At 37.8% G+C, this 144,179-nt stretch overlaps 1 protein-coding gene across 1 annotated transcript; it reads left to right on the top strand.

The window, feature by feature from the left end:
• The first annotated feature begins 19,286 nt into the window (after positions 1 to 19,286).
• LOC122483174 (S-phase kinase-associated protein 1) lies at positions 19,287 to 20,550 on the top strand. Its single transcript, XM_043579875.1, has one exon. It carries the CDS (start codon positions 19,374 to 19,376, stop codon positions 19,863 to 19,865), a length of 492 nt encoding a protein of 163 aa, XP_043435810.1. The 5' UTR covers positions 19,287 to 19,373; the 3' UTR covers positions 19,866 to 20,550.
• Positions 20,551 to 144,179: the final 123,629 nt, after the last annotated feature.

The raw sequence follows: 144,179 nt of genomic DNA, 5'->3' as shown, positions 1-144,179 counted from the left end.
GTAATATACTTGATACTTAGGAATTCACAAACCTTTACAAACATTGTATCAGCTTGTACTAACAGGGACAAATACCAGAAGTTTTATCCTTGACTAATATTCAGGCAGGATGAGGATGAGATGACAGGAAAACTCTAGATAATGAGATGGTGGGAAAAGGGCAGCCCTTAGGACTTTGCAGTAGCTATCATGTGAAACTAAGAGGACTAGGAGTTGTGGTTCTGTCGGCCAAGAGTGGCCATCATGGTTGTAGAAGTCACTCCCTGGGTCAACCTGGGAATTTTTTTTTCTGTAATTACAATTTAGGAACAAACAAGCTTTTCCATCCCTGATTTTAGAAGCATGCCAATTAAGGTTGGCCATCTAATGACTTATTATCAGAATGGTCTATCAATTCTTGAAAGGAGTGTTCTAATTATCAACTCAAGTATGGATTTGACAGTTTCTACGTTTAATTTACTCAGTTTTTGATTCAAGTAGCTTGAAACTATGTTTCTATATTATGTTATTGGTTTCTACATAATTTGATTGTTATTTATTCTTGATAAATTAATACTTTTATCATTCTGAAATATCCTTCTCCATCTCTGGTGAAACTCTTTATCTTGAAATCTATTTTGCAATCAATATAATCACAATAATTTACTTATTTAATTATGACTGGTGTCTTATTGTATGCTTTTACATTTAAAAAAATAATGTTTTATTTATTCTTGAGAGACAGAGACAGAGACAGAGACAGAGCATGAGTGGGGGAGGGGCAGAGCAAGAGAGGGACACAAAATCCAAAGCAGGCTCCAGGCTCTGAGCTGTCAGCACAGAGCCAGATGGGAGGTTCAGACTCACAATCTTCGAGATCATGACCTGAGCCAAAGTTAGAAGCTCGATGGACTGAGCCACCAAGGCGCCCCTGCTTTTACATTTTTTTTTATGTCAGTTGATATATGTCCTTATAGTTGATATTTGATATATGTGCTTATAAAGAATAATTAATATGTTGTCATTGTTGCTGTTGTTAGCCCACTCTAACAATCTCTGTCTTTTAGTAATTAGTTAATTAATTTAGGCTATTTATTTATTTATTTTTAATATGAATTTATTGTCAAATTGGTTTCCTTACAACACCCAGTGGTCAACCCAACAGGTGCCCTCCTCAATGCCCATCACCCACCCTCCCCTCTCCAACCCCCCTCAACCCTCAGATTTTTCTCAGTTTTTAAGAGTCTCTTATGGTTTGGCTCCCTCCCTCTCTAACTTTTTTTTTTCCTTTCCCCTTCGCTATGGTCTTCTGTTAAGTTTCTCAGGATCCACATAAGAGTGAAAACATATGGTATCTGTCTTTCTCTGTATGACTTATTTCACTTAGCATAACATGCTCCAGTTCCACCCATGTTGCTATAAAAGGCCATATTTCATTCTTTGTCATTGCCACATAGTATTCCATTGTGTATATAAACCACAATTTCTTTATCCATTCATCAGTTGATGGACATTCAAGCTGTTTCCATAATTTGGCTATTTTTGAGAATTCTGCTATAAACATTGGGGTACAAGTGCCCCTATGCATCAGAACTCCTGTATCCCTTGAGAAAATTCCTAGCAGTGCTATTGCTGGTTCATAGGGTAGATCTATTTTTAATTTTTTGAGGAACTTCCATGCTGTTTTACAGAGTGGCTGCACCAGTTTGCATTCCCACCAACACTGCAAGAGGGTTCCCATTTCTCCACATCCTCTCCAGCATCTATAGTCTCCTGATTTGTTCATTTTAGCCACTCTGACTGGCATGAGGTGGTATCTGAGTGCGTTTTTTTTTTTTTTTGATTTGTATTTCCCTGAAGAGGAGCGACATTGAGCATCTTTTCATGTGCCTGTTGGCAAAACAAAAATGTACTATTGGGACCTCATGAAGATAAAAAGCTTCTGCACTGCAAAGGAAACAATCAACAAAACTAAAAGGCAACCAACAGAATGGGGAAAGATATTTGCAAATGACATATCGGACAAAGGGCTAATATCCAAAATCTATAAAGAACTCACCAAACTCCACACCCGGGAAACAATCCAGTGAAGAAATGGGCAGAAAACGTGAATAGACACTTCTCTAAAGAAGACAATCTCTGTCTTTTAAATAGAGTGGTTAAGGGGCGCATGGGTGACTCAGTAGGTTAAGCATCCAACTTCGGCTCAGGTCATGCTCTTGCAGTTTGTGAGTTTAAGCCCCAGGTTAGGCTCTGTGCTGACAGCTCAGAGCCTGTAGCCTGCTTCATATTCTGTGTCTCCCTCTCTCTCTGCCCTTCCACTGCTCATCTTTTGTCTCTCTTTTTCTCCCTCAAAAAATAAACACTAAATAAAAATTTTTTAAATAAATAAAAAAATGATAAAGTGGTTAAGTCCATTGACACTTCATATGATCACAGAAAATGTTGAGCTTAGCCCTCCCTAATGCCTCGCTATTTGTTTTATATTTGAATTGTTTCTTATTCCCTTTTTCATCATCTCTAGCTTTTGGATTCACCAATTATTTTTATTCCCTCTATTTACATTTTAACTTTAACCCTTGGCTCTTTCAGCAGCTATAGGTATTTCAATATATATCATTAACTAGTTACACTCCACTCAAATTAATGTTACAACAGTTTACACATATCATAATCATATTGCAGTAATATAATTTCATTTACTCCCTGCTGTGTTTGATTCTATTATTGTGATATATTTTATTTCCTCGTTACTAAAAATTCCACAATATGTTATTATAATTTCTTTGAATATTATATTTTAATTAATTTATAAAACTGAATTTACATTTATTTACATATTTACTCTTTCTTATGCTCATTAATTCTGTCTAAAATTTGGGGCTTCATTTGAGATAATTTCACTTAAGCCAGAAGGAAATTACTTCATTATTTCTTTTAGTGATGGTCTATTACTGATAAATTCTTTCCATTTTTGTTATATGAAAATATTTTTATTTTGCCTTTATTTGTAAAGAATCTTTTTGAGTATAGAATTCTAAGCTAACAGATATATTTTTCTTTCAGTATTTTGAAGACATTTTATTGTCATTTAGCATCTAATATTTCTAATTTGAAGTCAACCATCATTCTTATTGTTTTTCTACTTAACAGAATGTCTTTTTCCTAGCTATTGCTAATATTGTTTTCAGAATATTGGCTATGTTGAGTCTACATGTGACTTTGCTTGAAATTGGCTGAGTTTATTGTATCTCTTTATTCCTTTATTCTGCCTCTCCACTCCTTCTGAGACTCTAATTACATATAATTGGATCATCTGATGTTTCCCCTTGAGACCTTATTCTGTAATAATTATCATTTTTCCCCTCCAAGTGTATCAACTTATACAATTTATATTAGCATGGTTTAAGCATACTAATCCTTTCTTTTGTTTTTCAAGTTTGTTGTTAAACCCACTTAGTTAATTACTAATTTAGACATAGTGATTTTAAGTTCTAGAACTTTAGTGGGGAGGAAGTAGTGAGTGGTACTTGGAAGATGCAAGGCTCCTTCCAGACTCCATTGAAAACCTATTTCTGCTACCAGAAAGATCACAGATTAGCTGAACAGAAAGGAAAAATTGGAGAAAAATCAATTCAATACTGTTGTTAACCAATAGCTAGTTAAAAAAACAAAATGAAACAGAAAACTCAGAAGCTTATTTGAACCCAATGTTTCAAAATCATTCAATTCCACATCTGTGTGAAGGTGACATATAACAAGCCATGCAACACCAAGAATGCAAATGAAATTTAACTTCAGAAATGAGCATCTCAACGAGATTTGAGGTGTCCCAGAGGAGCTGAAGCCTCAGTTCCTGATTATACCCATACACACAAATGTATCATTCCTCACTGGTGACAGGAAAAGTCACCTATGACATGGTAGCTCATGATCTTTGCAATCTGACCCCCCCCGCTCTCCAGATTCTTGGCTTTCCACACCCCCATATCAGTATGGGTGGGGCTTCTAGGCAGAGAAATAAGTATAGAGATGAAAAGACAAAATCTTAAGACATATGCTTTGTCTGCTTTCTATGTTTATGATCTTTCTCACAAATTGAACCATTATCCTTCAAGGTTTGCCTTGAGGATGGTGAAGGCCAATTTGGTTGGGAGATAAGGGTTATTTGGATGCATGGCAAAAATAGAAGTGTGCTTCTAGATCCCCCTTCACAGAAGGATTTACTGCTATGCGGTGTAGGAGTGGAAAACTTATTTTCTTCTTTCCTTCTAAGTTCCTTGAATGGCCTAATAATTAAATCGACAGAGTAACAGGAGAAACAAAATTTAATTTCATACATATGGGAGCCCCATAAAAATATGAAACTCAAAAAGTGATTAAAGCAGATAGCTTTTATATCTCTTAGACAAGAAATACACTTTTGAAGAACTGATAAGCCAAAAAGGCATGGGCTTGAATTGGTGAAGAAATAAGATTTATTTAGATAGGCTTCTTGGCTCTAAAATCCTTATATCTGGTGATTGAAAGGGCGGGCCTATGCCGGCCGACTCCATCTTCTTCTGTGTCCTTCACCTAGACCATGCCTCCTCCCCTTGAGTAACCTCCCCCTCACCCGTTCAAACTTCCTGATCAAAACACGCCCAGAGACCTGCATAACAGGACTCCAACCCTTCCCCAGCCAATCAGCTGAGGCCACAGCCATTACCTCACCATCTGCCCCTAGACCCCTATAAAACCTTTGTGCTTTTGAAACTCGTTCTCTCTCCCCGGTATCTCACCGCTGCGTTGGTGCAGGTAGGGGACTGAGCTCGAGCTAGCTCGAATAAAGGCTCTTTTGCTTTTGCATCGGACTTGGCTCCCTGGTGGTATTTGGGGATCACGAATTCTGGGCATAACAGTGATAAAGATGTTTTCTGCCATTCTGGTATAGGAAGGGTATCTTTCAGATTAGAAATATATTTTCTGCTTTCAGAGGGACAAAGATGGTCCAAATACTCTTCTTGAACTATTTCTTAAACAACTTTAATTCAAAATGATCAACATACCAAAGTGGCATATTTTGGGATGGCATATTCTGTTCTTCTTTAACTGCAGTGAGTACTTTCAGCTGCAAGCAACAACAAACCCAGCTACTTGTGACTTAAAAAACAAGGGCACCTGTGCAAATTAATCAGAATTTTGAATTCAGAGTAGTTTTAAGTTTCTTCAGCAACTAAATGTTGACATAGAGGGTTGCTTGTAGTCAGCTCCTTCGGTGTCTCCTTCATTTTCAGATAGATACCTTATCTGATGGCAGGACCTTCCCAGGCATTTTGTGGCTCATGATTGAGGGGAGGGTGTAAAAGTTTGGTCATTTTAGGTTATTAATGGAATCTATGATGAACAATACCTACTCCAGAAATCTCACGTTTGTTAGGCCTTTGTTGTACATTTATTGTAGTTTAACTTCTTCCTTTTTTTTTTCTTTTCTTGCTTCATGTCCCTTTCCTTCACTGAAACTGATTTCTCATGATTATGTTGTATCCCAAAATACACTTGAGAATCTATTTCTACAGAATAAATCTCTTGTTATATCTGGATCACTCATTACCTTATTAGCAATAAAGACCCCATAGGGCAGAATACAATTTCAGGCACATTTGATTAATGTTTCATTTCCTAATCTAATCTAATTAGAAAAATATTTTTCTAATCGATTCAGAAATCCAACCCAATTACATCCACTTTGTATTCACATGAGAGAGACAAAAATATGCATTTATAATTTTGTCAGGACACTCCTGCCTCTTTTGTAAAAAAATCTGGACCATCTAGACATTCTGTAGAATATCATATTGATTTATTACGCTAATGACAAAATGCTGATTAAGTATTCTGAAGGCATGTACTTCATAAGGTGGAGGATAAGCCCTACAAAATTTCAGGAACTTCTGCTATACCTATAGGCATCAAGACGTCTCAATCATTCTGGAATATTCTCTCTAAAATAAAAGGCAATTTATTACATTGTACACACTCTACCAAGAATCATTGAGGCATGTGTGTGTCTTCTGAAAACAGCATACTCTGCACCTAACTATACTTATCTAGCCTATATACAGATGGCATAAAAAGCTGATAGCTTCAATGCAGCCAAGGGCAGAAATAGGTTTTGTTCCCAGTTCATGTTTTAGTGAAAACTGTCTAAGCCGTTTGGGTACATATAACCTGTCAGACTCTATGGTATTGGAGATATCACTGCTGAAAAAATATGCTTCATGGAGTGTATGGTAATCCCCAGTGAGAATATCACAATAAAGACGTTGGGACTCTGTAGCAAGGCCATGCCATCTGTAGTAGAGAATTACAATGCTTTTGGAAAACAACTTGCATGCTACTAGATACTGATATATGGGACTCCTAACATTGAACACAAAGTGAATATGTGTCTGGAACTGACTATCATAGGCAGTGTTGTCAGAACCATCCAATAATGGCATCAGGAGGGCCCAGCAAAAGTTCATCATAAGATGAAAGTGATGTATCTGGGACTGAGCATGATCAGAGCTAACCTGCCTCCATCAGCTTATAACTGTGTCTGTGTAGAGATATCATACAACCAGCTGAAGGAGGAGAAAGAATCTCAACCTGGGCCTATAGAAGGATCACCATAGTATGTGGGAACAAGATAAAAACAGCATCTACACTGCAGCTTCATTCAGAGGCAGTCTTGAAACAGAGAGGTGAGGGAAAATTCTCCCAAAGGTAGAGCTTCTGCTTATGAACATGCTTTTCTATCTTGTATAAAAAAAGAATAGACTGAAGTCAAAATACATATGAATTTAGGCTGCAACAAATGATCAGACCAGCCAGTCAGAAACCTGAAACAAACAAAAAACAAATATTGAAAGATTATAGATTGAGATGTCTGGGGTAGAGGCATGCTAATGAGTGTATAGCAGTGAACATGAAGTGTGAAGATCTGTTTATGATATATTAATGCCTATAAGAGAGTATATACAATGGAAAAATCACTTGACTAAAAGTAGAAAAAAGTCACTAGTCAGTTGACTTTAGCTAGTCTGTCTTTGGCTACTCTATTGCTGGCAAATAGGAACAGGAATGGAGTGGCCGTAGTATCACAGATGTAGACTATTCATGGGCCACCAGACTATTCTGATCATCATGGACCAGTAGTGATCTGCTACTATTGTTGCTAAATGTCCAAGTTGCTGGCAACAAAGACAAACACTGAGATCATAAAATGACATCATTTCAAAGAACTTGATAAGTCATTTGTTGACTACATTGAAGTGCATTTCATCATGGAAGAAACAACCATTTGTTTTCATAAAAATAGTCTAGGATTCTGAGAGTGAATTCACTTTTTCTGCCCTGAAGTCCTATTCCAATATTAATATTTGGGGGCTTAACAGAACCTTTAACAAGCCAACATAGGATCCCCACATAAAAACATAACAAAGGAAATAATATAACAAAGGAAAGTGTAAAATTAGGCCAGTGACCATGGGATCCACTGGTGATGTCACATTCAGAGCCACTCAAAAGCTGCCAGTCTGATAGAACACTATAAGAGCCTGCTGAAAGCATTGCTATTGCACATCTCAAAAGTAATATCCTACCAAGATTTGGCACCATCCTCCAAGATGTACTATACACATTGAATCAAAGACCTTTATGTAACATTATGATCCCAATCCAAAAATCAGAGGATGAAACCAGGAGTACCCTTAATGCCCACTACAGGACTTTGTATATTCCTTTCATGCAACTCTGGTCCTTGTATAGTTAGAGGTTCTGTTCCTCAAAGATTCAGTTTTTCCAGGTGACACAGGAAGAATTCCATTAGATTATAAACTATGGTGGCTTCTGGCTGGGGAGTTTGGGTACTTTGCATCCAGGGACCAGCAGGCATTAGGAAAAGTCACCATTTTGGCAAAAGCAGTTGACCCTGATCTTGAGGAAAAAGGATTATTTGCAAGTGTGACAAAAATAGAAGTGTGCTGCTAGATCTCCCTTCATAGAAGGGTTTACTGCTATTCAGTGTAGGAGTGGAAAACTTATTTTCTTCTTTTCTTCTAGGCTCTTTGGATGGCCTAATAATTAAATTGACAGATTAGCAGGAGAAACAAAATAGTTTCACATGTACAATATAGTGATTCTACAATTCCATACTTCACCAAGTGCTCATCACAAATGTACTCATTAATCCCCATCACCTATTTGAGCTATTCCTGCACCCACTTGCCCTCTGCTAACCATCAGTTTGGTCTCTTTAACTAAGAGACTGTTTCTTGATCATGTCTCTTTTTTACCCTTTGCTTCTTTTATTGCCTCTTAAATTCCACATATGAGTGAAATTATATGGTATTTGTCTTTCTCTGACTTATTTTGCTTTGCTTATCATTATACACTTAGCTCCATACATGGCACTACAAATGGCAAGATTTCATTCCTTTTTATGGCTGAATAATATTATATATATATGTGTATATATACATATGTATATATATATAATACATATGTGTGTATATATATACATATATATACATATGTACATATGTATATATATACATATGTATATATATGTATATATATAATTTCTTCTTTATCCATTCATCTACTGAGGGACACTTATGCTCTTTCCATAGACTGGCTATTGTAAATAATACTGCTATAAACATAAGGATGCATGTGTCCTTTTGATGTGTTCCTGTATTCTTTGGGTAAATACCCAGTAGTGTGAATATGGGATTATTGGGTAGTTCTATTTTTAACTTTCTGAAGACAAAATAAAGATTTCCACAGTGGCTGCACCAGGTTGCATTCATACCAATAGTCCATGAGTGTTCCTTTTTCTGAACATCTTTGCCAACACCTGCTGTTTCTTCCATTTTTTATTCTATTTTATATTCTGATAAGTGTGAGGTGATAATCTCATTGTAGTTTGGTTTGCATTTCCCTGAAGGTAAGTGATGATGAGCATTTTTTCATGTATCTGTTGGCCATCTTCCTCTTTAAAAAAATGTCTGTTCATGTCTTCTGCCCATTTTTAATGAGATGATTTTATTTTTTGGTATTTAGTTTTATAAGATCTTTATATATTTTGGATACTAACCTTTAATCAGAAATGTCATTTGTAAAAATATTCTCCAATTCCATAGATTGCCTTTTAGTTTTGTTGATTGTATCTTTTGCTGTGCAAAACTTTGTATTTTGATGAAGTCTCAATAGGTTACTTTTGCTTTTGTTTCCCTTGCCTCAGGAGACATGTCTAGCAAGAAGTTGTTACAGTTGATGTTAAATGTGCTGCTTGTGTTCTCCTCTAGGATTTTGATGATTTCAGGTCTCACATATAGATCTTTAATCCATTTTGAATTTATTTTTGTGTTTGGTGTAAGAAAGTGCTCCAGTCTCATTTTTCTCCATATCACTGTCCAATTTTCCCAAAATTATTGGTTGAAGGGTGTGTATTTTTTTCCATTGAATATTTTCTCATGCTTTATCCAAGATTAGTTGACCATATATATAGCTGTGGGTCCATTTCTCGGCTTTCTGTTCTGTTCCATTGATCTATATGTCTGTTTTCTGCCAGTACCATACTGTCTTGATGAATATACTTTATAATATAACTTTTAGTCCACAATTTTGATGCTTCCAGCTTTGGTATTCCTTTTCAAGGTTGCTTTGACTATTATTTTGTTTGTTTGTTTGTTTGTTTTGGTGTGTGTGTGTGTGTGGTTCCATTCAAGTTTTAAGATTGTTCATTCAGCTTTGTGAAAAATGCTGTTGGTATTTTGATAGGGATTGCATTAGGGGAGTCAGGGTGGCTCAGTTGGTTAAGCGTCTCACTTCGGCCCGGTCATGATCTCATGGTTTGTGAGTTCAAACCCCACATGAGGCTCTGTGCTGACAGCTCAGAGCCTGGAGCCTGCTTCAGATTTGGTGTCTCCCTCTCTCTCTGCCCCTCCCCTAGTCATGCTCTCTCTCTCTCTCAAAAAATGAATAAACATTAAAAAAAAAGATAGGGATTGCATTGTGTGCAGATTGCTTTGGGTAAGTAGACATTTTAACAATATTTGCTGTTCTAGTTCATGAGCGTGGAATATCTTTCCACTTCTTTTTGCCCTCTTCAATTTCTTTCATAAGTGTTTTATAGTTTTAAGAGTACAGGTCTTTCACTTCTTTAGTTAAGTTTATTCCTAGGAATCTTATTATTTTAGATGCAATTGTAAATGGAATTGTTGGATGGTGGAACAGCATGGAAGTTTTTTGTGTGTCTTGTGTCCATGAATTACAGCCAGACCAACACTAAACCATCCTACACACCAAGAAAACAGATTGGAGGATTAACACAACAATCTGCACAATCTGAACCACAGAATTCAGCAGCTACACAGCATGGAGAGGTGAACTTGGGGAGCAAGAAGGTGCAGGAAGGGAGGTGCTTTTGCAGGGGATGAGAGGACAGAGACTGGGGGTGGGGGGAGAATACAGGAAAAGCACCCCTCCCAAAAAGCAGCTGGAGAGAAAGTGGAAAATTGGACACAGCCACAGGGACTGAACTAAAAAAGGAGAAAGGAGAAAGGAAAAAGGAGAGGGTTTAAATTCCATTAAGACTGTAAACAAGGGGAGTGCAAAGTCTGCAACTCCACCGCTTGATACCTGGCAGTGCTCTGGTGGGAAGGGTGAATCCTCAGAAACAGAATGGGGTCAGGGAGGTTCTCAGGCCACACAGAGAAAGCCATTCCACTGCTGGAAGGACATTTGGTAGAGACTGTTGAAGCCACCTGGTCCCAGCAGACCCCAGAAAATGGCTACATTCGCTGGTGATGGAACAAGGTCATTAAGGGTGAAGCCTGGTGCCAGATGTGTGTTGTGATTTTCCATAATCCCTGAAATGTTGCTGCTACACTATCTCCCGAACTTTTTCTGGGGTGGGCTGGCACCTGGTTGTAGTCTTGAGGCACCATCAGCAGCAGGGTCCAGCAAGCATTCCTGGGTGCAGCGGACATGCAGCCATTGCTCATTTGGCCATTGCTCAGTGAGACCCTTTTGCAGAGGGGGAGAATGGGTCAAAGTCGCAGTCCTTCAGAAGGGGCTGGGGAAAACAGCCACATCTGAGACAAAACTCAGGAGAGAGGTACTGCCTAGGGCCTGGTCAGGGAGAGTGAAAAAGTGGGGAATGGACGAAAGCTGAAGACAGAAGATGGGTAAGTGATTGCTGATCCAGGAGAACAGACTGGGTAGCTGGGTGGCATCATTTTCACCACTCCCACGCATGCTTATATGCACTTACAAGCACCACAACATTCCACCCCAGTAAGCTAGCAGCGCCATCTAGTGGAGAGCAGAGACTTTACACTGAGATTCGCCCAACTAAGGCAACTTTGCTCTTCAAGAACACAAGTCTCACCACCAGCTTAGTTTATAGACTATAAAGTGTTACATAGTTTTACTTCTAGGGGAAAACAAAGTAATTTCAGTTCTACTTCAATCTATCAAAAGGTCCATCTATTCAATTTTCTTTTTTTTTAAATTTTCTATACTTCTTTTCTTTTTCTTGAATACAGAAAGAGAAAAATTCATTTTTATTTTTAATTTTCATCAAAATATTTTTCTGTAATTTTTATTACTATATTTTTTACTTTTGTGTAATTTTTTTTCAAATTCTATTTTACTTCCATCATTTTATTTTAGTCTACTTCAGTGTACCCACGTTTTCAAATTTTCAAATGATTTTCTTTTTTTTCTTTTACATTTCTTTTTTTGAATGTAGAAAGATAAACACTTCATTTTTACTTTCAATTTCTATTAAATATATTTTTCTTTAACTTTGTGTGATACTTTTTGCTTTTATGTAAACATTTTCAAATTCTATTTGCTTCCATCATTTTACTTTAGTCCACTACGGTGTATTCACTTTTTCAAATTTTCAAATGATTTCATTCTTTTTCTTTTCTTTAATCTTTTTTCTCTTTTTTGTTTCTTTTTCTTTAATACAGAAAAAGAAAAAAAATCATTTTAATTTTTAATTTTTATTAAAAATATTTTCCTTTAATTTTTTCTACTATATTCTTTACTTTTGTGTATTTTTTTCAAATTCTATTTTCTCCTGTCATATCATTTTAGTCTACTTAAGTGTATTCATTTGTTCAAATTCTCAAACGATTTCCTTTTTTTCTTCCCCCACCCTTTTTTTTCTCTAATCTGTCAAACCACTTCCAACACCCAGACCAAAACACACCTAAGATGTAGCATCATTTATTCGATTTGTGTGTGTGTGTGTTTAATTTTTTAATTTTAATTTTTTTAATTTTAATTTTTCTACCTCAATTCCCTTTCTCCCTTCAAAATGACAAAACGAAGGAATTCACCCCAAAAGAAAGAGCACGAAGAAATGACAGCCAGGGATTTAACCAACACAAATACAAGCAAGATGTCTGAACCAGAATTTAGAATCACGATAGTAAGAATACTAGCTGGAGTCAAAAATAGATTAGAATCCTTTTCTGAAGAGATAAAAGAAGTAAAAAATAGCCAGAATGAAATAAAATGCTATAACTGAGCTGCAGTCACCGATGGATGCAATGGCAGCAAGGATGGATGAGACAGAAAAAAGAATCAGCAATATAAGAGGACAAATTTATAGAGAATAATGAAGCAGAAAGAAAAGAGGGAGATAAAGGCAAAAGAATTAGAGAAATCAGTGACTCATTAGAAAGGAACAACATCAGAATCATAGGGGTCCCAGAAGAGGAAGAGAGAGAAATAGGGGTAGAAGAGTTATGTGAGCAAATCATAGCAGAAAACTTTCCTAACCTGGGAAAGACACAGACATCAAAATCCAGGAAGCACAGAGGACCCCCCATTAGATTTAACAAAAACTGACCATCAACAAGTCATATCATAGTCAAATTCACAAAATACTCAGGCAAGGAGAGAATCATGAAAACAGCAAGGGAAAAAAAGTCCCTAACCTACAAGGAAAGACAGATCAGGTTTGCAGCAGACCTATCCACAGAAACTTGGCAGGCCAGAAAGGAGTGGCAGGATATATTCAGTGTGCTGAATCAGAAAAATATGCAGCCAAGAATTCTTTATCCAGCAAGGCTCTCGTTCAAAATAGAAGGAGAGATAAAAATTTCCCAGCAAACCAAAATTAAAGGAGTTCGTGACCAGTAAAACAACCCTGCAAGAAATTTTTAAGGGGGACTCTTGAGAGGAGAAAAGAAGAAAAAAAAACATATATATATAAGCATATATATATATGCTTGTATATATATCATATATGCTTATATATATATATACAAGCATCATACAAGCATCATAATGGCAATAAATTCATATCTTTCAGTACTCACTCTAAACGTCAGTGGACTCAATGCTCCAATCAAAAGACATAACATAACAAGATAACAGAATGGATAAGAAAACAAGATCCATCTATATGCTGTTTACAAGAGACCTACTTGAGACCTACAGACACCTTCAGATTGAAAATAAGGGGATGGAAAAAAATCTATCATGCTAATGGTCAACAAAAGAAAACTAGAGTAGCCATACTTATATCAGACAATCTATACTTTAAAATAAAGACTGTATCAAGAGATGCAGAAAGGCATTATATCATAATCAAGGGGTCTATCCACAAAGAAGACCTAACAATTGTAAACATTTCGTGCCAAATGTGGCAGCACCCAAATATATAAATCAATCACAAACATAAAGAAACTCATTGATAGTAATACTGTAATAGTAGGAGACTTCAAAACCCCACAGCAATGGACAAATCATCTAATCAAAAAACCAACAAGAAAACAATGGCTTTGAATGACACACTGTACCAGATGTACTTAACAGATATATTCAGAACATTTCATCCTAAAGCAGCAGAATATACATTCTTCTCCAGTGCACATGGAACGTTCTCCAGAATAGGCCATATGCTGCAAAACAAATCAGCCCTAAGTACAAAAGGATTGAAAGCATACCGTGCATATCTTCAGACCAAAACGCTATGAAACTAGAAATCAAACACAAGAAAAAAATTGGAAAGTTAAATACTTGGAGAATGAAGAACATCTTAGTAAAGAATGAATGGGCTAACCAAGCAGTTAAAGAGGAAATTAAAAAGTATATGGAAGTCAATGAAAATGATAACACCACAACCCAAAACCTCTGGGACACAGCAAAAGCGGGAAGAAGAGGAAAGTATCTAGCAATCTAGGCCTTCCTAAAAAAGAAAGATCTCAGATACACAACCTAACCTTACACCTTAAGGACCTGGAAAGAGAACAGCAAAGAAAACCCAAAACAAGCAGAAGACAGGAAATAATAAAGATTAGAGCAGAAATTAATGCTATCAAAACCAAAAAAACAAAAACAAAAACAAAAAACAAAAAAAACCCAAAAAAACCCACAGTAGAACAGATCAATGTAACCAGAAGCTGGTTCTTTGAGAGAATTAACAAAATTGATAAATCACTAGCCAGTTTGATCAAAAAGAAAAAGGAAAGGACCCAAATTAATAAAATCAAGAATGAAAGAGATCACAACCAACACAGCAGAAATAAAAACAATAATAAGAGAATATTATAAGCAATTATACGCCAATAAAATGGGCAATCTGGAAGAGATGGACAAATTCCTAGAAACATATGCACTACCAAAACTGAAACAGGAAGAAATAGAAAATTTGAACAGACTCACAACCAGTAAGGAAATCAAATTAGTAATCAAAAATCTGTCAAAAAACAAGTGTCCAGGGCCATATGGCTTCCCAGGGGAATTCTACCAAACATTTAAGGAAGAGTTAACACCTATTCTCTTGAAGCTGTTTCAAAAAAAAAAAAAATAGAAATGGAAGGAAAACTTCCAAACTCTTGCTATAAGGCCATAATTACCTTGATTCCAAAACCAGATGGAGACTCCACTAAAAAGGAGAATTATAGACCAATTTCCCTGATGAACATGGATGCAAAAATCCTCAACAATACATTAGCCAACTGGATCCAACAAAGATTAAAAAAATTATTCACCACGACAAAGTGAGATTTATACCTGGGATGCAGGGCTGGTTCAATATCTGCAAAACAATTAATGTAATTTATCACATCAATAAAAGAAAGGACAAGAACCACATGATCCTCTCAACAGATGCAGAGAAAGCATTTGACAAAATGCATCTTTATTTGATAAAAACCCTCAGGAAACTAGGGATAGAAGGAGCACACCTCAAGATCATAAAAGCCATATATGAACGGCCCAATGCTAATATCATCCTCAATGGGGAAAAACTGAGAGCTTTCCCCCGTAAGGTCAGGAACAAGACAGGGATGTCCCCTCTTGCCATTGTTCTTCTACATGGGTTTTCACTACATAGTATCATGTCTTAGCCTCTGCAATCAGACAACACAAAGAAATAAAAGGCATTCAAATAGGCCAGGAGGAGGTCAAACGTTCACTCTTCACAGATGACATGATACTCTATTTGGAAAACCCAAAAGATTCCACCAAAAAACTGCTAGAATTCATTCATGAATTCAGCAAAGTTATAGGATATAAAATCAATGCACAGAAATCAGTTGCATTCCTATACACCAACAAGGAATCAACAGAAAGAGAAATCAAGGAATTGATCCCATTTACAGTTGCACAAAAAATCTAACCAAATAGGTGGTTAGGGAATAAATCTCACCAAAGAGGTGAAAAATCTGTACTCTGAAAACTAGACATAAACATAAACTTAGAAAGCTTATAAAAGAAATTGAAGAAGACACAAAAATATGGAAAAAGATTCGATTCTCCTGGATAGGAAGAACAAATATTGTTAAAGTGTCGATACTACACAAAACAATCTACATATTCATTGTAATCCCTATCAAAATAACACCAGAATTCTTCACAGAGCTAGAACAAATAATCCTAAAATTTGTATGGAAGCAGGAAAGACCCCGAATAGCCAAAGCAATCTTGAACAACAACAACAAAAAAAAAAACAAAAAAGAAAAAAAACAAAGCAGGAGGCATCATGATCCCAGACTTCAAGCTATACTTCAAAGCTGTAACCATCAAGACAGTATGGTACTGGCACAAGAACAGATACTCAGATCAATGGAACAGAATAGAGAACCCAGAAATGGACCCACAAACCTATGGGCAAATAATCTTTGAAAAAGCAGGAAAGAATATCCAATGGAATACAGACAGTCTCTTCAGCAACTGGTGCTGGGAAAACTGGACAGCGATATGCAGAAGAATGAACCTGGACCGCTTTCTTACACCATACACAAAGATAAACCCAAAATGGATGAAAGACCTAAATGTCAGACGAGAAGCCATCAAAATCCTTGAGGAGAAAGCAGGCAAAAACCTCTTTGATCCTGGCCACAACTTCTTACCCAACACGTCTCTGGAGGCAAGGCAAACAGAAGCAAAAATGAACTACTGGAACCTCATCAAAATAAAAGTCTTCTGCACAGCGAAGGAAACAATCAGCAAAACTAAAAGGCAACCTACAGAATGGGAGAAGATATTTGCAAACGACAGATCAGATAAGGGGCTAGTATCTAAAATCTATAAAGAACTTATCAAACTCCACATCCAAAAACAAATAATCCAGTGAAGAAATGGGCAAAAGACATGAATAGACACTTCTCCAAAGAAGACATCCAGATGGCCAACTGACACATGAAAAAATGCTCCACATCACTCATCACTAGGGAAATACAAATCAAAACCACAATGAGATACCACCTTACACCTGTCAGAATGGCTAACATTAACAACTCAGGCAACAACAGATGTTGGTGAGGATACGGAGAAAGGAGATCTCTTGCACTGCTGGTGGGAATGCAAGCTGGTGCAGCCACTCTGGAAAACAGTATGGAGGTTCCTCAAAAAGCTAAAAATAGAACTACCCTATGACCCAGCATTTGCACTATTAGTCATTTATCCAAGGGATACAGGTGTGCTGTTTCAAAGGGACACATGCACCCCCATGGTTTATAGCCAAAGTATGGGAAGAGCCCAACTGTCCATGGATAGATGAATGTATATTCATCCATATATACCATAGATGAAGTGATATATATATATATATATACAATGGAGTATTACTCAGCAATCAAAAAGAATGAAATCTTGCCATTTGCAACTACATGGATGGAACTGCAGGGTATTATGCTAAGTGAAACTAGTCAGTCAGAGAAAGAGAAAAATCATATGACTTCACTCATGTGAGGACTTTAAGAAACAAAACAGATGAACATAAGGGAGGGGAAACAACAATATGAAAACAGGGAAGGGGACAAAACAGAAGAGACTCATAAATATGGAGAATTAACTCAGGGTTACTGGAGGGCTTGTGGTAGGAGGGATGGGCTAAATGGGTAATGGGCACTAAGAATCTACTCCTGAAATCATTGTTGTACTATATGCTAATTTGGATATAAATTTTAAAAAATAAAATTAAAATATTACTAAATAAATGAAAGTGTTTTCTTGAATTCCTTTTCTGCTGCTTTATTGTTAGTGTATAGAAATAAAATAATTTTCTGTACAATGATTTGGTATCCTATGACTTTACTAAATTCAGCAGTTTTAGTAGTTTTTTGGTGGAGTGTTTTGGGTTTTCTCTACATAGTATCATGTCATGTGCAAACAGTGAAAGTTTTACTTCTTCCTTATGGATATGGATACCTTTATTGTCTTTTTTTGTGTGATTTCTGTGGCTATAACTTCAAGTAAAAGTGATTAAGAGTGGACATCCTTGTCTTGTTTCAGATCTTAGGGGAAATGCTTAGACTCTTCCCCCATTAAGAGGATGTTAGCTGTGAAATTTTCACAATGGCCTTTATTATGTTGAGATATGTTCCCTCTAACTATTTTGTTGAGAGTTTTTACCATGAATGGATGTGGTACGTTGTCAAATGCTTTTTTTAGTATCTATTGAAATGATTGTATGGCTTTTATCCTTTCTATTATTGATGTAATGTATCATCTTCATTGATTTGGGAATAAATCCAGGAGTAAATCCTATTTGATCATGGAGAATTTTTGTTAAACATATTGTTAGATTCGGTTTTCTAATATTCTCCTGAGGATTTTTGCATCTATGTTCATCAGGGATATTGACCTTCAGTTCTCTTTTTTAATGGTGTCTTTATCTCATTTTGATATCAGGGTAACGTTGGCCTCATGGAATGAATTTGGAATTTTTTCTTCCTTTTGATATTTGGAATAGTTTGAGAACAATAGGTATTAACTCTGTATTTTTTTTAACTTTTAAGTTTTTAGTTTAATTCCAGTTACTTAATGTACAGTGTTATATTAATTTTAGGTGTACAATGTATAATTCAACATTTCCATTCATCATCCTGTTTTCATCACAAGAACACTTCTTATCCCCATCACCCTTTTACCCATACCCTCATCTCCCTCCTCTCTGGGAACCATTTGTATGTCCTCTATAATTAAGAGTCTTTTTCTTGACTTGTACTAACTCTTTAAATTTTTGGTAGAATTCACCTCTGAATCTATCTGGCCTTGGGCTTTGCTTTGATGGAAGGTTTTTTTTTTTTTTTTTTTTTTTTTTTTACTGATTCAAATACTTTGCTATTTGAAATTTTCTATTTCTTTCTGTTTCAGTTTTGCAGGTTATATATTTCTAAGAATATGTCCATTTCTTCTAGGTTGTCAAATTTGTTGGTATGTAGTTTTTTCATAATATTCTCTTATAATTTTTTGGATATCTGTGGTGTTGATTGTTATTTCTCCTCTCTCATTTGTGATTTTATTTGAGGACTTTTTTTTTCTTGCCAAATCTGGCTACCTGTTTATCAGTTTTATTAATTTTTTCAAGGAACAAGTTCTAGTTTCTTTGTTCTGTTCTATTTTTATTTGTTTGTTTCTATAGTTTATTTTTGCTCTAATCTATATTATTTCCTTCCTTCTGCTGATTTTAGGTTTCATTTGTTGTTCTTTTTCTAGATCCTTTAGGTGTAAGTTTAGGTTGTTTATTTGGGATTTTCTTTAGATTATCTGTCCAATGATAAATGGAGTGAAAGTCCACTACTATTATTGTATTATCAATTAGTTCCTTGGAGCTTGTGGGTGGCTCAGTCTGCTAAGTGTCTGATTTCATTTCAGGTCATGACCTCACGGTTTGTGAGTTAAGGCCCTGTGTTCGGCTCTGTGTTGTCAGTTCAGAGCCTAGAGCTTGCTTTGGATTCTGTGTCTCCCTCTCTCTCTTCCCGTTCCCCACTAATGCTGTCTCTCTGTTTCTCAAAAAGTTAAAAACTCGCTCTGCCTTTCTCTTCTCGTAGCGGAGGCTGCCCTGCCCTGTTTTTGTCACCCTCCGGCCCGCAGTCTCCTTGAGACCGAGCACCATGCCTTCAATTAAGTTGCAGAGTTCTGATGGAGAGATATTTGAAGTTGATGTTGAAATTGCCAAACAGTCTGTGACTATCAAGACCATGTTGGAAGATTTGGGAATGGATGACGAAGGAGATGATGACCCAGTTCCTCTACCAAATGTTAATGCAGCAATATTAAAAAAGGTCATTCAATGGTGCACCCACCACAAGGATGACCCCCCTCCTCCTGAGGATGATGAGAACAAAGAAAAGCGAACAGATGATATCCCTGTTTGGGACCAAGAATTCCTGAAAGTTGACCAAGGAACACTTTTTGAACTTATTCTGGCTGCAAACTACTTAGACATTAAAGGTTTGCTTGATGTTACATGCAAGACTGTTGCCAATATGATCAAGGGGAAAACTCCTGAGGAGATTCGCAAGACCTTCAATATCAAAAATGATTTTACTGAAGAAGAGGAAGCCCAGGTACGCAAAGAGAACCAGTGGTGTGAAGAGAAGTGAAATGTTATGCCTGACACTGTAACACTGTAAGGATTGTTCCAAATACTAGTTGCACTGCTCTGTTTATAATTGTTAATATTAGACAAACCGTAGACAAACGCAGCAGCAAATCAGTTGTTTTAGCAGAATATTGTCCTTGCATGTGTAGTTTGAGTACAGATACCAAACTTATGGCTGAGTTTCTTCCAGTATGATCAAAAGTTTTTGTTTCTTCACTCTGAATAAAACTCAACTGTGGGTTCGCTATAGAAGGTGGCTTTTTGGGATTTCCCTCTCTGTAAAATGTTTTCCACCTAGTTTATTGTCAGTTAACGTTAGTTTAATAACCTTTTAAAAGTTGGCATTGTAAATAAAACAAGTTGCAAAAAGTTTTCTGAACTAGAATTAACAACGTATTATCTTTATTCATGAGTTGGAAACTGGAAAAAGGCTACTTGAGGTAAATGTTTTGAGTGGGATTATTAGCATGTCTTCCAGCTTCCTGGAATCAAAGAGTGCCACTGGTATTGATGAACCTGTATGTAGCAGGACTCCTTTAATTGGATCTAAGGACTTGTTTTTGCATTTTTAATCCTCACCTTTGACTATGTTGGCTAGAGAGTCAGTTACTCCTCAGTTTGTGGTTTTGGGGGAAATATAACTAGATGGTCTGTTAGCTTTTCAATTAAAAAGGACAAATAACCTGTGTGATATGTCATCTTTTTATAATCAGTGATCCCATGTGGGGGAAACGTCACACTACTTGCATGTAAAAATAATTTAACCTTTAACATTAAAATGTCTGGCAAAACCTAAAAAAAAAAAAAAAAAAAAGTTAAAAACTCAATTAGTTCCTTCATGTTTGTTATTAACTATTTTATGTATTTGGATGCTTCTATGTTGGATGCATAAATGTTTACAATTGTTATATCTTCTTGTTGTATTGTCCCCTCTGTTAGTATATAGTATTTTTGTCTCTTGTTACAGTATTTGCTTTAACGTCTATTTTATCTGATATAGGAGCACCTGAGCACCTTATATGTGTGGCTCTGTACATTAAGCATCCAACTCTCTTTTTTTTTTAAGAGAAAGAGGGTGCAAGTGAGTGAGAGTCAGAGAGAGAGAGAGAGAGAGAGAAGTGAGCTCACCCAGGTCTCATGTTTTTACCCAAACCAGAGCTAATGCTCACCCAAAGTGGGGCTTGTGCTCACCCAAAGTGGGGCTCGAGCTCACGCGATGTGGGACTGAAACTCACAAACTGTGAGATAATGACCTAAGCTGAAGTCAGATGCTTAACAGATGAGCCATCCAGGGGCCCAGCATCCAACCCTTGATATCAGCCAGGTCTTGGTCTCAGGGTTGTGAGTTCAAGCCCTGCATCAGGCTCCACTCTTGGTGTGAAGCCTACTTAAAAAAAAATGTCTCTTTTGTGTGATGTGAGCATTGTTATTCTAGCTTTTTTTGGACATCCATTTATTTGATAAATGTTTCACCATCCCCTCATTTTCAATCTGTGGATGATTTTAGGTTTAAAAGGAGTCTCTTATAGACAGCATAAAAATGGGTATTATTATTTTATCCATTCTCTCAGCCTATGTCTTTTGATTGGAACATTTAATCCATTTATATCTAAAGCAATTATTGATGGATAAGTATTTGTCATTTTATTATTTGTTTTGTTTTGTTTTCTGAAGGCTTTGTCTAATCCTTTCTTGTCTTTCTTTTATGGTTTGCTGAATTTCTTTAGTGATATTTGGATTTCTATCTTCATTCCTTGCATATTTATTAGTGGTTTTTGATATGTGGTTACCATTAGGTTTTATATAACCTTTTCTGCATATAGCAGTCTATACTTAATTGATTGTCATTTAAGTTTGTACCCAATCTTTACTCCTCTTTTCCCCATATCTTACATGTATGTTGTGATATTTTACATCCTTTTATTTTGTGAGTTTACTGACTGATTTTTTTTACAGAAATATTCATCATACTGCTTTTGTATTTTGTACCTTTATGCTGCCATATTTGTTTTCTCCTTTCCACTCAAAGAGCCCCCTTTAATAGTTCTTGCAGTGTTGGTTTAGTGGTCATGAAATCCTTTAGTTTTTGTTTGTCTGGGAAACTCTATGTATCCTATTCTGAATGAGATCCTTGCTGGATAGAGTATTCTTGGCTGCAGATTTTTCACATTCAGCACTTTGTATATATCATACCTGCCCCTTCAGGCTTGGAAAGCTTTTCCTTAAAAATTCTGTTATGGATTTTCTCTTATATGTTACTGTCTTCTTTTGTATTGATGCTTTTATTTTTTTTCTTGATCACCATATTTTTCCAATTTAATTATATCTTGGTGTGGATATGATTTTGATTTTGATGCAGATTCGTTGTGCCTCCTGAATCCAGATGCCAGGTTTTTTCTCCAGATTTTGGAAATTCTCAGCTATTACTTCTTCAAATAAATTTCTGCCCCAATTTCTCTCCCTTTTTCTTCAGGGAGCCCTATAACATGAATGGTATTGTGTTTAATGGAGTCAGTGAGTTCCTTAAGTCTATTCTCATTTGGCATAATTCTTTTTTCTCTCATGTGTTCAGTTTGATTACTTTCCATTACTGTGTGTACTAGGTCACTAATTCATTCCTCTGCTTATTCCAGTCTGCTGTTAATTCCACCAAGCATATTTCTCATTTTGTTTATTGAGCTTTATATCTGTTTTATTGTTCCTTATCTCTGTGTTAATGGTCTCATGTATGTCTTCCATTCTTTTATCAAATCCACTGAGTATTTTTATGATCATTGCTTTAACTTCTGTATTAGGCATGTTAGTTATATCTATTTCACTTATATATCTGGCTGTTGCCTTTTTCTGTTCTTTTATTTGGGATTAATTCCTCTGTCTTTTTATGTTGTCTGCCTCTCTGTGACTGTTTCTGTGTGTTAACATATCTTGTATGCCTTCTTCTCTTGAAAGTAGTAATTTTATGAAGAAGAGGTCATGGAATGCCCTGCATTGCAGTGTCTCCTCTTTACCAGAAACTGGGACTTTAAGAGAGTATCCTATGTGTGTTGCTCATGCTCTGCTATTGTGTCTGAGTCACTTTTTCCTTTCAGTGAAGCTGTCTGCACTGACTCTGGCTGTTGTGGGCTGTACTTCCTGTGTGATGTTACTGGGACTAAACAGAACAGAAAAGTCGAAAAAGAGAGAATTTATTCTTTTTCTCTAACTGATTGAGTTGGGACCTGGATTTTTTCCTGCTCTCTGACTGAGTTTACACCATGGGCTTTTCTGTTTCTCAGGCTTTCAGACTTAGTTTGTATTATATCATTGGCTTTGCTGGATCTCCAGGTTGCTGATGACAAACTGAGACTTCTCAGCCTTCATAATCATGTGAGGTAATTTATCATAATAAATCCCTTCCTATAGATTTTGTTTCTCTGGAGAACTCTGACTAATACAGACTATTCTTTTTTTTTCCTCAAAGTTTATGTGGAGGTATGGTACTTTGAGCTGCCTGTCCCTTCATATTTCTGACATCACTATAGACGTCTTTGTTTTATTTTTTATTTGTTTTGTTTTGTTGTTTGTGATGGTGTTTTTTGTTTGTTTGTTTGTTTGTTTGTTTGTAGGGTCAAGGTAAAAGTCATGTATGTCTGATTTTGTGGTTCAGACCTTTTGATCAGCCCCATGCTGTTCATTCAATGAGGACAGCACTTAAAGCTTTGCTGTTCCCACATTTCCTTTATCATATCATACCAACGCAAATAAGAATACAGATACATGGCACAAAATCCATAGAAGCTAGAAATGGAAATAAGATAATAGTCACAAGCCACATATGGTAAAATTCCTAGACAGATTGACAAACATCAGGTGTGTAGTGGTTTGGTTTCACGGGTTAACTTGGACCCACATAAGTTGTGCTCCTGTTCCCAAATTTCTGGAAGATATAATGGGCTGGCTATATTGCCTTGTAATGGTAAGTGACATGGGGTGTGGTCTGCAGAGTCTTTTTTAAAACTATGGCTGATACTATATCTGTTATCAAGAAGAAATAAGACTGATAGAAAAAAAAATAAGAGCAGTTTCTACTTATGGAGTTCTACTATCTCTTACATAGGTTTCTCATCTTAACATTTTGTGCTCAATAATTCCTTTTTTTGCAGAGGGTTATCTTGTGCATTATGATATTTAGCAACATCCTGATCTCTATCCACTAGTTGCCAGTGCACTCCTCCTGACTATAGTTGTGACAACCAAACTCTAGATATAACCAAATATTTCCTAAGTAGTGCACCATTGCTTCCTAGAACCATTTTCCTAGAACTTGGGTTGATGTGCTCTTCAGTGATTATATCAATACTATCTTCTCATCGTTAAGCATTCAGGTTGCAGCCTCTCAATTTATTGGATTTTGTAGGTTGCTTTATGCCATGAAATTTCAGTAGCTCATGTGGCTTTTTTTTCTTCTTGAGGCTGTGTGCACTCTAAGGTAAGAATTTGAGTGTCCACCCTTCTCATTGGTATCCCCTTAGCTTCTGTGAATGGAAAAAAAAATTAACTACTCTGTCATTACACTGCATCTCATCAGTCTTCAATTCCTCTCAGCTACCTTTTACTTCTAATTCTCCGCTTAAAAAGCAAAAAGTAAAGCAAAGCAACATTCCTATTTTAAACTAGATTATGCCTTAACCTAGTTATGCCATCATCTTTGCTCATTACATTCACTTACCTCTAGACCTTGTCAGCACCATGAGGGAGCCTCTGCAGACTGCACAATGTGGTAAGCTCTGTGTTCACCACAGTATCTGCTACAAGGAGTTTCAGCAATAATGAAAGACAGAAGACATGATCCACTGATGGTTGCATGCTCTGTGTCTAGTGTTCACAGGTAGAGTGGGTTTTGACCATTTCTTGCCCAGGGATGAGAAGAGTCATAGTCTTGCTTTGGGGGAAATTCTGCTAAGAACGGATATGATCTTCTATTCCTCTGTTAGGAAAAGCATTATCTGACATGGTTGCATTTGTTCATAGTCCTAGTTTTTACCCAGCGCCGTTGAGGCTCTTTTGCCAAATATTGTCCATCCATCTTGTCTTGTATTTTATGCATGAAAATAAATCTAGTCAATGAAATAAATCCCAATATTAAATAGATGATACTGCAATTATATTTTGTATGCATTTTATATTCTCTAAAACTCTATAAATGGGGCAGGGAAGGTTTGAAGAATGTTCCTTGGAGATATTGTGCACCTCATATGAGGCTGCCCCACTGAACCCAGTCACTGACCAAAACTTTTCCTTTAAGGGGGCCAGAATCAAGGTTTTCTTATCTCCATAGCCATGTGTCCTTCAGTTTGGGCCATGGGAGCCTAGCATGTGCTTATCTCTCTCTTCTGTCCCCTTCCCTTCTACCTGGCAAGGGAATAGGAAGGGGTATTCTTGTCAGTCTTGAACTCCTAGAGATTTCCAAACAAATAGAAATGTAATTTGAAATCTTGAGTGATATTTGAGGTGTGGTGGAAAAGAGATCACCCACTTGTTCAAGTTTGCAAAAAAAGTCTTTCTCATTACCTTCTGGGCACTCCTGGAAATAGCGTTTGGATATTGTCCCATAATAGAGGGCTGTAAGTAGTAAACATATTAGAATAGATAAGGAGTTGAGGGCAACACCATGACAGGACAGGATTGTGTGAGGATGGGGGATAATTTGAGACAGGCACATTATAGAAGTTCTCTAAAGTCATCCCTTTGCTGCGTTTTGTTTGACCAATATTTAGCATGAGTTTGGAGTTAAGACCCATGCCTAACATACAGTAGGTACCTAATATATGTACATTATATGTTTGTTGTATAATCAACCAAGAAAGAGTACCCAGACCTAGAATCAGAAGTGATAACACAGCCAGGCACCAGGTTCTCTTCTCTGAAGGGCTTCTGTTCAGGGGTGTCATTAGTCCTTCTAACTCAAGTTAGTTTGGTTGCTTTAGACAACAAAATTGGAGCAAAATTGATCCTATTATTAGTGGTACAAGCAAGCAAGTGGTCTCCTTTTGTGATTTATAAGTAGACACTTTTTAGGAATAGCCCAGCCTATATTTGCTGACATGAATCTTATCTTTGACTTCATGTCTTGTTTTCTCCCTGTGAATTCAGTGCAGTTAGAAAACCACTGCACACTATTCTTATCAGCATAGTAAAGTCAATATATTAATCCAATCAACACTATTTGTTAAGCATTTGCTGGACTCTGAAGATACAGAACTCTTCAGCCATAGCTTTGTCCTCCAGGGGTTCATCTAGAGAAGAAGAAAGACACATAAAGACAGTCACGTCTGGTAGAGGTTATAATGGAAAAGCCATGGCATGTGCATATTTGAAGAGTAATAAGGTATTTGTTCACTGATTTTTTCTTCTTCAGAAATAAGCCAGCAAAGCCATTCTCCAAGAGAAGAAATGCATATAATTTTAGACACAAACTCACACTTCTTACCCCATGCCCATATCATAGCATCAGAGTGCAAAATCAGATTTGTTTGCCTCTACCAGAAAATTGCCAACCTCAACTTAAATTGGCCCAAGTACAAATCCACTAAAACTAAAAAAAAATCATAAGGGACTGAATTCATATTAGATAAGTATGTTGCTTAGATATAGAATGGACACAACTGTAACGGAGGGAGGGGACTCCCCAACTCTGACCAGGGCACCATTGTAAAAGGCCTTTGTTGAATCTTTTTTCTCAGTGCTATTTTTATTCCAACATTGCCAACTAGGACCCAGGAAGGCTTTGGAAGGGGTCTTCAACAGATCGTTTCCTCCAAGGCTTATCTTCCCTCTCTTCCATCCCTATCTGTATTACAGATGCTCAAAAAATGCCCTGAACTAAGGTCTGCTTTATGTTGCCTTTAGGCTGCCTAACCAAGTGTTTTCAATGTTGGGATTATTAATAATTTAGAAAACAGACATGTTTTGTTGAATATATACTCCTTTAGACATATTAATTTTATTTAATTTTTAAGAAATGGGATTCCTGATACTTTTTAACTGAGAAAATGTTGTCTTTTTTTTTTATGTTTTAAGGCAGAAGAGGCAGGTCTGCTGCACCTGACAAATGTGGCAAATCCCACAGTCAGCATGGTATAGAATGCACCACAAGCTTTCTGATCAAGAGCAAGTCACACTCCTCTCTGGGTTTTATTTTGACATTCATAAAATGAAGAACTCTGTCATTTTTCACCAAAATTTGCTGGTAATATGATATATAGATCAGCCAAAGTTATCTCTCTTCACCAGACCCATAACGGGGGAAATTGGGGACTAGAGAATGACAGTTATGTTTTCAGGAAACTCAGTGTTTGTGTTATCTTGAGATGTTCCATTACACTCAGCATACCTATGCTGGGCCTCTGAAAGCCAAAGTCTATCTCATTCCTTCTGATATCTTAAGGTTAATGGGGAATTATCCAGATTGCCCTATACAATGTCCCTTTGTCTCACTCCTGGGAGAAAATTCCACATACCAGAGCTGATAATGTTACTTACCTTCTGGAAGCCACAGTTTTATTATTTTTAAAATAGTGTGAATTTGATAGTATAACTTTAGCATTTAGTAGATAGTACCTGTGAAGGGCACAGTATAGTGTCCATCTCATAGCTAGCAGTCATACATGTTAAGGCCTCATATTATTAGATAAAATTATTACACATAATGTCATACTATTACATTATTTTTTAAAGTTTATTTATCTTGATGGAGTGTGTAAAACCTTCACTCAGGATGGAAAATCAGATTCTGGATGGAAGACTTTGGACAACACGATTCAACAAATATAGTAGGAGATGTGAATATTCTTCACTCAGTAGTTAATAGAAAAAGTAGAAAGAATATCAGTAGATATAGATTTGAAAATATAATCAAAAAAGTTGTAATAATGAGCATAAATGAGAACATCCAATCAACTAATAAGAGATTAAACATTTTTTTCAAGCACACAACATTTACCAGGGTAAACTATGTGCTCATATATGAAATAAGTATAAATGTATTCAAAATGATTAAAAACATGAAATACGTTTATGACTAGCACTGGAATTAGCATAAAATTCAATGAGAAGAAATAAGAGAAACTCCCAAATATGTGACAATTAAACACAGTTCTAAACAACCCATAGGTCAAAGAAAAAATCATGAAGAATGTTAGATAATATCTTGAAATGAATTAAAATTAAATTACAATAGTTAAAGCTAAAGCAATGTTTAGAAGGAAATTTATAATTTCAAACACATCAGAAAAGAAGAAAGGTCAAAAGTTAGCAATCTAATCATCTACTTCAAGAGGCTAGGAAGAGCAGAGATAACCAAATTCGAAGTAAGTAGAATAAGGGAAATTATAGAATAGAATCAAAATCTAAGGCATTAAGAAGAGATTAAAAAAACAATAAATAATAAAGAACTGTTTAAATATCAAGAAAAATGCAATTTGACTAAAATAATACATAGAAAAGAGAGAGAACACAAACTACCTAAATCAAACATGAAAGAGTTGACATCATAAGAGATCCCTCAAAACTACAAATATTATAAAGGAATTTTATGAACAGCTTCATGTTTATAAAGTCAACAATATATGTGAAATAAGATAATTAATGAAAGGAGAAAAATAAATCACCAGAACTGACTTTAAAAAAAATGGAAAATGTTGAGGTTTCTGGGTGTCTCAGTTGGTTAAGCATATGACTCTTGGTTTGGGCTCAGGCCATGATCACACTTTTCAAGAGTTTGAGCCATTTGGCTGGCTCTGTGCTGACAGCATGGAGCCTGCTTGGAATTTTCTCTCTCCTCTCTCTGCCCCTTCCTTGCTTGTGCTCTCTCCTCTCTCAAAATAAATAAAGTTTAAAAACATAAAATGTGAGTAGATCTATACCAAATAATAAATTGAATTTATATTTCAAACTTCACATGCACACACACACATGCACACACACACACTCAAGGCACAGATGCCTTCACCTAAAATTGTGTAAGGGAAGAAAGATAATTTTTCCTCTACTCTTCTAGGCTCTGGGCTGAGATCTCCCTGTAATAAAGAACAGATTAACAGGAAAAAACATAAGCCATATCTATCTATATCTATATCATCTATATCTATATCTATATCTATATCTATATCTCTATATCTATCTATATATCTATATCTATCTATATATCTGTATCTTACATAGACAGGATAGATGCAGGAAATATGACCAACTCCCCAAAATGGCCCAACCCATCACCTTAAATACCATCTCCAGATAAAAACAAAAGATGTTGGGTAGGCAGCAGTTATGGCATATTTTTCAGGAAAAGCACAGTAAACAAGAGTATGGTTGTTATGCAGAGTTAAGTCCGTTGTCTTCTCCACTGATGAGTTTCTAGAGATTTAGTCACCCTACTCTCCCTAATACAGAGAAGGAGACACCCTTTCAAATGGGGATTATCTTTATAAATGTAAATATATTTTATAAGGGATAACTTCTACTCAGTTTTTAGAGCTTCTCTTGTGTCAGATTTTTCACAAAAATAACCAGATTAAGATAACCTTTATAACCAAAGAGGACTAGCTTCCATGGCATATTCTTCTCCCCTTCAATCCTGCCTTAAAATTTCCCCTCAAATTTTCAGAGGCCAGAAGCTAAGTTGGTAGTTTGCTCCATAACCATAAGTGCTCATTGAACCACTCTCAGCCCTGAGAATAATAGGTCGGTTAAGTTAAACAGTGTGTCTCATTTCAGAAGGCAGTTATGTAGTGAGCTTCCAAAGTTAGGTCTACATTACACAAGCAAAATGCATTTCTATGGCAACAAAAGATAAACAAAAGTTAATGATGAGAGTGGATAATAAACCCAGTCTAAGTTCTGAGAACAGCCAGATGAGATTTCTAGATGTCAGGGTCAAAACATCTTTTGCAGTTTCAATGTCTCTGATAATGTCATTGTGTGTTCACGTAAACTTTCTGAGAGGCCCACATAGCAACAGGCATGACAGTTATGTAAAACTAAAAATGGTCATGATTAAATATTTGATTAGAGTTTATTACATTACAATGTAATTTACAAGGATATTTGGTTATTTCTGTGGCACTAGAATTTATGACTAAGATCATAACTAGATAATAAAATAACTAGAATATGCAGATAACTAGAATTATGACTGATAACATTATATCAGGATGTCAGAATTTTAGAAAGTTTTTACAATTTCTGGAACACTTATAACATATACCTATACTCATACAACATAAAAAAAGGCTTAGTATTACTTCTTACTTGACAATTATTCCCCTTACTTTGACATATCAAATCAGACTAATTAGGTTTTTAATATCTCTCTTTTTATAAGGAGAGAGAACAAATGTTTTGGGATGTTCTAGAAATCCTCTGAAAGATCCTAAAGTTAATTCCAGGTGAAAAAGTCTTCACTTAATACTTGATTTGGTAAAGTGTGGAGATCACAGATCAGTATGAAATAATTATCCATCTAAAAAGTGACTAAAGATTTTAAAAGAAAATAGAAGTTACATAGTTGTAAGGAAAATTTGCCTGTTTTAATATTGAGAAGACTCAGTATTCTTAAGTAACCAAAGACCTGGTAAAAAAGACAACATGAAATTATTTTGGGAAGATACAAAATCATTGTTGTCTATGCAGATTACTTAAAGTATAAATAAAAACCTTTTACAAGTTCACAATCTCTTATTATCTGAACAGAATAATAGTTCAGGGAAAAAATGTCCTTTTAACAGATAGAAAATTTTAAATTACAGTTTTATATAAGTACACTATTGATATTAAAGCCTATTTTTAAAATTCCTTCCATTTTAGCTAGCTTGCACACACAAGGTAAAAATCTCTCTCTCTCTCTCTCTCTCTCTCCAATTTTTTATATATAGTTTGGTTGTCCTTTTTTTCTCTTCTTTTTCAGTTTGAAATGACCAGCTTTACTTTATGATAAAGGTACTTTTTTTTTTTTAATTTTTTTTTCAACGTTTTTTATTTATTTTTGGGACAGAGAGAGACAGAGCATGAACGGGGGAGGGGCAGAGAGCGGGAGACACAGAATCGGAAACAGGCTCCAGGCTCTGAGCCATCAGCCCAGAGCCTGATGCGGGGCTCGAACTCCGGGACTCCGAGATCGTGACCTGGCTGAAGTCGGACGCTTAACCGACTACGCCACCCAGGCGCCCCTGATAAAGGTACTTTTATTTATTTTAACAAAAATTCATCACCATACCTCAAACATTTTTTTTTAGCTAAAAACATGTCGCAGACTTTGAGTCTGGAGTTCTCTCTTGTCCAGCAAGAGAGTGGATGCATAATTGAATATGAAAGAGGCTAATGTCTAGGAGGAGACAAGAGCCCCAAATAAGGGTCCTTGCTCCGTATTTATTAGGATCAGAACCCTTAAAAACGTGATGGACGTGCAGAAAAGACAATGAAATAGTGATTATTAACACAAGTGTGTGAGATAAAGGGGTTTCAAAGATATGCAGTGTTAGGGGTTTGGGTCAATACAAAACAAAATCCCCTCCCTAAGCAGATGGCTGTTTACAACAGGCACCAGGTGCCATATTGGTTTATCTTAACTTGCCTAGGGGATAAGACAGATGCTACCTCAGAGTCAACAAGGCACTTTTTTAGTTTTAGTTTTTGTTTTTCGCTAATTAGCTCCTGGTAATTTGGTAATTTCACACTGCTGTGGTGGTCTATTGTCCGGTTTACCTATTCTGGACATTTTCGTCTTGTGGAAGCAGCTTTCTACTCTTCACTTTTCTTCTGTCCTGGGGAGCTTTCATCCTGTTTATTGGATGCTTTTGTCCTAAGTGTTGTTAATCCATTGGTACAAACTCAGGGAATTCTTAAACTTATTCCCCACAAAAACACATCCTATTTTCCTTGCATATAGAGTTGTTTCTCTTACTATTTCCAGTAGTTTCAATAGCATATATCAATTAGAATACCTAACCTTTAGCAATCTTAATTTCTAGTAAGAAATAACCAGCAATACACCAGTGTTATTTAGATTGGTAAACTTATGCATATATTTTATGATTTCTAGAAGCACATGCTTCTTCATAATACAATATTTCAATGTGGCATAAGATGTGTTTACTCAAAGATACAAATATCTTTAGTTCCTCTGTAATAAGAAGTCAGAAGTAGATAGACATGTTTAGCAATTTTCATTTGTTTTATTTGGAAATGATCTAGATATTCAGTGAAGTTCTATCATTTAACTTAGTAATACTCTAATGGTACAAGTTACCAAAAGGTTTTGGAAGCTTTTTTGTAAGTATAAAAAATATGAACATAATTATTGTTAGGAAAATTATCTTATAAACTTTTGTCTTTCCTACATCTATGTAATTCACTTGTTTTTGACAACTACGTTTTGATTACTCAGCATAAATTCATAAGATGTTAAAGTTAGCCATCACCCTAAATTACTATTCTTGCTGATAATTGCTTTGGGAAGGGAACCTGGCAAAAGTGAGAAGGAAATCTGGTAAGGGCAGATAAAAAAAGGAAGTGAGCCAGATGTCCAAGATTGGATACTCCCCTTGCATACTTTTGGCTTCTATAATCTTGCTTGCCTCCAGCATCCACCAACTGTCCATGTTGCACCACTGATAAGTGCCCCCCCTCTTTTTTTCTTCCTCTTGAGCCTGTACAATCCCAGTCATAAAAGGAGATAAACGCCAAGGTTCAGAGCTGAGTCTTTGGAGAGGACTCTGCTGGGCCAGCACTAGTGCAGTCTTTTCTGATTCCCCTAGTGCATGTCACTTGTCTCTTCCTGGGTGCCGAGTATTTGCTGTAACAACTTTATAACAGAGCTAACATGAACTACAACATCCAGATAGCATAAAAGTTTCATGTCTATGTTATAGACTATATACTGAAAATTCCCAAGACATGTTGACTTTAATTAAACCAACAAAAGTACCTAGCTTTTATTTTTTGAAGATTAGTCCAGATAATATTAACTTGGAAAACATTTGGGTTAGTTTCTATATTTTTGAGCCTCTAAAAATAATTTATGCACTTATTTTTAATCAGGCCAGTTATATAGAATTATTTTGCTAAATAACTTTTGCAATATTATCCAGAGGTAGAAAAATAATACACACCTATAATACATCACACACACACACACACACACAGAGGCAAATAGAGACCTGACAGCTTTGGTTCTAAAATTTTAATTATGGGTCAGGTACATACAAAACTTACTAGTTTACAACATAACAGTTGGATCCAAACTGTACTTCTGGCAGTTGAAATAAATTAAGTTTACCCACTGGTTAAAGCTTTTTACTAGTAATATTTGTAAATAAAATACTTAAAGATTTTTCATTATTCCAACCTCTAATAACTAATTTCTCACACTCCTGACGGAGTTATCTCCATGCATCTCAAGAATGGCTCCTAGATCTTACAGATGATGGAATAGAAAGTCTATATCACAAAAGACACAAAGAAAATATCCAAGTTTTCTCCAAGGAGTTTTGAGGTCTATTTCCTTATTATGAGAGGTCTAAGTTAATCACTATTTAATTTTTCCTTTTTTTGTGAAAGTTTATTTCTTTATTTTGACAGAGAGAGTGTAAGTGTGAAGGGGCAGAGAGAGAGAGAGAGAGAATCTGCATTGTCAGTTTAGAGCCCCACGTGGAGCTCAAACAAATGAACCATGAGATCACGACATGAGCCTAAGTCCTATGCCTAACTGACTAAGCCACCCAGATGCCCCGTATCCTTCTTTTTTCTTAAGTTCAAGACAGTTCTGTTGTAGCAAGATTCTTGCACAAAGAGACTGAACACTGAGGTTTTCTGTCCAGGAAACAACTTTCATCATACCAGCAGGGGATCAGGGGGTTTGTATCCGAAAAACTGAGCCCTGAGCACAGTGGAGTATAGACTTTTATTATGGAGTTTCTACTTCTTTGTGTGCCATATATGCTGACATATAGTCTGATTGGAAGCAGTCCAAATTACAAAGTTGTGTCAGAGCTATCCATAAGTGTATAGAGGGTTATTGGGTCACGTTGCCTTCCTTTTTTTTTTTTTTTTGATACGAAATTTATTGTCAAATTGGTTTCCATACAACACCCAGTGCTCATCCCAACAGGTACCCTCCTCAATACCCATCACACATCTTCCCCTCCCTCCCACTCCACATCAACCCTCAGATTATTCTCAGTTTTTAAGAGTCTCTTATGCTTTGGCTCCCTCCCTCTCTAACCTTTTTTTTTCCTTCCCTGCCCCCATGGTCTTCAGTTAAGTTTTTCAGGATCCACATAAGAGTGAAAACATATGGTATCTGTCTTTGTATGGCTTATTTCACTTAGCATTACACTCTCCAGTTCCATCCACATTGCTACAAAAGGCCATATTTCATTCTTTCTCATTGCCACGTAGTATTCTATTGTGTATAGAAACCACAATTTCTTTATCCATTCATCAGTTGATGGACATGTAATCTCTTTCAATAATTTGGCTATTGTTGAAAGTGTTACTATAAACATTGGGGAACAAGTGCCCCTATGCATCAGCAATCCTGTATCCCTTGGGTAAATTCCTAGCAGTGCTATTGATGGGTCATAGGGTAGACCTATTTTTAATTTGAGGAACATCTACACTGTTTTCTAGAGCGGTTGCACCAGTTTGCATTCCTACCAACACTGTAAAAGGGTTCCTGTTTCTCCACATCCTCTCCAGCATCTATAGCTCCTGATTTGTTCATTTTGGCCACTCTGAGAAGCGTGAGGTGTTATTTGAGTGTGGTTTTGATATGTATTTCCCTGATGAGGAGTGATGTTAAGCATTTTTCAAGTGCCTGTTGGCTATCTGGATGTCTTCTTTAGAGAAGTGTCTATTCATGTCTTCTGCCCATTTATTCACTGGATTATTTATTTTTTGGGTGTGGAGTTTGGTGAGTTCTTTATAGATTTTGGATACTAGCCCTTTGTCTGATATATCATTTGCAAATATCTTTTCCCATTCTGTTGGTTGCCTTTTAGTTTTGTTGATTGTTTCCTTTGCAGTGCAGAAACTTTTTATCTTCATGAGGTCCCAATAGTTCATTTTCGCTTTTAATTCCCTTGCCTTTGGGGATGTGTCAAGTAAGAAATTGCTGCGGCTGAGGTCAGAGAGGTCTTTTCCTGCTTTCTCCTCTAGGGTTTTGATGGTTTCCTGTCTCACAATCAGGTCCTTCATCCATTTTGAGTTTACTTTTGCGAATGGTATAAGAAAGTGATCTAGTTTCATTCTTCTGCATGTTTCTATCCCGTTCTCCCACCAACATTTGTTAAAGAGACTGTCTTTTTCCCATTGGATATTCTTTCCTGCTTTGACAAAGATTAGTTGGCCACACTTTTGTGGGTCTAATTCTGGAGTCTCTATTCTATTTCATTGGACTATGTGTCTATTTTTGTGCCAATACCATGCTGTCTTGATGATTACAGGTTTGTAGTAGAGGCTAAAGTCTGGGATTGTGATGCCTCCTGCTTTGGTCTTCTTCTTCAAGATTACTTTGCCTATTTGGGGCCTTTTGTGGTTCCATACAAATTTTAGTATTTCTTGTACTAGCTTCGAGAAGAATGCTGGTGCAATTTTGATTGGGATTGCATTGAATGTGTAGATTGCTTAGGTTAGTATTGACATTTTAACCACATTTATTCTTCCAATCCATGAGCATGGGATGTTTTTCCATTTCTTTATATCTTCTTCAATTTCTTTCACATGCTTTCTATAGTTTTCAGCATACAGATTTTTTACATCTTTGGTCAGGTTTATTCCTAGGTATTTTATGCTTCTTGGTGCAATTGTGAATGGGATCAGTTTCTTTATTTGCCATTCTGTTGCTTCATTGTTACTGTATAAGAATGCAACTGATTTCTGTACATTGATTTTGTATCCTGCGACTTTGCTGAATTCATGTATCAGTTCTAGCAGACTTTTGGTGGAATCTATCGGGTTTTCCATGTATAATATCATGCCATCTGCAAAAAGGGAGAGCTTGACTTCATCTCTGCCAATTTTGATGCCTTTGATTTCCTTTTGTTGTCTGATTGCTGATGCTAGCACTTCCAACACTATATTAACAGCGGTGAGAGTGGACATCCCTGTCGTGTTCCGGATCTCAGGAGGAAAGCTCTCAGTTTTTGCCCATTGAGGATGCTGTGAAAAAGGGAATTATATAATAATTACAGGGTCTATCTATCAGGAAGAGCTAAAAGGTATAAATGTCTCTGCGCTGAATACAGGAGTTCTCAAATATAGAAAACAATTCATCACAAACATAAGCAAACTTATTGATAACAGTGTGGTAATTGCAGGGAACTTTAACACTCCACTTACAACAATGGATAGATCATCTAGACACAGGATCAATAAAGAAACAGGGACTGAATGATACATTGGATCAGATAGACTTAACAGATATATTTAGAACTCTGCATCCCAAAGTAACAGAATATACTTTCTTCTTGAGTGCACATAGAACATTCTCCAAGATAGATCATATACTCGGTCACAAAACAACCCTTCATAAGTGTAAAAGAATTGAAATCATACTATGCACACTTTCAGACCACAATGTTATGAAGCTTGAAATCAACCACAGGAAAAAGTCTGGAAAACCTCCAAAATCATGGAATTTAAAGAACACCCTACTAAAGAATGAATGGGTCGACCAGGCAATTATAGAAGAAGTTAAAAAAATATATGGAAACAAATGAAGATGAAAATACAACAATCCAAATGCTTTGGGATGCAGCGAAGGCAGTCCTTAGAGGAAAATACATTGCAATCCAGGCCTATCTCAACAAACAGGAAAAATTCCAAATACAAAACCTAACAGCACACCTGAAGGAAATGGAAGCAGAACAGCACAAGACACCCCAAACCCAGCAGAAAAAGAGAAATAATAAAGATCAGAACAGAAATAAACAATATAGAATCTAAAAAAATAGTACAGCAGATCAATGAAACCAAGAGTTGGTTTTTTGAAAAAATAAACGAAATTGATAAACCTCTAACCAGACTTCTCAAAAAGAAAAGGGAGATAACCCAAATAGATAAAATCATGAATGAAAATAAAATTATTACAACCAATCCCTCAGAAATACAAGCAACTATCAGAGAATACTATGAAAAATTATATGCCAACAAACTGGACAACCTGGAAGAAATGGACAAATTCCTAAGCACCCACACACTTCCAAAAACTCAAACAGGAAGAAATGGAAAACTTGAACAGACCCATAACCAGCGAAGAAATTGAATCAGTTATCAAAAATCTCCCAACAAATGAGAGTCCAGGACCAGATGGCTTCCCAGTGGAATTCTACCAGACATTGAAAGCAGAGATATTACCTATCCTTCTCAAGCTGTTCCAAAAAAATAGAAAGGGAAAGAAAACTTCCAGACTCATTCTATGAAGCCAGCATTACTTTGATTCCTAAACCAGACAGAGACCCAGCAAAAAAGCCAGAACTACAGGCCAATATCCCTGATGAAAATGGATACAAAAATTCTCAAGAAGATACTAGCATAAAGAGAATTATTCACCATGATCAAGTGTGATTCATTCCTGAGCTGCAGGTCTGGTTCAACAGTCACAAATCAATGTGATACATCACATTAATAAAAGAAAACATAAGAACCATATGATCCTGTCAATTGATGCAGAAAAGCATTTGTCAAAATTCAGCATCCTTTCTTAATAAAAACCCTTGAGAAAGTGGGGATAGAAGGAACATACTTAAACATCATAGAAACCATTTATGAAAAGCCCACAGCTACCTTCCTTCCTTTGTTCTGAGGAGACCTCCACCACATTCCTTAGGAAGGGGCTCTACCACACTGTTACTAATGTCTGATCTTGTACAATATCTACAAGCGTTTAGGAGACACAGGGAAGTTTTGGAATTGGTAAAAAAAAAAAAGATACGGCAGCTTTGAATTGTTTCTAAGTGTTTCACTGCTGGTTTTACGAAGATTTGGAATACAAAGACAAAGACATTTATTTTCAATTCCCCCAAGAACTGGATTGTAGCCTGAGTGATCAAGGGACTGGCCCACCCATCCAACTACAGTAACTTTAGTTTCTCTATGTCAGGTAGAAGATTTCCATTCCAACCAAGATGGAAATCAAAAGATTCTCATCTTTTGGAGCTTTAGGTTATAATGCAGTATGCCTTTGAAAATTCTGTATAAAGAATACAAGTGCTCTATTCCCCCCCACCCCCCATTTACAATTGAACCTTGGATCAATTCACTTTAGAGGGAAAAACCTTTGCTATTGTGTGTACTATATGTTTAAGGGAGACATTAGCCCTCTGCTGATTCTTTTCCTGATCATTTGTGGGAGGGCCTGGAAGAAACCTGGTCATCTCTTTTCTCTGTGAGAGGGGTTCTCCCCAGGGGGATATCTGGCTTGTCTTATAATTACAGTATAATCATGAGTGAAAAGAATACCCACCCCTTAGCAGCCAATCAAGGTTCCTATGAGTGAGGTTGTGAATAGCCACTGATCTTTCTAAGTGCTTTCCAAATTTGTGAGGATCTTCATTAAGTGGAGGCAAAATCATCTTTATAATTTCATCTTGCTAAGGGAGTCTCTAAGGCTAGATGCCATACTCCTTTGTGATCACTTTCAATGTAATCTTTCCATAGGTACCAATAAGACAATTATTTAAAGTGAGAGCTCTCTAAAAAATTGTCAAATATAGTTTTTCCAATTCAAAGGATCCATTGTCTGGTCACTGACAAGTATAAACATATTTCTCTCAATAGATACCAATAAGCTTTTTTATGGGTTAGCCATGAATACAAGAAGCATGTAAAAGAGTGTACCAAAGATGCAGTCCTCATAAAATCTAGAAAGTTTACTCACAGAGTTACCCTAAGAAAACAAAGACCTTTGTTAACACAACCAGTGAGAATAGTGTAGTGAAATTTGTGTTTTCTGTTTCACACAAAAATGTGAGATGCCTTGTCACAGACTCAGTAACCCGTGACATCAGTCTGGAATAAGACTTCCAGCACTATTGAGACAATGAACATTGAGATGACAAAGGCCCTTTATGGACCAGGACCTCTGTGGCAAACTCCTCAGAGAGCTGGCACACTCATACAAATGGAGTGCTGCTTCTCAGATCCACAACCTATGCAGAGGGTCACCAGATGCATACTAATACTTCCATCTTCTGACTGGCAGAGACCAGAGAGAATATTCTGTCACAAAACCAAACTCTCAAGACAGAACACAATGAAAGGAAAACTTCATCTGGCCTGTGGTTCGCCACCTTACAACAAATGTTACAAAAGACAGAAGCAAAGAAAACAATGACCATCTCTGAAAGGAAAGGGATCAATAGAAAAGTACTCATAAAAAAAATCTTTACCATAATTGATACACCCAAGGAACTAGTTCACACATTTTTTTTTCCTCCTGCTAATCTAAATCCAAAAAGGAAAGAACAAGGTGAAATTTTTACCTTCCTCTCTTGACTGAGCACTACAGAGAGAGATCCCGGAGAGCTGACCTTTCTAAGAATTCTTAGTTTACACCAGCTTCTGTCAGTTTTCCAGGATCACATCTGCAATCTCCAGACCAAGTTTGGTGTCTCAGCATGTCCCATTTCAGATCACCAAACTGTAGCGTAAAAAAATAGTTTTTTTTTTCTAATCTATGCTCATAGTTGAGACACCCCAATAGTAATAATAATAATAATAGATTAACAACAACAACAACAACAAATGGAACTATAATAACCATGCATACCTTCTGTGCATGTGGAGAGACCAGAAAAACAGAAACTTCCTAAATTTCTATCAATAGCCAACCAAATTCCTGGAAATATTCTCTCTTCAATTATCCACTGAGAGCCTGGGGTCCCTAGCAAAGTGATAGTGTCTCTACAGGAGATCAGAATAAGCTAATCTTGTCTCTGAGTGGGGGAATCATTAAGCAGGCTGTTAGAAGGCTTTCTGAGAAGCCTCCAGAGCCATGTTTAGAATGGATGGATGGCAGTGAAGATTGAATATAGGAAAACAGGATGTCAACTTGAAACCATGCCTGCTATAACCAGAGTGGGGTCATCTTTCCAGAAACTAAATCATTCCCAGGTGTCATGCCACAATGCATTATACAGGGCTTCAGATCATCACTTTTGTTTTTAAATTTTTTTTCAACGTTTATTTATTTTTGGGACAGAGAGAGACAGCATGAACGGGGGAGGGGCAGAGAGAGAGGGAGACACAGAATCGGAAACAGGCTCCAGGCTCTGAGCCATCAGCCCAGAGCCCGACGTGGGGCTCGAACTCACGGGCCGCGAGATCGTGACCTGGCTGAAGTCGGACGCTTAACCGACTGCGCCACCCAGGCGCCCCCAGATCATCACTTTTTATCCCTTCTTTCTCTAGCTCCTTTTACTACTTCTCTCCTCCCCATAAAGAAGGAAGGGGTGAGTTCATTGCACAGATGGCTGGATGAATGCCTGACTGTACTCTGGTGCAGTTTTATGAAAGGTTATGGGCCTTGAAGTGTTCCTTTAATGTGATCAGGTGGAGGGGTGTTCCTGGACACCCACCTCAAAGAATGAACTGTCATCAGTAATTGTGGAACCCCATCATACAGCTTTCTCCAGTCTCATCTAACTCTACCTGTTATCCAACCAAGACCAGAAGGAAACAAGGTGTGGGATTCACTTGTACTTCCCTTTTCTTGACATTCTCACCCCATTTACCTAGCCTGAAGATCAACTAGGAATCATTTAGAGCCTGTCCACTCTCCTCGATGAGGTATCTTCTTCCACAAGTAAAATAGAAACAATTTTCCTTGAGAAGCTTTGAGCACTTTTCCAAGCCTCATTCAGCTGTGTGAGTTTAGGCTGGGCTTGTTGATTTCAGAAGAGTCTACTGGGCCTCAGCTACTGGAGTGGAGCTTTTCTTCTACACTGTGAGGAAAGCAGTCCCTTAATGAGCACCCTGTCATTACAACTGTTCACTGACATGAACTCAGATTTAAGCACTTCCCAGGAGGGAGCCATGTCTCTTGTCTTACTTGGGTGTTACCCCCTCCACTGCTAGTAGACCTCTTCCTCACCATTCACTCTACCCTGGGGAGTCAGGTGCAGGGAGGGCAGGAAGCTAATTATAATCATGGAAACTGTCTAGAAGTAACAAAGACGATACAACTATACACAACAAAGACAACACAACAAAGACAACACAAAACTATAGTGTATATGGAAGTCAGGCAAGAGACACAGGTTGACATATATATATAGCACAGCATATATATGTACATATATATACATATACATATATATGTACATAAATGTACATAAAACTACCAACTTGAATATTTACTTATATCTCCTAGAATTCTACTTCTCTGGCCCCAATTGTGAACATATGATGCAGTGGTGAAATGTAAATGGGATTCTGGGAAGGATTGTTTTTCTTCCTAAAATAGTTGATATTTTTGTTCCCATTTGCTTTTCTTACTTCTTTAAACGTGGATGAAATGTTGCAGATACATCTACGAACCTGTGAACAAAATTTATGGAAATTTGGTTTGATGACATGAAACTAATTCCAAGATGACAATCTGACAGTTGTTTAATTCCATAAGGATACTGTATATGAAAATGATATTTAAACTATGATGTGACATTAAATGTGGGGTGTGGCAGTTCATGATATTGTTAGTATGATTCCATTCTAAATCACTTTGAGGATATCACATAATATTTAGTGTGGTTGGAAGAAATAAATATAATTCTTTCCACCATATTTGAGTTGGTATCTGTGATCAAGTCAGCACTAGGACCTACATCTATTAATTTCCAATGTAATGTGGTTTTCCTGGAGAAATGAATTAGATGATAAGATTGCAGCAGGCAGATATAAAATATGAAATCATCTATGAGAGAATACACTTATAAAGAACAACATGTGTAGTTTCAGAATAAATCCAGTAAAATGAAAGTGAAGTTTTAAGAAAAGTAGGGAATGAAATTTGTCACCTGAAGACTTAAAATTCCTCCTGCATCTCCTCCATCATCCCAACACTGCCTCCCACCCTTCTATTCACCACCTCTAAAACACCACAAGGACTCCCATCTTCACTCCCCAACCACCTCCATCACCCCAACACTGACAAACACCACCTCACTTCCAAAACCCCATCACCATAGCCCCACCTCCCACATACTACCCTCTACCACTATCACCATAAACCTGCCCATCATCTCCTCTGTTCCACAAAATCATTACATCAAACTCATTTCCCACAGCCTCCCTTCAAACATCTCCATCTACTAAGACTCCCACTTCTTTCCATGCATCACTTCCATCATGCCACTACTCCCCCACCTCTTCCACTTCACCACCTTTAACAGTCCATCCTCACCTCCTTCTATGTCTATCACAACCCTGCATTCATGTCTCCCCCTCATCACACCACCATAGCTTCCACCTTCATCCCTAGCATTATCACCACACCAACTTAGACTCCCATCTCCTCCCCTTGAGTAGCACCATCCGCTAATACTTCCTCTCCCCTTCTCCCCTCCACTACTTCCATCACACTAATACACCTCTCACTGCTATACCTTCATTATTGGAAGCACCTCAACTCTCAATTTCACATCCTTCCCTCTTTCAGACCAGTCTAGTCTATCTGAACATCACCACACCACCCCATCTCCACATCCTTCCCTTCTCCACTTCCAATATTCCAAATCTAACTTCTACTGCTTCTTGTCCACTATTTCTACCACACAAAACCTGATTTTCACCTCCCTCCCTTCACAAACTCCATCATAGCAGCCTGCTTCCTACTTTCTCCCCTGTACTATTGCATCATGCCTAACCAGCTTCTCACCTCCTTTCTTCCACCATCATTATCACACCAACACTGACTCCAACCTCCTCCTCTAAAGATACCATCATACCAATCTTGCATCCCATTTCCTACCTTCTGCCATATCCATCACATCAAAACAGGCTTTCATTTCTTACCCTCAACATCTATCACACCAAATCTAGCTCCAATCATCTCACTTCCACATCCTCTATCATACCAAACTACTTGCCTTTTTCTTCCTTCCAACATCCATTACACTAGACTTATTTTAAAATAAGCTTTACACCCAATGTGGGGCTTGAAATCATGACCCTGAGATCAAGAGTTTCATTCTCTGCCAACAGAGCCAGCCAGGTGCTTCACATTCATCATACTCACCTCTCCCTACTACCATTCCCATCACACCAACACTGATTTACATCTAATCTCTTCTACATACACAAACAACCTACCTTCTATCTTATGCCCTCCACCAATTCATTATAAGAACATTGTTTCCCATTTCTTCTCTTTCTGCCCTCCTAAATACAAACATCAGCTGTCTGCTCCACTGCACCATTACTATCACTCTAAACCTGGATTAGGAGGTGTGAATCAGAGTGAGCATGATGGAGGTAGACCACAAGAAGAGATGGAGGATTGCTGATTTGATGGAAGCCATGGAATGCAGGGGGTAGGAGTAAGAATTGATGTGATAGACTGGTGGAATGATGAGCTGTGGAATGTGGGATTTGTGTAATAAAGGCCATTTAGGGGAGACAGTGGCCTTCAGTTTTGGTGTGATAAGGGTATGGAAGAAAGGGATTAGGAATCTGATTTAGAATGTTGGCAGTTTGGAGGGGAGGACATGGAAGGCAAGATGGGATGGCTGGAAGTGGTAGAGGGGTGTAGGTGGGAGCCAGTATTGGTAAGATGGAGGTAGTAGAGTTAGGAGTAATGTTTGGGGTTATGAAATTAATGAAGGGGAGGTGGTAAGAAGTGTATTTGATGAAAGCAGTGGTAGAGAGGAAGGGGGAGGCAGTATTGATGTGATGAGGTTTGTAGAGGAGAGAAGGTGGAATTCTAGGTTGTTGTGATGGTGGTCATGGAAAGGTAGAGTCATAGCATGATGATGTTGGTAGAGGTGGCCAATGGGAAAGGGCTTGGTGAGAAGGAGTTGGTGGATGGGAATGAAGTAGGAGACAGAACTGATAATGTAGAGATTGTGGAGTGGAGAAGAATATCAATGTTCAGTGTTGGTGTGATGGTGATGGTGGAGAGGAGAAACCCCATCTCCCACCTCCTCCTCTGTGCTACCCTCACCATATAAACACCATCTTCCAGCATCACAGCAAGTTTTATTGGACAGTGTTCCTCTTGATCTCAGTTTTCTCTTCTGAAAAATGGGTACTGCAATTGTTGGATGGTTAAAGAAGTTCCAAATGCTTCTGTAGAGTAAGTGTTCAATGAAATTAGTTTTTACCTGTCCCTCAACTTTATCCTTGGAACTTTGGCCTCTCCCTGGATTTTGGTATAAATAAATAAATAAATAAATGGGATGTTATGGAGTTATTCATTCTGGGTCTTTTGAACTATAGGGGTGTGATCTTGACTCCTTGGATATAAGGATCTTGACTCCTTCCTGCAGTTGTATTGGAGAGGAAGAGAGGCTCACTCAGTCTCCAACTCCTCTGACATTTGGATCAGGGACACATATCACCACTAGCAACAAACAGGGGGTGGTATACAAGGCTATAGCCACCATTATGCATTTACTTAGCTTAGGGTTCTGGAGACAGTTGACATGTGGAAGCATTTCCCACTCACTCACAGCTTGGCATTCTGTTCTCCTCTTTCAGCAGAGACATTCAAATAGTGCAAGATCATGAGTTTTCCCAAACTAATTCCATCTTACTTTAAGAAAGATAGTCCCCCTCTCACTATAGAAAGACACACTTTCTTTTGCCATTGAAGTGACAGACGTTGTTTTTTTTTTTTTTTCTAAGAAGTTGGGAAGCTGCCTAAGAAGTCAAACCACAGGAGAAAGATGAGCTTTCCTTGGCATTGTCCCATGCATATTCCAGCAGCAAACACTTGTTTGAAAATTCTCACTCACAGCTCAGGCAGATGAGTCTTCCTTTCCTGACTCTTTATAAAGAAAATAATCCTGAGCAAGAAGGAACTGGGCTTTCAGAGAACCTGGGGGCATCTTAGTCTAGTCCACTATGAGTTAAGCCATCTTACATTCTTGAGTAGGGCCCCTGCCATCTTCTGGTAAATTATCTAAGCATGGTCAGGTGTTTTGTCTCATTTAGGAAATGGCTCGAGACAACCTTCCCAAGTCCCCTCAAATGTCTTTTTGCCCTGCCACTTCTAACCTCCACACAGTTTCATGTCTCATTTCTGGCCCCAAGGGATTAAAATCAGTAAAAATACATTAAAAATTACTGTCCTATCTTCAAAAACATCACTGGTTGAACAAATATTTATTGGTCTGGATATGTTTTTAACACATCAAACAAAGCACCACTTGAGAAATCTCAAGCAAAGCAAATATCTAATGGCATAAATAAGACAACATAAATACAAGCCATGGATGAACTTTCTCTGATGGTGTATTTGTGTGGCATTCTTTTAGTTCTGAAGGCTCCACTTAGGCTTGTATCTACATGTACTCACTGATGTGTGACTGTGAAGGGTGCTTGACTTCTCTTCAAGAGTTTCATGGCCATATATCATGACATGTTTGGGAGAAGTTGTAAACAACCAACATCATGGAATCTGACTCTACTTTTATCACTATACTTAGTACTCGTCTCAGGATCTTGACACAAGGATGAAAGAGTGAGTAAGTAAGTAAACAAACACCTCACAGAGGTGAGGGCCATCAGAATAGAAGGATGAAGGTGCTCAGCAAGTAAGGAAAATAGGACTATAGTGGTCACTAAGGGAGACACTTGCCCTTTTCTTCCTATTCAGATTCTCACTGAGCTTCTTTCTGAAGCAAATAACTGAAGTGGTGGCTCAGATAGTTTTTTTGCCTCCTCTGCTTCATTGTTGTAGCCACCCATTTTCGGGGCCCATGCTCAGGGGCCCACAATGACTTAGCAGTTGAGTAATGCTTTAGACTTTATGGAAAACGTTCTCATTTTTTTTTTTTTACCTCATTGAATCCTAATAGCAGTCAGTATTATGTGCCCTTCTTCCCTGACACCTTCTACTTCATAGCCAACTCCTCTTTTATATTGGCTTCCCATTCCCTTCCATTTACTTTTGTGTTGGATAATCTCAGGGTCTATTTTCCTTCCTCTCCCTTCCCCATTCCCCTCTGTTTATTTGGGTATGAACATTGAGTACCATGGTTTAAAGACCATACCTTGGATAACTGCCACATCTGTGTCCTCAGCCCTGACTTTTCCCCATTAGCTCAAGATTCTTTTGTGCATCCGCCTCCCCTTTATATCCATGCAGATGTGTATCAGACATATAAAACTGAACATATCCAAACAGAACTGTTGGTGACCCCATGAAATCTGTCCTTCTCAGCTCTTCCTCATCTCTCTAAAAGAAATGAGTAAAAAAGAATTTGAAGTAACTGAGATTAAAATTCTAAGAGTCAGCCTTGATTCTTTATTTTCCTTCATATCCCACATTTAGTTCATTACACATTCTTTTCACACTGTCTCTAAAATCCATCATGAATCCACCCATTTCCCTCCACCTTTACTACTACCAGTTCAAGCCAATCCACCATTATCTCTGGCTTAGATGAGACTGTGGCTCCAAGCACTTTGCCCTTGCCTCCACTCCACCTATAAAATAAACATACTCAATGGTAGAATGATCTTTATAAAGTTTATGTCATATCATGACATTTCACTGCTTACAAACTTCAAAGCCATTCCTTTAGGATACAGTGTGGAATTCTTTGACTTGCTCTTGACCCATCTCCTAACTCCCTCATTCCATTGTAGTCACTCTAGCTCTCTTGATGTGTTTGCACTTACCATATTGTGCCCAATATCAGGACCTTGTACTTGTTCCTCTGCCTAGAGTCCTCTCTCCCATTATTTCAAGGCTGACCTATCCTATCACTATCGTATCACTTGTACTTTGGCTGAGATACACCCTTTTAAATAATGCCACTTAGAAGGTGCATCATATTCTCCCACTTGACTTTTATTTTTTGGCAATTTTATAACACTTGTCATTATCTCAAATTATTTTATTCATTGACTTGCTTATTGCTATAGACTCAATTGTGTCCCTTCAAAATTCATATGTTGAAGCTCATATCTTCTATATTTAGAAATAAGATTTTTGCTGGCATTTAAGTTTAAATGAGATCATAAGTGTAGGATGCTAACCTAATAGGATTAATGGACTAATCAGAAGAGTAAGAGAGACAGTGATCTCTCCCTCTCTTTCCCCTCATACATTCGTGCGCCAAGAAAAGGACTTGGTGAGGACATAGCGAGAAAGTAGCTGTCTATTAAGCCATGAAGAGGACACTTGCCAGGAACTGAATTATCCACAACCTTGATCTTGGACTTCTTAACTGCAGAACTGTGGGAAGTAAATGTCTGCTGTTTAAGCCACCCTCTCTGTAGTATTTTGTTATGGCATCCTAAGGAGACCAGTACACTTATGTATTTACTATCTATTCACCACTAAAATGTAAATGACATGGGGTCAGGAGCTCTGACTGAGAACTTAATCCTGAGTCTCAGTGCCTAGAACAGTACCTGATACAGAATCAATGCTCAACATATGCTTGGTGATTGAGAGAAATAATGCCTGAATGGGCATTGCAGGAGCTATTTTTGATCTACCCATTTTTTAAAGCTTTTATTTGAATTCCAGTTAGTTAACATACAGTATATTAGTTTCAGGTATAGAATTTAGTGATTCAACACTTACATATAAAACCTAGTACTCATCAAAAATGCCCTCCTTAACGTCCAACACCTATTTAACCAAGTCTCCCAACCACCTCCACTCTGGTAACCCTGTTTGTTCTCTAACAGTTAAGAGTCTGTTTTTTGTTTGCCTTTTTTTCTCCCTGTTTGTTTTGTTTTTTACATTTCACATATGAATGAAATTACACGGTATTTGTTTTTCCCTGATTGATTTATTTTGCTTAGCATAATACTCTCTAGCTCCATTCACGTCATTGCAAATGACAGGAATTAACTATTTTTTATTTATGTGAGTAATATTCCATTTGTGTGTGTGAGTGTGTGTGTGTATATATATATATGATCTTCTTTATCCATTCATCAGTCAATGGACACTTGGGCTCTTTCCATAATTTCACTGTTGATAATGCTGCTGTAAACACCAGGGAACATGTATCCTTTTGAATTCGTGTTTTTGTATCCTTTGGGTGATACCTAGTAGTGCAATTGCTGCTATTTCTATTTTTGACTTTTTGAGGAATGTTCATATTGTTCTTCAGAGTGGCTGCACCAGTTTGCATTCCCACCAACAATGCAAAAAAGTTCCCCTTTCTCCACATCCTCACTAACACCTGTTGTTTATTGTGTTGTTAAATTTAGCCATTTTGACAGGTTGTGAGGTGTTATTTCATTGCAGTTTTGATTTGTATTTGTCTGCTGATGAATGATATTGAGAATTTTTTCATGCATCTGTTGACCATCTTGACCTACCCACTTTAAAGACAAGGAATCTAGAGTCCACATCAGCTGGTAAGTGGCAGAGTTGGTCTCAGATCCAGAATCTCTGAGCTCTAGTTTAGCTCTCACATCAGCTACAATCACCACTTCCTCTACAAGAAATGATGCAAATGTAAATTCAAGTAATTCTTTTAAAGATATGAACCATCTTTTTGTTTGTTTGTTTGTTTTTCGTTTATCTGATCTCAGAACTCCAGGGTAGCCAGGGAGGATTATATTCAATTTAAATAATAAAGAAACCTAGGCTTTCAGCAGTTCTGATGTTACCCAGTCTCTATTCAAGTCAGGGATACCAAAGCTCAGTCTTTCATAGTCATGGCCATTCTGAGTTCTGTCCCAACTTTTTAGAAGTATGTAAGAGTCATGGAGGAGCAGGAAGGTAGGAGTTGCCTACCCCCTTAAAATATGATGAAAACATATTTTGAAATATATGATGAAAGGGTGTGCATGGGAAGGGTGAGGTGGTTGACCTGGAGGGAGGCTGGTCATGGTCTATGAGCTGCCCTTCACACAGGGGATGGAGTTTTGGGGAGTATCAGCAGTCTGGACTCCAGGGACTGTCTGTGACCTGAGCAAACCCAGTCTCTCTGGATCTTTCCCAATCTGAAAGGAGGTCTTGACACTACTTCCTGCCCCAAGCTACCAACTTGTTCTTATTCCTCCTCCACACTTCCTTGCAGGGATATCTGGATGCCTGCTCTGACGCTGAGCTAGCCCCCTGACAAGGCTCCCGCTGTGCCCATCTTCCCAGAAGTAGAGCTTACTCTGCCTTCTGGCTTGGATGGGGGACATAGGTATGCTGAAGGGAGATTGCCCATGGCTGTTGCTTTTCTTGTCTTTAATTGGAAACTAGACCTGAGAGATTTTATCAGGACTTTTGCTCCCAGACATTCTTCTTTCTATAGACCCAGTCCAGATCCTCATGATTTGAAGCCTTAAAGCCTTCTCTTCAGAACCAGCTGGTCCCTGAATCCCACCACTCCCCCAACCCCCCTCCATACCAGCCTACCCTGGCATAATCCCAGGGAAATGTCCTGCAGGATCTGGAATTGCAAAATGGAAAATGCCCTGTGGGAGGCACACAACATGACCTCCACAGTGCACTGGAACACAGGAAACACATAAGACTTGCTACCACTTCTCATTTTTGGTGAAGCAGAGCAAAGAGGCCTTTGGATATTCTCAGAGGTGTCAGATCTATAAGATGAGGCTCTGTAACTAGGCCGACAGAGGTTTGCTAGTCTTCCTTTTGAGTTGGAAAATAGAGCTCCAGAGTATGTAGCATACAATATCAGCAAAATTTACTCTCTTTTTCTATAAACACAATCATTTGAAATGGCGGAATATTCTCTGAATATTAATTATAAGGAAGCTTATATATGACTTAGATTAAGGTTAAAAAAAAAGATACAGGGTGCCTGAGTGGCTCAGTGGGTTAAGCATCTGACTCTTGACTTCATCTCAGGTCATCTCACAATTCGTGAGTTCGAGCCCCATGTCAGGCTCTGCGCTGCCAGTGTGGAGCATGATTGGGAATCTCTCTCTCCCTCCCTGTCCTTCCTCTTCTCTCTCTTTCTTTCAAAATAAATAAATTAATTAAAAAAAAAAGATGTACAATATCCTGGTTCAGTAAGTTTATTTCTCAGAGTCTTGAACCAAAACCAGCCAGTGTCTGGTGTGCATGGTAGGATAAAGTACACTTTCACCTACGATGTTATCCTCTAGGTGGATACTTTCTGAGAGCACATACGGAGCCACTGAGAGAAGTGATATGAGAGCCTAGTGTGCAGAGCCCTTAGGAGCAACTTCCAACACAGATTTCAGAAGATGCCTTTCATGGTAAGCTGGGCTGTAAGAGGTGTCCAGCTACCTCCTCAGCTCCTCCCACTCTCTCCACATCTTCTATTTTTACTTGTGAAGTAGAAAACTAGAGTTCTTTTTTTTTAATTTAATTTTTTATTTTTTTAAAATTTATATCCAAATTAGCAGATAGTGCAACAATGATTTCAGGAGTAGATTTCTTAGTGCCCCTTACCCATTTAGCCCATCCCCCCTCCCACAACCCCTCCAGTAACCCTCAGTTAATTCTCCATATTTATGAGTCTCTTCTGATTTGTTCTCCCCCCTGTTTTTTTATTATTGTTGTTTCTCTTCCCTTATGTTCAACTGTTTTGTCTCTTAAAGCCCTTATATGAGTGAAGTCATATGATTTTTGTCTTTCTCTGACTGATTTCACTTAGCATAATACCCTGCAGTTCCCTCCACGTAGTTGCAAATGGCAAGATTTCATTCTTTTTGATTTCCGAGTAATACTCCATTGTGTGTGTATATATATACATATATATGTATGTATATACACACACAAATATATATCTGCATCTTATTTATCCATTCATCTATCCATGGACATTTGGGCTCTTCCCATACTTTGGCTATTGTTGATAGTGCTGCTATAAACATGGGGGTGCATGTGTCCTTTCAAAACAGCACACCTATATCCCGTGGATAAATGCTTAGTAGTTCAATTGCTGGGTCGTAGGGTAGTTCTATTTTTAGCCTTTTGAATAGCCTCCATACTGATTTCCAGAGTGTCTGCACCAGCTTGCATTCCCACCAGCAATGCAAAAGATATCTTCTTTCTCCGCATCCTCGCCAACATCTGTTGTTGCGTGAGTTGTTAATGTTAGCCATTCTGACAGGTGTAAGGTGGTATTTCATTGTGGTTTTGATTTGTATTTCCCTGGTGATGAGTGATGAGCATTTTTTCATGTGTCGGTTGGCCATCTGGATGTCTTCTTTGGAGAAGTGTCTATTCATGTCTTTTGCCCATTTCTTCACTGGATTTTTGGATGTTGAGTTTGATAAGTTCTTTATAGACTTTGGATACTAGCCCTTTATCTGATCTGTCTTTTGAAAATATCTTCTCCCTTTCTGTCGGTTGCCTTTTAGTTTTGCTGATTGTTTCCTTTTCTGTGCAGAAGCCTTTTATTTTGATGAGGTTCCAGTAGTTCATTTTTGCTTTTGTTTACCTTGCTTCCAGAGACATGTTGAGTAAGAAGTTGTTGCGGCCAAGATCAAAGAGGTTTTTGCCTACTTTCTTCTTGAGGATTTTGATGGCTTTTTGTCTTACATTTAGGTCTTTCATCCTAAATTTTGAGTTTATTTTTGTGTATGGTGTAAGAAAGTGGTCCAGGTTAATTCTTCTGCATATTGCTGTCCAGTTTTCCCAGCACGAGTTGCTGAAGAGACTGTCTGTATTCCATTGGATATTCTTTTCTGCTTTGTCAAAGATTAGTTAACCATAGAAAACTAGATTTCTGTTTCATGAGGTTTAAAACCAAAAGAAAAAAGAGATTGTCAATGCCATGCCTTACTTCATTACATGTCCCTCACCCAGGTCAAACAGAGAAGTCATACAGTGACTCCCAGTCAGTCTTGTGAAGTTTAGAATAGAGTGTTGTCCCTCAAAATAGTCTTTTCTCTTCCATTCTTTATATAGAACTGAAATGACATTATGTAGGCTCTAATTTCTGTTTGTTGAATCAGGTAGAATTCAAAACTGTTCTGAGAATATCTATCCCTTTTCCCAGAAACCATATAGTTTGAAAAGAAAAATGGAAAACACTTGGAGACATATTTAGAGTGAGTGATAAGATGAAGGAAAGTGTGAACAATAAATTTTGTATTTCTTGCTCAAGGTTGGATGGTTGGATAATGATGCCATTTACTGAGATAACAAAGACTACATAAGAACAGGTTGATGAGAGAATGATGGCATTTGAAACATTTATTTTTGGATGCCAGTGAGCCATTGCAGTGAAGCTGTCATGTGAACCATCTGTTGCTCCAAGGAGAGATCTGGACTGGAGGTGTGGATCTGCATGTTGTTGGCACATGGATGGTCTAGATGCCCTAAAGGGGTTGGGAGAGATGTAGCTACCTGACTGTCCTCCTGGGAATGTTTTGCAGGGCTCAAGATGTCATTAGGGAAGCTGGTTGTTTTAACATCCCTTCCACTTCAACTCTTCAGAGCTCACGTGGGTAATAATGGTTGTCCTGTTTCAACCTGAATTGTGGGAGATAGGGTGGCAGGTTTGTGTAAGAAACCAATTGTGTGTAAAGCTTATGGCCCATAACTGGCTGCAACATCATTTTATTTTTTAAATCACATTTTAGGAGAGTTTAAAGGTTGGTATGTAATTGTGTCTGTATACAGTGTTCTATTTCAGATCATATGAACTTGGTAACTCAGAATAATCTATATTCATTATATAAAAATGACTGACTTAATAATTGCAAATTTAAGTAATTCTGCTTTCTTAATTATAAAAATACTTTTATATTTTAGGTTCTAAGTCGTAGTGGGAATAATACAATTATTGGATAACTGGATAGAGTTAGCTTTGGTATTTTTATCTTCAAAGTCCTTTGCTGCTTCGTCACTCACATTCTGTTATTAGCCAAAACAAACACAATCTCTCTTGTCTATTTTATCCAGGACACTCCTAGTGGCAGGCAGCTTCCATGCCTCCTTCCTCTCTTATCTCTCCCTCTCTGTATTTTTCTTTTATAAAGTCCAAATATTATTCATTTGGACTTGTCCAAAACTAGCTAGCAACTCTCCATCTCAACTGTTCCCCCAACACAGTATCCCATTTTCACATACAGTTTTATATATAATAAATGAGAAAGATTTCTAATTCTATAACCAAAGCCTACAGTGTAAATTCAAGGTTTTACATCCTATAATGTGATTATAATTATAACCTTCCTTTTGTTATCCTTGTCAGAGACTAATGTGGCTGCATTAATGGTCTAAATGGAAATATTTTCACCTCCAGTCCAATTCTTTTACATCCTCCAAAGTAAAAAAGAAACAGCTATTAAAACACAAAATATACAAATATATTAATTCAGCTCAACAAGCAGAATTGGTGAGCATTCAGCCCACCACAGAACTCACCAAATGTGACTGATAAAATTTTATAGTTTCCATTGTTCTTTCAGGAATCACCCTGTTCCATGGTCTCTTCTCTCAAGCTTAGGAGAATCTGAGAGATGCAGTTCAAGTATATACAACAAAAGAACAAATAGAAGTAGGTCTGTTTTATGAAATAAAATATTTCATCTCCTTGAGCCTCAATGTGTTCATCAATGATTACCTATGGAGTTGGCACCAGGGTCCTGGCCCTATCACTGGAAGCTCTGTTTCATAGGTCTAGAGCAAGCTTGAGCAGTTGCGTATTGAAAACCTCTACAATGATTGTAATGCCACCTAGATTGATAACCATTCTCAAACGTTAATGTGCAGATTCCAATTCAGTATTTTGAACATAGAATCTAAGATTCTACATTTCTAACAAGCTCCAGGAAATGGTGATGTTGCTGGTTAATGGACCACAATTCAAGCCTCAACGTTCTAGATTTTTGTAAACATTGGCTGCCTAATAGAACCATTCAAGTCCTCCCCTAATCAATAATATCTATGAAACTATCAGTAGAATCCCTATCCTAGGCAAGCTATAGCAGTCTGACCCACGCTGGCTCATTATTCAGATATTCTTTTTATTGAATATGATCAGTGACCCAGAGACTGTAGAAGATTAGCGTTTATTAATCTTGATTACAGTGACACCAGTGAGGCTGTTATTGGTTCCTGAGACTCAATTTTCCAGAGCCACTATGGTTCTTTCACTTGATGAGTCTTGTTTTCAACTTTTACTTTACAAGATATGCCATCTTATTCCAAATAAACTTATTTTTTGTTTGTCAGACAAATTATCTTTCTGTCACCTACAACTAAAGAACCATAACTGATATTTTCTGTATGAAATGTATAACTCTCTAAAAATATGCTCAACCTACATGTTAGTATTGTTTTCTGAAAGTGATACAGTGATAAAAGCCACCTACCTTTTCTCACATTTCTGTCCCAACCTGGAATTCAAGACTTAGAGAATATATCTGTCACCTACTCCTGCCTTATATTTTGATTTGACTTTGCATAAAGATGCTCTCTGAGGCAGGATTTTGATTAAATTATTATACAGTAAAGCTCAAAACTTCTGCCCAAACTGATTATTACTTCTTAGGATTGACCAAGGTTAAACTCTTAAGGCAAGCAGTTTTAGAGTCATCCTTCTTCCTCTTCTTCAAATTCTTTGTTCACATGCTTTTATCTCCAACCTCCTCAATATTTGCCTTATAGGGACATGTAGATAAAGTGTATCCTGAAGCCTTTCACCAAAGAACAACATTTCAGTTTTGATTCTCAGTCCTCCTATCTGTTTTTTAATATAAAAAATAGACAATATGAGTGAATAGTCCAAAATAAATGTCAATAGCAAATAACAGTTCAATAACTTACTGTCTTTGAGGCTACATATTCTATTCCAGAGATGGAAACTAACAGTGGGTTTTATGCACATGTGCTAGTATCAATTAATATCCTAGAGAAACTCAAGACTTGCTTCTCTCTTCCTTCCTCCCACCCTGCTCCAACATCTCCCTCACCAACCTGCTCCCTACACATGTATAATTGTTACTTCCCAAGGATGAGTCAGTGTGGCAACAAAGTCTGCTACAACATCTCCCATATCACATACTCTCCTTACAAGTAGAGGTTGGCACTCCAGCCATGGAATGATGGTGTTTTTTTCCTCCCTTCAAGTATGACTGGGTTTGGTGTAAAAGTGACACAATTTGACTTCCAAGTCTAGCATATAAAAGTGATAAAGCTTTATCCTGGTTCCCTTGGAATGTTTGCTCTTGGAACCCAGACACCATGATGTGAAGTAGCCCAAGAAGCCACATGAAGAGACCACATACAAATGTATTGGCCAATATTCCCATCTGGGGTCCTAGCCAACAACCAACATCAATCATTGCATATGAGTGAGGAAGACTTCAGATGATTTCAGACACCAACTGTCAGGATGTATCCAGTTTTCCAGTCTTCCAAGCTAAGGATGTAGACATTGTGGAGTAGACAAGAAGCCACTCTACTGACATAATCCATGAGTGCAAGGAAATAGGTGTTATTTTACATCAGAAAGTTTGGAACACTTTGTTAGGCAACAATAATAACTGGACAGTTAGAATCAGGGACAGACAATTACAAGTTCTGGGATAATGCTTACTTCTACTAGCCAGGGCAGTTTTCAGAGGAAGCACATGAGGGCATTGCCCTTATTCTTTCTTACTTATTCATGTGGTTGTAACAGAAAGTACTCAGAGGCCAGGCAGTTTTTCTCTCTGAATGTTCTCACTTCCTCTTATTAAAAAAAAATATATATATATATAAACAGGGGCGCCTGGGTAGCTCAGTCTGTTAAGCGTCCGACTTCGGCTCAGGTCATGATCTTATGGTTTGTGAGTTTGAGCTCTGCATCGGGCTCTGTGCTCACAGCTCAGAGCCTGGAGCCTGCTTTGGATTCTGTCTCCGTCTCTCTCTGCCCCTCCTCACTTGTGCTCTGTCTCTCTGTCTCTCAAAAATAAATAAATGTAAAAAAAATTAAAAAACATATAAACAAACAAAATTCAACTGAATGAAATTTAAAGACCTTTCTGGCTTATTCAATAATCTGTGAATCTGGCATCACCCAATACAGAGATAGAAAGTACCCCCAAGGAGCTGTGCGGTATGAAAGACTTAAAGACAGAAGGGAGCCAGGAAAAAGAAGTTGCATTAAACAAACAGAAAAAAAGCAGATTGGTTATGGCAAGGCCACTTTCCTTTAGGGGATGGATGGGACTATTGGGCAGATTACCTAATTAGTGCTGATTACGCAATTCATGATTGGCTTTACATTTCATTTCTGGAAGAGGTGAAACTATAATTCTCTGCCCCTAAGCTGCTCACATGCTCACTCTTTTGATCTCTTTCTCAAAATAAAGAAATAAACTTTAAAAAGAAATAATAGGTTGGCCCTTCATTATATTTTAACAGAGTAAGAAGGTGTTTGCACTATGTCCAACACCATTTACTGTACTTGGATTGAAAATGTAATTAAGTCAGTTTGATGAGAAAAGGTTTAGCAAAAGCAATTCCATTTAGGGCCTGTTGTCTTGTTTTAGACAATTTCTCTCTTTTGATAAGACTCTCTGCCTGAGAAATGTGACCAAAATTTCAGTCGTTAGCAGTACTTCCTAGCCACCTCTTCTGGAGTTCCTACAAGTTTTTTTTTTTCTTTTTGTTTGTGTATTTCTGAAGCACTTTTTGGTTTTGATAAGTCATGACACTGGTTTCATATTCTCTAACTTGGGGTCATTCTCTTTATTCCCTTTCTGATGTTCTATCCTTAGATCATTTGGGTGGTGATTAGCAGCCCTGAATGTGAATTTAAAACTTTTGAGAAAATACAGCACACCAGGGAAACTTCTATGATTATTATAAGTAGGATAATTCCTAATGTCTGGAGTGCAATTTGTAGCCATGGTCCCTAAGAACCAACCAATGAAAATGAAATTCAAAAAATAAATAAATAAATAAATAATGAAAAAGTTATATTCTTAAGACAACTTCTTAATCTTATTAGATTAACTTCTTTAATCTTATGTAGCTGAGTCTCAACTTCAGCAGAAGTATCAATCCAAGTGCAGTAAATGGTGTTGGATATAGTGCAAACACCTTATTGTTTTGTTAAAATATAATGAAGGGTCATCCTATGATTTGTTTTTAAAGTTTTTATCTGTATTTCGAGAGAGAGATCAAGAGAGTGAACAGCTTAGGGGCAGAGAGAGAGGGAGACAAAGAGAGAATTTCAAGCAAGTTCCACACTGTCAGTGCAGAGCCTGATGCAGGGCTCAAACTGATGAACCTGAAACAAAACCAAAAGCTGGACACTTAACCACTGAACCACCCAAGTGCCCAAAGAGATATCCAATTATTGAGAACAATTTTGGCTTAGAAGTCCAGGGATTTCAGTTGAACAACAATTGCTTTAGCAGCAGATTAGGCAATATTTGTGAGTTAAAGAGAGGTTCTTGATCATAGTCTCATTTGTATTTATTCCTAGCCAGAGGAACAGTAATTTACCAAAAGAAGTAAATTTTTAATCATGAATTCCTTCTGGTATTTTCCATTTGAGTCTGTGGTTCAGGACTAGAAAGGTGACAACCATGGAGACCAGTAAAATTTAAGGGTGAATAGACAACAAGAATTTTTTTAATGTTTATTTATTTTTGAGAGAGAGAGAGAGAGTGCAAGCAGAGGAGGGGCAGAGAGAGAGAGAGAGAGAGAGAGGATCCGAAGAAGACTCCGTACTGACAGCAGAGAGCCCAATGCGAGGCCCAAATTCTTGAACCCCGAGATTATGACCTGAGCCAAAGTCAGACGTTCAACCTACTAAACCACCCAGGTGTCCCCACTATAAGAGATGGTTTTATTACACTTGCCTCATGTTCCTTTCTTTGTACAGAGCATGAATGCTCTGGATTCCCTGGTTTGGGGTTGTTAGCCAGAGACAGTAAAATGGATTCTCTGAGTTCTTGCTGAGAAACTGAGGCATTGGAAATCAGAGAGAAGTTTGTGATGGGCAGAGCTATAGGGTCATCGGCATCATGGCAAATTCAACAGTCATTTGGAAGTTGGATTATCCCCACCTCTTTGCAATGACCTGAGATAAGAGAACAATGATATTTTCTTTCCAGATCAGAAAAAAGGTAAACAAAAGAATCAAAATTAGGAAAAGGATGGTAAAAGAGGGAAAGAAGAATGAAAGGAAACGTTCTTGGGCAGATCAAGAATTTGATTTTGGGAAGTTTGTCAAAAAATATCAAAAGCTTTTGGACACATATGGTTTCACTCATATGTGGAATTTAAGAAACAAAACAAATGAGCATGGGGGAGGAGAGGGAGAGAGGCAAACTGAGAAACAGACTCTTAGCTACAGAGAGCAAACTAGTGGTTATCAGAGGGCAAGTGGTTGGGGGATGGGTAGATGGATTAAGTAAGTGATCTGGGGAATTAAAGAGGGCACTTGTTGTTGGTGAGCATGGGACATTGTAAGTGATGAATCACTAAATTGTACACCTGAAACTAATTTTACTAATATTAATGTTAACTAACTTGAATTTAAATAAAAATTTTAAAAAATATACTTGAGAAAAAAGAATCACAGATTTTTGTGCAATAATTATTATATATTTAACCGAGTGACAATAGAAAATGTTAAAGACAGATAGAAAAGTAATTACATAGTTGTGACAAAAACTTAGATCTTTGAATAACAAGAAAAGTAGATTACTTAAGTAACCAAAGACCAGATGACAAAACAAACAAACAAACAAACAAACCATGAATACATGAAATTTTGATAAGAAATCTGTTCTCTAAGCAGATTACTTAAAAGATAAAGAAAAACCTTTCACCATATCTTATTAACAACAAATCAAAAAAACTTTGTCCTTTGATTAAATGAATGAAAATTAAGTTCAAGTCTTATGTAAGTTCACTATTTGTATCAAAACTTATTTTTAAACCCTTATAATAATAGTTCAATTTTAGCTAGCTTGATTATACAAGGTAAAATTCTTTCTGTTTTATTTTCTTTCTCTTCCCAGCTTTCTGTGCCATTTTGTTCTTTATCTCTTTCCCATTCTGACATAACCAGCTTTATTTGAAGACAAATTTACTTTATTTTCCCTTAAAAATGCATCACTCTATCTCATATCTTTCCTTAGCTAAAAATACATCCTATTTTCATGTATACAGAGGTGTTTCCCTTATTTTTAGCAGTTTTAAATATACTTATCAATTAAAATTCTTACCTCTTAAAAGGCTCAATTTCTAGTGAAAAGTAAGTATTATGCAATTATGAACTTTCTATTACATAAGCATTGTCAAATTTATGAATATATTTTAGAATTTTGGAAACATACACTGCCTAATAGTACAATTTTTCAATGTGGCAGAAATGTTTACTAAAAAATCCAAATATATTTAGTTCCTCAGTTATAAAAAGCTGAAAACAGGTAAACCTATGTTCAATAATTAATGTTTTATTATTTTACCTGGTTTGGAAATAATCTAGATAGTCAATGAGTATCCATCATTTAACTTAGCAGAACTCTAAAGTCTCAAGTTACCAATAAGATTTAGGAAACTATTTAAGTAGACATACCATAAAACATAATCGTGGCTGAAAAGTTTACTAAAAACTTTTTCTGTTTATATCTATATATACCATTTGTTTTTAACACATTATATTACTCCTGAAAATTTCACAAAACAGTAAACCAAATTAGTCATCATATCAAGTTATTTTATTGCTGACAAATCTGTAACAGAGATAACATGAACTTATTTGACTAGTAAACACAGGTAGAATCAAAGATGTATGTCTGTATTTAATACTGATTACTCTGAAGACAAACCTAGTTTAAGTAAACAAAAGAACTTAACTAGGTTTTATTGAACAAAGATTATCTTACATTATCACATGAGTTTGAAAAACATTTGGGTTAGTTTCTATATTTTTAGAGTTTTAGGTATACTTTATTTGATAAGCACTTATTTTTAAGCCAATTAAATAGAGTTCATTCACAAGTTAATTTTGGCCATACCATCTGGAGGTAGAAAGATATCACACATCTCCAACATTCATATATAGACACACAAAAACATACAGAGACACAAATAGATATAACTCTTATTTTAAAATCTTAGCCTTGAGACAGGTATGAAAATGGAAAACTCACCAGTTGATAAAATGAACAAACAAACAAAACCCAGGTGGATCTAAACTAAATTTTTTGCATATGGAATATGTTACTTTAACCTGCTCGAATGGCTTCAACTTTTAATAATATTTGTGGGAGGGACTTTTACATTTTTTCGTAGTCCTAGTTTTCAAATTGCCTTCCCTCGCTGCCTTATTTCTTCTAAGTTATCAGGTTCATAGAGACCAGGTAGGGCACTCACATTTCAAAGACACAGAACATGAATGCAAGTTCCTAAAAGAAGGACCTTTGTTTCCTGAAACCAGAATTTGTACAATATCTACAAGCCTTTTGAGATGAATAGGGGAAGTTTAAGGATTGGTTAAAAAAAAAAGGGAAAAAATATGTGCTTTGGATTGCTTCCAGAGCTGTATTTCTTTCTTGTAAAGGCTCAGTTAGTAAAATACAGCTCTTTGTTTTGAATTCCTCAAAGAACTGGGTTGTGACCTAAATTACTTCAAAAAGGTTGGCCTACCCAGCCAACTACACTATCTTTAATTTGCTGTATCATAAGATCTTTAAGATGGAAATCAAAAGATTCCTATGGTCTAGATTTAGAGCTTTGCCATTGAAATGTTTTTCTTAACTTCAAAATATATAGTTTTATTTTAGCTTGGGAAAGATGGCCAAAAAACAAAAATCTTACCAGGCTCTGAATATCAGCCTCTAATTTGGCCAACTTCTGCCCATAAAGCTACTTTAAAAAATCCTTTTAAACATCTTATTTTCTCAAGTTTTAGCCAGGACAAACAGTAAATATTCCTGATAGTATTGAACACCCCCATAGACTCAAGGCATTCCCAAAGAGGGTGCTACTCTCCCAAGATCCAGAGCAACTCCCAAAGAAAACTTATACAAAGAAAGACTTAGAAAATTCCCCTGAAAACTGAAATGGAAGGGCCCCAGCTACAAATGAGGTACAACTCACTTTTCTACCTGTCCACATTTTGGGGACCCCTAACCTGACAAGCTCTCAGGACACAAAATGAGACATACGAGAAGGCAATAGCTGTCGCTGGGAGAGAAAAGAACAATAAACAGTGGGTATGGATTTGTAAAGGAAAGGATAGTGTGAAATTTTACCTTCTTCAGTCAAATATGTACTTCAGACAGCAATCCAAGACAGCTGACACCAGTAAGAATTCTCAACCTCCACCAGCATCTGCCAGTTTTTACAGGATCCCATTTGCAGATTCACAGTGAGGTTTAAAGAGTGTAGCTCCAATATCTAAGAATTTGGCAAAATTTTCCAATAATTTTAATATTAGTTTCCCTTTGACTATTTAAGAGAATAATTGGTAGCAGTTTACAGAGAATCTCTTGAAGTTCTGAAGTACTTTAAAGGACCCACATGGGGGACTCTTTTGAGGGTATATAAGGAGAGATGTGTAATGCCACTGACTTGGTGGGGTTTTCCTTATGGTCCTGTAGTATTTAATTTTTCATTAGATTTTTGCAAAAACATATTTTTTTTAATAAAGCACCTTTGAAGCCCTAAGGGCTTTTGGATGCTTAGGCATACCAATTAAGATAGTTATCCCATTCTGTTTGATTTGGGAATTCTTGCTTTCAAGTACACTTCTTTTTTTTAATATTAAATTTATTGTCAAATTGGGTTCCATACAACACCCAGTGTTCATCCCAACAGGTGCCCTCAATACCCATCACCCACCCTCCCATCCCTCCCACCCCCAATCAACCCTCAGTTTATTCTCAGTTTTAAGAGTTTCTGATGGTTTGCCTCCATCCCTCTCTGTAACTTTTTCCCCCCTTCCCCTCTCCCATGGTCTTCAGTTAACTTTCTCAGCATCCACAAAAGAGTGAAAACATATGGTACTGTATTTCTCCGTATGACTTATTTCTTAGCATAACACTCTCCAGTTCCATCCACATTACTACAAAGGGCCATATTTCATTCTTTTTCATTGCCAAGTAGTATTCCGCTGTGTATATAAACCACAATTCCTTTATCCATTCATCAGTTGATGGACATTTAGGGTCTTTTCATAATTTGGCTATTATTGAAAGTTCTGCTATAAACATTGGGGGTACAAGTGCCCCAATGCATCAGCACTCCTGTATCCCTTGGGTAAATTCCTAGCAGTGCTATTGCTGGGTCATAGGGTAGATCTATTTTTAATTTTTTGAGGAACCTCCACACTGTTTTCCAGAGTGGTTGCACTAGTTTGCATTCCCACCAACAGTGCAAGAGGGTATCTCTTTCTCTACATCTTCTCCAGTATCTATAGTCTCCTGATTTGTTCATTTTAGCCACTCCGACTGGTGTGAGGTGGTATCTGAGTGTGGTTTTGATTTGTATTTCCCTGATGAGGAGCGACGTTGAGCAACTTTTCATGTGCCTGTTGGCCATCCAGATGTCTTCTTTAGAGAAGTGTCTATTCATGTCTTCTGCCCATTTATTCACTGGATTATTTGTTTTTTGGGTGTGGAGTTTGGTGAGCTCTTTATAGGTTTTGGATACTAGTCCTTTGTCTTATATGTCATTTGCAAATACCTTTTCCCATTCTGCTGGTTGCCTTTTGGTTTTGTTGATTGTTTCCTTTGCAGTGCAGAAGCTTTTTAACTTCATGAGGTCCTAATAGTTCATTTTTATACATGGAAAACCTGACAGACTCCATGAGGAGTCTGCTAGAACTGATACATGAATTCAGCAAAGTCGCACGATACAAAATCAATGTACAGAAATCAGTTGCATTCTTACACACTAATAGTGAAGCAACAAAAAGACCAATAAAGAAACTTATCCCATTCACAATTGCACCAAGAAGCATAAAATACCTAGGAATAAACCTAACCAAAGAGGTAAAAGATCTATATGCTGAAAACTATAGAAAGCTTATGAAGGAAATTGAAGAAGATACAAAGAAATGGAAAAGACAAGGGAATTAAAAGCAAAAATGAACTACTGGGACCTTATGAAGATAAAACGTTTCTGCACAGCAAAGGAAACAATCAACAAAACTAAAAGGCAACCAGCAGAACGGGAAAAGATATTTGCAAATGACATATCAGACAAAGGGCTAGTATCCAAAATCTATAAAAAGCTCACCAAACTCCACACCCGATAAACAAATAACCCAGTGAAGAAATGGGCAGAAAACATGAATAGACACTTCTCTAAAGAAGACATCCGGATGGCCAACAGGCACATGAAAAGATGTTCAACGTCACTCTTCATCAGGGAAATACAAATCAAAACCACACTCAGATACCACCTCACCCCAGTCAGAGTGGCCAAAATGAACAAATCAGGAGACTATAGATGCTGGAGAGGATGTGGAGAAACGGGAACCCTCTTGCACTGTTGGTGGGATGCAAATTGGTGCAGCCACTCTGGAAAACAGTGTTGAGGTTCCTCAAAAAATTAAAAATAGACCTACCCTATGACCCGGCAATAGCACTGCTAGGAATTTATCCAAGGGATACAGGAGTACTGATGCATAGGGGCACTTGTACCCCAATGTTTATAGCAGCACTGTCAACAATAACCAAATTATGGAAAGAGCCTAAATGTCCATCAACTGATAAATGGATAAAGAAATTGTGGTTTATATACACAATGGAGTACTACGTGGCAATGAGAAAGAATGAAATATGGCCTTTTGTAGCAACGTGGATGGAACTGGAGAGTGTGATGTTAAGTGAAATAAGCCATACAGAGAAAGACAGATACCATATGTTTTCACTCTTATGTGGATCCTGAGACACTTAACAGAAACCCATGGGGGAGGGGAAGGAAAAAAAAAGAGGTTAGTGTGGGAGAGAGGCAAAGCATAAGAGACTTAAAAACTGAGAACAAACTGAGGGTTGATTGGGGGTGGGAGGGAGGGGAGGGTGGGTGATGGGTATTGAGGAGGCCACCTTTTGGGATAAGCACTGGGTGTTATATGGAAACCAATTTGACAATAAACTTCATATATTGAATAAAAAAAAAGAAATGGAAAAACATTCCATGCTCACGGATTGGAAGAAACAAATATGGTAAAATATCAATACTATCCAAAGCCATCTACACATTCAATGCAATCCCAATCAAAATTGCTCCAGCATTCTTCTCGAAGCTAGAACAAGCAATCCTAAAATTTGTATGGAACCACAAAAGACCCTGAATAGCCAAAGTAATTTTGAAGAAGAAGACCAAAGCGTGAAGCATCACAATCCCAGACTTTAGCCTCCATTACAAAGCTGTGATCATCAAGACAGTATGATATTGGCATAAAAACAGACACAGAGACCAATGTAATAGAATACAGACTCCAGAACTGGACCCACAAAATATGGCCAACTAATCTGACAAAGCAGGAAAGAATATTCAATGGAAAAAAAGACAGTCTCTTTAACAAATGGTGCTGGGAGAACTGGACAGCAACATGCAGAAGAATGAAACTAGACCACTTTCTTACACCATTCACAATAAATAAATAAACAAATAAACTCAAAATGGATGAAGGACCTGAATGTGAGACAGGAAACCATCAAGACCGTAGAGGAGAAAGCAAGAAAAACCTCTTTGACCTCAGCTGCAACAACTTCCTACTTGACACATCTCCAAAGGCAAGGGAATTAAAAGCAAAAATGAACTATTGGGACATCGTCAAGTACACTTCTTAAATGAGTGGTCTTATATACTTGGAACAATTCTTATAATGGCTGTCCTAATTCTAGGTTGTCTTAGTGAGATTCTGCCATCTTCGTAGATGTTTTCAGGACCACGGTTCTTAGATATAAAATAGTGAGTTGAACCAGAATATGTGGCATGCTCAAAATTTCCAAAGAATTTGGAAAAATTTCAAAATATCCAAGTTACTTTGGAACTTAAGGATCCAATTTTTTTTTTTTTAGGTAAGCCTTAGCTCTCTCAGAGACAGATTAATGCCTGAGAGGGATATGCCATGTGTGGTGTTTTACAGTGTACTTCTTTGCACAGAAATTTTCTTGAGGTTGGTGGGTGACCTAGTGTTCATCTAACCCATTCTGTAACCAACATATTCTAATACAATAGTCTTAAAGCTAGGTGGAAAGTGCTCTAACAGTTTTTAAGTATTCAACCTGTGCCCACCAATTTTGTGGCTGTGAATTTTGAGATTATCATTATATATATATATATATATATATATATATATATATATAATTCCTTTATCTCATGTGCACATTAATAGAAACCAACAGTAACCAAAGTAACAAAAGTATGGACACCAGCAGTAACCAAGGAAATGGTACCATGGGCTGACCAAAGGAAGGCTTTAGGTGAATACCACCAGCATCCACCCAAAGTGGAACTATGAACTAATCTAGCAGACCCCAACAAATGCGGACTGCAGATTAACCAAGGACTAGGGACTTGGGTTCCAAGTGGAACTGTCTGCCAGCTCAGTCTGACCTGCTAAGCTCTGGACTGTGAAGCCAATTAGATCAGGAGCTCAAATCTAAGAGGGAATTACCCATGGTTCTCATAAATGACAAGAAATACAGAGAATTTAAAGAGTTCACAGGTACCAATGTCTTTGTTTCTTGCCCTCAAAGCTGTCAGAAGTGTTTTTTTTTAGAGAGTGCACATGAAGTGGAGGGGCAGAGGAGGAAGGAGAGAATCTCAAGCAGGATCCACACTCAGCACAGAGCCCAATGTGGGGCTTGACCACACAACCCTGGGATCATGACCTGAGATGAAATCAAGAGTTGGATGCTCAAATGACTGAGCCACCCAGGCACTCCAGAAGTGTTCTTTAGATCTCACTGCTGCCCCTAAACTGTTAAAAATGTGAAACTCAACTGAGTAAATTTTAAACATCCTATTGGATGTATTCAACAATTCACAAATCCGGTAGCATCCAATCCAGCAGATAGAAACAACTTAGAAGGTGGGGAAGGAATAGTAAAGTATCTCCCAAACTAAGACGATTAGAGAATTAGAGGTTAGAAAATGAAGCAGGTGGGGTACCTGGGTGGCTCAGTTGGTTTAGTGTCCGATTTCAGCTCAGGTCATAATCTCACAGTTCTTGGGTTCATCCCCATGTTGGGCTTGTTCTGACAGCTCAGAGCCTGGAGCCTACTTCAGATTCTGTGTCTCCCTCTCTCTCTGCCCCTCCCCCACTCGTGCTCTGTCTGTCTGTCTCCCTCTCAAAAAATGAATAAACTTTTAAAAAAATTAAAAAAAAAGAAAATGAAGCAGGTGATTCCATACAGTTTACAGAGTTTAATTCAGGATAACTTACTGTTGGAAGGATCACACAGAGGATGATCCACAGTAGCTGCATAGCTATTCTCTGCAAAGTCTGGTCCTTATTCCACAGATTTTATACAGCGAGGGATGTGCAGATGGGCACTATAGTGAGATCAAAGGATTCGCATATACCTCAAATGGCTTGCATGCACCTTATTGACAACTAACCTTTAATTAGATCTTTGGAACCTCCCGTGCATCAGGAAGGGGGAAGACTATGGTAACTCTAAAAGATTTATGGGAAGCCAAAGCAAGCCTCCTCCCATCCTAGCCTTGGAGGGCATTTCTTAGGTATGTATATTAATCTCCTAGGGGCCTAGAACGCATATGCCCAAGAGATAAATTCCTCATGACTAATTTGTAGTCCCTTGATCTCCTTAGCAATAGATTTTCTGCTGTCCTCTATGCTTTTTTCAAGCCCAGTGATTAATTTTATGACTGTTATTCTAAATTCTTGTTCCATTATATTGCTTAAATAATTTTTTAACAATTTATTAGCTGTCACTACTTCCTGGAGTTTCTTTTGAGAAGAATTCTTCCGTTTCGTCATTTTGGGTAGTCCCTGTGGTGACTCCAAACTTCAAGGCACCTCCCTTGTGCTGTCTGGAGAAACTTGTGTTGGGGTGGGGTCACAGTTAGACTTGATGCCTGCCCCCAGCCAACTGCTGGGGCCACAGTCAGACCAGTGTGTACCTTATCTTCCCCTCTCCCAGGGAAAAACTCACTGTGGAGTGGTGTGGCCCCGGTCTGGGCTGGTTGCACACTGCCAGGCTTGTGGTGCTGCTTCCATGGGATCTGGCAAATGGCATATTACAAGGGTTGGATCTGCAAGGTGCACAGAAGAGGGAAGGGCAGGCTTAGCTAGCTTTGCCATTCGTGGTCCCCTGTGGTAGGGGCCCTGCGGCACTGGGAGGGAGGTAGGCCCGTCTGAGAGATGGATCCACAGAAGCACAGCATTGGGCATTTGCACAGTGCAAGCAAGTTTAGTAATGGGAACTGGTTCCCTTTGGAAATTCAGCTGGGGGATGGGAGATGGCAATGGCGCTTGCCAGTGCCTTTGTTCCCCCACTGAGCTATGTCCTTCCAGGGCTCAACTCTCCCTCCCAGTGTCCTCTCATGCTCACTGCTCTCAGAGAGCAGAGCTGTTGACTTTTAACATTGCATATGTTAAGTCCCACTGGCTGTCAGAAGTCACACAGTCTGGCCGCTCTGCTTTTGTAAGCCAGACTTCAGTGGCTCTGCCTTGCCAGGCGGGCTGCCCCTCCCCAAGTTTTTCTTGAATAAGCTGAACTTCATTGAGTATGAGAACCAGACATTTTACATATGAATTTTGTGCTAATTTTGTGAACTCATGTTTTTTTTTGTTGTGGTTGTTGTTGTTGTGGTTGTTGTTACTATACCCTGAAAAATTAGCTTCCTCTGAATAAAGGTGGATAGTAACCTATCTCAACGTTTAGGAAACTTTTCTGCCATCTATTCTGAATACAGTCTGCTTTTGATGATGGAGACATTGAGACCCTGACAAGGATTTAGGTCCTTTCAGAATCATTAGGATTTTATCTCCATGGAGTCTCCTTCATTCAAAATATTTATTAAAACTGGAAAACTTGGTTCAACTCCTATCTCTACCATGATAACTCCGATATTGAAGTCGAAGGGATAAATTCACCAAATCCTAAAAGCCAGTTCACATCTGGTATCTATTGTTGCTAAAGGTTCTGAAGGAAAAGCCACTGAGGAATTCCGAGGTTCTGTTCCAGGAATGCAGCAGTATGTGGATGCCCCTCTCTGCAGCTGCACACAAGCACCTCTTGTTCTTCTCCTTCTGATATCCACTCCCAGGACCTGCCAATCACATTGACATCTCCAGAGAGTAATTGATCACAAAGCAGAGATTGATTTCCAATGAAAGGTTTATGGTCTTGTTGAGCCAGCTGCCCTCTGACCATGCACATTATTTATCCCTATCCCTTTGACAGGGGCATGTAATTATTCTCACTCTGTCTTCCCTGGTATGAGGCCACAAATCTGGGCAGGTTCATTAAAGTGTCTACATGTCGAGGAGCATCTTGTTAGGAGGATTCTTTGGCAGTCAGGCCTCTCTGCTGTCTCCACTGGAGAGGTGACTGACACAGCAGAGGAGTTACTTGTTTATAACCCACTTATTTGCCATTCTTAAACAGCTCTGGGAGCAAAGCATGCCAGAAACTTGACCTGGCTCTGACAGCTTGGGGGGGGTGGGGGGTGGGAGAGGATAAAGAGAGGGAGGGAAGAATGCAAGAAGAGTGGACATTCCACCCCAAGATCCTGAAGCCTGTATCTTCTCTTTCCACACTCGCCACAGCTAGGCTACTGTTTCAAGTCCAAACCAAGCTCTCAGAAATTTTGCAGTGGCTAAGGATATTCTTCTGTTGACTGCACAGGGATCTGGATATGATAGTTTTGGACCACATGAAGAGACACTGTTTTTCTACCCTGAGAACTGGAATGTTCAGAGGGAGAAAATTAAGGTGTAGCTAAGGTTATATTTTTGCCATTCCCTTTAGTATCTCTGAGCCTTGGTTCCTTCATTAGTAAAATGACAATAAATGTATGTATTTACTTTCTTCTCAAGGTTATTATGATATGAAGTGAAAAAATGTATAAGGAAGTTTTTGAAAAGATCCCTAAAGTTTTCACCTGTGCACAAGAAACATTAGGGAATAAAACATTTCTAGATTAATCCCTGGAAAAATTTTAACAATGGCGTTCTCATATTTTATTTGTCTTGACAGTGGGAGGGTTGGATGACTCAATGCAGAGAAGGCAACTTACAAAAGGATCCAGAACCAGTGGTGAGATAGAACTCTCACCAATCTAGAGGTAGTTTAGCATTCATCACTTCCTACTTATAGGAAAGGCATCTGTAACACTCAGGGAGCATAGAGTGACACAGGAGAAGGAAAACAAGAACAGCAGGAAAAGGAGGACGAAGAGGAGAGGATTTTAAGTCCTACATTTTAAGTCCTAACATCCGCAGTTCTCAAGTTTTCATAATACAATTGCTCTGACATTTGCACTGATGGCACAAAATCAAAGATGGAGACAACTCCAGGTGTCTTCCTATGAATCAAGATGGTGGTACCTAACTATAGTCATAGTATTCTTCAGTGCCACATGTCCACAGTAATAAAACAGGTCCCAAAATAAAACATGTCAGTTATCCTTCAAAATGTCCTTGATGAAACAGTAAAAATTATAAATGTTATTAAATTTAATCTCTTTTAATTTCATCTTTTTAACGTTTTGTAAGGTGAAATGGAGAATACATCTCAAACTCTTGTGATGTATGCTGAAGCATAATGGTTATCTTGAGGAAAACCACATACACAAGTATTGACCAAGCCATTTTTTTTCATGGAATGGGCATTTTCTAAATATTAAGGAAACTTAAGGAAAGTAACTGAAGTGATATTATGTATTGTTGAGAAATCTGAGCTGTTAAATGAAAATTTAAAATTTGCAAAACTTGTATCTGCCAAGAGAGTTTGACAGATTTTTCAATACAAAAAATAGAAAGCTTTTTTCTCATTCTTTATATTTCTAACTCCTACTCATCCTCTAAAACTCAGCTCCTTTTGAATTTCCTCAGAATCTTTCCACTGCTTTTCTTGCTGCAGATTTGCGTGTGTGCATGTGTGTTTCTGCATATGTCTATATATCTATATATCTACACCTACATCTATATCCATCTCTATTACCTCTCATCCATCTATTATCTCTATCGTCATCATCATCATCTACCTATCTGTCTTTATTTAAATGTTCATTCTATTTAGAGGGTTTTTTTTCCTTTCCAGTCACTATTCAATATGACACTAACATTGAGCAGAAACACAAAAACTACATAATTTACCATAATATTTTTTGTTCACACGCATAGTTCAGGAATGTTAGTGTTTAGCTACTTTTTAGTCAATATTTCCTATTTTACACCTAGTTGAGGACCAAAATGAATTTGTATTTATTTGAATTAATTTTACTGAAAATATAGAAATACTGAAAGCGAGAAGGAAAACACACTAAACACTTAGTATATCCTCAATACTTAATAAAAACTCTTTTTTAAAATTTTTAAATGTTTATTTATTTTTTGAGAGAGAGATAGAGAGACAAAGCACAAGTGGGGGAGGGGCAGAGAGAGAGAGAGAAGCCATATCAGGCTCCAGGCTCCTAGCTATCTGTCCAGAGCCCGATGTGGAGCTCAAACTCATGAGCTGTGAGATCATGACCTGAGCTGAATTTGGGCACTTAACCAACTGAGCCACCCAGGTGCCCCAATAAAAAAACTCTTGTTTACTATATCTATGGTCATATCCTCTTAATTTAATTTTTCACCCAGTATTTCTATCAAATGACCCTCCATACTAATACCAAATTAAAATTCATGATGCAATTCTTTTTATCACATTATCTCCAGAATACCAAATTTCCTATGATTTTTCACTATCTAGACTAAAAAAATAAAATCTGTGCTTCTGGTAACAATAACAAGTATTAGTAGAAAATTCCATCAACTAAGGATGACTAGAAAAGCTTGTCAAATGTAGGAGAAAAATATGAAAGCATTAGAGGGTTCCAAGTCAGGAAATATTTGAGAAAACAAAATCCCGGAGAGAAACAAACAAAGATTTGGAAACAACATGTAGTGCTGATTGTACCCTAACATTTTCCATCCCCAAGAGGTTATTGAATGCCTGCAAAAGTAAGTAGAAGTGTGGAAAATGAGAAGCTTAAAACACAATTAGAACTCTGGAAGTCTAATGAAGATAGGGAAACAAAGTGGGAGTTCATAGCTTGCCAAGGAAGAAAGTCCATCATCCCACATATCATATTGGAATGCACCGAGGGCTATGCATTCAGAGTTAAGGTGAATTAGAAATAAAAGACCCTCAGAAAGTCTGAAGCCCTGCTTCAAATGGTCTTACTTTCTGATTAAATTAAGGTTATCTTTCTGTATCCTATTTATCTGCCATAGACAAGTATGATTTCACTCTAGAGAAACAGAACATCAGCCAGAATTAGAATGATCTTTACAATTTTTCATACACATGTTTATTAGTCAATGAATGTTTATCAGGTATACCGGGAGAAAATACCATGTGACTTAAAACACAGAAACAATCAAAAAACCAACCGACATTGGAAACAGACCCATTGGATGAATAGATGCTGGTTTGTGTCAGGCATGGAATTTAAAATAAATATAATGAATATATTGAAAAAATTAGATAACAAGGTACAGATTTTTATATGAGATGTAGAATTTATAAAAGAAACAAAGTATAAAGTAAAGTAAAAAAGAATCAGTCTTATTAAAAGCCAATTATAAAAGTAAAGACAATAAGTGGAATTAAGAAATTCAAACTAAATTGGTTTAATAGCAGATTAACCAGAATTGAAGACAGCATTAATGATTACTGAATTGAATATATCTTGATTTAAATATAGATAAAAAGATATAAATGTAGAAACTACCTTAGGAGATATATAAGAAAGAGTGAATGCATGTTCATACACATATATGCATGTTGTGCAACATGTGTGTATGTGTATGTATGTGTGTGTGTGTGCCTCTGTGCATAAAAGGAGAGAAAGAGAGAAACAGATAGATATTCAGTGACAAAATAGGGTATAAATATTATATGAGGAAATATCTTTGGAAAATTTTATAAAATAACTAAAAGTCATTATACACAGGTTTAAGATGTATGGAGAACTTCAAGAAGAATTAAAGGACAATCCACACAGTTACACCAAAAATAAATTGCTAAAAACTAAAGGAAAACATTATTTTTTAAATTTTAATATTAATGTATTTTTATTGATTTAAATATATTATTATCAAATTGACTAACATACAGTGTATACAGTGTGCTCTTTGTTTTGTGGGTAAATTCTTGTGATTCATCGCTTACACACAATACCCAGTGCTCATCCCAACAAGTGCCCTCGTCAATGGCCATCACCCATTTTCCCCTCTTCCCCCCCACATGAACGCTCAATGTGTTCTCTGTATTTGACAGTCTCTTATGGTTTGCCTCCATCCCTCTCTATTTGTAACTATTTTTTCCGTTTTCTTTCCCCCATTATCTTCTGTTGTTTCTCAAGTTCCACATATGAGTGAAAACATATGATATCTGTCTTTCTCTGACATGTCTTCCTTCCATGTTGCTGCAAATGGCAGGATTTGATTCTTACTCATTGGCAAGTAGTATTCCATTGTATATATAAACCCCATCTTCTTTATCCATTCATCAGTTAATGGACATTTAGGCTCTTTCCATAATTTGTCTATTGTTGAAAGTACTGCCATAAAAATTGGGGTATATGTGCCCCTATGAATCAGCACTTTTGTATCCTTTGGATAAATTCCTAGTGTTTTTCTGGGTTGTAGGGTAATTCTATTTTTAATTTTTTGAGAAATCTGCACACAGTCTTCCAGAGTGGCTGCACTGGTTTGCATTCTTGGAACAGTGCATTAGAAAAAAGAGACTGTCTTTTTTCCATTGGATATTCTTTCCTGCTTTGACAAAGATGAGTTGGCCATATTTTTGTGAGTCTAGTTCCGGGGTTCCTATTCTATTCCATTGGTCTATGTGTCTGTTTTTGTGCCAATACCATGCTGTCTTGATGATGACAGCTTTGTAGTAGAGGCTAAAGTCTGGGATTGTGATGCCTCCTGCTTTGGTCTTCTTCTTCAAAATTACTTTGGCTATTCGGGGCCTTTTGTGATTCCATATGAATTTTAGGATTGCTTGTTCTAGTTTCGAGAAGAATGCTGGTGCAATTTTGATTGGGATTGCATTGAATGTGTAGATAGCTTTGGGTAGTATTGACATTTTGACAATATTTATTTTTCCAATCCATGAGCAGGGAATGTCTTTCCATTTCTTTATATCTTCTTCAATTACATTCATAAGCTTTCTATAGTTTTCAGCATACAGATCTTTTACATCTTTGGTTAGATTTATTCCTAGGTATTTTATGCTCCTTGGTGCAATTGTGAATGGGATCAGTTTCTTTATTTGTCTTTCTGTTGCTTCATTGTTAGTGTATAAGAATGCAACTGATTTCTGTACATTGATTTTGTATTCTGCAACTTTCCTAAAGTCATGTATCAGTTCTAGCAGACTTTTGGTGGAGTGTATCGGATTTCCCGTGTATAATATGTCATCTGCAAAAAGTGAAAGCTTCACTTCATCTTTGCCAATTTTGATGTCTTTGATTTCCTTTTGTTGTCTGATTGCTGATGCTAGAACTTCCAACTCTATGTTAAACAACAGCGGTGAGAGTGGACATCCCCTGTCATGTTCCTGATCTCAGAGAAAAAGCTCTCAGGTTTTCCCCATTGAGGATGATATTAGCTGTGGGCTTTTCATAAATGGCTTTTATGATCTTTAAGTATGTTCCTTCTATCCCGACTTTCTCGAGGGTTTTTACTAAGAAAAGATGCTGAATTTTGTCAAATGCTTTTCTGCATCGATTGACAGGATCATATGGTTCTTATCTTTTCTTTTATTAATGTGATGTATCACGTTGAGTGATTTCTGAATGTTGAATCAGCTCTGCATCCCAGGAATGAATCCCACTTGGTCGTGGTGAATAATTCATTTTATATGCTGTTGAATTCGATTCGCAATCTTATTGAGAATTTTTGCATCCATATTGATCAGGGATATTGACATGTAGTTCTCTTTTTTTACTTAGTCTCTGTCTGGTTTATGAATGAAAGTAATACTGGCTTCAGAGAATGAGTCTGTAAGTTTTCCTTCCCTTTCTATTTTTTGGAATAGTTGAGAAGGTTAGGTATTATCTCTGCCTTAAACAGCTGGTAGAACTCCTCTGGAAAGCCTCTGGAAAGTCCTGGTCTCTTATTTTTTGGGAGATTTTTGATAACCGGTTCAATTTCTTTGCTGGTTATGGGTCTGTTCAAGCTTTCTATTTCCTCCTGACTGAGTTTTGGAAGCGTGTGGGTGTTTAGGAATTTGTCCATTTCTCCCAGGTTGTCTAGTTTGTTGGCATATAATTTTTCATAGTATTCCCTGATAATTGCTTGTATCTCTGAGGGATTGGTTGTAAAAATTCCATTTTCATTCATGATTTTATCTATTTGGGTCATCTCCCTTTTCTTTTTGAGAAGCCTGGCTAGAGGTTTATCAATTTTGTTTATTTTTTCAAAAAACCAACTCTTGGTTTTGTTGATCTGCTCTACCATTTTTTAGATTCGATATTGTTTATTTCTGCTCTGATCTTTATTATTTCTCTTCTGCTGGGTGTAGGCTGTCTTTGCTGTTCTGCTTCTATTTCCTTTAGGTGTGCTGTTAGATTTTGTATCTGGGATTTTCTTGTTTCTTGAGATAGGCCTGGATTGCCATGTATTTTCCTCTCAGGACTGCCTTCGCTGCATCCCAAAGCGTTTGGATTGTTGTATTTTCATTTTCGTTTGTTTCCATGTATTTTTAAATTTCTTCTCTAATTGCCTGGTTGACCCACTCATTCTTTAGTAGGGTGTTCTTTAACCTCCATGCTTTTGGAGGTTTTCCAGACTTTTTTCTGTGGTTTATTTCAAGCTTCATAGCATTGTGGTCTGAAAGTATGCATGGTATGATCTCAATTCTTGTATACTTACGAAGGGGTGTTTTGTGACCCAGTATGTGATCTATCTTGGAGAATGTTCCATGTGCACTCGAGAAGAAATTATTTTCTGTTGCTTTGGGATACAGAGTTCTAAATATATCTTTCAAGTCTATCTGATCCAATGTATCATTCAGGGTCCTTGTTTCTTCATTGACCGTGTGTCTAGATGATCTATCCATTTCTGTAAGTGGGGTGTTAAAGTCCCCTGCAATTACCACATTTTTGTCAATAAGGTTACTTATGTTTGTAATTGTTTTATATATTTGGGGGCTCCCATATTCGGCGCATAGACATTTATAATTGTTAGCTCTTCCTCATGGATAGACCCTGTGATTATTATCTAATGCCCTTCTTCATCTCTTGTTACAGCCTTTAATTTAAAGCCTTCAACTCTTGTTACAGCCTTTAGTTTGTCTGATATAAGTATGGCTACTCCAGCTTTCTTTTGACTTCCAGTGGCATGATAAATAATTCTCCATCCCCTCACTCCCAATGTGAAAGTGTCCTCAGGTCTAAAATGAGTCTCTTGTAGACAGCAAATAGATGGGTCTTGTTTTTTTTATCCATTCTGATACCCTATGTCTTTTGGTTGGTGCATTTAGTCCATTTCCATTCAGTGTTATTGTAGAAAGATATGGGTTTAGAGTCATGTGATGTCTGTAGGTCTCATGCTTGTAGTGATGTCTCTGGAACTTTGTCTCACAGGATCCCCCTTAGGACCTCTTGTAGAGCTGGTTTAGTGGTGACGAATTCCTTCAGTTTTTGTTTGTTTGGGAAGACCTTTATCTCTCCTTCTATTCTAAATGACAGACTTGCCGGATAAAGGATTCTTGGCTGTATATTTTTTCTGTTCATCACATTGAAGATCTCCTGCCATTCCTTTCTGGCATGCCAAGTTTCAGTAAGAGATCGGTCATGAGTCTTATATGTCTCCCTTTATGTTAGAGCACGTTTATCTCTAGCTGCTTTCAGAATTTTCTCTTTATCCTTGTATTTTTCCAGTTTCACTATGATATGTAGTGCAGAAGATCGATTCAAGTTACGTCTGAAGGGTGTTCTGTGCCTCTTGGATATCAATGCCTTTTTCCTTCCCCAGATCATGGAAGTTCTCAGCTATTATTGCTTCAAGTACACCTTCAGCACGTTTCCCTCTCTCTTCCTCCTCTGGAATACCACTTATGCATAGATTATTTCTCTTTAGTGAATCACTTAGTTCTCTAATACTCCCTTCATACTCCTGGATTTTTTTATCTTTCTTTTTCTCAGCTTCTTTTTCCATAATTTTATCTTCTAATTCACCTATTCTCTCCTCTGCCTCTTCAATCCGAGCCATGATCATTTCCATTTTATTTTGCAGCTCATTGATAGCATTTTTTTAGCTCTTCCTGGCTGTTTCTTAGTCCCTTGATCTCTGTAGCAATAGATTCTCTGCTGTCCTTTATACTGTTTTCAAGCCCAGGGATTAATTTTATGACTATTATTTTAAATTCATTTTCTGTTATATTGTTTAAATGGTTTTTGATCAGTTTGTTCGCTGTTATTTCCTGGACGTTTTTTTGAGGGGAATTCTTCCATTTCGTCATTTTGTATAGTCCCTGGAGTGGTGTGGGACTGCAGGCACTTCCCCTGTTGAATAACTTGCGTTGGTGGGTGGGGCCGTGGTCAGACCTGATGTCTGCCCCCAGCCCACCACTGGGGCCACAGTCAGACTGGTGTGTGCCTTTTCTTCCCCTCTCCTAGGGGCGGGATTCACTGTGGGGTGGTGTGGCCCATCTGGGCTACAAGCACACTGCCAGACTTGTGGTGTTGGGGATCTGGCATATTAGCTGGGGTGGATAGGCAAGGTGCACTTGGGCGGGAGGGGCAGGCTAAGCTCGCTTTTCCTTCAGTGATCTGCTTCAGGAGGGGCCTTGTGGCACTGGGAGGGAGTCAGATCTGCTGGAGGGATGGATCCACAGAAGCACAGCATTGGGTGTTTGCAGGGTGCAAGCAAGTTCCCTGGCAGGAACTGGTTCCCTTTGGGATTTTGGCTGGGGGATGGGTGAGGGAGATGGCGCTGGCAAGCACCTTTGTTCCTTGTCAAGCTGAGCTCTGTCGTCCGGGGCTCAACAACTCTCTCTCCGGTTGTTCTCCAGCCCTCTTGTTCTCAGAGCTGAGCTGTTAGCTTATAACCTTCCAGATGTCTAGTCCCGCTTGCTGTCAGAACACACTTCATCCGGCCCCTCCGCTTTTGCAAGCCAGACTCGGGGGCTCTGCTTTGCCGGTGGGCTGCCCCTCTGCCCTGGCTCCCTCCTGTCAGTCCACGGAATGCCACAGCCTTGCCGCCCTTCCTACCCTCTTCCATGGGCCTCTCATCTGCGCTTGGCTCCAGAGACTCCTTCTGCTAGTCTTCTGGTGGTTTTCTGGGTTATTTAGGGAGGTGTAGGTGGTGTAGGGAGGTGTAGGTGTAGGTGTAAGTGTTCTGGGTTATTTAGGGAGGTGTAGGTTATGTAGGGAGGTGTAGGTGTAGGTGTAAGTGTTCAGCAGGATGCTTGGTGAGCCCAGCGTCCTCTTATGCCGCCATCTTCCCAGGATCTCAATTTATTTATTTATTTTGAGAGAGACAGAATAAGTGTGAGCAGGAAAGGGGCAGAGAGACAGGGGTGGGGGGAGAGAGAAGCCCAAGCAGGATCTGTACTGTCAGAGCAGAGGCCAACATGGGGCTTGAACTCATGAAACCCCAAGATCATGACCTAAGCCAAAACCAAGTCTTGGATGATTAACCGACTGAGCCAACCAGGCACCCCATCAGTGTGGTTTTGATTTGTATTTCCCTGATGATGAGTGACATTGAGCATCTTCTCATGTGTCTGTTGGCCATCTGGATGTCTTCTTTTGGAAAGTGTGTATTCATATCTTCTGCCCATTGCTTCACTGGATTGTTTTTCAGGGGTTGAGTTTGGTACTTTTTTATAGATTTTGAATACTAACCCTTTATCCAATATGTCATTTGCAAATATCTTCTCCCATTCCATCAGTTGCCTTTTGGTTTTCTTGGCTGTTTCCTTGGCAGGACAGAAGCTTTTTCTCGTGATGAAGTCCCAATAGTTCATTTTTGCTTTTAATTCCCTTGCCTTTGGAGATGTATTGAGCAAGAAATTGCTGTGGCTGAGGTCAAAGAGGTTGTTGCCTGCTTTCTCCTCTAGGGTTTTGATGATTTTCTGTCTCACATTTAGGTCTTTCATCCGTTTTGAATTTATTTTTGTGTATGCTGTAATAAAGTGGTCCAGGTTCATTCTTCTGCATGTTGCTGTCCAGTTCTCTGGACATTTGCCAAAGAGTCTGTCTTGTTTCCACTGGATACTCTTTCCTGTTTTGTCAAAGATTAGTTGGTCATATATTTGTGGGTCCAATTCTGATTTCTCTATTATATTCCATTGGTCTGTATGTCTGTTTTTGTGCCAATATCATACTGTCTTGATGATTACAGCTTTGTAGTAGAGGCAAAAGTCTGGGATCATGATGCCTCCCACTTTGGTTTTCTTTTTCAACATTACCTTGGCTATTTGGGGTCTTTTGTGGTTCCATACAAATTTAGGATTGTTTGTTCTAGCTTTGAAAAGAATGCTGGTGCAATTTTGATTGGGATTGCATTGAATGTATAGACTGTTTTGGGTAATATTGACATTTTAAAATATTTATTCTTCAAATTCTTGAACATTGAGTGTTTTTCCATTTATTTCTGTGTTCTTCAATTACCTTCATAATTTTTCTAGAGCTTTCAGCTTACAGATCTTTCACATCTTTGGTTAGGTGTCTTCCTAGGTATTTTGTGGTTCTTGGTGCAGTTATAAATGGGATTGATTTCTTGATTTCTCTTTCTGTTGCTTCATTATTGGTGTATAGAAATGCAACCAATTTCTGTACATTGATTTTGGATCCTGTGACTTTGCTGAATTCATGAATCAGTTCTAGCAGCTTTTGGTGGAATCTTTCAAGTTTTCCATGTAGAGTATCATGTCATCTGTGAAAAGTAAAAGTTCGCCTTCATCTTTGCCAAGTTTGATGCCTTTGATTTCCTTTTGTTGTCTGATTGCTGATGCTAGGACTTCCAACACTATGTTAAACGACAGTGGTAGAGTGGACATCTCTGTTGTCTTCCTGATCTCAGGGGGGAAAGCTCTCAGTTTTCCCCCATTGATGATGATATTACCTGTGGGTTTTTTAATATGGCTTTTATGATGTTTAAGTATGTTCCTTCTATCCCGACTTTCTCGAGGGCTTTTTTCAAGAAAGGATGCTGAATTTTGTCAAATGCTTTTTCTGCGTCGATTGACAGGCTCATATGGTTCTTACCCTTTCTTTTATTAATGTGATATATTACATTGATTGATTTACAGATATTGAACCAGCCCTGCAGGCCAGGAATGAATCCCACTCAATCATGGTGAATAATTTTATTTATTTGCTGTTGAATTCGATTTGCTAGTATCTTGTTGAGAATGTTTGCATCCATGTTCATCAGGATATTGGCCTGTAGTTCTCCTTTTCTGTGGGGTTTCTGACTGGTTTGGGAGTCAATATAATGCTGTATTCATAGATTGAGTCTGGAAGCTTTCCTTCCACTTGAATTTTTTTGGAACAACTTGAAAAGTATAGGTACTAACTCTGCTTTAAATGTTTGGTAGAATTCTCCTGGAAGACCATCTGGCCTAGTACTCTTATTTGTTGGGATATTTTCAATACCTGATTCAATTTCTTTGCTGGTTATGGGTCTGTTCAAATTTTCTATTGATTCCTGTTTGAGTTTTGGTAGTGTTTGGGTGTGTGGGCATTTTTCCATTTCTTCCAAGTTGTCCAGTATGTTGGCATAAAATTTTTCATAGTATTCGCTGATAATTGTTTATATTTCTGAGGGGTTGGTTGTGATATGTCCAATTTCATTTGTTATTTTATGTATTTGGGTCATCTCTCTTTTCTTTTTGAGTAATCTGGCTAGGGGTTTATCAATTTTGTTTATTTTTTCAATAAAACAGATCCTAGTTTCATTGATCTCTTCCACTGTTTTGTTTGTTGGTTTGATTCTATATTGTTTATTTCTGGTCTGATCTTTATTTCCCTTCTTCTGCTGGCCTTAGGGTTTCTTTGTGTTCTGCTTCTAGTTCTTTTAGGTGTGCAGTTAGATTTTGTATTTTGTATTTTTCTTGTTTCTTGAAATAGGACTAGATTGCAATGTATTTTCCTCTTAGGATTGCCTTTGCTGCATCCAAAATGTTAGGACTGTCTTTTTTTTTTTCATTTTAATTTGCTTCCATATATTTTTTAATTTCTTCTTTAATTGCCTGAATGACCCATTCATTCTTTAGTAGGATGTTCTTTAACTTCCATGCATTTGGAAGTTTCCCAAACTTTGTCCTGTAGTTGATTTCAAGTTTTATAGCATTGTTATCCCCAAATATGCATGGTATGATCTCAGTTCTACTATATTTATTTAGGGCTGTTTTTTGACCCCATATGTGATCTATCTTGGAGAATGTTTCATGTGCACTGGAGAAGAATGTGTATTCTGCTGCATTAGGATGACAAGTTCTGAATATATCTGTCAAGTCCATCTGGTCTGTGTATCATTCAGGATCTTTATTTATTTATTTATTTATTTATTTTCTGCCTAGATTATCTGTCCATTGTTGTAAGTGGGGTATTAATTACCTGAAATTACTTTATTCTTCTCAATATGATTCCTTATGTTTGTGATTAATTGTTTTATATATGTGGCTGCTTCAAGTTGGGTGCATAAACATTTATAATTGTTAGCTTTTTTTGATGGATAGACCCTGGAATTATGATTTAATGCCCGTTTTCATCTCTTGTTACAGCCTTTAGTTTAAAATTTTGTTTGTCTGATATAAGTATGGCTCTTTCAGCTTTATTTTGACTTCCAGTAGCATGATAGATGGTTCTCCATCCCTTCACTTTTAATCTGAATGTGTCACAAGTCTAAAATGGGTCTCTTGTATACATCAAATAAATGGGTGTTGTTTTTTTATCCACCCACAGATACTCTTTGTCTTTTGATTGGAACATTTAGTCCATTTACATTCAGTGTTATTATTGAAAGATAGGATTTAGTGCCATTGCGTTATTTGTAGGTTTCATGCTTGTGGTGATGCCTGGTCCTTTGTAGTCTTTGCAACATTCCACTCACAGAGTCCCCCTTAGGATCTCTTGCAGGGCTGGTTTAGTGGTCACGAGCTCCTTCAGTTTTTGTTTGTCTGGGAATACCTTTATTTCTCCTTCTATTGTGAATGACAGACTTGCTGGATAAAGGATTCTTGGTTCCATATTTTTCCTACTTGGCACATTGAATATTTCCTGCCATGCCCTTCTGGCCTGCCATGTTTCAGTGGACAGATCTGCTACTACCTTTATGTGTCTATCCTTGCAGGACCATTTGTCCCTGGCTGTGCTTTCAGAATTCTCTCTTTATCTTTGTATTTTGCCAGTTTCACTATAATAGGTCATGAAGAAGATCAAATCCTGCTACATCTGAAGGGAGTTTACTGTTCCTCCTGGATTTCAGTGTCTGCTTCCTTCCCCAGATTGGGGAAGTTCTCAGCTATGATTTGCTCAAATACACCTTCAGCCCCTTTCTCACTCTTCTTCTTCTGGAACTCCTATGAAAAGGATATTGTTCCATTTCTTTGAATCACTTAGTTCTCTAATTCTCCCCTCATGTTCGAGAATTTTTTATCTGTCTTTTTCTCAGCTTCATCTTTTTCCATAATTTTATCTTTTATTTCACTTATTCTCCCCTTTGCCTCTTCCATCCTCGCTGTCACATCTAGTTTATTTTGCACCTCATTTACAACATTTCTTAATTCACAATGACTATGTTTTAGTTCCTTGATCTCTGCAGTAATAGATTCTCTGCTGCCTTCTATGGTTTTTTTGAAGCCCAGCAGTTAATCTTAAGACTCTTATACTAAATTATTGATCATATATATCTGCTTTTAGCAATTCTTTACCTGTCATTTCTTCCTGGAATTTCTTTTTAAGACAATTCTGTTTCATCATTTTGGCTAGTTTTCTGTTCCTTATGTGTTTTGAAAACTTGTTATGTGTCCTGCACCTGCAAGGACTACTATATTAAAGAATGGTCATACACTGTCCAGGGTCTGACCCTTCAGGAAGTGTTTTTTGGAGTGTGTTACATGCTGTCTTTTGTTGTAAATCTGGTTGCTTTATCTCTGTACTTGTAGTGATGGTTTGGACCCTCCACAAGGTGTGATTTGATTTGTTCATTGAAGTAACCCTGGAAAAAAATTAAAAAGAGGTCTTATCCCATGCAAAGAGAGAAATGATAGGAGCAGGGAAAGAGAAAAGAAAAGAAAATTGACCAGGCAGAGGAACTACATATGGCTTAATCCAGAGAGAGAGGGGAAAACAAAGAAGGAGATATAGAACATGTATAAAGAGAATAGATTAAATATGACTGCTTAAACAAACCAAACAAATCAATAAGCAGAATACACACACACACACAGTAAGAATTGTCCAAGAATTAAATCAGAAAATGCAAAACTGCTTGGTGCTTTGGAACCAGTGGCAGCAGCAGTGCTGGTCTGGATGAAGGACTGTCTGGTTGGTCAGCATCAATCTTGCTCCAGTAGATATACAGTTATCAGGCGAGGAGTGGTGTGGTTTGGTTTAGGCAGATCCCGCCTCCACTGTGGCCTCTTGTGCATTCCTTGAAGCCCCAACTTGCTCATTATGGGGAGAAAAATGGCAACACCCCAGTCTCTCCTCTCTGGACTGGGTGTCCCAAACCACTATGTTCAGGCCATCCTCACAGTGCCATGTGAGTGTGAGTGGATGGTTTTGTTTGCTTGTTTGTTTTTGTTTTTGTTTTCCACTCCAAAGTCTCCTGCGCCTCTGTAGTGTTCATCTGGGATTCAAATACTGATGTCTAGGGGCACCTGGGTGTCTCAGTTGGTTAAGCATCTAGCTTCAGCTCAGGTCATGATCTCACAGTTTGTGGGTTTGAGCCCTCGATTGGGGTTTGTGATGACAACTCAGAGGCTGAAGCCTGCTTCAGATTCTGTGTTTCCCTCTCTCTCTGCCTCTCCTCCTCTTGCTCTCCCTCCCTCTTTCTCTTTCTCTTTCTTTTTCTCTTTCTCTTTCTCTTTCTCTCTCCCTCTCTTGAAAATAAGTAAACATTAAAAAACAAACAAGCCCTTATTGATTTTTTAAAGGATCCTGCTCTGCATTCCTCAGTACTGGGGAAGTGCTGTTCTATCATGCCTATAAAGGCCTCTAGATGGTGGGTGCAGGCAGGGATCTTTGTCCTTGTAAAGGCTATATACCTTCTTCCCACAGCACTTCAGGGACGGGAGTGCTTTCTCCCACTGTGTACTGTGCCTCTGAGCTAGTTACTGAGCCCTGGGATGGCTCCTCTCATCCCTAGGTATGCGAACAGGGCAGCCAGACCCAGTCTAGAGAAAGCACCACAATTAGAAATTGTATCTTTCTCCACTTTTTTTCTGATCCCTGGTCTGTGGTTTTTCTCTTGTCCAAATACAGTCTTACACTTCCACAGCCTTTATTTCTCTTCCTTTTGTCTATCTGTAGAAGGGGATCCCTCCCCTCCATGCCAACATCAACTCTTTTACCTCCCCCAGTTTGTAATCATGCACTATGGCCCGCCAAGTTGTCCCACTGGGTCCCTGGAGGTGTTTCTGTCACTTTGTGGCCCAGATTCTTGGAGTTCAAAGTCCTTTGAAGTCAACACTGCTGAGTTTGAGGGATGAGAAAATTTTGGGTCCCCCTAATTCTCCACCATATTGGATTCTTCTTACAGGAAAACATTCTTAAATAGCAGAAAGAAAAAAATGGAAATTTCTTCTAGAAAAAAGGAACATTTTACTAAATAGTGAAATAGCACTATCAGCTAATGTTTCAACAGAAACAATAGAAATTGGAAGACAACACAATGACAACTTTTAAGTAGTAAAAGAAAATCACCTCCAATGTTTCAGATACAAAGATGAAAGTAAAACACTTTAGTTATAGATAAATGGAAAGAATTTATTACTAGAAGATCCACAGTAAATGAAATACTTAAGATTTTTCAGCAGAAAGAAAATTACTCCAGGTCATTTTCACACAAAGATTTCAGAAGGAATGAATAACAATGGAAAGAATTTATATTTATTTATATTTATATTTGTTTATACTTATATTTGTTTATATTTATATCCATATAATAAATATAAGAATGAAAATGGATGTAGCCAATTAGATTAACAACATTCTAAGGTCTTCTTATGTATAAAATGGTAAAAGTTCCAGTTTTTAATAAACTCTAATGACACACACCTGGATTTGAGTCTTTAGTAACATACTTTACATTAATAAAACCAGCAAGTATTTAATGGTTGTTATGTGCCTGATACTGCCCTAAGTGCTTAAATGCAAAAATTAGAAGGAAATAATGAACATAAAAGATGAAATTATTGAAATAGAAAAAATTGTTTAGTAAACATAATCAAGAAAGTCAAAAATTGTTTTTTAAAACAGATTAATAAAATAGATAAGCCCTCTAGAGACTGTTTTAAAAAAAAAAAGAAAAATACAATTTCCTGCTATCAGGTTTGAAAAAGATAACATCAATACAGATAATAAAACTCTAAAAAACAATATTTGAACAACATTATAATAGTAAATTTGAGAAATTAAATGATACCGACTGACTCCTAAAAAAGTACAACTAAAGCCACACAAAATCATGAGAAAAATCAGATTACTTCTAATAAGTATTAAAGATGTTAAGTGCATGATTTAAAACCTACACACACACACACACACACACACACACATTTAGACCTACAAGTCTTCACCGGTTGTTAATTCTTCCAATCATTGAAGGAAGTAACATAAAGCTTACACAAAAGTTTCAAAAAATAGCCCAGAGGGAAAATGCAAATGCACTTCTAAATATAAAAGGAAAAATCATGATCCTGCTCTCAAAGGCCTTAGAGTTGAGGTGCAACTATCATACATGTGCACACCTCCATTATAGAACACTGAAAGGCAGTTTGTGGTTAAGTCCCAAAGCAGTTGGTTGTGGAAACATGTGTGTTAGGGGAGGCTAAACTACAATCACCAGATGTAACTGACAATGGCTGAGCAGAAATTTGTTTCTAGCTTAGGTAATAATGAAGGGCAGGTGTTCCAGGTGGTGGGAAGTTCTCCTGTCAGGCCCTGGAGAGCTGCCCATGGCTAATACACATTATGCATTCTAAATTCAAAGCAGCACTGAGAACAGTTTTCATTTTAGGGAATAGTCACCACTAGCACTCTTCTAAACCATCCTAGCAACTTTTGAGCAGGCCAAGATAGTTTCATAGATATATTCCACTTGTTCAGTATGCAACACTTTTCAGAGAAGGTGTCTCTTCCTTAGGGAACTCCTTCTAAAATCTAATTGAGGACAATCTTTCTGAATTTCTTTAGGCTTCACCTTCCCTGAGGAAGCCAATGTGCTAAAATTAGTGTACTTTCCTATTATAGAATTCTGACATAATTCTGCATTACTCATGAGCACACAATTTCTTAGCATATACTCAAAGTATTTCCAGTGAAAAGGAAATGTGTGAGTCTGGATAACTATGGCACTCTTGCACTTCTATACCTCTTCCAGAAGCTTGTCTTATTAAAAGCTAATTCATGGTGATACAAGTGCCATCATTAAGTTTGCTTGGTCTTAATTTTGAACAGAAAAATAATGGCTTTCCTTACTTCTTACACTTACTGAGGCATATTTCAGCTCCAAGTGCAGACACTCTTTTCATTCATCCAATCGATTAGTTATTTAATCAGAAAACATTTGCCAAGTGCCTACTATTTGCCAGGCTCTGTGCTGAGTTTGCAAAGACAAATAAGATAGTCCCTAACCTTCAGAAACTCTGAGCCCAGCAGGGAGATGACAATTTGCAATAAAGCAAGATGAATGGTGACATAAGAAAGCATGAACTCAGGGGAAAACATGAATTTGTCCTCATAGGAAGGAAAGAAAAGTGAGGAAAACTTCATAGAAGATTTGTAAAACTAACCCTAGCCTTGAAGAAATCGTGGTATAGGAGATAAGCTTGTATCTTCAAACACATCCTGCACATCCACTGTAGATCTTACTGTGCTAGACACTGGGTTTAAAATGTCAATAAGACATAATCTCTGACTGAGGAAAGTCTCTATATTCCAGGGAGTTATACACACAAATTATGGCTGTAAAGTACTAGGGGTATTAGGATGGAAGGAAAACAAAGTATACAGAATGAACAACCAGACTAGGAGTCAGGGAAGTCTTCCATGAGGAAGTGACGCTGAAAAACCATGTGGCTGAAAAGCTGGTCAGGTGAACAAGGGAATGAGTCAACTCATGGACTAAGCAGCATAAGGATAAGACATGGGAGTGAGAATTTGGGCATGATGTTGAAGTGCAATCATTCAGCCTGAACAAAGGGGAAAGGGTGCACAAGTGAGAATGGCCAGAAAATGAGGAATTTCTTATGAATAGGAATAGAAAGTAATAAAAGGGGTTTAAGAGAGGACAAACAACAGCCTGCTTTTCACTCTTATTTAGAAAATAATACCTAATGACTATTGAGTCTTTGCTTTGTGTTGGGCTTGAGACAAAGTACTTTGACTTCTCTCTGTTTCCAGGGTAAAGAATCCACTGAAAAGGTAAACTGGAATATGAGAGAGAGTGAAGAGGCCAAGAGGGAAGTAGCATGTATGGGACCTTGCCACTAGTGTTGTGAATCCCTGTCTCCTCATTACCCACAAGTGTCATTTATTTCCCTTCTCCTTACAGATCACAGAAGACGTTATTCCTGTGTGACAGTCTTTATTGCCATGGAGCAAAATGAAGAAGAAGACTTGAGTTGGGGGTTACTCTCTGATATTCACTTATATACTGTCTTATCCCACACACTGTTATTTGTGGCTTTGGAAGGTTGTATGGCATCTTTGAGCCTTAGCTTTTCATCTATAAAAATTAAAATAATAATAGAGATTTATAGTTGTAATCATATTAAATAAAGTATTTGTGAAGCATATTTGGAATCAAATAAATAACTTTTCACTTCTCTCCATGAGGTCATAAAAGACAAGCCTTCCTGATCATCTTCTCTTTCCCAACTGTTTCCACACCTATTCCTGACCTGAAGGAGATTAACACATGTTGATGTACTGAATTCAGTTCAGGGACAGGAACTTCAGCCCAGACTGAAATTTAACTTTAGCTAGCCCAGAAGACAAAAATGGTCTTGGTTAGAGCCCAAAGTTGAGCTGAAATAGATAAAATCATCATGGAGGGGTAGAGGCATGTCAAGCTGGGATGGCCAGGATATTACATGCTTTACAACACTCAATGTTCAGGTCAGTATCTGGTGGCTCCCTGGCAGGGCACACACAGTCCTTGATTGATTCACACTGACCTCCATTCTTTCCCCCAGTGAGTGCATACACCATGGTTTCAAACAACTTTGGAAAATTCACTGTCAGCCTGTTTCAAGATCTATGCATTTATACACAATGTTCTATCCATGTAGAATACCCTTTCTATGTGAGCCTTACGGGGACAATGACAGCAACAAAAATGAGAGCAGCATTAACATTTGTGTGGGTGCTCGACAGTTTACAAGACACTTTCACAGCCATTCTTTCATTTGATCTTTTGATAATGGAAAGTAAGTGATTGTTCCTATCTTACAGATGAGGAAACTGAGATTCAGAAGACTTTAAGAAAGTTTAACTGGCTCTCAAAACTTGTAAATCCAAACATAACCTTCTTTTCACTGCCTTCCCAATGGCTAATGCATTGTACCTTCAAAGAGGTAAGCTATACTGAGAAAACAAATATTTGACTGTTAGGGCTATGATACTGCAGAGAGAAGTTTAATCTTTCTATAGATTTAAGTAAAGAGTAAATATTCTTTTGAGGAAAAATATCATATTTTAAAATAACTAGGCTGGCCTCTACTGGCCATGTCTAGAGTAGCCATCAGCAGAGAAGGAAGAGATGCTGAATTAAATCATCTTAACATGCCCTGATACCCTGGCATCCTAGTGATTTATACTAGAAAATGAGGTTATTTTTTCTCTGATTATCTCATTCTTTATGCATATATGCATGAAGCTAACACAAATATATTTACATCCCGAGGAGGACACTGAAGATAAATTCCTTGCCTGAGACTTTTTTTTGCCTCCTCTTCTCTAGCATGGTATTATTCAGTTTAGAAGCTATCAAAACAACCATCTCAGCCACTTGCATTGGTCTTTTATAGTTCCAAATTTTATTTTTCCAGTGCTTAACTAAAAACTTGGCTCAATAATTTTCTAAAGTGATTCCCAGCTAAGCAGTTCAAGCATGTTTTCCAACTTGAGTACTGCTGCTCCCTCCCAAATTTTCCTTCTTGGCTCTTCATTCCTTTTCTTTACCAGGGATCATCCTCCTAGTTCTTCTTTCTTGTGATCCACTGAGTTTATCCAGAAAGTAATGCTGTATCAGTCTTCCTGGTGCACATCTCTGACATGATCACATCCCATTCAAAAACTTCTTGTAATTATCCATTGTCTATAGAATAGGTCCCACAGACTAACCCAGGTCTATCTCCACAGTAGGGCAAAGGCTAAGACAGTAGGCTCTGGAGCCAGACCACTAAAATTTGAATCTCAGATCTATCAAATCTGCTGCTTACCAGACATTCATCTTTGTGCATGATACTTATTGCTCCATAGCTTAGTTTCTCCATCCATATTACAGAAGACATTATAGTACCTAGCTCATGGAGTTGTAGGAATTGAGATGCCTTGTACTTATTATATAGCAAGCATTAAATGAATGTTATTTATCTATTATTATTAGTATTATCAATATTTTTGTTACTCTATTCTTCTCAGTCTTCCTCATAGCTGAGCCTTTGCTGCCTTACCCATGTAGTTCTTTCTCCCTGAAATGTCTTTTAGCCACATTAAACTCAGATAAGGAAAATTAGTTTAGTTTTGTATTCCGGTATGAACTAGCTGGTGGTGGCTAGCTGAGGGATAAGTGGAGAAACCTTTAGTGTTACTGTCTCAACTCAGGGTAGATGGCTGGAGATGGGGTGGGAAGGAGGCTATAAGCAGTTGTTAATGGGCAGCAGAAGCATATATGTATTTTCTATCCCTGCTCTAAAAGCTCTCATTGTCAAGGTCTACTTCAAATGCAGTACTTCATGGTTTCCCAACTCAAGTACCTTAATCATAATCTTATCTGCAAAGTCCTTTTGGTGTAAGGTAACACACTGATGGATCCAAGGAATAAAGCATGGAATGCCCTTTAAGATAGCATTATTCTGCCTACTACATCCCATAGAGTAATACAGATAATATTAAAATTTTATATAGTGTTTGTAATGTACAAGGTACTGTTTTAAGTGCTTTTCTTAATAAATTAATTGTCTGAATATTTCTAATGAGGTGGGTACTATTATTCTTCTTCTCCTAGTTGAGGAAACTGAGGCACAGGTAGGTTAAGTAACTTGATCATAGTGCAGCAGTAAATGCTAGCACAGCCAGAATTTGAGGTGGGTACTCCTGGATCCATGTTTTAAACCATTATATTAAATATCTTGTTAAACAATATTTGCTGATCTGAGACTTTAACAACAAAATTAGTTTTAGGAGGTTTGAAATTCATATGAGCTTCTTGCTATCATTGAATATTCCTCCTCAGTGTTCACATGCATATACACAACCTCTACAACATACAGAAATATATTTCATCATGGCACAGTTTATTCTAGGTCTCTGAGTTATTTTTTATTTACCTCTGAAAATATTATTATGATCATCTCATGTTTGTCAGTTTTTGAGGATCCATTGTTCTTATGATTAACCTGAAACCATGCTTTACATATTTTATGTAGTACTACTGATTAATGGGTAGATGCACAAAAATAAAAACCTCCCATATCCTCTGAATATAGGCCAAGTAAGACAAATGTTGTATATCCCAAATGTTTTCTGCTGCCTTGATGCTAACATTGTCATTGAGGGTCATTCAGGACTCAATGCAGTTGAATGTATATGAGGCTCCATCTATAACTTTACCTGCCTCAGAGGCAACATAAAACATTTTTTAGCCTTTTCCTCAGATTAATGGGAGAATTTAAGTTTTTAATAATGTAAGTAAAATAATTTTATTTAGTTTTTTTAAAACTTTTTTTTATGTCTATTTATTTTTGACAGAGAGAGAGAGAGAGAGAGAGAGAGAGACAGAGCATGAGCGGGGGAAGGGCAGAGAGAGAGAGGGAGACACAGAATCTGAAACAGGCTCCAGGCTCTGAGCTGTCAGCACAGAGCCCTATGCGGGGCTCGAACTCACAGACCGCAAGATCATGACCTGAGCCGAAGTGGGATGCTCAACCGACTGAGCCACCCAGGCGCCCCAATTTTATTTAGTTTTGAGCAGATCACTTTTGCTGCAGGTGGGAATGTTGGACATTAGATGAAATAAAGGCTATTTTAGCATTTCGGGAAGACAATTCTAGCTTGGACTAAAATTGTGTTTGATACATAGAGAAATTAATAATTCAAGAAATGTTTAATTAGTAAATGTCTTGGTAATGAATTAGACATGGGGGCTAAAGGAGAAGAAGTCTTCAGTTTCATGTCATTGGATTAAAAACAATTATATTTAATTTGTTAGGTCAAAGTGAAGGATGACCAGAATTAGAGAATTTGGTGAAGATCAGGAAGTTTCTACATGATGAGTTTGATGCACTTTAGAAACATTCATGGAGGGAGATCAGGAAGGTGCTTGAATATATGTCTAGAGCTCAGAAAAAAATTGTATACCAAAAAAATATATGTGTGTCATTTACATATATTTATAATGAAATATAGTGACTTGTATGATATTCTCAATAAAGGGTTTAGACAAGTGAGAAAAAAAGGGGGCCTAGAGTTCAGCTTTGAAGAGCCTCAGTCATTAAGGCTTAAATAGGAGAGGATGAACTTGCAAAGTCAGAGTGGCTTTGTATTCAGTTGGTGAGTTACTTAGTATCCCTTTCTTCCAATTTACCCAATATCAACACTGAGTGAATACATAGAAATTAAGCTTCTGTGATTGCAATGGAGAAATAGAGAGGGGAGACAAAGAAGAAAAAAAATCCTATTTAGGGTGGTCTGACTTTAAGGGCAACTATCTTCATTAGATCAGCTTCTGAAAATCACTGCACTATCACAATAGATATCTTTTGCTTTGTCTTTGTGTATCCAGAAAAGTGCACTTTACCTTCTTCCCTCCTACTTGCAGTAAATCTCTCTCCCATCACTCCAACACTGGTTTCCAAGAGAGCTGTTATACTTTTATTGACCCAGCTTCCCTGGACACAGTCATTGGTTTAAAAGCAGACCCTTGACCTAAGCTGGATAGGTTGGAGACCATTTCTTTTCTTCTTTTCTTTTCTTTCTTTTTCTTTCTTTTCTTTTCTTTTCTTTTCTTTTCTTTTCTTTTCTCTTTCTTTCTTCCTTCTTTCAACTTGAGACATAAAAGAGTCAGCCTCCGTACCTCACTGGTGAAAAAAGTTTTTGTCACACCTAGTGGCACATATCCAAGGGCCAGGTTGAATTCAGCCATGTGGGAGATGTATGTCTGAGGGACAGAAGCCAATCTACAAGAAGCATACATGAAAGGGAAATAGTCCTGATCCCTGACAATGTCTGAGATTTAGTTATTCATGAGGCACAGTTGCATCCCAGCCCTTAATGTAGTTTACCTCCTTAAGACAATAAATTACATTATTTTGCAAAGCTAATATCTCATTATTGTGTGGGCCCTTGACATGCAATTATGCTCTAAATGATTTTTCACACTCTATGACAGAGAGAGCAGCTATGCCTGTTGGTGATTAAGAAGTGGCTGAAAAAGGGGGCACCTAGATGTCTCAGTTGGTTAAGCATCTGGCTTCAGCTCAGGTCATGATCTTGTAGTCCATGAGTTTGAGCCCCGCATTGGACTCTGTGTTGATAGCTCAGAGCCTGGAGCCTGCTTTAGATTCTGTGTCTCCCTCTCTCTCTCTGCCCCTCCCCTACTTTCACTCTATATCTCTCTCAAAAATAAATAGAAATTAAAAAATTAAAGAAGTGGCTGAGAAAGGAGGTTCACTGTACTCCTGGGCTGAAAGCCTCTCTCTAAAGGGGTATGTTCTGCACTGAGGGAAGGTGGCAGAGGGTCAGCTTAGGAAGGGGGAGGATATGTGTGGTTTTTCATGAATGATGTGTTATAGTTTGGTAATTGCCTCTGGGATCTGGAGTTGCCATTATCTCTTACAAGGTAATGAAGTTGCAGGATGACACTACTGGTCCTGATCTGTTGAATTCTGCTGACTCAATTTTAGTCACTCAAGTGAGGAGGGGGTGGAAGAATGAGCTCTTCTGCCTTTGTAGGCTGCCTCTGCAGCCTTATGACTAAGGACCTCTTCCTGACCACATAGTTTACTTAGGTCCTGCCTGAGGCAGGTTGAGCTACAGATTATGTGGAAACACTTAGGATGGGGATGGAAGGGTACCTGTAAATGCAACATAATCCAAAACAGTATTTCTTTATGAAAGAATTATTCCTTCCTGATTATCTGAGCTAATGGAATGTGTTTTTTGATGAATTTTTTTCAGACTATCAGGTTCTTTTTTTTTTTTAATTTTTTTTCAGCGTTTATTTATTTTTGGGACAGAGAGAGACAGAACATGAACGGGGGAGGGGCAGAGAGAGAGGGAGACACAGAATCGGAAACAGGCTCCAGGCTCCGAGCCATCAGCCCAGAGCCCGACGCGGGGCTCGAACTCACGGACCGCGAGATTGTGACCTGGCTGAAGTTCGACGCCCAACCGACTGCGCCACCCAGGCGCCCCCAGACTATCAGGTTCTTTACAGATAGTAATGGTAAAGTGTTTATGTATTGTGGCCAATTATATACCAGAAGGGTGTTGACATTGTCCCTATGTTGCCCTTAATTTACACAGTGAGTTTATAGGGTGAGCATCAACATGCTACTTTACAGGTGAAAAAACTGAGGCTCAGAGAGATTGAATTATTTTAAAAACTTATCCCACTGGTGAAAGGAAGAACTTAACCTCAAATATGGGTTTTCTAAATTTTTCTTAACGTTTCACTTATTTCTAAGACAGGGAGAGACAGCATGAACAGGGGAGGGTCAGAGAGAGGGAGACACAGAATCTGAAACAGGCTCCAGGCTCTGAGCTGTCAGTACAGAGCCCGACGCGGGGCTGGAACTCACAGACCGCGAGATCATGACCTGAGCCAAAGTCGGCCGCTTAACTGACTGAGCCACCCAGGCACCCCATTATATGGGTTTTCTAAAGACGCATCCAGAAAGAACTGACCTTTGAAATTCTCCTAATATTTAGATCTCTGTAATTATTACCAAGATTGTTATTTCATGGGACAAAATTGCCTGGTGAGCTTGCAACAGAGGGATTTCTTTCTGGGAGCTCCAGCCTCCTCACTTCACCTTCCCAGCCCCGGGGAATGGGGTCCAGTTGGAGGCAGTAGACTGGATCTGATGACCTCTAGAATCTCCAACCCCAGCCTGAGGTCCTTCTTTTTAGACAGAGTCTGGTCCCTGCCAATTTGTATTATCAGACTGCAGTTCTCCTCAAGAAGCACAATGCTAATGAGAGAAAACTTTGGTGAGTTTCAAACAAGAATTTTCATGCCTGTCTGAGTTGATAATCAGGCTTATGCCTTCTTATTCATGACCCTTTCTACTCATGCACCATGATTAATGCTGAGTCCCAGTGGCTTTGTAGATCTGGACCTGCTGGTGTGGAAGCATTTGGAGCACATTGTCTTACATCATGGTTCCCCCAGTACCTCTCCTAAGGCCTTTGTCTCTATCATGAGCTCTGGCTCTAAGGGCAATGTTACTGTCACAGCCAACATCTTCCTATAATGCTAAACATTTAGCCCTAACAGGCAGGTTAAGAGAGGAAACCAAAGTGAACCTCTTCCAAGAACAAAGTGTCTTTGCTATTCAAGTGTACTTCTAACACAGTGTGCCCAGGCTCAGAGCCTCAGCGTACAAGGAGGGCACAGTCATCTCAACAAGGTAGTCACAATTCAATTTCATGAAGGGATTAACTTTTTTTTTTAACCTATGCTAGAGAAACATCAAAGTTGGAATAACAGCCTCTAGGTTTGTTAATCACACTGCAGTCTGGCCACCTAGCATAAAGCTTGGGGCTGGGGCTGGCACTAGACCAGAAATAGGAGGAATTACCATTTATTTTCACCTCACCATCAAACTCAGCTATGGAGTCCTGAGATGGGGTAAGTGTGGGGGGCATCAGAGGAAAGAGAAGACACAGTTCTCTCTGGCCCAGCCAACATCCTTCCATCTCTGCTCACTGAGGTCTCTTTCACGTGCTAGCTGCTTTTCTTCCACTAAGCTCTCAGGTATGACTCCTTTGCTCTCTGTCTTTATACTCACTTCTCTCTGTGTTTTGCAGGCTCTCTCTTGCCCTGTGTTTTTTCTTTCCATTCTCTCACTGCAATATACTTTGTGTCCCTTTTCTCTCCCTAATTCCCCTCCACTCCTCCATGCACATATACTTTTTAATCCTTTTATTCCTTTTTCTCTTTTATTTTCCCTCTTTGTTCTTCCACTTCTTGTCTTCCCCATTCTTATCTTCACTTTTCATTTTACCTTTCTCATCACCCCATACCTGTCTTTGTCTCATATCCTCCTGATTTCATCTTTGTCTGCCTCTCTCCTTCCTCTCCTCTGAACATCAGCCTGTGCCAGTCACTTCTTGTCAGGTGTCCATCTTGAATACCAGGTTTCCAAAAAAGCTAAAACAAATACAAACAAAAAACCTTCTTCTGGGATGAAGATTCATTCACATTCCAAATATTAGTTATTTTATTCACCTGAATCCTTGCCCAAACTCATCCCACTCAGTACTTTAGAGAATATCAGGTTCCTGCCATGAAATAAAATCAACATGATTGGAACACACTTAAAAAATGCTCCCTGAGTCAGAAATTTAGCAAGGTTGGGAAGTTCTCAAGGCATAATATAGCAAAGGTCATTTCCAGGACATCTATAAACAGAAAAGACATTTTTCCCCTATAGGGATTCATGATTCAGGCCTTGTAGGCTGATAGATTTATTTAATCTTTACATAAAGCCATCACAAGATCATCTTTCCCTCACTCTTAGAAATGAGCGTATGTCTTAAATCCTATAGGAAGCATGACCAACCTTCCTCATTAGCTTATTTTGCCAAGTAGATACCTAAGGATGGTGTGAAAAATGAATACTATTTTCAAGATCTAGTGATTCACAGATATCCTGACACTTCAAAAATTTATCAGCACTTAAGGTTGCAAATTTGGGGCAAAAAAGTCTACAGAAAATAACTACTTTTCCCAGGTCTGGCCTAAGAATGCAGCCATAGTTGGAAGATGGTGCTGGCTCTCCCTCATCTATCTTTCCAAGAGTTCTTTTAGGACCTGGGAATTTCAGCACCATATTTTCACCACTGTTTGTGCTGCTCCAAGAGAGAATTCTATTTTTTAAGACACTCTGTGAGTTGTTTGGAGTCCAACTTTGTTTCCCTTTAGAAATACAATGAAGTGTTTCAAATAGGGGACTATTTTATCCCTAAGGCACAGTTCTATGTCTGAAATGTCATTACTAGATCTATAATTAATATAGTAAATGAAATAAAGTCTTAAAAAAAAAGAAAGTCCTGCCCACCCTGCTTCTACAAAGAACTAAGCCTTTTTCTGTGTGGACGTGGTGAGTTGTCATATCCCAGGCCCCCCGTCCTACATATATGAGGTTATATGTCATTGTGGTTTTGATTTGTGCTCCCCTGACAATTAGTGATGTTGAGAATGTTTTCATGTGTGTGTGTGTGTGTGTGTGTGTGTGTGTGTGTGTTTTGGTTTTGGTTTTGAGTTGTATGTATCCTTTACATATTTTAGATATTAATCCCTTATGAGATATATTATTTGTAAATACCCTTTCCCATTCAGTAGGTTGTCTTTTTGTTATAGACAGCTTCCTTTGCTGTGAAAAACGTTTTTTGTTTGATATAGTTCCAATAGTTTATTTTTGTTTTTTCCCCCTTGCCTGAGGAAACATAGTCAGAAAATTGTTGGTAAGGCCAATGTCCAAGAGATTACTGTCTAGGTTTTCTTTTAGGAATTTTGTGGTTTCAAGTCCTATATTTAGGTCTTTAAAAATATTCACTTTTTATATGTCCATCCACCACAGAGTTTATGAGTCTCTAGGGGAGAGACTTGATAAAAAGAACCTCATCAGAACTTTACACATAGCACAGGTGAAAATTCTTCCCTGATTTTTATACTATGAAATATCAGAAATAATGGTTCTGTTTCTCTTCCACCTAGGATTCATAAACCAACAGCTGTGCCAGAGATGAAAGAGTAGACCACATTGGAGCCAGTCTATGTGCCCCCTGCATCCTGAGGCTTTTCTCTACTATTCTTTCAAAAGGCAGGTACCAGCCCTCCTGGGCCTTGCAGCTGCCGTTCTTTAGAGCTGTTCCCAGTCCTCTTTGTCACATCTTGGGTGATGACTGTGAGTTGTGGCTGTCTAGAGTAAATTGTAGTGATAGGAGTCACAGAGAGAAGTTGGAAGGATGCTCATCCACTGCTCTGATGGGTGGACGCCAGGTCTTCCCCCCTGTTTTGTACTTCTGTAACTGGGGCTCTGGTCTTTTTTCCATAAGGAACATAAATTTGTACCTCCTGTGGCTGAAGAAGAGAAATAGTCAGAGAGCCCTGTACATCCTATTTGGCAAGACTATGTCTCGTCTGGGTGATAGGTCTCTTTGATATCCTTGGGCATAGTGATTTGAAAGAAAGACCACGGTTGAGAAAAATAAATGTTTACTAACATCTAGACAAAGCAAAGAGGGCTTTTTAAAAAATCCTCATCTCCCAGGAAGAACTCATAGTTGCTGAAAATTTATCTTCCCATTAGTCTTTCTAAGATAGTATTTGAAGACCCACTCAGCAGTTCTGTTATCTAGAAGTTAACAGCTTCTAAACCATCCTACATGTTCAGAAATATCTTCTATCTGGCTGAGGCTGAGGTGGAGCCAGAAAAGGGGACTGAGTTAAATTAGATCCAGTGGCCAAGAGAATCCAGGGTCCTTGTATGGAGCTTCTGGTGGGGGGAAACTATGTCTCCATGCGCTTCTGAATTAAGGTTGAATGGTTCAGCATTTCCTGACCTAAGTATATTGTTCTCCCAGGGCTGTCAACCAATATCCTATGTAGGTACTAGAGAGATTTGGTTAAGCAATTTACTTAGTAAGACTTTTAGCATGAATGTCTGATAAATCTATGGTGTGAGCCCCATAATCTGCCCCAGCCTTAAGAAGACACTTGACAGTTAACAAGCTTTTAATCAACATCTTTCTATCCTCACTTATTTATTGCTAGATCCGTTCATTCATCTGAATATCTGTCAGAAATAATGCACTGTGCAAGGCCCTGAGTCAATAAAGCAGGGTTTATTGACTTGGGTTCTACTTGTAACTACTATGTTGATAGTGAAAGATCTTAGCTAAATCACACAATAAATATGAGCCAAAGCTTCTTTAACTATAGAAAGGACCTAATAACACTTACCTCATGCTTAAAGTTCTTGTGAGATTTAGATGAGTTAATGTATTTAAAGCTGCTATACAGTGCGTAATAAGTACAAAAAATGATAATAATCATGACTGTTAAGGTGAAATGTCTAGACCCAGAAAGCTCACAGCTTTAAGAATGCAGATTTCTTGGCTCTCCCACAGAACATGTCTGTAATAGATCTTTTTCCTAAACTCCTGCTACTACCCAAGCCATGTTCCAGATGCTCATAGGCTAAATTAACAGTGGGGTTGAGATCCCACGGGATTCAACCTATTATTTCACTTTTTCTCATGTACAGGACAAGTTATTTTTGCAAACTTGCTAAATCATTTCCATGGAAACCATTTCATCATCTGGGAGTCATGTCACTGATACTGCTGTGGAATTTTGTTATTGATATCTTCTGGGAAAAAAAAAACAAGTGACAATTAGGTGTGCATGGACACTTGTGTGTATGTGTGTTCAGGCACACAATACAATCTTTCTAATGTCTTTTTTCCTTAGAACTTTCGCAAATCAGATTCATTTTTGCTTAGGAAACCATGATATCAATGTCATCATGTGCATCAGCAAAGTTTCTATTGAAGGGTTGATTTGCATTCAGTCAGATTAACAAGAAAAGTGGTGGATCCAGTGGTGATTTAAAGATAGAAATAGATCAGTGGTGGCAGGTAGTCACCATCAATGAAGAAATTAAATATTTTTTAAAAAATCCGTTTAGAGGAAATCAGTCATGTCAGTTTTAACTGCCAATGCCCAATTTGGTGGAAGTAATGACAGTGTGTTATCTGAAACATATCCCTAGGCTTAAAAGGCCCTCTTTCTTTTTGTCATTCACAGGTTGCTGTAGATGCTGTTTTCTGTTCACCACACCCCCCCTCCACACACACACACACACACACACACACTCTACTTAGCATAAACTCAATTCAAATCTTGAACGTTCACTGATCTACTATGATCCAAACACTGTAAGACGTTCTAGGTTTGTATAAAAAATTGAAAAGGAAAGGCACATGCTCATAAAGAATTTTAAAATTAATAGTAAATGTACACAGGTATACAAATACTGGGTATGCAAGCCCAGGCAAAATTTCGTAGAAAGGTTATTTGTTAAGATGATAACTACACAGCTTTAGTCAACTCACTTAGCTTTCAATGTTTTTTATTTCCTCATATGCAAATTGGTGGTAAAAATACATAAAATGGCTTCAATGATTAAATGAAAGTTCTTTATGCAAATATAAGGTATATGTAGACATACATTATGCAGGAGTCATTAGAAAAGCCTAATTGTGAAGGGTGTAGCTGAGACAGGTCCTGGTTTCCAACAGTCATATTCCAGTACACAAGGCTCTGAAAGGATATTGCAAACAAAAGGAATGACATGGGCAGAATAAGATGGCAAAGTGCTGCCTACTTGGAGGAATAGTCAATAGCAGAATTGAACAGGAATGTGGGATGATACACAGAAGCAGAGGGGATAAGAAACTGGGAAGGTAAGTTGGGATCAGCAACTGAAGACCTTGTGTGCCCAGATTCCAGAGAGATATGGATATTTCCATAAAGCGATGTAGAAGATATTCAACACATTTGAGCACAGTCATGATATAAAACACAATAGGGGCACAATTCAGAGACCTCAGGCTGAGGTCAATGTACAGATGTTTTATTAACTCAAGGAAATGTTTTGTTATTTAAAAATTAACTTATTCTCTATAGTTAGGGCCTGCTCATCACCAGTTTGCTATAGGAATCACCCTATTGTTTTATAAGAGCAAATTTACACATTTATGTTATCTCTCTATCCTAAGAAATATATGGGGTTTTAATATCTGATTATGTAAAGTTTTGAGAAAAATTAATCTGGTGCCAAGATAGAGAATGCAATGAAGACCAGAAGAGGAGGAAGAAGTTAGGATGGGTGAATTTCATACACCTATACATAGACTTCCAAGCACCATTCTTCTGGATAGAACCTAGACTGTGGTGTTGCAGACTTGAGGCTGGAAGATTTCTGTGTAAGGGGTTCAGAGTCTGGAACACTGCTATGTCAGCTATTCATTTTTCTAACAACCAGCTTTAATCACTGATCGCTTACCTCAGGATATGTCCTATATGGAGCATAAGGTACAGAGACATTTTAAGGAGGAATATTTCTATATGTGCAGCCCAAGCTTAAATTTCTTATAGAGAATAAAATCAAAGAAGTAAACATCCACTATGTTCTGTAGGTCATATGCAAGAATTTGGGGAAATTCCAAAAATATATAATACATACTTCTGGCCTTCAAGAAGTTCACAATCTAAGTGAGAAAGCAAGACATAAATACACGGAAAAAACGTGATAGATTATGTTAAAGTAGAAGGTATGTTTCAAAATGGAGTATGATTGATTGCCAAATGGATTTAAGTCTCAGATTTTCTCCTAATTAGCTGTGAAAACTTAGACATATTGGTTAATCTCCTTGAAAATATTTTCTCACTTATACTCTTAGAATTAAAATGATTAATTATGTTTTCTTCCTTTCCAGATAATGTGAAAATCAAAAAGAATCAAAGAAACAAAGTTTTGAAGTGTAAGGGACCTTGATAACATCCAATAATCTCTTCAATTTCCAGATAAGGGAAACAGGTACACAGGTTCCATGAGATGTTCCAAGGTTACTGAGTTGGTAATAATAATTTATACTATAAACTTATTTTTTAATGTACACATTTTTATCCTATTAATAATTGTTGAGAGTCTATGTTCAAGGTCCTGTTTAGGCTTTGCACACAGAATACTGAACAAAATGGATATCATATCTTCTGTTCTCTAGGAACTTACAGTCTCTCAGGGAAGACAGACATTGCGTAATTACAAGTGCAATAGGGATACCAAACAAAATTTATAGTACTAGGCAAGCACATAACAGAGGTACTAAGCCTAGCTGGTGAGATCAGGGAAGGCCTCCTGAGATGGGACATCTATGCTTAGAGAAAAAAGTAACACACCTCTTTTGTGAACAAATTGGGACTAGAACACACGTTTTTTATTAAAAAAAATTTTTTTTCAACTTTTTAATTTATTTTTGGGACAGAGAGAGACAGAGCATGAACGGGGGAGGGGCAGAGAGAGAGGGAGACACAGAATCGGAAACAGGCTCCAGGTTCTGAGCCATCAGCCCAGAGCCCGACGCGGGGCTCTAACTCACGGACTTCGAGATCGTGACCTGGCTGAAGTCAGACGCTTAACCAACTGCGCCACCCAGGCGCCCCGGAACACACGTTTTTTAAATTGAAGGTCATTGTTCTTTCTTTAAAAGCATCTTACAGACTTTGGACTTAATATTCACATGCAAATAACTATACAACTACACAAAAATATACAAAACAACTAATTTCATGCACTGTACAACAAACAATAGATGGCTGATTCCTTAGATGGGAGACAGAGGAGGTGAGCCTACAATCACCTGGCTTTCTATCTAGGGGAATTTCAGGACTGTAGTGCAAGGAGATGAAACCTAACAGAGCCTGAAAGACTCACTATACTGACAAGACAGAGATCGGAGTTTGGGGAGACCAGGGCACCCAAAATTTGCAGAGCAGAGTACCAGAAGGAAGAAGCTATGCAGAGAAATAACCCCAGAAATCTGCATTGTGTTCCTCTTGAGCATTTGGCTAAATACCAAACTACATATCCATAGGGTGAAAAACACCATGAGTCTAGGCAAAACGAAAGTAAAAAATACAAAAATAAGAACTTCCAAGGAAAAAGGATTTATACCTTCTTTTTTTTAATTATAGTATAATTAACCAACAGTGTTATGTTAGTTTCAGGTATGCAATATACTGATTGAATGATTCTACACATTAGTCAGTGCTCATCAAGGTAAGTGTACACTTACTCTTGTTTACCTAGTTCACTCACAAAGGGACTTATAAGGTGCAAAATTCCCACACCTTACACAGGACTAAACATGGTTCAAATCCCAACCAGCCATATTGAAGAAATTTCATTAAATACATGTAATATTCACTGGAAGAAATGTTTCTTTATTTTTAATATGAAATTTATTGTCAAATTGGTTTCCATACAACACTCAGTGCTCATCCCAACAGGTGCCCTCCTCAATACCCATCACCCACCCTTCCATCCTTCCCACCCCCATCAACCCTCAGTTTGCTCTCAGTTTTAGAGTCTCTTATGGTTTCCTCCCTCACTCTCTAACTTTTTTTTCCTTCCGCCACACCATGGTCTTCTGTTAAGTATCTCAGGATCCACATAAGAGTGAAAACATATGGTATCTGCCTTTCTCTGTATGACTTATTTCACTTAGCATAACACTCTCCAGTTCCATCCACATTGCTACAAAAGGCCATATTTCCTTCTTTCTCATTGCCACGTAGTATTCCATTGTGTATATAAACCACAAATTCTTTATCCATTCATCAGTTGATGGACATTTAGGCTCCTTCCATAATTTGGCAATTGTTGAAAGTGCTGCTATAAATATTGGGGGTAAAAGTGCCCCTATGCATCAGCACTTCTGTATCCCTTGGGTAAATTCCTAGCAGTGCTATTGCTGGGTCATAGGGTAGATCGACTTTTAATGTTTTGAGGAACCTCCACACTGTTTTCCAGAGCGGCTGCACCAGTTTGCATTCCCACCAACAGTGCAAGAGGGTTCCCATTTCTCTACATCCTCTGCAGCATCTACAGTCTCCTGACTTGTTCATTTTAGCCACTCTGAGTGGCGTGAGGTAGTATCAGAGTGCGGTTTTGATTTGTATTTCCCTGATGAGGAGTGGCATTGAGCATCTTTTCATGTGCCTGTTCACCATTTGGATGTTTTCTTTAGAGAAGTGTCTATTCATGTTTTCTGCCCATTTTTTCACTGAATCATTTGTTTTTTGGGCATAGAGTTTGGTGAGTTCCTTGTAGATTTTGGACACTAACCCTTTGTCTGACATTTGATTTGTAAATATTTTTTCCCATTCCATTGGTTGCCTTTTAGTTTTGTTGATTATTTCCTTTGCTGTGCAGAAACTTTTTGTCTTCATGAGGTCCCAATAGTTCATTTTTGCTTTTACTTCCCTTGCCTTTGGAGATGTGTCAAGTAAGAAATTTCTGCAGCTGAGGTCAGAGAGGTTTTATCCTGCTATCTCCTCTAGGGTTTTGATGGTTTCCTGTCTCACATTCAGGCCCTTCATCCATTTTGAGGGTTTTTTTTTGTGTGTGTGTAAGAAAGTGGTCTAGTTTCATTCTTCTTCATGTTTCTGCCCAGTTCTCCCAACACCATTTGTTAAAGAGACTGTCTTTTTTCCATTGGATGTTTTTTCCTGCTTTGTCAAAGATTAGTTGGCCATACTTTGTGGGTCTAATTCTGGAGTCTCTATTCTATTCCATTGGCCTATGAGTCTGTTTTTGTGCCAATACCCTACTGTCTTGGTGATGACAGCTTTGTAGTAGAGGCTAAAGTCTGGGATTGTGATGCCTCCCTTTTTGGTCTTCTTCAATATTATTTTGGCTTTTTGAGATCTTTTATGGTTCCATGCAAATTTAAGATTTTTTGTTCTAGCTTCGAGAAAACTGCTGGTGTAATTTTGATTGGGATTGCATTGAATGTGTAGATAGCTTTGGGTAGTGTTCATATTTTAACCATATTTATTCTTCCAATCCATGAGCACGGAATGCCTTTCCATTTCTTTATATCTTCTTCAACTTCCTTCATAAGCTTTCTAAAGTTTTCAGCATACAGCTCTTTTGCAACATTGGTTAGGTTTATTCCTAGGTATTTTCTGATTCTTGGTGCAATTGTGAATGGGATCAGTTTCTTTGTCTTTCTGTTGCTTCATTATTAGTGTATAAGAATACAACTGATTTCTGTACATTGATTTTGTATCCTGTGACTTTGGTGAATTCATGTATCAATTCTAGCAGACTTCTGGTGGAGTCTATCGGGTTTTCCATGTATAATATCATGTCATCTGCAAAAAGCGAAAGCTTGACTTCATCTTTGCCAATTTTGATGCCTTTGATTTCCTTTTGTTGTCTGATTGCTGATGGTAGCACTTCCAACACTATGTTAAACAACAGCGGTGAGAGTGGACATCCCTGTCGTGTTCCTGATCTCAGGAAAAAAGCTCTCAGTTTTTCCCCATTGAGGATGATGTTAGCTGTGGGTTTTTCATAAATGGCTTTGATGATGTTTAAGTATGTTCCTTCTATCCCGACTTTCTCGAGGGTTTTTACTAAGAAAAGATGCTGAATTTTGTCAAATGCTTTTTCTGCATCGATTGACAGGATCATATGGTTCTCATCTGTTCTTTTATTAATGTGATACATCACATTGATGGTTTTGCGATTGTTGAACCAGCCCTGCATCCCAGGAATGAATCCCACTTGATCATGGTGAATAATTCTTTTTATATGTTGTTGATGATAAGGATAGGTATTATCTGTGCTTTAAATGTCTGGTAGAATTCCCCAGGGAAGCCATCTGGTCCTGGACTCCTATTTGTTGGGAGATTTTTTGATAACTGATTCACTTTTTTCACTGGTTATGGGTCTGTTCAAGTTTTATTTCTTCCTGTTTGAGTTTTGGAAGTGTGTGGGTGCTTAGGAATTTGTCCATTTCTTCCAGGTTGTCCAGTTTGTTGACATATATTTTTTAATAGTATTCCCTGATAATTGCCTGTATTTTGAGGGATTGGTTGTAATAATTCCATTTTCATTCAAGATTTTATCTATTTGGGTTATCTGCCTTTTCTTTTTGAGAAGCCTGGCTAGAGGTTTATCAATTTTTGTTTTTTTGTTTTTTTTTTCAAAAACCAACTCTTGGTTTCATTGATCTGCTGTACTGTTTTTTTAGATTCTATATTGTTTATTTCTGCTCTGATCTTTATTATTTCTGTTCTGTTGGGTTTGGGGAGTTTTGCTGTTCTGCTTCTGTTTCCTTTAAGTGTGCTGTTAGATTTTGTAGTTGGGATTTTTCTTGTTTTTTGAGATAGGCCTGAATTGCGATGTATTTTCCTCTCAGGACTGCCTTCGCTGCATCCCAAAGTGTTTGGGTTGTTATATTTTCATTTTCATTTGTTTCCATATATATATGCACACATATATATATATATATACATATATATATTTAAATTTCTTCTCTAATTGCCTGGTTGACCCATTAAATCTTTATTAGGGTGTTCTTTAACCTCCATGCTTTTGGAGGTTTTCGAGTTTTTCTTGTGGTTGATTTCAAGTTTCATAGCATTGTGGTCTGATAGTGTGCATGGTATGCTCTCAATTCTTTTATGCAGAGTTCTAAATATGTCTGTCAAGCCCATCTGATCCAATGTATAATTCAGGGACCCTGTGTTTTTATTGATTCTGTGTCTAGATGATCGATCCAATGGTGTAAGTGGTGTATTAAAGTCCCTGGTAGTTCCCACATTCTTATCAATGAGGTTGTTTATGTTTGTGATTAATTGTTTTATATATTTGGGGGCTTCCATATTCAGTGCAGAGACATTTATAATTGTTAACTCTTCCTGATGGAGAGACCCTGTAATTATTATATAATGCCCTTCTTCATCCCTTGTTACAGCCTTTAATTTAAAGTCTAGTTTGTCTGATATAAATATGGCTACTTCAGCTTTCTTTTGACTTCCAGTAGCATGATAGATAGTTCTCCATCCCATCACTTTCAATGTGAAGGTGTCCTCAGGTCTAAAATGAGTCTCTTGTAGACAGCAAATAGATGGGTCTTGTTTTTTTATCCATTCTGATACCCTATGTCTTTTGGTTGGAGCATTTAGCCCATTTACATTCAGTGTTATTATAGAAAGATATGGGTTTAGAGTCATTGTGATGTCTGTAGGTTTCATGCTTGTAGTGATGCCTCTGGTACTTTGTGGTCCTTGCAACATTTTACTCACAGAATATCCCTTAGAATGTCTTGTAGGACTGGTTTAGTGTTGATGAATACCTTCAGTTTTTGTTTGGGAAGACCTTTATCTCTCCTATTCTGAATGACAGACTTGTTGGATAAATGATGCTCAGCTGCATATTTTTTCTGTTCATCACAGTGAAGATTCCCTGCCATTCCTTTCTGGTCTGCCATGTTTCAGTAGATAGATCTGCTACTATTATTATGTGACTACCTTTGTAAGTTAGAGCCTGTGTATCCCTAGCTACTTTCAGAATTTTCTCTTTATTCTTGTTCTTTTTTTGCCAGTTTCATTATGATATGTCATGCAGAAGATCAATTCAAATTACATCTAAAGGGAGTTCTCTGTGCCTCTTGGATTTCAATGTCTTTTGCCTTCCCCAGATCAGGGAAGTTCTCAACTATGATTTGTTCAAGTACACTTTCAGCCCCTTTCTCTCTCTTCTTCTTCTGGAATTCCTGTGATACAGATATTGTTCTGTTTGAGTCACGTAGTTCTCTAATTATCCACTCATTCTCCTGGATTTCTTTTATCTCTCTTTTTCTCAGCGTCCTTTTTTCCCACAATTTTATCTTCTAATTCACCTATTCTTTCCTCTGCCTCTTCATTCTGTGCTGTGGTCACCTCCATTTTATTTTGCACCTGATTTGTAGAATTTTTTAGCTCCTCATGACTATTTTTGAGTCCCTTGATCTCTTTAGCAATAGATTCTCTGCTGTTCTCTATGCTTTTTTCAAGCCCAGCGATTAAATTTGTGACTATTTTTCTAAATTCTTGTTCCATTATATTGCTTACATCGTTTTTGATCAATTTGTTAGCTGTCGCTACTTCCTGGAGTTTCTTTTGTGGAGAATTCTTCCATTTCATCATTTTGGGTAGTCCCTGCAGTAACTCCAAATCGCAAGGCACTTCCCCTGGGGTGTTCAGGGTAACTTGTGTTTGTGGGTGGGGCTGCAGTCAGACCAGATGTCTTCCCCCACGCCACCGCTGGGGCCACAGTCAGATTGGTGTGTACCTTATCTTCCCCTCTTCCAGGGGCAGAACACACTATGGAGTGGTGTGTCCCCTGTCTGGGCTACTTGTATACTGCCAGGCTTGTGGTGCTGCTTTGATGGGATCTGGCCAAGGGTGTATTAGCAGGGGTGGATTTGCAAGGTGCACAGGGGTGGGAGGGGTAGGCTTAAATTGCTTTGCCATCAGTGGTCCCCTGCAGGAGGAGCCCTGCATCACTGGGAGGGAGGCAGGCCTGTTGGAGGGATGGATCCACAGAAGCACAGCATTGTCCATTTTAGTGGTACAAGCAAGTTCGGTGACAGGAACTGGCTCCTTTTGGAATTTCAGCTGGGGTATGGGAGAAGGGAATGGTGCTTGCCTAGAGCCTTTGTTCCCCTACCAAGCTGAGCTCAGTCTTCCAGGGCTGAATAACAATCTCTCAGCATCATCTTGCCCTTTCTGCTCTCTGAGAGCAGAGCTGTTTACTTTTTACATTCCCGATGTTAAGTCCTGCTGGCTGTCAGAACTAATGGAGTGCAAACTCTCTGCTTTTGCAAGCCAGACTTTGGGGGCTCTGCTTTGTAGGGTTGGTTGTCCTTCCACCGTCCTGGCTCCCTCCCCCCAGTCAGTGTAACATGCACTGCCTCTCCACCCTTTCTATCCTATTTTGTGGACCTCTTGTATATTCTTGGCTCTAGAGAGTCCATTCTGCTAGTCCTCTGGTGGTTTTCTGGGTTATTTAGGCAGATGTGGGTGGAATCTAAGCGATCAGCAGGACAAGGTGAGTCCAGTCTCCTATGCCACCATCTTCCCCTCTGAGCCAAGAAATCTTTCTTGATATTTGTTTTAGAAATTAAAAAAAGCAAGATCTGAGAAAATCAAACTGAGATACAAGTAACTGGATTACCTGTGAGAACAAAGTCCACCACTTTTTGAAGGACTACCGTGAAATTCAGTAATCAAAAATGTAAAAATTCCAGTCATCAATCAAAAATTATTATACGCAAAAATCAGGAAAATGTGACCTATAATCAGATTAAAAAACTCAATTAATGTAAAGATCCAGAAATGAGCATCATGGAATAAGCAGATAAGTATATTAAAACAGCTATTATAAACATGTTCAATATATATAATAATTTTAAGGCAAACATTGATATAATTAGAAAAATGAAATATATAAAAATGAACCACATGAAATATCTAAGAATAAAAAGTAATATGTGAAATGAAAATTTTACTGGGTAAGATAACTGTATATTAGTACAGGTAAAAAATAATGTTTATAAATTTGAAGATCTAACAAAAGAACTTATCCAAAATAAACCACAAAGAAAATAAACTACTAGAACCAATAAACCAACAGTGATAATAAAGTGGAATTGTGAAAAAAATATTCAATTTTAATAAAGCACTAAAATTTAAAAAGATGAAGCATAGCACATATTGCACAAAAAGATGTAGAACAAAATAATAGTTTTAATATAAAAAATATTGGTAAAAATTTGGATATTAAATCTAAGTGGTCTAAACACTTCAATAAAAAAATTGTCATAATTGATGATGAAACCAAGACACAGTTAAATGTTGTCCGTAAGAAAATCACTTTCAATATAAACCCACAGGAATGTCAGAAGCTAATGGGTAGAGAAGGATATTCTATTGGAATATTGCACATAAGAAAGATGAAGTAGCTATGATAATAACAAAGTAGATCAAAGTAAAAGGACTCCTAGCGGAGTTAAAAAATATTTTCTAATGGTAAAGGAGTAACTAAGTCAAGAAGACATAACAATTCTAAATGTGTAAACACCTAATAACAGAGATTCAAAATACATGAAACAAAACCTGACAAGAGTGAAAGGAGAAATAGACAAATTCACAGTTATATTTAGGAACTGAAATACTCCTGGGATTGCCTGGATGGCTCAGTTGGTTAAGCGTCCAACTCTTGATTTAGGTGCAGGTCATGATCTCACAGTTCGTGGAATGGAGCCCCATGACATGGTTCATACTGACAGTCTGGAGTCTGGTTAGGAGTCTCTCTCTCTCTTTCTCTCTTTCTCTCTCTCTCTCTCAAACAAGTAAACTTTAAAAGAGAGAGAGAAAGAAATTGAACTACTCTTTTCCCAGCAACTTATAGAACAAAATGACATATAATTGTGATATAAAAGACCTAAACAAGTCTATCAGCCAATAGAACCTAACTGACATGTATAGACCACTCTATCCAAAACCACAGAAGACACATTATTTCCAAGTGTTCATATAACATTCAACAAGAAAGACCATATTTGGGGTTGTAAAATAGCTATTAGTGAATTCAACAGTACTAAAGTCTTACACAGTTATTTCTCTAAACACAATAGGATTAGATTAAAAATAAATAACAACATATTTCAAAAATCACCAAATAGGGACACCTGGGTGGCTCAGTCAGTTAAGCATCTGACTTCAGCTCAGGTCATCATCTCGTGATTCATAGGTTCAAGCCCTGCGTTGGGCTCTGTGCAGACAGCTCAGAGCCTGGAGCCTGCTTCGTGGATTCTGTGTCTCCCACTCTCTCTGCCCTTCCCAGCTCACTCACTCTCTCTCTTTGTCTCAAAAATGAATAAACATATTTTTTAATTGCCAAATATTTGTAAACTAAGTAAAACCCTTGTGAGTAATCCATGAATCAAAGGAGAAATCAAGAGGAAAATCAGAGAACATTTTGAAATATATGAAAGTAACAACATGATACATGACAATTTGTGGTTTTCAGCTCAAGAATTGCTCAAATAGAAGCCTACAGTTTAGATATGTAGAAATCACCCTCAGTGTCTGCCTATGACCACATCACCCTTGGATGGGCTGTAAGAAAACTATCCTATCAACTGTTTTGAAAGATAAGTCAAGTGAGTTTTCCTTGTTCTCTTGGCTTCTTTAAAACAAAATACCAAACATTGATGGGCAAAGCTGAGAGGAGTATCTAGGTATTTTGTCTACTAAAGGCAAAACACTGAGATATTTGGAAATATTGATGTAGTTGCTGGAAGTCTTACTTTTTGAACTAGACTTTTTTTCTTTTTTTAATGTTTATTTAATTTGGAGAGAGAGAGAGAGGGAGAGAGAGAGAGAGAGAAAATGGGGGAGGGTCAGAGAAAGAAGGAGACAGAATCTGAAGCAGGCTCCAGGCTCTGAGCTGTCAGCACAGAGCCTGATGTAGGGCTCAAACTCATGGATCACGAGATTGTGACCTGAATTGAAGTCAGATGCTTAACCTAGTGAGCCACCCAGGCACCCCTTGAACTAAAATTGGCATTCCATGAGTCTTAGGTCAACTTTCTTAGAGCTTGAGATGGGAATTCTTGTGGAAGTGATTTACTGAGGAATTGTCCTGAAGAAATATGTGTGATGGAGTAAGGGAAATAGGATAGGAGACAGAAAAAAAAGTGAGGTATACACACACACACAAAAGTGAGGTACATTTGAAAGTCTGACCTAATGAAATACTACATGCCTATTAGAAAAGTCAAAATCTGGAACACTGACAACCTGAAATGCTGGCAAAGGTGTGGAGCAATAAGAACTCTCATGCCTTGCTAACAGGAATGCAAAATGGTACAGCCACTTTGGAAGACAGTTTGGAAGACAGTTCTCACCATAAAAAACCTACTTTTGCCATATGATCCACTACTCATGTTCCTTGGTAGTCACCCAAAAGAAATGAAAACATGTCCACAAAAAGCCTGCACACAAATGTAGCTTTATTTTATAGAGTTTTATTTTATAGGATCTTTATTCATAATTGCCAGAAACTTGAAAGCAACCAAGATGTCTTTCAGTAGGTGATTAGATAAACAAAATGTGGTACATGTAGACAATGGAATATTACCCATTAGCTACCCAGAACTAAAAAGAAATGAGATATCAAGAAATTAATTATTACTAAGTAAAATAAACCCAATCTGAAAAGGTTACATATGATTGTATACATATGTATATAATATTGTATGATCCCAGCTATATGACATTCTGTAAAGACAAAACTATGGAGACAATAAAAAGATCAGTGGTTGTCAATGATTGAGTGGAAGAGGCGAAGGCAGTGAAAATATTCTATATTACACCATAATAATAAAAACATATCATTATACATGTTTTCCAAAGCCATAGAATGTATCATGTGAAGAGTGAACCCCAAGGTAAATTATGGACTTTTAGAGATGATGATGTATTAATAGTTCATATTTGGTAAGAAATGTACCATTCTAGTGAGTGGTGTTGATAATGAGGTTCTGACACTGATTACTAACTAGTATATACATATACCTCCTGACATTTCTATAGAAGAAAAATGGATGGTTGGCTTCCAAGGGGACTCTGGAAAGCTAACATGTATTAACTGACTATAATGTATCACAGACCTTGTTGGTCACTTAACATACATTATTTGGTTAAGTCACATGCTAATCTGGAGAAACAATGATTTCTGAAGCCAGATTTTAGATGAGGAAACAGATTCATGCGGTTAAAACTAGGATTGTAACATGGCTATGTAACTCCAACTTGTTTGGCATGGGTCATGTGTGGACAATGACATTATGTTTATCATCATTATAATAGACGCCCTTGTTGGGCACTGTCCTTGTGTTTTCCTGTTAGGCAATAATGGCATTTTTGTGGGTTGTGCTGATTCTCTGGCCCACCTCTGTGGCCTCATCAATCCCATGAAGTCTTCAAAAAACCCTTAAAAATGATGGAATCTGAGGAGGAGATTCCTACTTTCCTATGCTAGCTGGGGCAAAGGTGACCAAATGACAACCATCACCTCACCACCATAATAAGACAAAAACAATAAAAAACCTGAAGAGGAATCAATAATATATTGTTGCAGAGTACCCAAAAGATATAAATTGCTTTCAAAGGGAAACAAACATATCACTTTTCTTTGAAACTGACTAGTGCATGACACAGTCCTCTCTAATAAGAAAGAGTCTCTGGAGAAGAGAGCCAGCAATTAAAATTGTGTATTACTTGTTATAATATTCAAATGTTCCTAGTGACTAGTTACCTGCATGTAAATTGTGTGTCCACGGTAGTTATAATCACTCAGTTAAATATGCTCATGAGTAAGGAGAGAAGAATTTAAGAGAGAATCAGCAAGACTGTCTCACAGAACTTGGAGTATGTTTTAGAAATAGAAAACAAGAAAAAGGCCCATGACTCGGGATGATTACATGAAAACTGCACAGTAAAAGACATCACCTGGGGCACCTGGGTGGCTCAGTTGGTTGAGTGTCAGTGGCATAGGTCATGATCCCAGGGTCATGGAATCCAGCCTTGGTTCTGGCTTGTGCTGAACATGGAGCTTTGCGTGGGATTCTCTCTCTCTCTCTCTCTCTCTCTCTCTCTCTCTCTCCCTCTGCTCCTCTCCCCTGCTTGTGCTCTCTTTCTCTTTCTCTAAAATAAAAAATAATAATTTAAAAGTTTTTTTAAAGACACAATTTTTCCACTTCCTGAAGGACAGCTTTTTGCTAATTTCCATCTATGAGCTAGGTGCTATCTAGAAACTGATATGCAGGGTGTTGGTGAAGTAGACTCTGAAATGCCCAGTTATGTCACAATGAGATATCATTAAGCAGCAAATGTTGGTGAGGATGCAGAACTGGAACTCTCAACTATTGGTGGAGTATAAATTGCTCTTTTGAAAAAGGTTCTACCAATGTCTTATGACCTAAAAGTATGTATTGACAAAAAAGTTGTTAAATAATATTAATAACAGCTTTATTTAAAATAGTGAAAAACTGGGAAAACCCAGGTTTCTATAACTAGGATATGGATAAACATACGGAAGTATATGCATATAATGGAATGATATTCTACAATAAAAAGGAATGAACTGATGCTTCAAACAACATCATGAATGAATCCCTTCCCCCCAAAAATTACACTAAGTAAAAGATACTTTATACAAAGAATATACACTAATGATGTCACTATACGAAGTTCTAGAAAAAATCAACACATACAAATCTAATTTTAGCAAAACTAATCTATGATGAAAATAAAAATCAAAAGAGTGGTTGCCTGATCATGGTGGGTGGAGGGATTTGGAGGCTAATGTAGGAGACACTGAATGAGAAAAAATATTATGAAGAAACTATCAGAAGTGATGGCAATACTTTGTATCTTCATAGAGATTAGGGTTATACAAGTGTCTGTATTTGTGAAAACCCATCAAATGTTCATTTAATATTTTTAATACTTCATTGTATGTAATTTTGTCTCAAAACAAAAACAAATAAATTTTGAACTCTAATAAATATGTATGATGAAGTATTTAGTGAGAAGTGTACTAATGTTTGCAATATTTTAGCAGGTTTATTAAGGTATATTTCGTATACAATAAACTTCACGTGTTTAAATTGTAGAATTTGATAAGTTTTGACATAATATACACTTATAAAATATCACTAAATCTTGCTCATACTCTGCTACACCTCCTTCAACAAATATCAATTTGATTTCTGTTATGATGTACAGTTTTGAATTCTATATAACTAATTAAAAATATTTCAGTTGATTATTTTTAGAGCATTTTGGTTTAAAAAAACTTGTGAATAAATTACAAAGTTTCCATATACTTTCCCCATATTAATAATATTTTGCATTGATGTAATGTATTAGTTACAATTGATGGATCAATATTGACACAATGTTACTACATTAGGGTTCACACTTTGTGTTGTACATTCTAAGGTTCTGACAAATGCATAATGTTATGTATCTACCATTACAGTATCATACAGAATTTCATTTCTTTCCCTGCTTTCCCTGCCCCCCAACTAGCCTTTAGCCCCTGGAAATCACTGACTAATCATTTTACTGTCTCTGCAGCTTTACCTTTTCCAGAATGTCATATAGTCGGAATCAAATAGTATGTAACCTATCAGACAGGCTTCTTTTTATTTTGTAATATGTTTTCAAGTTTCTTCCATGCCTTTTTAAATCTTGATTGCCATTTCTCTTTATATCTCTATGGCCAATAATATTCTGTTGCATAGGTGCACGACAGTTTATTTATTCACCTGTTGAAGGATATTTAGGTGGCTTGAAATTGCTGGCAATCATAAATGAAACTGCTATAAACATTAGTGTGCAGGATTTTGTGTGAACATAACTTTTCAACTCAGTTGGGTATATTCCTGGGGCATGATTGCTGGATCAAATAATAAAATATTTAGCTTTGTAATAAACTGTTTTTCTTACATTTTAAATTCCCACCAGCACTATGTGAGAATCTCTGTTGCTCTACATTCTCACCAGAATTTGGTGTTGTCAGTGTTTTGGGTTTTGACCCTTCTAATAAAGGTTATTAATTTGTTTTAATTTGAAATTTGTTAATGACATATGATGAAGACCACTCTTTCCATGTTTAATAACCATTTGTATGTATGTCTTGTTTGGTGAGGTCTCTATTCTAATCTGTCCGTTTTGAAATTGGGTTCTTAATTTTCTCACTGCTGAGTTTTTAAGAGTTATTTTTATATTTTGATGTCAGCTCTTTACCAGATTTATGTTTTGCAAAGATTTTCTTTTACTCTGTCGTTTGTTTTTTTATTCTCTGAACAGTGTCTTTTGCAAAACAGATTTTGTTGTCAATTTTAGTAAAGTCAATATTTCCTTTCATGGGCTGTGCTTTCAGTATTGTATCTAAAATTTTATCAGTAGACTCAAGATCACCTGGAATTTCTTCTATGTTGCCTCTACAAGCTATAGTTTTTCACTTTGCATTTAGATCTATGATCTGCCCTGTTCATTTTTGTAAAAGGTGTAAGATCTGTATCTAGATTTTTTTTTGTATGTGGATATCCAGTTGTTCCAGCACTATTTGTTGAAATGACTACCCTTTTTCCATTAAACTGCCTTACTCTTCTGTCAAAGATCAGTAGAGTACATTTTTGTGTGTCTATTTGTGGTCCACTGTTGATCTGTTCATTTATTTTTTTACTAATCCTAAACTGTCTTGATCAATGTAGGCGTTTAGTAAGTCTTAAATTTGGGTAATACCAGTCTTCTGACATAGTTATTTTCAAGATTGTGGTGGCTATTCTGGGTCTTTTGTCTTTCTATTGTTATGCCCAGAATTCGTGATCCCCCAAAGACTGCCAGGGAGCGAGTCCGATGCAAAAGCAAAAGAGCCTTCATTCGAGCTAGCTCGAGCTCAATCCCCTACCTGCACAGACGTAGCGGTGAGATACCAGGGAGAGAGAGCGAGTTTCAAAAGCAGAAAGGTTTTATTGGGGCCTAGGGGCAGTTGGTGAGGTAATTGCGGTGGCCTCAGCTGATTGGCTGGGGAAGGGTCGTGGCCTCAGCCGATTGGCTGGGGAAGGGTCGGAGTCCTGTTACGCAGGTCGCTGGGTGTGTTTTGATCAGGAAGTTTGAATGGGTGAGCGGGAGTTTACTCAAGGGGAGGAGGCACGGTCTGAGGTTTCTGCAATTTTCCCGGAAAAGGGGTCATGTCGGGGACATAGTCACTCAAGGTGGAGGACACAGAACAAGATGGAGTTGGCTGGCATAGGCCCGCCCTTTCACTATGTGCACTTTATTTATTTGCTTGTTTTTTTTGTTTATTTATTTAAAGTGCACAAGCAGGGGAGGGGCAGAGAGACAAGGAGAGAGAGAATCCCAAGTAGGCTCTGCCTGGTTTCTGTCATTTTTGCATTGCAGCCTAGAAACATCCTTGGGGTAGTAACCTGAGTCCATTGTAGCGCTCATCTCCTTGTTTCATGTATCTCAGAGATCATTATTCCATGCTGTCTTGTATATAGTGTCTTAAAAATCTTTATTTCATGTTTGTCCAGTTTTTCATTGTTTTACCCAAGAGGAAAAGTCAATCCCTTTTACTCCATTTTGCCAGAAGTGAAATTCCTCAATGTCTACAATTAGTTTTGAAAAGCAACAGTCAGATTTGGTAGGTGAATAAAATGTGAAAATAGGAGGGTAGATATGGGGTGCAACATATATAATAATACAATGTTAATGGTAGAATCTGAGTTTGAGTAAGTGATAGGTCACTATACAATTATTTCAACTGATGTTTGAAATTTATTTTCTTTAAGTTGGGGGCAGGGGAAGTTATGCCTAGATTTGGATGGATCTGGCCTATCCACTGTGTACCCTGTGGCGGTTACTTGTGCAAATCATTTTTCACTGTGAGGAAGTTCTGCAGGCAGGTGAGATTGGAAGGTCAATCTGAGTAGCTGGAACATTTTTCTGTCTATCTTCTGAGGAGGAAGATCTTGGAGATAAAGATGAGTGACAACTTAGTCCTCCTCCATATCCATTTCTACCAGGCAATCTGCCAGTCTAGCAAGTGAATGAAAAGAAGGGGAGATATGGGGAAACAACAATACGGCAAATCAGAGAGCATGGCTTAGAAAGTCCTATAAAAGGAAGAGTATGTATAGACTGCAATGTTTCTTTCTGCTACCCTTCTTATAGAAAATTATAATATGTATGGCCCCTTGATGCCTGGGGCTGAGCTTTTTTTTTTCAGTGTAAACTGCTTTTAAATAAATTGAAAGCAACAATATTTCCAATATTTCCAATGGAAAGCCCCTGAAATGGCTTTGGGGGCCTGTTTTAGGTGGTCAAATTCAGAGTTCCCATTCACATAATGCAATCTTTGAGTCTCCCTAATGGTTTGCCAAATGAAGGAAATAAAAGGACAAGTGTAAGAAGCCAGCAGTGTTTTGGGTAGACGTGTGAGAGTCTGCATGAGCTGATCCAAAGGCTGGTTGACCTTATGTCTGTTTATCTTAATGAAGTAACAGTCCTGGTGTATTAATGGGCTTATAAACAAATATAACAATGCCTCTGCTTTAAATTGGCTTTTCTAAAGGTTTATATGAGACAGGGCAGCACAAAGCCAGGACCATCATTCCATGTTAATCTGCAGATTCAAAACAATCCCAATCAAACTCTCAGAAGTTGTGTGAATGTGTGGTTGTAAAACTGACAAGTTATTTCTAAAAATCACATGGAAATACAAAGGACAAAGGATAATCAAGGTAATGTAATTTTGAAGAACAAAACCAAATAACTCTTGCAGATATCAAGGTCTATTATAAAGCAATACTTGTTTAGGCAATAATTTGGTAGTATAAGGATAGACATTCTGACCAATGGAACAAAATAGAATCAAGAATGAGATATGCGAGTATATGACCACCTGACTTATGATATTAGCATCACTCAGTACAGTGGGGAAAATAATATTCTTTTAATACATGTTGCTGAGATAGACATCCCAGACTTTGATTCTGGAGTTCTCTCTTGTTCAGCAAGAAAGCAGACACAGAATTGAATACAGGAGAGGCTAATGTCTGAGAGGAGACAAGAGCCCTGATTAAGAGTTCTTGTTCCTCATTTCTTAGGATCAGAAGGCTTACAAATATGGACGTTCAAAAAGAGACAATAAAACAATGATCACTAACTCATGCATGTGAGAGAAAAGGGGGTTTCAAAGGTAAGTGGTATTAGGGGTTTAGGTAAATTCAAAACAAAACTCCAGCGCCCAGCAGATGGTTGTTTATAGCAGGCATCATGTCTGTTTATCTCAACTTCTCTAGGGGATAAGACAGAGCATGCTACCTCAGAGTTAACAAGGTTTTTGTTGTTGTTGTTGTTGTTGTTTGTTTTTGTTTTTGTTTTTTACTAATTAGCTCTGGGAAGTTTGCCCAGCTACAGCGGTGTTTTGCCCTGTTTGCCTATTTTTGGACGCCTTCATCCTGTGGATGCTTTGTTCTATGCTACGGGTGCTTTTTGCCCTGTGACCACTTTCTGCTCTAAGCCTTGTTAACCCATTGGTGCAAGCTCAGGGAATTCTTGAACTTATTCCCCACATATGTGGAGACTTTGGGCCTGCAAATCAGAGACAGATCCTTACTATACCTCTCATCATAAACAATAACAACAACAAAATGCCATTCTGGATGGATTGCAGACTCAATCTGAAAATCAGCCAGTAAAGCACTTAGAAGCATACACTGGAGAACAGCTTCATGACCTTAAAATAGAGAAAATTCCAAAAGAGTACATAAGATTTTTAAAAAGGAAAACAAGCAAAACATGTTAATTTAAATTATATGATAATTAATAACTTTTGTTTATAAAAAATTCCATTAAGAGTGTGAAAAGATAACACAGATGTGCAATACACATATCTGAAAAAGAGCTAATATCCAGAGTATCAATTGGAGGAAATACAGATAACCCTTAAAAAATGGGCAAATATCATGAAAAACTCTTCCGTAAGAGAATATTCAGTTGCTGATAGACATAAGAAAGTAACATACTCATTAGTAATCAGAAAACAAACAAATAAACAAAACATCTGAACTACCATAATGGTTGAGATGGGGAGAACAAAAGCCCTATAAGAATAGGAAGATAGGAAACATCTTGTCTAGGACAGACTTGAGAATTAAAAAACTGAAGAAGAGAGCCAAGCGAGGAGAGGTCAGATCTTTTTCTAAAGATTCCAGCGACACCTGACCTTGCAAGTAGGGGCTTGCCCTGGCTGCACCTCACTATCCTTGGAGACTCAATTTTCCTGCATTCTAAACATACCTCCACACTGTCAAGCAAATTACCTCACCAGACCATTGCAGGCAACACAGCAGGACTTTTTGATATTCTATTGTGGACCTAATTGTCCTGGCACCATGTATTGAAAAGCCTATTCTTTGCCTCACTATATTGAGTGACGCCTTTATCATAAATTAGGTAGCCACACATGTCATTTTTGACTATTTTGTTCTATTAGTCAGATTGTCTATCTTTACACCAATAATATATTTAATACACCAGAATTACTTTATAATAGATCTTGAAATCTGCAAAAGTAAGTTATTCATCTCCTGGGGGCTAGGTGGGGGATGTAGAGAGGTATGATTATTCATATTTCCCCCAATAGTTAGGCAGGGGGCCTTTCAACAAGCAGTCAGACAGGGAAAACATTGAAGCCTGTGTAGCATGCTAAAGATCAGATACCTTTGATATGAAAGATCAGAGCTTTCTTTTTCACATGTCAAGTGTACCTCCACTGATACGTGGTCCAGTGTGTTGACTGATTTTCCCGAGAATGTTGCCCTCTCTCACCACTCTGCTCAGTGGTCCCAATGGACAATTATTTAACCTAGAATAACTCAATATGCACTCACCAGATACTGCCTAAACATGATCACTCTGCTAAGATGTGTATGTGTGGGAAGGGGAAGAACTGTTAAATGCTACCTTCCTTAAAGAGGTGGGGGTCTACAGAAATAAACTACCTTCCCTAAAGAGCTTGTGGTCTAGAGAATTAAACTAGATTAATGCATCAAACATCTAAATAATCCAAAACAGGTTATAATTTACATAAAAAACAATAGTTTATAGAAAACAATATAGGAATTCAAAGAAAGGTGTAATCAATGAGAGTCATGACCAGTTTCTTTAGATCGGTCTTGAAGCATGGGAAATATCACTGAAAATCCAGCCATTGCTGTGGTTACAGCATCTTAATCTCTGGAGAACTTCACATAATCTTGCCCAGAAGTCACTGCGATTCTCTACTAATAGAGGAAAATGCTGAGTGGTGAGTAATGGACCACAGCATAGTCCTACAGGAACCCACCTGCTCATCCCATAAGAATATTGTATTCAACCATATCTTTCCCCAGCTCTCAACCCACAATTCTATACTGTTCCTGTGCAGGGTTGAAGTGGGTAAGCCTTTGCTAGCATTTGCTGGCAGCATGGCAGAGTAGACTCATTAGTCATAGCTCATCTGCTCTGAGGTACTCTGAGGTTTAGTGTGAAAATCTCATGCAGTGAAGAAAGACCAGAACACACCTATCCAGTGTCTCTATCACCCTTGACATTGTCCTAGGCACAGGTTCTTGGGAGAACAATGTCACTTATAATGAGGATCTCATGGAATATCCTGCTGAGGGGAGATATCACAGTGGAAGCAGAACTTGGTACGCATGATTTTAATGTTAATTTCAAAGACAGCCAAAACCATACTCCACACACATAACTGAGCTAGAACTAAATTCAAGACTCTGGATTCTTATCAAACAGACTTCATTCAAAAACTGGAATTAAATTCTTTCCAGGTGAAAAGAAAGAACAAGTTTGAGATTAGTCTGGATTTGTGGCCAAAGAAAAAGTGTTCACCCACTGAATTACCTAGGCACTAGATATGCATCAGTAGGAACTTAGAATTCAAGATAAATACAATTTCATGTGCGTACACACAAGGAATAAATGACCTTGAGAGTATATCCAAGGGTGGATATGTTTTAGTTGCAAAATAGGAGTAGGAGAAGCATAAAAGTGCGTTTAGGAGAATTATGGTCTAAGAAAATGGGTGTGGATGTTTTCTCCTTGAGCTCTCCCCACAGCTTGAGCACCTTTTGCTAGCCTCTGGGATGCTGTTGTCCAGGAGTGATCTGTCCCTTCTCTGACAATTTGAAAACATGTTAGGGCTGCCAACATGGCAAAGTAGGGGGATCCATACTTCCCTCATTTCTCAAACAATGAAGTGCTGAGGCCAAAGGACTTTGAACCCCAAAAATCTGGGAGTAAAAGAGACTGAATCTATCAGGAAAAAAATGGGACAACTTGAGAAATGATAGGTGGGTGATTGTGAACTGGGGGAGATAAAATGGGCCACATAGGCATGGAGGGGAGGGATCCCTTTCTTTGGAGAGACAAGGGGAAGAGAAAGAGTGACTGGGGAAGTGTAGGAATGTATCTGGACAAGAGAAAATACTGGGACTGGGACTGGGACTGAGAGGGATCCTATCTCTAAATGTGGGGCTTTATTCACACTGGGGCCAACTCTCTGTTCCTGCACTTGTGGAGGAGGGGAGCCAGCTCTGGGTTCATTGGTAGAACAGGGGCACAGTCTGCAGTAGGAGAAACTGGGACCCTCCCCAGAGGGCTGCCATGATAGAACAAAGCCTGCCTGTGTCCCCTACACCCAGGCAAATCAGTAAAGACAGTGGTCCAGTGGCAGCAGGAAAAGGCTGTCCTCCCTGAAGTGTGGTGGCAGAGACAAAGCCAGCCTGGATCGCATATCAAGCCACACAGAAAGGCACTTCCCCAGTGCCACAGTGCAGTTGTTTAACATAGTATTAGAAGTCCTAGTATCAGCAATCAGACAACAAAAGGAAATCAAAGGCATCAAAATTGGCAAAGATGAAGTCAAGCTTTCACTTTTTGCAGATGACATGATGTTATACATGGAAAACCCGAAAAACTCCACCAAAGTCTACTAGAACTGATACATGAATTCAGCAAAGTCACAGGATACAAAATCAATGTACAGAAATAGTTGCATTCTTATACACTAATAATGAAGCAACAGAAAGACAATAAAGAATTGATCCTATTCACAACTACACCAAGAATCATAAAATACCTAGGAATAAACCTAACCAAAGATGTAAAAGATCTGTATGCTGAAAACTATAGAAAGCTTATAAAGGAAATTGAAGAAGATACAAAGAAATGGAAAAACATTCCTTGCTCATGGATTGGAAGAATAAATATGGTTAAAATGTCAATACTACCCAAAGCTATCTACACATTCAATGCAATTCCAATCAAAATTACACCAGCATTCTTCTCAAAGCTAAAACAAGAAATCCTAAAATCTGTATGGAACCACAAAAGACCCCGAATAACCAAAGTAATATTGAAGAAGACCAAAGCGGGAGGCATCATAATCCCAGACTTTAGCTTCTACTACAAAGCTGTGATCATCAAAACAGCATGGTATTGGCACAAAAACAGACACATAGACCAATGGAATAGAATGGAGACTCCAGAATTGGACCCACAAAAGTATGGCCAACTAATCTTTGACAAAGCAGGAAAGAATATCCAATGGAAAAATACAGTCTCTTTAACAAATGGTGCTGGGAAAACTGGACAGCAACATGCAGAAGAATGAAACTAGACCACTTTCTTACACCATTCACAAAAATAAACTCAAAATGGATGAAGGACCTGAATGTGAGACAGGAAACCATCAAAACCCTAGAGGAGAAAGCATGTAACAACCTCTTTGACCTCAGCCACAGCAATTTCTTACTTGACATATCTCCAAAGTCAAGGGAATTAAAAGCAAAAATCAACCATTGAGACCTCATAAAGATAAAAAGCTTCTGCACTGCAAAGGAAACAATCAACAAAACTAAAAGGCAACCAATGGAATGGGAAAAGATATTTGCAAATGACATATCGAACAAAGGGCTAGTATCCAAAATCTATAAAGAACTCACCAAACTCCATACCCAAAAAATAAATAATCCAGTGAAGAAATGGCTTCTCTAAAGAAGACATCCAGATGGCCAACAGACACATGAAAAGATGCTCAACGTCACTCCTCATCTGGAAAGTAAAAATCAAAACCACAGTGAGATATCACCTCACGCCGATCATAGTGGCTAAAATGAACAAGTCAGGAGAATACAGATGCTGGCGATGATGTGGAAGACTGGAACCCCCTTGCACTGTTGGTGGGAATGCAAACTGGTGCAGCTTCTCTGGAAAACAGTGTGGAGGTTCCTCAAAACATTAAAAATCAATCTACCCTATGACCCAGCAATAGCACTGCTAGGAATTTACCCAAGGGATACAGGAGTGCTGATGCATAGGAACACTTGTACCCCCAATGTTTATAAGAGCACTTTTAACAATTGCCAAATTATGGAAAGAGCCTAAATGTCCATCAACTGATGAATGGATAAAGAATTTGTGGTTTATATACACAATGGAAGACTACGTGGCAATGGGAAAGAATGAAATATGGCCTTCTGTAGCAACATGGATGGAACTAGAGAGTGTTATGCTAAGTGAAATAAGTCATACAGAGAAGGACAGATTCCATATGTTTTCACTCTTATGTGGATCCTGAGAAACTTAACAGAAGACCATGGGGTGGAGGAAGAGAAAAAAAGTTAGAGAGTGAGGGAGGCAAACCATAAGAGACTTAAAAACTGAGAACAATCTGAGGATTGATGGGGGGTAGGAGGGATGGGAGGGTGGGTGATGGGTATTGAGGAGGGCACCTGCTGGGATGAGCACTGGGTGTTGTATGGAAACCAACTTGACAATAAATTTCATATTAAAAAATAAAAATAAGAAAACCAGTGTAGAGGCTCAGATAGGCAGAATTTGCTTTTTTAAAATAACTGAACTGAGATATGAGTAATTAGAAAAAAATTACACCAGTACTTTTCTACTTTGTGATCATCAAAGAGCATCTGTTAAACTTCTGGTTATATGGGATCTCCTCAGAAGTACTGATAAAGGACAATTTCTCGAGTACTTTACAATATCCCATAGGCTCATGAAGTTGGCAGGAGGCAGTTCAGTCATCTCCTAGACAATGTGGAAGTGGGGGCAAGATGACCAGAATTAGATTTGTTATGGAATCTTAACCTCAATGCCGTGAATGTAGAAATATAAATACTACTTCTCATTATGGAAATAGCGAAGGGTCTGTGCAAGACAGGACCTAGTAACCTGGATGTCTTCATGAGGTCACTAAGTACTTTTAGTAATCAAGCAATAAATCCCTCCACCCTCTATATTAATTATTGTGCAAATCCAATGCTTATCTGGCAACACTTTGGTGAATTCCCAAGAACTATGTTACATTCATTACTTCCGCCTTTGCTTTCCTCTTCCCTCAGAATGCTTCTTCTCTGCAGTTTATCTATATTTTTAATGTCTTTGCTCCTCTCTGCCCTCTCACCTAATGAACATGGAATTTAATATCCTCAATGTGGCATTTAACTTGCTTTTTCCAAAACACGAATACACAAGCTAATTATGTGCAGAGAATTTTACTGAGGATTTGAGAGTCTCAGAGGAGGGTTACAACATAGCCAAAGCAAAAAACAAACTAACTAAATTACTTATTTAGTAAGTAATGCTGTGCATTATACATTCTTGTACATAACAGTCCTGTCGTCATTTCTTTTGCCAAGAATTTCATGCTAGACTTGGGTTTGTTTCAAACCCAGCTGTCTTCCCACATTCTTGAATCTTCTCAAATTCATTTTAAGTAAAAGACTGAACATGTATATTCTAATTAAAAATCTAGAAAAATAACAAAAAAAGTAATTCTTACATAAGTTAAATGGTAGGAGCTATTGAACATAAAATCAGAAATTAATCATGTAAAAAAACCAGAAAAAATCAGTTATAATTAATAAATCAACAAATAAACCATTGTCCATTGAGAAAGAGTAGAAGCACATATATAAAAACAAGTGACTAGAGATAAATAATCAATTAAATGGAAGAAATATTAAAATTGACTATTTGTACATCATTACAAAAGAAAAAGTGAAATGGATAATTTCCCAGGAAATTATAGGTCCCAAAAATTTATCCCAGTAGAGATAGGAAGTTTAATCATATTAATTGTAATTAAATAAACCCTGAAAGTTATCCATATTCTAAACTCCCAGACTCAAGAAAGTACCAGGCCCCAATGGTTTCATAGGTGAGTTTCACTAAGCTTCAAAGAACAGATAGTTCCAATGCTAAATAATTTTTTGCAAACAAATGAAGATGAATTAAATACTTAAATTATTTATGAAATGAGTATAACTTTGATATAAAGCTGACAAAAATATAAGGGAAGGAAAATTATAGACTGATATTATGTACAGATATTGATAAAAAATCCTAAATAAAATATTAAAGAAAATAACCCAATAACAGTATTGCCTTCAAGATCTAAACTAAAAGGTTCATTTGTTATAAGATTATCCTAAGTAAATAATTTTATATTTTTAAATAAATTTTGTTGGCACATGTATCCGTACATAGTTTTAACAATGATATATCTAAAGATGGTATGATTTACAAACAGATTTAAATATAACAAATCTAATGCATTCTCTTTTGTTCTCTTTCGAAGTTTCTGTCATGGAAGATAGTTTATCACAGTAGTTAGTAATCTCAGTCCTACTATACTACCTCTGTGACCTTAGAAATTGTGACCTTTACTTGTCTTTCAGAAGACTTTGTTTTCTCATCTGCTAAAATGGTGCCAATAATAGCTATACCTTCTGGAGTTGCTGTAATAAGCCAATGAATAATGTATATAAAGAATACAGAATAGAGCTTTCCAGGTGATAAGAACTCAGTAAATTCTTGTTATTTGTCTATCAGTCACCATTTAATATATTCCAAAGCTTTAAGACCAGCCTTTGGCTACAATGCTCCCTGGTCCAAACTTCCTCCCCCCCAGAGTTTTTCAAAAACTTGCCATAAAGTCTATCAAAGTACCAAAGTCAGCACAGAGCCCACTTCAGATCCTATGTACCCCCCCGCCCCTCCCCTACATGTGCTTTCTCTCAAAAATAAGATAAACATTGGGTAACTTGGTGACTCAATAGGTTAGACATCTGACTTTGGCTCAGGTAATGATCTTGCAGTTCATAGTCCTGCATTGAGCTCTGTGCTAACAGCACAGAACCTGGAGCCTGTCTCGAGTTCTGTGTCTCCCTCTCTCTCTGTCCTTCCCTCACTCATGCTCTATCTTTCTCTCTCAAAAATAAGCATTAAAAAAACAATAAAACAAACATTTAAAAAATAAAGAATAAAAAATCAATACCCTTAAAAAGAATGTATTGAATATTTAAATATAATCTGCCTCTCCACTCAGCAATGGCTAAAACCTTTGCAACTTGTCTCTGTCTAAATAATTCCTCTTTAAAAATATCCAAGCTTTAATGAAATAGAGCATCTTGAATAATAATATTTAATATGATATTCTAGTGTAAATTTAAGTTACTTTATAATGTACTGTTAGGAATCCAAATGTCTTTATTTTTAGAACCAAAACAAGGCAGGGGATTTCTTGCCTCTCATTTTTCCATTATTAACCTTGCTTTATGAACCTTTCTTCCCTGGCCTATGAAATTGTCTCACTTTCCTGCACATTTCTTATCTTTGAACTTGTCTGTCCCAGGTGTAGATCAGAGCATTCCCCATCATCTCTCTGATTTGTTGTAAAACCTAAAATGAAAGAATAATCCTTCCCCCAGCCATTTCTCTATCCTAGGGAGAGGGTATGCCACTGGGCCAGGATAAAAAGTACTGGCACCCCAGGGCATCCCTCTGTATGTCTGTGGTTCCTGCAGTGCTCCCTCTTTTCCACTGTCCTTCCAGAAGCCAGGATTTCTAGGGAAAGCACTTGTCCATGATATCCACAGAGTTCACAATCCTTCCTACCACACACACACACACACACACACACACCCTTTTGCTCCTTTCAATTGATTCTACTATCAAGAATGAGTGATGTCTCCAAATGAGCTCTTATCTTTGACAACAGTATGTACTTCATGGAAAACTAATACATTTTGTTTCATTTGACTCATTAAAAAACACCACACTTTTAGTGGGTACACAGGGAAGGAGTTATTACTCATCTTAACAGATGAGCAAAGTGATACTTAAGAAAGATAATGGGGATGTTTTCAGACTACAAGACTAATTATCCACAGAACTGAAACCAAGAAACTAAGTCTTTCTTCTAACTTGAAAATAAATGTAAATGTCAACATTCTGGCTCTTAACACCCAAAAGTCTGAGGTGTCCTTTAGGCTTCTTGAATTTGTACTAGTGGGCATGATTCTCACACACAGAATTTACAGGAGCCTGCAGTGGGAAATGGATATTGCTCTCTTCTTGGAGAGGAAAGGACACTGTTTGAGGTGGGATGGTATTCTTCTGAGCATCCTGAAGTCATGAGCAACACAGCATACATAAGTTTGCCTGGGACTGTTTACACCCATTATCTGATGCAAACGTTTCATAGGTATCCCTTTGACTCTCAGAATTTACCTAGTTTGAGCATGAATACCTAATTAATAACCAATATCATATGACAGTTTTTAAACCAATCATGAGACCTCTTGGTTAAAGCTTCCTTTGGTCCAAATAAAACCAATAATGGTCTAAGAATTTACTTTCTTGCCTCAAACATAAGCCAGCTTCTGACCCAGTTCTTGATGAAATCTGTACTTGGGGATCCAGTCTCCCCCTGTTCTACCAAGCAAACAAGCCTGTGTGCCCAGAGTCACATTCAGAAGCTCCTGCTATGGAGTCACTGGTGCTGACACTCTGGATATAATTTTGCTCTATGTGGAAATATTCTAATCATCACCTGTGTTCAGGTTTTCTGTAAGTGAATTAAAAAATTTCAGGTGTATAGTCTATGGCTAGAGGATGTTGCTAATTGAAAGGCCCCATATAGATGAAGACTGATGGCTTTGCTCTGTGATACAAACTGGCAGGCTTCATCTTGTAGCCAGTCTCAACATGTAGCCACTCATCGCTAAAATGAGGTCTTTGGATTCCCTCATCTAGTCTCCAGGGCCAATTTTGAGTGCAATGCAAATTCTAGAGTTCTGTCAGTTGTAGCTTCATGTCTATAGATTAAGCATGAGTGGCTCACCATGTGATCTTGTGCCTGGACCTGAAAACATGACTATCGCTCAGTTTATGAGCCCCAGTCTGTACCCTAGTCCTAATTCCCATAGCTGGGTTTGTGCCCTAAACCCTGTTTAGTTAATGTCCTAATGCTTCAGAGTTCTTCTAGTCTGAGGAGATCAGCCCCTCCTGAGAACTGAGCTCTTCATTCCAGGCTAGTATCTGAAGGTCCCGCTCCATATGGAGAGAACTTCTTGATGCCAATGGCTTGTGCCTCAGGTTCCCAACCATACTGTACTATATCTTGCTTTGCTCTTCTACTTGGCCTGACTTCTGGAAGTCACATGGCCCACAATTGTCATATCCGCTTGGACATTGTTTTGCTCAGCCAGGTGAAATCTCCATCTGTATCAGCAACTGACCACTTCTCACCTGAATGGAGAGTCATTTTATAATATCTTACTGGACCTTCCTCTAAGTCTTGCTCTACATAGTGAATCACAAGGTAAGTTCTAATCAAACAGGATAGCTAGATAAAGTATACTTGCCTCACTAGGTGTTGGACAGTTATCATGGAGGTTCTATGGAATTACACATGACCCAAGAGCTCTTGACATGCTCCAGTCCTCAACTTACCTTTAAGACATTCTGACCTTTTTTTTTCTATGAAAAATGAGATGAATAGACATACTGGAGACATAATGATAGTCTGGAATTATTTATATTGTAAGACCTTGCATTTTCTCCTTATTCTATATCTTAAAAGTCACGTGTTTAATCTCAGCGAAGCTGTTAGGTTCACTGATCATCCACACAAGAAAAGCATCCACTAAGAATGAATAATGGAGCATGGGCTTGTATAAATGACAGAAAACAATATACGAATCGATGTTTGACAAAACTCTAATGACAACTCTACTAATAGGTCATCAAAATTAGCATCTTCTTCACAAATATTGCAAATTGTCCAGTGAAAGGAGGAAGTCTTGTTTGAATTCTACCTAGAAAACAATTTCACACTAGAATAAACAAGGATAGATTAAAAATGACAAATGCATTACACTATTCAGTTTCTAACTAAGTTATGACATAAAGATAGTAAGGAAGGGAGGTAGGAAGACAATTCCATCAATGACTGAAGCATGCCCTCTTTAGCAAAATGAGAAGAAGAGGTCTGGTAATGAAAAGGTAATACTGAAGAATAGTATACTGAAATGACCAATGCTACAGACTTCCAACATACAGACATAAGCCAGTTCAGTTCTACTCAGTGAACAGAGGAAAGAGAAAAGCTGCAGGAAAACATTAAGAGAAGGGAAGATATATTAGCTACCGGGGTGGGGGGTGATTGTAAAAATATAGATAAAAACTATAAAAACACATAGTTATTCTTCCATGAAAACAACACATTTCTCCACAAACTTGTTAGTTTCTTGCTTTATCTTTCTGTGCAGCATCTTAAAAAAGCGTTTGGATTTCAGGATCAAAGAAAGAGCAGGAAGATATACATTTTTCTCAAAAATAAGATTGGGTTGTTTCTATTTCTCTCTGCTTGATGGTTGTACATTCTACATTTCTGCTAAACTACTCAAAAGACAAAAAGTAACACTTTTGTCCCAAGATGATTGGATTTTCATCACTTTAAACCCATAATGGTAAATATAAAAACTTCTTTGCCATTGAAAATTGAAATTATATTGGCTTCACAGAATACCGGATATACTAAAATTGTGACATGTAACTGGTAACAATGGGGAAAAGTCAAATGGTTTTCTGGGAAGTGGAAGATTAGCTACTAAGCCAGGATGGCTTTACTGTATAAATGCCCTACAGAGATGGTAACACAAAGCAGAAGCATGATGGATACAATGATTCTTAGAGGATAGGGTATTCCTTGCAAAGTTCTCAGGATTCTTTGGTACATTAGAGTCTCTATTCCTCTGATGTTCTGTAATCTATTTTTTTAATGTTCATTTATTTATTTTCAGAGAGATACAGAAAAAGAGAGATAATGTGAGCAAGGGAGGAGCACAAAGAGGGAGAGACAGAGAACCCCAAGCAGGCCTCACACTCAACGTGGAGTCTGACGCCGGCCTTGATCTCAGGACTGTAAGATCATGACCTGAGCTGAAGCCAACAGTCAAAAACTTAACCTAATGAGCCACCCAGGTGCCCCTGATGCTCTGTAATCTAATGGTCTTATTTATCTATTTGTTTCCAGGGATACACCAGGGATGTGCTCTAAGAATTAGTGATGTCTTTAGTCACTGTTAAGGGCCTATTTGAGCATACATTACCACAATATTTTGAACGATTTTAAGGATTATGTCAATTGCTGGTCTAATTCACAAGGACATTTCTAAACAGGGAAAATGAAATTTATTAATCCAAGCAAAGGACATTTTTATTGACAAGTGATATTAAAGTAGGTTTTGTTTATGTGAACTAGATTTTAGATTCTGTCTTCCACAGGGCCAGAGACATCACTGGTCTAATATACCAGTGTATATCAACACTAGCCCTGTGTCTGCTCATGGCAGACCCTCAATAAATGATTATTATAACCTCAATCAATCATAAGTATAAGCCATCCACTTTCCTTGCCACCTTTCATTCATGCTGATCTTGAGGGCCAACTAAAAAATGACAGGACTCAGACTGAAGCTTCTCCTGAAGGAATTGGGGTCAGTGAGAACAAAGGGTCAACATAAGCCGAGGTCATTTTGTGTGGCATGGTTTTGGGTGGGGATTCATATTCCCACTAAGCTGAGGAAAGAAAAGCTTCTCCACTGGAGAGTCCCACTGAGCAAAAATGGGCTCAAGTGAGGACTGAGCATGTGGTATGAAAGTGAGAGCAGATCATTTAATGGGATGTCTGAACAGCTCAAAGTTACCAGATACAAGCCAAATAATACACAAAGAAAAATCAAGAGTATGACAACTGTTGCATTTTAACTTAATTAAAAATCAGTCTTTTAAATGTTAGATTTGATTTGCTTTATTTGCACATTGAAAGCTTATAGTTACCAGAGAGGAAAGGCTTGTAAATGTATAATGTGCAGTTAACAGATGAACCCTTAAACAATACTGACTAAAGAAGCCTCACTTCTGGCTCTAAGAGAGTTAAATGGTACCAAACTTGACCTCCTGTCTCCACAGTGGGAAAATTGAACAATATGTGTGAAATAACAGTTTTTCCCATGTTAGAGAACACAAGGTACAGAGCTATGATGCCTGAGAGGAGATATTTTCTCTGAACTCCCTTCCTACCTGTGGCACAAGGTGAGGGAAACCCAGCAGAGTACAACTGTCTCATAGAAGGAAGAAGAAGCAATTGGAGGCCAGGGAGACTGAGGCTACTGGAATTTTCAGGGCAATCACATATGGGACAACATCAGGAAACCTGACAAAACTGAAGGATACAAAATCTATTGGAAACCACACTTGATTACATTTCAGTCAATTTGCTGGAGAAAAATAATAAAAAGAAAATCTTAGAAAAATCAGGGCACAAAACCCACCTCATTTTATAAAGGGAGAAAATATTAAAATGTTTGCAGACTGCCAGTAGAAACAATGAAAGCCCAAAGATAATGAACGTGGATATTTAAAATACTAAGAGGGAAAAATAGTGTGTTGGGTTTTTGTTTTGTTTTGTTTAAATATGTATAATATATATAATATATATTTTATTATATATATTATATATAATATATATTATATATTATGTAATATATATATTAAGTTTCTCTTTTGAGTTTTTCTTCACCTGTTGGTTGTTCAGTAGTATTGTGTAATTTCTACATATTTATGAACTTTCTAGCTTTCCTCCTGTTATTCATGTGAAAAGTATTAAATATTTGCAAAAAATTAACCTGATAAGGGGTTAATATCCCCAATATATAAGGAAATAATCATATATTTGATTATTAATACATATAATAATATGTTATATTATATATATAATCAATATCAAAATAATAATATATATGATTAATTAATGGGGAGGAGCTGAATAGCAATTTTCCAAATAAGATATACAAAGGGCCAGCAGGTACCTGAGAAGATACTTAACAACACTAATTATCAGAGAGATGCAAATCTTAACCACAAAGAGACATCACCTGACACCTGTTTGAATAGCTATCATCCAAAAGACAAGAGACAAGTAGTTGGCAAGGATGTAGAGAAAAGAAAAGCCTTGGGCATTATAGGAATATAAAGTTGGTACAGCCATTATGGAAAGCACTTCTGAAGTATCTAAAAAAATTAAAAATAAAACTACCATAAGGTTCAGCTATCCTGTTCTGGGTATATATATGAAGGAAACGAAATCAGGGTATTGAAGAGATCTCTTCAGTCCCATGTCCAAAGCCTATATATAGGATATAGATACTATAGTTAATAATACTGTATTATATAATTGAAAGTTGCTAACAGAGTACATCTTAAATATTCTTATCATACACACACATACACACACACACACACACACACACTCACACAAATAATGAATACATGAAGTGAGGGAAGTGTTAACTAACCCTACTGTCTTTTTGCTATATGTAAGTTTATCAAATCAATACTTTGTACACTTTAAACTTACAGAATGTAATATGTTTATTATATATGACTACATCTGGAAAAAATGTATAAGGGGAAGTGAAAAAACGCTGTCAGTCTTAGGACACTGGTGAAACCTCATTGCAGCTAGAAGAAAGGAACAGAAAAAGAAATAACATCAACCTTGGAAGTTGGGAGAAATATGTGCCAGGATCAGAACTACATCAGGTAAGAGGTAGGATCACCTCACATCCAAGGATACCCTCCCAAGATCTAGGGACATAGTACTTACCTATGGCTGAGATATGACTTAATCAGATTAATAGAATTCCCCAGACTCCATCAAGGTAAGAATCATGGTGAATTCCAAGAGACAGATCTTCTCTGTGACTGATGCAAAAGGAATATTTATGGATATGGATGCAGCAGTCACTAGGAAAAAATATCCAATCTAACCCTTACCTTAAACTCTAGATATCTCTAGAAGAATTTAATATTGTTATGCTCTGAGGGTAACCATAGAAACAACAAACTTCAAATCCATTTCATTACAAAATTAGATTTACTCAAACATTTGCCTAGTAGGCAAAATGGTGTGCCAACTTTTATGTATAGAACTATTTATTTATTTATTTATTTAATTTTAAGTATCTACTGTGCTATACAAGATGCATAGCTTCCACAAGAACACCACAGGGAAGATTGAAAAACAAGCAAAAATACAGTTTTTAAGAATCAAATTAGGGGCACTGGGGTGGCTTAGTTAGTTAAGCCTCTGACTCTTGATTTCGGCTCAGGTCATGATCTTTTGGTTCATCGTATAGAGCCCCAGTAGGTCTCTGTGCTGACAGCAGGGAGTCTGCTTGGGATTCTCTCTCTCCCTCTCTGTCTTTCTCTGCCTCTGCCCCTCCCCTACTCATGTGCACATGCTCTCTCTCTCTCAAAAAAAAAAAAAGAAAGAAAAAGAAAAGAAAAGAATCAAAGTTATATTTAGAGACTGAGATATGAAACAGATGTTAGTACTATCAGAGGGGAAATTATACAGATAGCTTCATTGATTAATTTCATCAATATGGGAGTACAAAATAATACCAATACTATTCAAATTCTTTCTTAAAATAAAGGAAGGGAACATTTCCCCAACTCATTATATGAAGCCAGCATTACAATAATATTACAACCAAATAAAGTTATTATAAACAAGAAAAATATAGAAAGATATCCTTCATGAAATTAACATGAAAGTCTAACAAAATATTAGTGAATTAAATACAGTAGACACACATCCATAAATATACAAAGAAATGTAATTAATTATGTAAAATTTGGATTTATCTAAGCAATGTCAATGTGGTTTAACATTCATTAATCAATCAATATAATTCACCACATTAACCAAGTAAAAGAAAAAACAGCTATCCCAATGGAAAAAAAATAAAAGAATTTCACAAATTTCTACATCTATTCATGATAAAATTCTTTTTTTTTTTTTTGGAGGATGAATAGAAGTTTTTTATTTTTTTTTTTTTATTTTTTATTTTTTTTTTTTCTGAAATTTATTGACAAATTGGTTTCCATACAACACCCAGTGCTCATCCCAAAAGGTGCCCTCCTCAATACCCATCACCCACCCTCTCCTCCCTCCCACCCCCCATCAACCCTCAGTTTGTTCTCAGTTTTTAACAGTCTCTTATGCTTTGGCTCTCTCCCATTCTAACCTCTTTTTTTTTTTTTTTCCTTCCCCTCCCCCATGGGTTCCTGTTAAGTTTCTCAGGATCCACATAAGAGTGAGACCATATGGTATCTGTCTTTCTCTGTATGGCTTATTTCACTTAGCATCACACTCTCCAGTTCCATCCACGTTGCTACAAAAGGCCATATTTCATTTTTTCTCATTGCCATGTAATATTCCATTGTGTATATAAACCACAATTTCTTTATCCATTCATCAGTTGATGGACATTTAGGCTCTTTCCATAATTTGGCTATTGTTGAGAGTGCTGCTATGAACATTGGGGTACAAGTGGCCCTATGCATCAGTGCTCCTGTATCCCTTGGATAAATTCCTAGCAGTGCTATTGCTGGGTCATAGGGTAGGTCTATTTTTAATTTTCTGAGGAACCTCCACACTGCTTTCCAGAGCGGCTGCACCAATTTGCATTCCCACCAACAGTGCAAGAGGGTTCCCGTTTCTCCACATCCTCTCCAGCATCTATAGTCTCCTGATTTGTTCATTTTGGCCACTCTGACTGGCGTGAGGTGATACCTGAGCGTGGTTTTGATTTGTATTTCCCTGATAAGGAGCGACGCTGAACACCTTTTCATGTGCCTGTTGGCCATCCGGATGTCTTCTTTAGAGAAGTGTCTATTCATGTTTTCTGCCCATTTCTTCACTGGGTTATTTGTTTTTCGGGTGTGGAGTTTGGTGAGCTCTTTACAGATTTTGGATACTAGCCCTTTGTCCGATATGTCATTTGCGAATATCTTTTCCCATTCCGTTGGTTGCCTTTTAGTTTTGTTGGTTGTTTCCTTTGCTGTGCAGAAGCTTTTTATCTTCATAAGGTCCCAGTAATTCACTTTTGCTTTTAATTCCCTTGCCTTTGGGGATGTGTCGAGGAAGAGATTGCTACGGCTGAGGTCACAGAGGTCTTTTCCTGCTTTCTCCTCTAAGGTTTTGATGGTTTCCTGTCTCACATTTAGGTCCTTTATCCATTTTGAGTTTATTTTTGTGAATGGTGTGAGAAAGTGGTCTAGTTTCAACCTTCTGCATGTTGCTGTCCAGTTCTCCCAGCACCATTTGTTAAAGAGGCTGTCTTTTTTCCATTGGATGTTGTTTCCTGCTTTGTCAAAGATGAGTTGGCCATACGTTTGTGGGTCTAGTTCTGGGGTTTCTATTCTATTCCATTGGTCTATGTGTCTGTTTTGGTGCCAATACCATGCTGTCTTGATGATGACAGCTTTGTAGTAGAGGCTAAAGTCTGGGATTGTGATGCCTCCTGCTTTGGTCTTCTTCAAAATTCCTTTGGCTATTCGGGGCCTTTTGTGGTTCCATATGAATTTTAGGATTGCTTGTTCTAGTTTCGAGAAGAATGCTGGTGCAATTTTGATTGGGATTGCATTGAATGTGTAGATAGCTTTGGGTAGTATTGACATTTTGACAATATTTATTTTTCCAATCCATGAGCAGGGAATGTCTTTCCATTTCTTTAAATCTTCTTCAATTTCCTTCAGAAGCTTTCTATAGTTTTCAGCATACAGATCCTTTACATCTTTGGTTAGATTTATTCCTAGGTATTTTATGCTTCTTGGTGCAATTGTGAATGGGATCAGTTTCTTTATTTGTCTTTCTGTTGCTTCATTGTTAGTGTATAAGAATGCAACTGATTTCTGTACATTGATTTTGTATCCTGCAACTTTGCTGAATTCCTGTATCAGTTCTAGCAGACTTTTGGTGGAGTCTATCGGATTTTCCATGTATAATATCATGTCATCTGCAAAAAGCGAAAGCTTGACTTCATCTTTGCCAATTTTGATGCCTTTGATTTCCTTTTGTTGTCTCATTGCTGATGCTAGAACTTCCAGCACTATGTTAAACAGCAGCGGAGAGAGTGGGCATCCTTGTCGTGTTCCTGATCTCAGGGAAAAAGCTTTCAGTTTTTCCCCGTTGAGGATGATGTTAGCTGTGGGCTTTTCATAAATGGCTTTTATGATCTTTAAGTATGTTCCTTCTATCCCGACTTTCTCAAGGGTTTTTATTAAGAAAGGGTGCTGGATTTTGTCGAAGGCCTTTTCTGCATCGATTGACAGGATCATATGGTTCTTCTCTCTTTTTTTGTTAATGTGATGTATCACGTTGATTGATTTGCGAATGTTGAACCAGCCCTGCATCCCAGGAATGAGTCCCACTTGATCATGGTGAATCATTCTTTTTATATGCCGTTGAATTCGATTTGCTAGTATCTTATTGAGAATTTTTGCATCCATATTCATCAGGGATATTGGCCTGTAGTTCTCTTTTTTTACTGGGTCTCTGTCTGGTTTAGGAATCAAAGTAATACTGGCTTCATAGAATGAGTCTGGAAGTTTTTCTTCCCTTTCTATTTTTTTGGAATAGCTTGAGAAGGATAGGTATTATCTCTGCTTTAAACGTCTGGTAGAACTCCCCTGGGAAGCCATCTGGTCCTGGACTCTTATTTGTTGGGAGATTTTTGATAACCGATTCAATTTCTTCGCTGGTTATGGGTCTGTTCAAGCTTTCTATTTCCTCCTGATTGAGTTTTGGAAGCGTGTGGGTGTTCAGGAATTCGTCCATTTCTTCCAGGTTGTCCAATTTGTTGGCATATAAGTTTTCATAGTATTCCCTGATAATTGTTTGTATCTCTGAGGGATTGGTTGTAATCATTCCATTTTCATTCATGATTTTATCTATTTGGGTCATCTCCCTTTTCTTTTTGAGAAGCCTGGCTAGAGGTTTGTCAATTTTGTTTATTTTTTCAAAAAACCAACTCTTGGTTTCGTTGATCTGCTCTACAGTTTTTTTAGTTTCTATATTGTTTATTTCTGCTCTGATCTTTATTATTTCTCTTCTTCTGCTGGGCTTAGGCTGCCTTTGCTGTTCTGCTTCTAGTTCCTTTAGGTGTGCTGTTAGATTTTGTATTTGGGATTTTTCTTGTTTCTTGAGATAGGCCTGGATTGCAATGTATTTTCCTCTCAGGACTGCCTTTGCTGCGTCCCAAAGCGTTTGGATTGTTGTATTTTCATTTTCGTTTGTTTCCATATATTTTTTAATTTCTTCTCTAATTGCCTGGTTGACCCACTCATTCGTTAGTAGGGTGTTCTTTAACCTCCATGCTTTTGGAGGTTTTCCAGACTTTTTTCTGTGGTTGATTTCAAGATTCATAGCATTGTGGTCTGAAAGTAAGCATGGTATAATTTCAATTCTTGTAAACTTATGAAGGGCTGTTTTGTGACCCAGTATATGATCTATCTTGGAGAATGTTCCATGTGCACTCGAGAAGAAAGTATATTCTGTTGCTTTGGGATGCAGAGTTCTAAATATATCTGTCAAGTCCATCTCATCCAATGTCTCATTCAGGGCCCTTGTTTCTTTATTGACCGTGTGTCTAGATGATCTATCCATTTCTGTAAGTGGTGTATTAAAGTCCCCTGCAATTACCACATTCTTATCAATAAGGTTGCTTATGTTTATGAGTAATTGTTTTATATATTTGGGGGCTCCGGTATTCGGTGCATAGACATTGATAATTGTTAGCTCTTCCTGATGGATAGACCCTGTAACTATTATATAATGTCCTTCTTCATCTCTTGTTACAGCCTTTAATTTAAAGTCTAGTTTGTCTGATATAAGTATGGCTACTCCAGCTTTCTTTTGGCTTCCAGTCGCATGATAAATAGTTCTCCATCCCCTCACTCTCAATCTAAAGGTGTCCTCAGGTCGAAAATGAGTCTCTTGTAGACAGCAAATCGATGGGTCTTGTTTTTTTATCCATTCTGATACCCTATGTCTTTTGGTTGGCGCATTTAATCCATTTACACTCAGTGTTATTATAGAAAGATACGGGTTTAGAGTCATTGTGATGTCTGTATGTTTTATGCTTATAGTGATGTCTCTGGGACTTTGTCTCACAGGGTCCCCCTTAGGATCTCTTGTAGGGCTGGTTTAGTGGTGACAAATTCCTTCAGTTTTTGTTTGTTTGGGAAGACCTTTATCTCTCCTTCTATTCTAAATGACAGACTTGCTGGATAAAGGATTCTTGGCTGCATATTTTTTCTGTCTAGCACCCTGAAAATCTCGTGCCAATTCTTTCTGGCCTGCCAAGTTTCAAAAGAGAGATCAGTCACGAGTCTTATAGGTCTCCCTTTATATGTGAGGGCACGTTTACCCCTTGCTGCTTTCAGAATTTTCTCTTTATCCTTGTATTTTGCCAGTTTCACTATGATATATCGTGTAGAAGATCGATTCAAGTTACGTCTGAAGGGAGTTCTCTGTGCCTCTTGGATTTCAATGCCTTTTTCCTTCCCCAGTTCAGGGAAGTTCTCAGCTATTATTTCTTCAAGTACCCCTTCAGCACCTTTCCCTCTCTCTTCCTCCTCTGGGATACCAATTATGCGTATATTATTTCTTTTTAGTGTATCACTTAATTCTCTAATTTTCCCCTCATACTCCTGGATTTTTTTATCTCTCTTTTTCTCAGCTTCCTCTTTTTCCATAACTTTATCTTCTAGTTCACCTATTCTCTCCTCTGCCTCTTCAAGCCGAGCTGTGGTGGTTTCCATTTTGTTATGCATTTCGTTTAAAGCGTTTTTCAGCTCCTCGTGACTGTTCCTTAGTCCCTTGATCTCTGTAGCAAGAGATTCTCTGCTGTCCTGTATACTGTTTTCAAGCCCAGCGATTAATTTTATGACTATTATTCTAAATTCACTTTCTGTTATATTATTTAAATCCTTTTTGATCAGCTCATTAGCTGTTGTTATTTCCTGGAGATTCTTCTGAGGGGAGTTCTTCCGCTTGGTCATTTTGGATAGTCCCTGGCATGGTGAGGACCTGCAGGGCACTTCCCCTGTGCTGTGGTGTATAACTGGAGTTGGTGGGCGGGGCCGCAGTCAGACCTGATGTCTGCCCCCAGCCCACCGCTGGGGCCACAGTCAGACTGGTGTGTGCCTTCTCTTCCCCTCTCCTAGGGGCGGGATTCACTGTGGGGTGGTGTGGCTTGTCTGGGCTACTTGCACCCTGCCAGGCTTGTGATGCTGGGGATCTGGCGTATTAGCTGTGGTGGGTAGGCAAGGTGCTCGGGGGCAGGAGGGGCAGGCTTAGATCGCTTCTCCTTAGGTGATCCACTTCAGGAGGGGCCCTGTGGCAGCGGGAGGGAGTCAGATCCGCTGCCGGAGGTTTGGCTCCGCAGAAGCGCAGAGTTGGGTGTTTGCGCGGAGCGAGCAAGTTCCCTGGCAGGAACCGGTTCCCTTTGGGATTTCGGCTGGGGGATGGGCGGGGGAAATGGCGCTGGCGAGCGCCTTTGTTCCCCACCAAACTGAGCTCTGTTGTCAGGGGGCTCAGCAGCTCTCCCTCCCCCTGTCTTCTAGCCTTCCCGCTTTCCGAGCAGAGCTGTTAATTTATGACCTCCCAGACGCTAAGTCGCGCTTGTTGTGGGAACACAGTCCGTCAGGCCCCTCCGCTTTTGCAAGCCAGACTCGGGGGCTCTGCTTGGCCGGCGAGCCGCCCCTCCGGCCCGGCTCCCTCCCGCCAGTCCGTGGAGCGCGCACCGCCTCGCCGCCCTTCCTACCCTCTTCCGTGGGCCTCTCGTCTGCGTTTGGCTCCGGCGACTCTGTTCTGCTAATCCTCTGGCGGTTTTCTGGGTTATTTAGGCAGGTGTAGATGGAATCTAAGTGATCAGCAGGACGTGCGGTGAGCCGAGCGTCCTCCTAAGCCGCCATCTTGCCACAACTCCTATTCATGATAAAATTCTTATATAACTATGTATAGAAGAGATTTTCTAAAATTGATAAAGGGTAGAACAAGGAAATAAAAAACAAACAAACAAACAAACAAACAACAAACCCCTGTATCTGATATCCTACTTATCTGTGAAAACCTATGACTGGGAAAAAGGCAAGAATGTAACCTCTACCTCTTCTTTTAAACATTTATTAACATGTTACTGAAACTCCTACCCTGTCCTTTAGGTCAAATAAGATAAATACAAGATTATAGGTTAGAAATTAAGAAGTAAACTCTATTTAAGGAATATCTTATTGTTTTAATAGAGAAGAAGATCTATTAAAGAAACTACTGGAATCTAGTATTAATAAGTCCCGGGAGATGCTTATCCTCCTGGGAAGAGGAATCCCTGCCTGGGATTAGTTTGGAATACAGAGGCACATGTCACATACCCTAGCCAGATCAAGTACCAAAGATGGTATTAAGGTCTAAGGCTACGGTCCTCCTTTCCAGTCACCTACAGGAGGAAAAATAAATTCCATTCACACACTCCACTAGTTCTAAGTACCTGTATTACAGAGGAAAATGAATCAAGGCACAGAGTTTCCCAAAAGGGGAAGAATTAATCTGTTTGCATTTGACTTTGGAAAAACAAGTACAATTCCTCCCAGGAGATTACCTTTACTACACATGGTAGTATTAACAAGCAAATCTGGGTAATTGAGCATGAATCAGGGTATGGCTGTAACAATGTCAACCAAGGTCAGGAACATAACTACCCAAAAGGATTAGAGGTAAGAGTGCCCAGCACTCACACAGAATAGGAATAGTACCTGTTTTCACCAGACATTTGCTATAGTGTACAAGAAGGTCTTGTCTCAGTAGTAGAAAATAATTATCTCTACATTGAACAGAGCTTCAGTCCAGACTAAGAAAAGTTAAAAGTAGGACACAAAGGACCAGACTGATTCCAAGTAATATAACAGCATCCCAGAACAAAGCCCAATAATATATACAGGAATGTAAAAATAATCCAGCACCTAACACGGTAAAATTAACAATGGCATCAAGTAAAAAGTTACCTGGTATACAAAGAAGCAGGAATATATGATCCAAGATGAGAAAAATCCATTGAAATCAACCAAAAACTGCAATAGGTGTTAGAATTAGTAAACATGACCACTGAAACAACTATTGCATCTGTATTCTATATTTTTAAAAAATGTAAATAGAGACATAAAAAATAAAAAGACTCAAATCAAACTTGTAAAAATAAAAAATTGTATAAAATGCAAAACATACTGGATTATGAATAATAGCAAATAGGTATCACAGAAGTAAAGATTAGTGTACATAAAAATTGCAAAGAGAAAAAAGAGAATTCATATATATTTAAATTGTATATAATATTGTATTCATATGGAACAGAATATCATGAGGTTTGAGACAACTTCAACTATTCTATTGTATGTGTAGTTTAAGTCCTTTACAGATATGAGAGGTAAGAGGGGAACAAAAACAATATTTGAATAAATGAGGAAAATTTGTTTTCAAATTTGATGAAAACTATAAAGTCACACATCCAAATTCAATAAAACCCAAGAACAACAACAAGACTAAAATGCACCAAGATGCAACATCATCATATTGCTCAAAACCGGTGATGAAGAGAAAATATCAAAAGCAGCTAAAGAAAAAAGACAGTTTATATGCAATGGAACAAATATAGAATGACGACAGATTTCTGGTCAGACATAAAGCTGGTGAGGAAACGTGGGTCAACATCTTAAAAGTACTGAAATGTCAAGTTTGTCAACTTTGAATACTATATCCAGTGAAAATAACTTTCTGAGAAAAAGGCAAAACAATGTATTAAACAAATCTAATAATAGAGGGGGTGCCTGCGTGGCTCAGTTGGTTAAGCATCCAACTCTTGATTTTGCCTCAGGTCATGATCTCCTGGGTTCATGAGATCAAACCAAGTCAGGCTCTGTGCTGACAGTACAGCGGCTGCTTGGGTTTCTCTCTCTCTTCCCCTCCACCTGCTTCTCCCCTAAATGAGGTCTCTCTCTCTCTCTCTCTCTCTCTCCTCCTCCCTCAAAATAAATAAATGAACATTAAAATATCTAATAATAATAATAGTAGTAGTAGCAGTAGTAGTAATAATTCAGTTGAATTACTGACTTGCATTATAAGAAAGATTAAATATTGGCAAAATATTGAGCCTGGGTGCCTCAGTCGGTTAAGCATCCAACTTCGGCTCAGGTCATGATCTCACAGTTTGTGCATCCAAGCCCTGCATCGGGCTCTGTGCTGACAAGTCAGAGTCTGGAGCCTGCTTTGGATTCTTAGTCTCCTTTTCTCTCTGCCCCTCCCCCACTTGTGCGTTTTCTCTCTCTCTCTCTCTCTCTCTCTCTCAAAAATAAATAAATGTATAAAGAAATTAAATATTGGCAAAATAAAAAATGATACTTGCTGGCATCTAAATAAATAAATCTAAACAAATAAATAAAAAATTTAATATAGAAATAAAGGAATTAAAAGCCCTGGCAGAGATTGCTAAATTGGATAAAAATATCAAGACCCACTAGTATGCTGCCTAGCATAAACCCATTTTAAAAATAAAGACACAGATAAATTTTTTAACTTTTTTTAAAATATGAAATTTATTGTCAAACTGGTTTCCATACAACTCCCAGTGCTCATCCCAACAGTTGCCCTCCTCAATATCCATCACCCACCCTCCCTTCCCTCTCACCCCCCCATCAACCCTCAGTTTATTCTCAGTTTTTAAGAGTCTCTTATGGTTTGCCTCCCTCTCTCTCTAACATTTTTTCTCTTCCCCCACCCCATGGTCTTCTGTTAAGTTTCTCAGGATCCACATAAAAGTGAAAACATATGGTATCTGTCTTTCTCTCTGTGACTTATTTCACTTAGCATAACACTCTCCAGTTCCATCCATGTTGCTACAAAAGACCATATTTCTTTCTTTCTCACTGCCACATAGTATTCCATTGTATATATAAACCACGACTTCTTCATCCATCAATTGATGGACATTTAGGCTCTTTCCATAATTTGGCAATTGTTGAAAGTGCTCCTATAAACATTGGGGTACAAATGTCCCTATGCATCAGCACCCCTGTATCCCTTGGGAAAATTCCTAGCAGTGCTATTGCTGGGTTATAGGGTAGATCTACTTTTAATTTTTTGAGGAGCCTCCACATTGTTTTCCAGAGCGGCTGCACCAGTTTGCATTCCCACCAACAGTGCAAGAGGGTTCCTGTTTCTCCACATCCTCTCCAGCACCTGTAGTCTTCTGATTTGTTCATTTTAGCCACTCTGACTGGTGTGAGGTGATATATGGCCAAGAGGCACATGAAAAGATGCTCAATGTCACTCCTTGTCAGGGAAATAGAAATCAAGACACAGATAAATTAAAAGCAAAAGTGCTAAAAAAACACACTGTTCAAGAACTTGTCAAAAGAAGGCTGTAGTGACTATATCAATATGAGACAAGGTAGATTTCAGAACAAAGAATATTGGGAGGAAATGCGTCCACAATAATGATAAGTTCATCAGGAGCACATAACAATTCTAAACACAGTTTTAAAATATCAAATGAATAAGAGTCAGACCTAATAACACAGTTATTACAAATATCAAACATATAAAATACAATAAAATATTCAAGCAAAAACTCTTAGAATTGCAAGGAGAAATTAAAAAACCAACAAGTTTAATCGTTTTTAATAACCATTTCTCAATAATTCATGGGACAAGTATAGAGAAAATCAATGTAGATAGAGGAGATTTGAAAAATACTGTCAACCAACTTGTCCTAATTGGCATTTATTGAATATTATGCCCAAGAAAGCACAGTAATCATTTATTTTCAACTGTGCACAGAATATTTTCCAAGATTAGACCATGTTATTGGGCCCAAAAAATCTGAATCAATTTAAAAGAATTAAACTAATACATAAAATATGTTCTCTGCCCACAATGGAATTATATTAGAGATCAATAATAGAAATATCTCTTAAAAAGTTCCAATTATCTGGAAAATAAATAACACACTTATAAACAAGCACTCAAATCAAAGCAGAAATCAACACTGAAATTCAAAAATATACTTTGGCTGGAAGAAATTAAAATACAACATTAAACCCAAAATAAATTGAAGATAGGACTTGATGGCTTGATTTCAGAGGGAGAGAATATGGAAGCTCTGCATTCAGGACTCTTCTATAGCTCACTCTGTGTCTCTTTATTTGGCTGCCCCTGATCTATATGCTTTATAGTAAATTAATACTCATAATACAGTGTTTTCCTGAGTTTTATGTGCCATTCTCATGAATTACTGAACTTGAGGAAGGTTGTGGGGGCCTTCTGGGTTTGTAGCCAGTCAGAGTGCAGGTGGCCTAGGGACCCCAAAGTTTGACTGGTATCTCAAGTGAAGGCAGTGTTGTGGAGAACAGACTTTAGCTTAGAGGTAATTAGTGTCAGAATATATTAGAAAAATCAGTGTAATTCATCATATTAACAGTCTAAAATAGAGAAACTATGTGATTATCTCAACTGATGCAGAAAAAAAAAGTTGATAAAATCCAACATCCATTTATAATGAAAACTCTCAGCTATCAACCTGGTAAAAAATATCAATGAAAAACCTACTATAGTTAATGTCATACTTAGCAGCGAAGATTCAATACTTCCCTCAAAATTACTAACAAGAAAAAGACATATGGTCCTTATTTTGAGCATTGGTTTAGAACCTTTAAACAGTTTAACAAGAAAATTATATAACAGATATCCAGATTGAACAGAAATAACTGAAAATATTTTTCTCCACATATTATGTGCTTACTTAAGTTAAAAAAGAAAGTCGAAAAACAAAAGAAAACCACATAGTAGAAATGATGAATGTGTTTAGCAAGTT

Source organism: Prionailurus bengalensis, chromosome D1, assembly GCF_016509475.1.
Source record: "Prionailurus bengalensis isolate Pbe53 chromosome D1, Fcat_Pben_1.1_paternal_pri, whole genome shotgun sequence".
Lineage (NCBI taxonomy): Eukaryota > Metazoa > Chordata > Mammalia > Carnivora > Felidae > Prionailurus > Prionailurus bengalensis.
The sequence above is the reverse complement of the archived record's forward strand: the minus strand, read 5'-3'. Positions and strand labels throughout refer to the sequence as shown.

Bases quoted from the DNA above. Each gene is read 5' to 3' on its own strand.
- LOC122483174 (XM_043579875.1), top strand. From the start codon at position 19,374: ATGCCTTCAATTAAGTTGCAGAGTTCTGATGGAGAGATATTTGAAGTT.